General features: G+C 49.8%; 5 protein-coding genes across 11 annotated transcripts in view; 2 read left to right on the forward strand and 3 right to left on the reverse strand.

Moving 5' to 3' along the window:
• Positions 1 to 17,015: 17,015 nt before the first annotated feature.
• On the forward strand, positions 17,016 to 25,480 carry LOC122387127 (programmed cell death protein 2-like). Of its 4 annotated transcripts, none has more exons than XM_043377015.1 (4): positions 17,016 to 17,070; positions 21,584 to 21,715; positions 23,229 to 23,369; positions 23,588 to 25,480. In XM_043377015.1, the coding sequence occupies exon 4, from the start codon at positions 23,935 to 23,937 to the stop codon at positions 25,198 to 25,200; it is 1,266 nt and encodes a 421-aa protein (XP_043232950.1). In that variant the 5' UTR covers positions 17,016 to 17,070; positions 21,584 to 21,715; positions 23,229 to 23,369; positions 23,588 to 23,934; the 3' UTR covers positions 25,201 to 25,480. The 4 variants fall into 4 exon arrangements, with proteins under 4 accessions (XP_043232950.1, XP_043232953.1, XP_043232951.1 ...); XM_043377018.1 differs by lacking the exon at positions 17,016 to 17,070 and adding an exon at positions 17,073 to 17,114; XM_043377016.1 differs by lacking the exon at positions 17,016 to 17,070 and adding an exon at positions 18,728 to 18,774.
• On the reverse strand, positions 25,400 to 99,323 carry LOC122387126 (conserved oligomeric Golgi complex subunit 1-like). Of its 3 annotated transcripts, none has more exons than XM_043377012.1 (19): positions 99,274 to 99,323; positions 98,865 to 98,984; positions 97,967 to 98,131; positions 97,383 to 97,528; positions 96,785 to 96,942; positions 95,242 to 95,446; positions 94,904 to 95,048; positions 94,545 to 94,660; positions 93,985 to 94,108; positions 93,635 to 93,760; positions 93,345 to 93,454; positions 28,551 to 28,791; positions 28,061 to 28,202; positions 27,607 to 27,771; positions 27,130 to 27,284; positions 26,607 to 26,769; positions 26,250 to 26,372; positions 25,937 to 26,140; positions 25,400 to 25,705 (listed from the first exon to the last, which is right to left on the reverse strand). In XM_043377012.1, exons 1-19 carry the CDS (start codon positions 99,303 to 99,305, stop codon positions 25,619 to 25,621), a joined length of 2,727 nt encoding a protein of 908 aa, XP_043232947.1. In that variant the 5' UTR covers positions 99,306 to 99,323; the 3' UTR covers positions 25,400 to 25,618. The 3 variants fall into 3 exon arrangements, with proteins under 3 accessions (XP_043232947.1, XP_043232948.1, XP_043232949.1); XM_043377013.1 differs by lacking the exon at positions 99,274 to 99,323 and adding an exon at positions 99,095 to 99,193; XM_043377014.1 differs by lacking the exon at positions 99,274 to 99,323 and adding an exon at positions 99,145 to 99,191.
• A 393-nt stretch (positions 99,324 to 99,716) lies between these two features.
• Positions 99,717 to 110,780, reverse strand: LOC122387129 (uncharacterized protein C8orf76 homolog). Its single transcript, XM_043377022.1, has 2 exons — positions 110,720 to 110,780; positions 99,717 to 100,662 (listed from the first exon to the last, which is right to left on the reverse strand). The coding sequence occupies exon 2, from the start codon at positions 100,651 to 100,653 to the stop codon at positions 99,739 to 99,741; it is 915 nt and encodes a 304-aa protein (XP_043232957.1). The 5' UTR covers positions 100,654 to 100,662; positions 110,720 to 110,780; the 3' UTR covers positions 99,717 to 99,738.
• On the reverse strand, positions 102,154 to 106,158 carry LOC122387128 (snurportin-1-like). 2 transcript variants are annotated; one of them, XM_043377019.1, is made up of 2 exons: positions 106,077 to 106,158; positions 102,154 to 103,439 (listed from the first exon to the last, which is right to left on the reverse strand). In XM_043377019.1, exon 2 carries the CDS (start codon positions 103,417 to 103,419, stop codon positions 102,448 to 102,450), a length of 972 nt encoding a protein of 323 aa, XP_043232954.1. In that variant the 5' UTR covers positions 103,420 to 103,439; positions 106,077 to 106,158; the 3' UTR covers positions 102,154 to 102,447. The 2 variants fall into 2 exon arrangements, with proteins under 2 accessions (XP_043232954.1, XP_043232956.1); XM_043377021.1 differs by having other exon boundaries at positions 102,154 to 103,503; positions 106,133 to 106,148.
• A 14,282-nt stretch (positions 110,781 to 125,062) lies between the features above and the next one.
• Positions 125,063 to 144,179, forward strand: part of LOC122387130 (glutaminase liver isoform, mitochondrial-like) — a 19,271-nt gene continuing 154 nt past the window's right edge. Inside the window, exons 1-13 of the mRNA XM_043377023.1 lie at positions 125,063 to 125,147; positions 125,552 to 126,251; positions 131,390 to 131,508; positions 132,150 to 132,249; positions 132,494 to 132,639; positions 132,979 to 133,108; positions 135,925 to 136,052; positions 137,737 to 137,974; positions 139,350 to 139,508; positions 140,664 to 140,840; positions 141,281 to 141,412; positions 141,671 to 141,825; positions 142,105 to 144,179. The exon at positions 142,105 to 144,179 is cut by the window's right edge and continues 154 nt beyond it. Coding sequence (XP_043232958.1) covers positions 126,048 to 126,251; positions 131,390 to 131,508; positions 132,150 to 132,249; positions 132,494 to 132,639; positions 132,979 to 133,108; positions 135,925 to 136,052; positions 137,737 to 137,974; positions 139,350 to 139,508; positions 140,664 to 140,840; positions 141,281 to 141,412; positions 141,671 to 141,825; positions 142,105 to 142,426 — 2,010 coding nt within the window. The 5' untranslated portion in view covers positions 125,063 to 125,147; positions 125,552 to 126,047 and the 3' untranslated portion in view covers positions 142,427 to 144,179. The remainder of the gene's footprint in view (positions 125,148 to 125,551; positions 126,252 to 131,389; positions 131,509 to 132,149; positions 132,250 to 132,493; positions 132,640 to 132,978; positions 133,109 to 135,924; positions 136,053 to 137,736; positions 137,975 to 139,349; positions 139,509 to 140,663; positions 140,841 to 141,280; positions 141,413 to 141,670; positions 141,826 to 142,104) is intronic.

The raw sequence follows: 144,179 nt of genomic DNA on the forward strand, positions 1-144,179 counted from the left end.
TGTCGGGCAGAAGTTTGACAGCTTTTGGAGGCCCATCCTCCGCCCGTCGCCTCATCGCCGATGTCGTCGTCCCCTCAGCACTTACTCCACGTAGAAATCCTACGTGACGGTTTTGCCGCGGGGCACGATGATGTGGAGGTCTGAGAGGCCACGGAAGCTCATCATGCCCCGGACTATCACCTCGGTCAGCTGCTTTACGGTGTGGGAGATGGGCACTTCTGAGCTGGTACTGGCCGACGCGGTCGTTTTGGCAGTTCGGCGGGAGAGCCCTGTTCAAGTGCTCTGCGGCCGCCGCGGCTCCCGCGGCCGGGAGGCGGAGCCTAATTTCGGTTAGGTTGAACACCCTCGCGGCTGAGGCCGCTGCGGCCGGCGACGAGAATGGCACCGTTGTTTTGAATGGAGATGCTGATCAAAATTGTGTGCGTAATTGCTTTATAATGGCTTCATTACTTCAATTAGTACCTTTTTGAAGCAATTATTCCTTAACAACATAATAAAATCAACCGAAACAAAGAGCGAAATCCGCAATGTTTTGTCTCACGCGCGCAGTTTATGTCGAAGTTTCCCTGCGGTCGCTCCCGAGCGACCGCGGGAGCCGCAGGAAGAGCTACGCATTACCCAGAATGCTGCTCTCGCCTGATTGGCCGCCAGCTAAGCTCCGCCTCTTTGGCCGCGGGAGCCGCGGCGGCCGCAGACACTTGAACAGGGCCCAGTTGAGGCGACCTCTCGCCAAGTCCAGCCTTTTCTGTTGCTGGGCTGCTGTCGCCTGTCAGTCTTGGCTGCCTGAGCAGTTTCAGCTGCTTCAGCTGCAGGCAGTGCCGCAAAAAGCGATGCACAGCCGATGCATACAGGGCCCATGAACAGCCCTTAGGTTTTTTTTTTTGCTTGTATTGTACCTGATTTTTTTAGCATTAAATAATTGCATGAACAATTTTCGGCATAAATAAGCCTGGCGTCCCAGGAAAATGCCAGATAACATCGTAGGTTGTAGGTATGTCAGTTTGTAGGCCAGACTGGAAAACATCCATACACTACGCCGGTCGCCCGTGAGATCCTGTTGCGCCGAAATTAGGCGCAAGCGATTTTGCGCCGAAATTTCTGCGTGATTTGCGTCAACAATTAGGTGCTTATTTGTGCGAAAATTAAGCCCTTTCATATAAAGCACATGTGCACATCTACTGATCAAGGCTATCTCAACCAGACAGAGTGTTTCGGGGCCTTGTACGCTCTCCCATGTTTGAGCGTCCGAATGAGTTTTTTATCCCGCGCCCTGCTGGGGGGGGGGGGTGTTTGAACACCCCCCCTTGTGGTTTTTCGCAAATATCTCAAAAACGGCGGCGCGGAGCGCCGCCGTTTTTGGTACACCTTATCATACATCAATTCTACACATGTTGTGAAAATTTCAGACCAAGGTCATTCAAGGTCAGGTCACCAGGTCACTTGAAGTGACCTCACCTCATAAAAACTTTCAATGTCTGTCATAGCTACACCGAGTGACCGATCGCTTTGAAACTTTCAGCGATTGCTAAGAGCAATAGCATGTACAAAATGTATATCTCAGAATTTTGATATCGATGACCTAAGGTCAGGCCAATTTTGCGACCTCCCCATTATAAGTCAATGGGAGAAAATTGAAATGCGCCTCTTTTGGATGAAAGACATTATAAACACTCCCAAACACCGAATTACAAGTGGTTTAGACACACTGAACTTGAAAATGGTGTCCGTGACCCTTGTTTATGCCCTGAGGTCATCTTAGGTCACGAATGGTATCTAACAGTTTTTCGCAAATAACTTTTGATAGAGGCATGCTAGAGCGATGAAAACGCCTTAGATGTGTTCAGCTCGACGATACGGATCGACTGATATGCAACATGACCCTTTCCGGTCAGGTCATGACCTTGACCTGAGGTCAAATTTTCAAGTTGACCTTTCAAGGTCAAGTCATAGTTCATTCGATGCGTCTTGACGAGAGGAACACGATGCCGGTAAAAGTAAGCTTGTACAAGGCTTGGGTCAAAAGTTATTGCAGAAAAACTGTTTTCGAAAAATCGGCTATTTTTGCAGTTTTTGCCCCCTGCAGGCAAAACCGTTGACGTTAGGTCAAATCTGAGAGAATTACTCAGAAAGGGCGTTAATAGGGCTATCGAATGCGCTTTTCCGCGGCGCTGTAGCTCTATTGGTTCCCGAGTTATGCGTTGGCTTCTTGGAAATTTTCGACATTCGACCTGGAAATTGGCGAAATTTTGCCTTCAATGACCTCTGGTGACCTGACCTTTGACCTGACCAAAAAATTGACCGAAGTGATTTCGTCATTATTTTTGACGCTCTTTCGAACGCCGCCTTCCGTGTATCGCTACGTGGCCCAGGAGCCGAGTTACAAGGGGGGGTGTTCAAACACCCCCCCCCCCCAGCAGGGCGTGGAAATCCAGGACCCCCAGCAGGGCGCGGGTTATTTCCACGTAAACCGAATACCTCGGCGGGAGCCAGCGAGGGCCGGGCAGCGGAGCAGCACGTGCTCCGGAACATCAGCCTCTTCTCGGCTCACGGTGCAGAGCGCCGCGCCGTACTGGAGCGAGCGGCCCCGGTGGCCCGCCCTCATCTGGTGCACCAAAATGGCATCCTCTCGGTCCTCTCCGGGGATAGGCAGCGGCGGCGTGCTCCCGAGGAGTGGCTTGAATAGTGATTCTGAGCAGTTGTCGCGCCATTGATGCGAGGCCGCACAATGAACCGCCCTGGTCAGCGATCGGGCGTTCGAGGGCAGGGCGGCCGCCTGTTTTGCCAGGTTGTTGTTGTTGTCGTTCCGGCCGTCGGGCCCGGTGGGCCCACATGGGGGGCCCGTGAGGGCCCCAGCCCCCCTCGGGGGCGACACTTGCGACGCCCGCGCAGGGAGGGCAGCAGGCCCCCGGGCGGGTTCCGGCGGACTCAGACGCCGGGTAGGGCCGGAGAACCCAGCACCCCGCCAGAGTGTCCAGCGCCGTGGGCGCTCTATAGTCGGCCCAGGCGCCGCAGGAACTCGATAACCCGGCATGGGTCAGCGAAGACCTCCCGCAGGACGACCTGTTTTGCCAGGTCGTCCGCGCTCTCATTCCCCTCGATACCGCAGTGGGCAGGAACCCACTGCTATTGCTTAACGACGCTTGGCGACGTTCAACAAGGCATCCATACATACAGAGAAGTATCTCTACGCCGAAGGTTGAGGCCTCACCTGGGCGGCCGTTCCTCCGCTGAGTAGACTCAGGGCGGCTCGCCAGTTCGAGCACGCGACGACCGGGGCAGGGACGTCTCGTCCCGAAACCCCTCCAGAGCCGGCCGCAGGGCGAATCTGCTGCTAGATTGACCAGCGTACCGCATAAATTCGGTGACCGTCTTTCGACAAAAAATTATGCGATCGCCCTGCGCCGAAAAAATTGTCCGCCGTCATGCGCTGAATTCGGCGCATGCGAAGTTACGCCAGACGTGCGCTGAAATTTTCGTCGCAATACCGCCACTACGCTGGACATATTCGGCATAACGTGTATTTCTTCCAGCCTGGTTTGTAGGGTGGGTTGTAGGTTCGTAGCTTTGTAGGTTGTAGGTTTGTAGGTTGTAGGTAAGATGAGGTCAGGTCAGGTTAGGTTTGTTTTGGTCTATATATCTCTGTCACCCCAACCTGGAATCTTCCTGGGACGCCAGGCTTGCTAAAACGATAATACCCAATTTTCTAGGGTGATACATGGACAATATGGTGTGGTTTTTCAATATTAAGCCTAAGGTGTAAAAGAGGGATTTGACCAAATTTGTCCTGCAATCCATCACAATTCAACTTTTGATTCACATCATAACCAAACGCCACCACCATATGGGTGAATAAACTACAGGTCACAAATTGTCATGCTTCATCCACAGCGAAACAATGTACTTACGAGAGATTTGTCGCTTTTGTTTTGGCCACAAAAACGCAGCAAAATTGTTATCAAAACAAACCTAACCTACCAACCCGACCACTACAGACTACGCGACACACTTGGCGACACATCACATATCACTCCGCAGTCCGCGACACAACATACAAATCACAAAGATCAACCGCGAAGAATGACGGGCAATTCGTAACCGGACAAATCTTCGTATGGCATTTCTTCGTCGCGCAATATTTCGTCCGCATTTCTTCGTCCGCAAATCTTCGTCAGCGCATTTATTCGTGTCGCATTACTTCGTCTCGCATTTCTTCGTATGTGCAAAAATTCGTAGCGCATTTCTTCGTATCCGCATTTCTTCGTCGGCGCATTTCTTCGTCAAGCATTTTTTCGCCCACGCATTTCTTCGTCTACGCAAATCTTCGTCCGCATTTCTTCGTCCACGCAAATCTTCGTCTGCGCATATCTTCGTCCGCAAATCTTCGTCCCCGCAAATCTTCGTCCGCAAATCTTCGTCCGCATTTTTTCGTCCACGCATTTCTTCGTCTACGCAAATCTTCGTCCGCATTTCTTCGTCCACGCAAATCTTCGTCCCCGCAAATCTTCGTCCGCAAATCTTCGTCCGCAAATCTTCGTCCGCAAATCTTCGTCCGCAAATTTTCGTCCGCATTTTTCGTCCACGCATTTCTTCGTCCAATCAAATCTTCGTCCGCAAATCTTCGTCCGCAAATCTTTGTCTGCGCTATCTTCGTCTCCGCAAACATTCGTCCACAGATGTGGTTCAATAAAACCATGAAGAAATATCAGACAATCAAGTGAATGACGAATTTAATGCATGGAATGGATGATCGAAACTTTTGAAGTCAGGTAGATGAGGTCAGTCAGGTGAAGCTATTGTATTTGGGAGCCGACAATTGTAACATTCCATATCATTTGTGTCCCGGACATTCTTTTTTTTGCGGTCGTTCAATGACAATATAATCTCTTGTACCCTCGCCGGCATAGGCGGCGGAACGGGGAGGGCACCGGGGCACCGTTCCCCTCTTTAATTTTGGCCTTTAAACAGTAGCCCTATGGGCGTTGCATGGAAAGCATATTGGACCAAAAGTCGGCAGTGCCGTGCCCCCCTTAATTGAAGATGTTCCGCCGCTACTGCCCGCCGGACCTATTTGTTTTCTTCGGTACACGCCGGCCGAGGGGGCGGGTACAACCCCCCCCCCATCGCCGTTTCGCCACTGGTGGAGCTAGCGCGTCGCGGAAAAAAACGAGCGTGTGCGCCGTTACGAGCCGCAGAGATTAATATCCAATTTTAAGGCCTTCTAGGTCAGGGGTCGGCATACGGCCCGCGGGCCGGATCCGGGCAGGTGGGTGACGGTTGGATTCGGCCCGCGACCATCTGACGTCCGGCCCGCGGCTGGTATCAGCGACTTACATCGTGTTCCGGCCCGCGGTTCCTTCATAAATCGACTCCGATATAAAAGTGACTCAAATGTGCTTTGGCACAACAGTTCTTCCTTCGCACACTTCATGAGTTTATAAACACCATTTGCGGGCGTTTTTGTCTAATTCTACTTCTCTTCTATACAAAACTTGCAACGGTAAGATTTGGTCAGCAGCTTTTGCGCGCAGCATCAACGACTGCTGGCTGCGTGCACTTGGCGGCTTCACGTGGTCTACTCGCTTAACCTTCCAGGCGGTGTGTCTGTGGGGAGGGGGTCGGGCCGGAACACGATGTGAGTCGCTGATACCAGCCGCGGGCCGGACGTCAGATGGTCGCGGGCCGGATCCAACCGTCGCCCACCTGGCCGGATCCGGCCCGCGGGCCGTATGCCGACCCCTGACCTAGAAGGCCTTAAAATCGGGTATTAATCTCTGCGGCTCGTAACGGCGCACACGCTCGTTTTTTTTCCGCGACGCGCTAGCTCCACCAGTGGCGAAACGGCGATGGGGGGGGGGTCGTACCCGCCCCCTCGGCCGGAGTGTACCGCAGAAAACAAATAGGTCCAGCGGGCAGTAGCGGCGGAACATCTTCAATTAAGGGGGGCACGGCACTGCCGACTTTTGGTCCAATATGCTTTCCATGCAACGCCCATAGGGCTACTGTTAAAAGGCCAAAATTAAAGAGGGGAACGGTGCCCCGGTGCCCTCCCTGTTCCGCCGCCTATGCCGGCGAGGGTACAAGAGATTATATTGTCACTTAAAGGGACCCTCCCACCTTCAAAAAAGTTAATGAATTGGCATAAAAGTGATGTAGCGTGAATCACAAAGAGCGAAAATGAACATCTACCAAATTTTACCGGAAAATATTCAACCGTTTTCGAGATATAAGACTTTTATTTTTGTTTACTTTTTGGGAACTCCGCTGTTTCTATGACGTCACATAAAGGTTTTCTTTACGTCGGCATTTGGAAGCAATAATTTGGTATCAAAGTGCGACAAATATTGCGCGAATGATGCGTTTATCTTATCAAGGTCAATATATGATGGCCAACAAAGGATTCCAGGACAATTCTTCTTATGGCATTTTTTCGTATCGCAATTCTTCGTCTGCAAATCTTCGTCAGGGCATTTATTCGTATCGCATGACTTTGTCTCGCATCAGGATATATGAAAATCGGCTCGCATTTCTTCTTCAACGCAAATATATGCAAGAGTAAGCATTGATGGACAAATAAATGCACCGACGAAGATTTGTAGACGAAGAAATGCGGACGAAGAAATGTCATGCGAGGATTCGTTCGGGTACCATGACATTTATGTGATTTCAAAGTCAAGGTTCACAGCTGATCTGCTAAATCAAGCCAAGAATCCAAACTATCAAAAAACTATAAATATTTGTTTGTCTGTCACAGAGGTCTCAAGCAATATAAGGTTGGCATATGTTGAATCAAAAATCTACTGCCACAACTCACATCTCCTGCCTTAGTTTATCATTGTTGTTTTAACTTGCTTTCAAGAGAAACAGAAGCCAGTATCTGATATCACTTCAGATGATTGTTTCAAGATCTGAGTTCAAATGGAATTAAAAGCAAGATCAAGATGAAACAGGGATTATTGCTGTTAAAGTAGTTTGGCCATGATACAACAGGCACATAAATCATTAGCCAAATCAAATACTGGTTGGTTTGTCAAGATGTTTGTTGTCTGTCGTCTGTCGAGCTGCTATGAACACTGAACGCTCTCACTCTTACTTTAAAGAGAGTAGTTTAAGTTGAATGGTAGTGAGCTGTAATTAGACAAAGCAGCTATTCAGTGCTCACATCAAGCCAGGCTAGGAAATGGCATCAACTGTGGTGGGAGGAAGCAGGTTCGGCAGGCCTATGTTGTAAACTTCTGTTGTGTCTTGTGTTTGATCAACTGATGTTTTCTGCTCTGTTTTGTGCAGTGATAGAAGCAGGTAACTGCATGCTTGTCAAATTATGTGAATAAACGAATTCATAACATTGCATTTTTCTCTCCATGCAAGGAACAAGTAAGATGTTGTAGAAAATGTAATAGAGGGCTGCATTGCTGATTTCATGCATTTTATCAGAGCTTTATTTAGAATTGCTTTCCTGAAAGCTACACACAGGCCACAGCACTGAAATTCACAATGTCATAGCTTTTGGCAGAAAAAAAGAAAAGACTTGCCTAGGTAAAATTGGCTGAAAGTATGGTAGAGCAGGTCTTGATGCGTATGCCCATCCGTGTGCTTGCCGAAGCCGAACTGACTGCAACACATTAACTCTGACCCACCATGGTGGCTGGCATATCCTGAACTTTCACCACTCTAAACAAGACAACTTTCAGCCCTCAGCATTGTATTAAAACACTGTACATGGCAGTTGACACTCAAAATTTGCTTCAGTGCCATCCACGGACAACATCAGTCGCCATTCACCAGGCCAGTAAAAACAGAATAGATAATAGCTTCAAACCCATGTAGTCAGAGTTACTAGGTCTGCACCTCAAAACAAAATCCAGGTGACATTCACCACGCCAGTAAAAAAAAAAAAAAAACAGGTAGGTACTTAGGTAACGTAACAGCTTCAAATCTGGTAACATGTTGGTCGGACTTAACACTACCATATGTACATGGAATAATATGATACCAAACAATAGTGCAACCATTCTGGACAACAAAAGTGTATGATAAAATTAATTTAGAATACTTTGGCAGCATGATTTACGAGCACAGGCAGGTGTTACCTACCAGCCTTCTCAATGCTCGTAAAACCAACATTGTAGTTTTGATTTTACCTTACATGATAACACACTTGGCTGCAATGGCACATTTAATTTAACACTGTGAAAAGACCAGTTATAACCACTTCACAAGCACAATTGCACCTCATGCCGACATCCTTTTCCAAAGACAGTCAGCAGCGTCTTTCGTCAAAACTGGAAGATCAATCCCCTTTCAGTCACCTGGTTCACTCACCTGGTGGGGTTCCCAATCTCACGTCTGCAGACAGGAAGGAGTAGGCAGGGATACAGTAGGAACCCGCAGACACAAGGCGCACCAGCAGTTGCTACTACCGGAGTGGAGCGCCTGCACACATGTTTGCGCGAAAGCAGGCATGGTTCAAGATGCAAACAAGAGTAGTTGTGTGTACATAATTGATGCAGGAGAAAGACAAAGTCAATGCTACTTTAAATGTGTCCATGGTACAGTGCATTTCGCAAGACGGAGAACAAAACAAGGCGGTTAGTGAAAGTCATACAGAGCGTCGCCTAGGGCTTCCGCCAGCAAACCCTTAAAGGTTTTGTAGTTAGGTTCCATTACGACGTGCTCCGGGAGGGAGTTCCATAGTCTCACACCGCGCACCGAGAATGACCTACGCCTGACATCACCTGACAATTTTGATGTTTCAACTGTTAACATCAAAAATATTTCTTCATGGTGTGCTCTCCTATGGAAACCTTGCGGGAAAAGAATTAATGTCAATTGTCAGCTCTTCAAATTTCTTTGGACTTAAAGGGACCCTCCCACCTTCAAAAAAGTTAATGAATTGGCATAAAAGTGATGTAGCGTGAATCACAAAGAGCGAAAATGAACATCTACCAAATTTTACCGGAAAATATTCACCCGTTTTCGAGATATAAGACTTTTATTTTTGTTTACTTTTTGGGAATTCCGCTGTTTCTATGACGTCACATAAAGGTTTTCTTTACGTCGGTATTTGGAAGCAATAATTTGGTATCAAAGTGCGACAAATATTGCGCGAATGATGCGTTTATCTTATCAAGGTCAATATATGATGGCCAATGAAGGATTCCAGGACAATTCTTCTTATGGCATTTCTTCGTATCGCAATTCTTCGTCTGCAAATCTTCGTCAGGGCATTTATTCGTATCGCATTACTTTGTCTCGCATCAGGGTATATGAAAATCGACTCGCATTTCTTCTTCAACGCAAATATATGCAAGAGTAAGCATTGAGGGACAAATAAATGCACCGACGAAGATTTGTAGACGAAGAAATGCGGACGAAAAATTGTGCTACGAAGAAATGTCATGCGAGGATTTGTTCGGGTACCATGACATTTATGTTATTTCAAAGTCAAGGTTCACAGCTGATCTGCTAAATCAAGCCAAGAATCCAAACTATCAAAAAACTATAAATATTTGTTTGTCTGTCACAGAGGTCTCAAGCAATATAAGGTTTACATATGTTGAATCAAAAATCTACTGCCACAACTCACATCTCCTGCCTTAGTTTATCATTGTCGTTTTAACTTGCTTTCAAGAGAAACGGAAGCCAGTATCTGATATCACTTCAGATGATTGTTTCAAGATCTGAGTTCAAATGGAAATAAAAGCAAGATCAAGATGAAACAGGGATTATTGCTGTGTTAAAGTAGTTTGGCCATGATACAACAAGCACATAAATCATTAGCCAAATCAAATACTGGTTGGTTTGTCAAGATGTTTGTTGTCTGTCGTCTGTCGAGCTGCTATGAACACTGAACGCTCTCACTTTGAAGAGAGTAGTTTAAGTTGAATGGTAGTGAGCTGTAATTAGACAAAGCAGCTATTCAGTGCTCACATCAAGCCAGGCTAGGAAATGGCATCAACTGTGGTGGGAGGAAGCAGGTTCGGCAGCCCTATATGTTGTAAACTTCTGTTGTGTCTTGTGTTTGATCAACTGATGTTTTCTGCTGTTTTGTGCAGTGATAGTAGCAGGTAACTGCATGCTTGTCAAATTATGTGAATAAACGAATTCATAACATTGCATTTTTCTCTCCATGCAAGGAACAAGTAAGATGTTGTAGAAAATGTAATACAGGGCTGCATTGCTGATTTTGCACTTTATCAGAGCTTTATTTAGAATTGCTTTCCTGAAAGCTACACACAGGCCACAGTACTGAAATTCACAATGTCATAGCTTTTGGCAGAAAAAAAGAAAAGACTTACCTAGGTAAAATTGGCTGAAAGTATGGCAGAGCAGGTCTTGATGCGTATGCCCATCCGTGTGCTTGCCGAAGCCGAACTGACTGCAACACATTAACTCTGACCCACCATGGTGGCTGGCATATCCTGAACTTTCACCACTGTAAACAAGACAACTTTCAGCCCTCAGCATTGTATTAAAACACTGTACATGACACTCAAAATTTGTTTCAGTGCCATCCACGGACAACATCAGTCGCCATTCACCAGGCCAGTAAAAACAGAATAGATAATAGCTTCAAACCCATGTAGTCAGAGTTACTAGGTCTGCACCTCAAAACAAAATCCAGGTGACATTCACCACGCCAGTAAAAAACAGGTACTTAGGTAACGTAACAGCTTCAAATCTGGTAACATGTTGGTCGGACTTTACACTACCATATTTACATGGAATAATATGATACCAAACAATAGTGCAACCATTCTGGATAACAAAAGTGTATGATAAAATTAATTTAGAAAACTTTGGCAGCATGATTTACGAGCACAGGCAGGTGTTACCTACCAGCCTTCTCAATGCTCGTAAAACCAACATTGTAGTTTTGATTTTACCTTACATAACACACTTGGCTGCAATGGCACATTTAATTTAATACTGTGAAAAGACCAGTTATAACCACTTCACAAGCACAATTGCACCTCATGCCGACATCCTTTTCCAAAGACAGTCAGCAGCGTCTTTCGTCAAAACTGGATGATCAATCCCCTTTCAACTGTTAACATCAAAAATATTTCTTCATGGTGTGATCTCCATATGGAAACCTTGCAGGAAAAGAATTAATGTCAATTGTCAGCTCTTCAAAATTTCTTTGGACTTTAACTTGGAGTACCATATCCAGTTTGCTTTGATATTTTGTTTTTTATTCCATGTTGAAGTTGAACACCAAGCTCCAGATATAGCACGCAGCTTGATCATCTTCGGCCTTGGTATAATATCAGTCCAAGTTCCAGTGGTGGGTATCTTCTAATATTCAAATTAAAATGAAAAGCAATAGGCTTTCTCAGCGCCGACGACGGATTTCACGTTGATAAAAAAGGGAGCTCAAGGTCAGCAAAACTCGGGTTCAAGGAATGGCGGGCGTTGAAATGACTGCTGACGTCATCAAAGAAACCGCTAATGGTTAAGAGATAGGGACTAAGCTGGTCCCACCCTGCAAGTAAAGGGAAGAAATTTCTTGAACACCATAAAGCTGCGGGGGTTGCGACCAGGATAAATGGTGGTTTCTGAGCCTGGCCGCAAACTTGGCTATCTCAACTCAAAACTAATGTTAAGGTGGGATGGTCCCTTTAAACTTGCAGTACCATATCCAGTTTGCTTTGATATTTTGTTTTTCATTCCATGTTGAAGTTGAACACCAAGCTCCAGATATAGCAGGCAGCTTGATCATCTTCGGCCTTGGTATAATATCAGTCCAAGTTCCAGTGGTGGGTATCTTCTAATATTCAAATTAAAATGAAAAGCAATAGGCTTTCTGGGCTCTGGTATTAACTGGATAATTCGCCAGCTGACGCCGTATGGTGGCGCTAGTGGAGCAGCACCATATGACGTCAGCAGAAAACACCGTGAGCAGCTATGAAATGGGAGCGAGCACCACGGAAATATCGAAAGGTGATGGACATGTACTGACTTTGGTCATTCACGTACCACCAACACCATACAAAAACCATATAATATCATCAAGACTGATTCTAGAATCGATTCGTTCGGGTATTTTAAACACATAAAAAATGTTTGTTGCCCAATTCTGAAACAGTATAAGGATATTCTTGTTTCTTACTTTTACCTTGTGGAGTACTTTTACTTGCTTTCTAGTGTGCCCATTACTATCTTGAAATCTGGATTGCAGCGCTGTAGGAAAACTTTTTTTCATTTGTCATTTCTTCCACTTTTGAGCAGTGATAATTTATTTGGTTTTATACATTAAATAATGAAGACGGCTACTAACTTTTTAGGGATCTGCAGTGGCCCAGAGAGCAAAATCAGATATTTTCTAGAAACTTGAGGCCACTATTTTCTTATATGCTAGATAATATACTAATATTGACATGTAAAGAATGATACGGGTGTATAATTCTGCAGAAATATAAATTCAAAGCATTTAAATTTTTCAAGAACCTTTTTAAAATCTTCCATAATGACTTCTTTCAATACAAGGTGGAAGCAATTTCAGTTAACAATAAAGCAGCACAAGGCAGTACCTTGAGCTGCGATGATCCATAACCAATAGGCACCTGCAATTTGATTGATCTTCGAGATGTAACCTGCCTCTGTTCCCTGACTTTCCCTTTTCGTTGTACCGGGTGAAGTGAATATTCTGTGAATATTCTTCTGAGAGTCAGTTTTTAGTCCTAATTATGTTGTCAATCAGATTTAATTGGTTCAAAAACCGTCGTAGTCCGTCTCATTCGCAGTCTACATCTCCACATGCGCACCCATACATGCTCAAAATTTTCACTACGCATGTACTATGTACCCTGCAGCGTATCCTGATGAAAAATGTTTTGTTGAAATCAGAGACACTTCCCAAGGTAGGCCATAGTCCATGGCCATATATTTAAGTCAAAACAGATGAAACAGATAAACACAATTCCAATCATCAAGTCAACCAGCATCGACAATCTGCACATAAGTTCTAAACCTATTGATTTGCAAGACTACTTTGTATTCAAACTTTGTATTGCAGAAGGGTGGAAGCTGCATGGAATTATGCGACAATTTCAGCGTGCATCCACGCTCGAAAGAGCAGGGTTAATTGTAACAATGTCAATACCATAACAATAACGTAATTGTAGGTGTTGTGATTCGGTTGTCTCTTGTCTGTGCTGGCCATTGCGCGGGCGGTCCAGCGGCGGAACTCGGCTTCGCCGCCGTGGCGCGCTGGCAGTTGCTTCTTCTTCTTCTTCTTCTTCTGCATCCCACCGCCAACCCACTCAGGGGGGGGGGGGGGCGGCGGCGCAGGCGGGTCGAGCGGCGGCTCGGTCCGCCCAACATCCTCGATGAAGGTGACGACCTTCGTCGCCGGGCCGCCGAGGACGTCGACCAGGCGAGGGTCGACACCCCAGCGGCGGCGGCGGGCCGCCTCATAGGCCGGACAATCGGTCAGTAGGTGCGCCGCGCTGTCGGGCTCCCCGCACGCGGGGCATTCGTCGTCGGCTTCCGGGCTAATCTTGTGGAGCGTGTCACGGGTCAGCGGTGATGTGCCGGTCCTCAGCTGGGACAGCGTCACCGACCCCAGCGCGCCAGGGAGTCGTGGCCAGGCGTGGGGTCCGGGTGCGGGTGGGCAGCGGTTGCCCTCTGTCGCGACAGCTCCCGGACATGGCGCATGACGGCGGCCTGCGCACTCGACAGGTCGATCGGTGCGCTGTCTTGGTCGCCCGCCGTGGCCTCGCCAGCCAGGCGGTCGGCGGTTTCGTTGCCGTCCAGCCCGGCATGGCCTGGCACCCACTGGAGCACCGTCTCGGTGCCGTTCTCGGCGAGGGTGCTCAGCACTCAGCAGCCTCCACACCTCGGCGGCCAGGGCCATGGTCTGGTTAGCTGGGCCGCGGCCGAGTAGTTGGAGCCTAGACCTTGAGTCGGTGAGGAGGCGGACCGACTTGGTCGATGCCAACTCCCCGTCCTCCACGCCGGCCACAGCCGCGAACGCCTCGCGCATGGCGGTCAGTTCTGCTCTTAGGCTGGAGCAGACCGCCCCTGCAGGAGCGCGCACGGTCTCTTCTCTATTGAGGTGGTGGAACTGGATCAGCGCCTGCGCCGCCCTGTTCCGTCCGCCGCGAGCCGAGCCGCCCAACCAGATAGTGACGTCCGGGTGCGGGAGCTCTGCAATGGCTCGCAGGGCAGCTTCCCTGCGGACTGCAGGCGGGTCCGACCGGCGGGTGGCCATGGGCAGGTCCACCCTGAAGGTGATGCCGCCGCGGTGGCCCAGCCATGGCGGGTCGCAGCTGTAGAACGCCGAACCTGTAACACAATAGAATTGCAATTGTAACAAAGACCTGCATGGTCAGCACACATCTGCAGTGACTGTCATCCCAAGTTGGTATGAATTGGCACAAAGTTGGGTCATGGTAGCAGACGTAGCACAAGCTGTTGTGATATGCCATACCGTAGGACTAGGTCGTAGGTTGTAAATTTTAGGTTTAAGGCTGTAGGTTGTAGGTCAGGTTAGGTAAGGTTTGGTTAGAAAGACCCATTCTCGTGCATCCGGCAGCTTGTGCTACATCTACCTTACTTACCAATACCCAATTTGAACTCCCAAAATTGATGGCAAACAGGCTTTTTGTATAACAAGTGTGGTTAATTGTTCTAATCCCCGCTGCAATGTGAGGGTAACTGCTTTTCTACAACCACAATATTTGAATTCATATAGATAGGTGTTTTCATGTTCAGAAAATGATACAAAATATGACACAATTATAGCTCTGCAACTGGATAGTGGATACCAACCTCAACTAAAAGTTTCTGCAGCCTTATAACCTAACAAATGACTAAATTACCAAAATAAATCCCTTAGTACAATAGCTTGACTCTAAAATAACAGAAATTTTGCATGCAGACCCTGAAATGGAGGGTTTATGAAAAGTAATAAAAATAAACATTCACTAATATCAATATGTTGTTATAAATTTCATATGTAGCATAAGCGCCAATACTGCCTTCATTTACAATGTTGCTACTGTTTTCCACTCACAAACGCTGCCCTCCGTGGACAGCAGCAGCAGCAGTGAAACGTCACCCGTGGTGTGACATCATCGCCCATGACGTAATGGAAATCCAGTTGTTACCAAGGCCCGGCTTTCTCAGCGCCGACGACGGATTTCACGTTGATAAAAAAGGGAGCTCAAGGTCAGCAAAACTCGGGTTCAAGGAATGGCGGGCGTTGAAATGACTGCTGACGTCATCAACAAACCGCTAATGGTTAAGAGATAGGGACTAAGCTGGTCCCACCCTGCAAGTAAAGGGAAGAAATTTCTTGAACACCATAAAGCTGCGGGGGTTGCGACCAGGATAAATGGTGGTTTCTGAGCCTGGCCGCAAACTTGGCTATCTCAACTCAAAACTAATGTTAAAGGAAATAGTTCACTTTTTAACATGGGTTTTGAACTGGAATAGCAGTTCCGTAGCCTGGGCTGAGACGAGCATAAATCAGGAGCTTTTACAGCCCAACGATCACCCTAGGCAAAGATATTCTATTTCTCGTCCCGAAAAAGGTGTCTTGCGTTGAGGATGTGTGCCTTGCATATATTCGCATCCAGTATGAAAAGAGCATGGGTACCGAAAATTCTTCAGAAACTAGAGAAATTATCTACGAGTACTCTAGAGAAATTCTCGTACTGATCAATACCTAAGGACATTCAGCAGCAGCAGATCGCCCAAATGCCGGTGGCCGCGATCATTTCTCTAGTTTCTGAAGAATTTTCGGGACCCATGCTCTTTTCATACTGGATCGCCTGTGCCTTACAGAAACTGAAAAGTTCTTCTTATTATCAAAATATAGAAAATAATCTTTTGTTATAAATAGGTTTTATTTTCTTTGCTGATCATTTTGAACATAAAAAATCATAAATCCATTGCAAAAAAAATAATTTCGTGAAAGTGAACTATTTCCTTTAAGGTGGGATGGTCCCTTTAACGACCGCAAAAAAAAGAATGTCCGGGACACAAATGATATGGAATGTTACAATTGTCGGCTCCCAAATACAATAGCTTCACCTGACTGACCCCATCTACCTGACTTCAAAAGTTTCGATCATGCATTCCATGCATTAAATTCGTCATTCACTTGACTGTCTGATATTTCTTCATGGTTTTATTGAACCACATTTGTGGACGAATGTTTGCGGAGACGAAGATAGCGCAGACAAAGATTTGCGGACGAAGATTTGCGGACGAAGATTTGATTGGACGGTGGACGAAAAATGCGGACGAAGATTTGCGGACGAAGATTTGCGGACGAAGATTTGCGGACGAAGATTTGCGGACGAAGATTTGCGGACGAAGATTTGCGGGGACGAAGATTTGCGTGGACGAAGAAATGCGGACGAAGATTTGCGTAGACGAAGAAATGCGTGGACGAAAAAATGCGGACGAAGATTTGCGGACGAAGATTTGCAGGGACGAAGATTTGCGGACGAAGATATGCGCAGACGAAGATTTGCGTGGACGAAGAAATGCGGACGAAGATTTGCGTAGACGAAGAAATGCGTGGACGAAAAAATGCTTGACGAAGAAATGCGCCGACGAAAAAATGCGGATACGAAGAAATGCGCTACGAATTTTTGCACTTACGAAGAAATGCGAGACGAAGTAATGCGACACGAATAAATGCGCCGACGAAGATTTGCGGACGAAGAAATGCGGACGAAGAATTGCGCGACGAAGAAATGCCATACGAAGATTTGTCCTGGAATCCGGGCAATTGATTGAAAATTAGTAGGATAAAAAATGACGTCTCAGATTTTTACTTTTCGGCATCTCATATTTCAATTTTCTTCATTGGTTTGCCACCTGCTTTTCTTTTTTTGAAATACCATTCCTATTCACGGTCATATTGAATCATTATGTACATGAAAAAAGCGAAAACAATATATTTCGATCAAACTTTTGTAAGTTTTAATTGGATTTCGATCATGACGACATAGAACCTTATTTTTAAGAACATCGCAAGATGATATCTTCGAACAGCAGCCCGGAGTTGTAGACGTTTCGTGGCGCACAATATCGAAGCAAGCCGCATGCAACGAAGTATTCATTTTATAATATTTTGTTATGTTTGATGTTAAACCTCAGTATGAAGTCGCTGGAATGTTGTTTTGTTATTCAGCTAAACCCCAATTCCAACTAATTCAAATTTGTATTCCTCAGAGTGCTCTCTTGTAGGCGCAGTTATTGGTATGACTGCCAATCTCAATCTGAATCATTGGCCAATCTGCTGCTTCTAATCCAGTTTTAGGCCGGTAGTTGGTTTTGAAGGACGACGGTGAAAGGGACCGTGTATATCACACCACGGTGAGATTTACACAATACCGGCCATTTGTGTAAATCACACCCACCCCGGTGTGATATACACAAAATCTACTACGTAGTGTAAATCACACCCGGGTGAGGAATACACAGAGAGGGCAGCTGTGTGTATATCTCACCACGATGTGACGTCATAGCAACGCTGAACGTCCATTGGTCAGAGCAGTGACTCTGCTCGCCCATTGGTCAGATCAGACTAAGCACTACGAATATTCCGGCGGGATTCCGGGCGTCCTCTCTCTCGGAATCAGCCGACCGCCTGGCCTAGTGGTGAAGGTGCTTGCACCATGATACGAATGTTGCGGGTTCGAGTCCCGTCGGTGCGGGCGCTTTTTCCCGCATTTTCGCTTTTCCTTGGTAGCGGTGGGTTCGCTGCCGACCGACAAGTTTAAAAGCACCAATACAATATGGAAAGCGACGTCTGAATGCTTGTGGCGAAGCGGTGCAGTGCCGAAGGCAATGCCTTAGGAGAGATTACAGGCAATGGTAAGTCAAATATTTTTAGGTTAAGTGGTTGTGTATCTGGCTTCAGGCCGAAGGCCTGAAGCCTGATGCACAACCACTTAACCTAAAAATATTTGACTTACCATTGCTTGCAATCTCTTCATGCGAGTACCTTCTTCCTCATCCACGGGTAGGCAAAAATCAGTAGGTCAGGTTAGGTTAGGTTAGGTTAGGTTAGGTTAGGTTAGGTTAGGTTAGGTTAGGTTAGGTTAGGTTAGGTTAGGTTAGGTCAGGTCAGGTCAGGTCTAAGGTTTGGTTAAGTGTCTTGTTACCGTGCCTACTGTGTAAATCTCACCCAGGTGCTGCGTGGTTTGACACCCAGGTGTGATTTACCCACTACCGAGCACACAGTGTATATCACACCCTGGTGAGATTTACACATTGGCTAGGCCTACTGTGTAAATCACACCCAGGTGCTGCGTGGTTTGACACCCAGGTGTGATTTACACACTAGGAGCACATTGTGTATATCACACCACGGTGTGATTTACGCATTTGCCGGGCCTACTGTGTAAATCACACCCAGGTGCTGCGTGGTCTGACACCCGGGTGTGATTTACACACTAGGAGCACATTGTGTATATCACACCCCGGTGTGATTTACGCATTGCCGGCCCACTGTGTAAATCACACTCCGCGTGGTGTGATATACACAGGAGTAGTGTATTGTGTAAATCACACCCGGGTGAGGTTTACACTACAGTGCGATGCATTATGTAAATCTCACCGTGGTGTGATATACACGCGTCCACGGTGAAAACAGGGCGCCTGGGGCGATTTGATCAAGGTTCGTGAAATTCACACGTGATATTTAGTATGTAGAAGCGTAGTAGAAGGCCCACGGAGGGGGAGAAGTTCCAAATGTCACGTGACTAATTTGCTCTCCGGCGCCCTGTTTTCACCGGCGTCCGTTTTGAAGTAGTAGGTAGAAAAATTAAATTTCCAACTAATAGTCCTGCTTAGAATCTAAGCTCTAAGCTTAGACAGTTATCTGTGTGACACTTTTTATAAATTTAGTCTGAACCTTTTGATTGGAAGGATTCACAAGCACAGAGCCCCCGCTTAGCGAAGCTTGTTGCGTTGACCCTGCCCTCTACCCTCTGATCGCGCAATTCCAGTTCTATGGCAGAATTTAGAGCCCAAAGTTTAACATGCACACATAGCCACGCACGGCCCTGTGCATCACATTGAGTGTGCTGTGCCTATGACAGTTTGGCTCACCATGGAACGTTTCCAGACTTGAGACTTCAGATGTGAGGCTAAGACTGTATAAGCCCATAAAGCTTATGAAGCTTACACTGAGTGATGAGGCCTCGACAGAATTGAGGAAGTGCAATCTGGCTGTCCAATTTGATTGGAATTCAGCCATTTGTTCCTGCACCACTAATCACTTATGAATAGATGCCACTAGGTAGAGCTATCATAAAGACAACATTAAACATTTCACACCACAATGAATCACAAGAACCACTTAAATAACTTGTGTTTATTGTACATTTTTAATGGGGTAACCACCTATTTAACTCTTCCTTAAAGCAGGGTTGGCATTTTTGCCGGCAAAAACTAGTTTTTGCCATTTGCCGGTTTAAACCGGTTTTAACCGGCATAAAGTGGCAAAAACTGGCAAAAACTAAAACAGTCAAAACGCTATGCCTCTACATGCGTTTGAGCAGGACACGTTTAAAGTAGGATTCAGTCAATACAATATGCTTTCAAACAGAAGTCAGTTGGGCAAACTAGACCTTTGGAATCAAAATATGGAGGCATCAAAAGATTGATTCCTTTTGGGCATAAATGCAGACCATTTCTAACTTATTAATCACATAAAAATAAGAGAGTGTTTCAAGAAGGAGCATGCCTGATCTTGAACAGAAATGCTTGAACTATCTCCTAAGCAAAATAATATTGCTCCTATCATAACAATTTGAATTCTATAGGTAGTCAAAGGCAATCAAGGAATTGATTCACTTTAAACAGATAATCATAATATTGATTCCCGTTCAGCTGGCTAATCATTATTTTGATTCACAGGTAATGTTAACAGATAGGCAACAATGACTTGCAAGAATACAGCATTTATCTTGCTATTATTCTCATTTAGTGGTATCCTCAGCACCACAACTGATACCTATAGCATTGTTGTACTTTACCTTCACTACATTTGATAACAATTCACAATTTTTAAATGTCAAGAATACAAAAACTGAAGCAACAGGTAAAAACCATATAAATAATATAAAAGCACTACAACAATGATAATTAGGGGTTTAAAAATTTCATTTTGCCATTTTACACAAATACTGATTGGTTAGTATGTCATTCATGATACAAAAATAACATACAGGGTGATTTACTCAAAACAGCTTTTACGTGATGGACAGTGGCTCTGTCTTTTTCCCATTCACAAGGCCAAAGGGACAATTTCTTAGCTTTGAGGTAACACTTTTTGCAAACCTACCACATTTTTCTACCTTTTAAAAGAAAAATCTCACCGTCATGGGCCTTTTTTCAACCGTAACGATTCATTTGAAGTCAAAAGTGTACCCAAATGAATCAAAAAATTGATTCCATGCCCATATTTGGTCATGGCTCCTCCCACCAGAATCAAATTATTGATGCCTCCATATTTTGATTCCAAAAGTCTAGTTTGCCCAACTGAAGTGGTATCTTGACCATTTTAGTTTAGTGTTAAATAGTTCCGTGAGTCCTCTATAATTAACCAATAAGGCGCCTTTTTGGTGAGACAAATGAGAAAGTGCGCCGGCGGGCGGCGAGTATTGAAGAAGTGGGAAAGGGCATCTGCCACTGACTTGTGCACCGGACCCTACGAACCGGTTCCTAACAGTGTCAGTGCCAAATTTGTGCTTAGTCGACGTAGCCGTTCTCCCAATCTGGAAGCGTCACCCCGCACGTGCGCACGTGCAAAATGGACCCCGACCGACTATGCACGACACCCTACTAATCAGTCCCTAACGGTGTCCCAATTTGAGCGCAATCGACCCAGCCATTCTCGAGGTCTGGTCGGAAACGACTCCTGCATATGCTCATGTGCAGAAGCACACCAACAGCGATGCATGAAAGTGCACTTCCCGGTGGACATCTATTGACTACCGACAGACATTTTAAGCAGCGGTAAACTAGCGAGACAATGCTTACTGGGTCCCAATGACAGACATGACTTTGTACATTTCAACCGATTGCTTTTTAGGCAAACAACGCAGTTTTGGCTACTTGAGTTTTTGCCAGTTTCTGCCAGTTTTTGCCACCATGGTTTCTGCCAGCCGGTTTAAACCGGTTAAAACCACTGGCAACAACCAGTTTTTGCCACCCTCTGCCAACCCTGCCTTAAAGGATAGAATATAATACCAATACCTAGGCAACTTTTGAGATGGTAATAGAGTAGGTATGTTGCTAGTCTGTTTCCATCTTGTAGGTGCCACAAAATACTCTTCTCCTCTGGGAACAGTTACAGGCCAGTTGCAACCTTTGGGGCTTGTTTCAACATATAAATAGTTAATAGTTTCAACCAAGCTCCCTTGTCTGCCTTCTGTTCACTCCTTGATCTGCATTCTGCATATTACACCTTATGGAGGGCCAGATATTTCCAATGCAGGTTCAGTCAAAATCAACCAATCCTGCAAGTGCAACATAGAATAGGTACATACCTTTCCAGCACTGATTGGATGGTTCTATGTACCACTATTGAATAATTGCATGTAATACCTAACAGGTGAAGAGTGATGTCAAATAGCATTGGAGAGAGGGAGCGCGATCTGGTGTCTGCCAATCTTTCCACTGGATTTGACCCAGATCGCAGCAATCGGGAACGACGCAAACTGAAAAGGAAAATCTACTCTAATGGGTGAGGATTTATCTTTCTTATTCGTTCCCCAAGCATTTATTACCAGAAACCATCTTGCTCTCATTTTGGTCATAGTACCTCCATGAGGATTGAGGAACCATAACTATTTGATTATTTGGGTTCTCATAGTTGTGCTGATAGATCTTAAATGCAGTGTCCACTTCTACAATCTCTGGCTTGTCTGTTAACAAAAATGAATATTACTTAACCCCACATGTTTTCCAGACACCTTCCCGGGCGTGTCCTTCGCCATTGTATTGACGGAGGCAGACAACTCCACAGTACACCGTGGCTATTCCGTGTCTTAAGTCATGGCAAGTAAAAACGCGTACGTCGGGGTTAAATGGGAATAAAAAATGTCAGAAATCACACACCTACACACGACACGCACACAGACACACACACGCCACGCCATGCGCAACCAAACCATCGTCAATCACAGCCACTCGTTACTCCATCAGAAAAACGCCTTCACCGCTCTCTTAACCCTCGCCCATGTAGGGGGGGGGTTGGTGCAACCCCCCCTGAGGTTTTTCGGAAATAGTGCAAAAACGGCGGCGCGCAGCGCCGCCAAATTTTGGGTACCTTATGGGGCAAACCTTGCGCATCTTTTGATAAAAAAAATTTGACCGGGTCATGTCAGGTCACGGAGTTATGACGTCACAAAGGGAACAGCCTCCGGCCGGATTTTCACAAACTGAGTGCCAACGCCCGAGGTTTCCTGCCGGTGGTACGGACATCGGTTGATGGATCGTGATGAAACTTCCCATGCATGTTGGGGCAAGTATTGGCTATCATATGGTATAAGAAACTTGACCGGGTCAGGTCAGGTCACGGAGCTATGACGTCACAAGAGGAACAGCGTCCGGTACTATTTTTGAAAAGCGCCCGAACCACTATTTTGCTAATTCTTGTCACCTCAATGGGAATATGCAGCAATATTAGCTTCTATAGGGAGCAAATGGACCTTCCAAATCCAAAAATACAATCAGATTTCAAAAATTTAAATTTTGATTTTTCGAATTTCTGCCGCCGACTGTGACCTTGCCGACTTCCGGCGCTCCCAACGCGCCATTTTTAGAGCTAGGGAAACGAAATACATACCAAACGATAGAGAATTGATCAAGGAACACGATAATGAAGGTTTCAAGTCGATATCTCCCACCGTTTTGCCGCAATCGCCGTGGAAAGTTGAAAAAAGTCTATTTTTCCGAAAATTTGACCTTTGACCGGTCAAAAGTAGGTCAAATGTTGACCTAGGACCAAAAAATATACCACCAATCGCGAGAACTCGGCGAGAGCAATCCGTTGGTCTTTTCCGCTAAGCTCTACGACGCTCCGTTTTCAAACGCCAAGGGGGGGGTCGCACCAACCCCCCCCCCCCCTGCATGGGCGAAGGTGGCAGATCGCCGTTTACGGGCGAGGGTTAAAACTGCCCGGGCCGAGATCTAAAAAGGCAGTAGGCAGCTTCGCCAGTGGTTCCCCGACACTGACGCGCATTGCCTTTCGCCAGCCGCAAGCGGACGCTGTATGACGAGCGCGGCCACCTGGTGAAGAGCGACCAGAACGTGTGCGACTGCCTGCAGCCCGACTGTCCCGGCTGCCACTTCCCCTGCCCCAAGTGCGGCTCGCCCATGTGTGGACACGAGTGCAGGTCAGTTGTGAGCGCCGCATCGGAGGCGTGTCGGGATTTTGTGCGTTCTCACGTGATGTGGGCTTTGTGTACAACGCAGGATTTATTCGTTTTGAACGTATTCAATCGTCGTCTATAGACCGCGCTGAACTTCGAATGCTCAAGCGTTGGTGCGTTGCGATGTTTTACGTCCTAATGAGGTGCGTTTCGATGTTTTACGTCCGTATCTGTTTTTGCAGAGTAAACCGCAAGTGGATGTACGACCAGGTCGAAATTGAGGGCACCGACAAAGTTCTTCGTAACCGTTTCCGGGATTGAACCAGCTCGAAAGCCATCGATCGGTTCAGTCACCACCGTCCGCAGTTGATCTCCAACCCGCACCAGTGTCAGTTCTCAGGCAGTGAGAATCTGATCAGACAGACGCTGGGCAAATTTGTGTAAATTCGCAGTGTCAGGTTGTGACTCTGCAGCACACAAACGGTCGTATCTGTGTGTTCGATCGTCAGTCCAGTGCTCTGCCATAGACTGCTCAGCGTTCTGAGGTACCGAGCCGGACAGCTGCGGGCGGCCGGCGCCCGGCTCAGAGATGGCCTCCGGGGGCGGCAGTGTGCCGACCGTGCTGCTCGGTCTGGAGGACGCTCCGCTAAGCCCGGCCGAGGAGAGCCGCTCCGACCTGACCGTCAGTCGGCTGGGCGGACGGCCCGACTGGCCGGCGGACCTCGCCCCACCGCCGCCCCAGCCCGTCTGTGACCGCTGTGGCCGGCCACAGCCGCTAGTGACGCAGATCTACGCCCCGATCGGCGCCTCCGCCTACCACCGCACGCTGTACCTGTTCGCCTGCGTCAGCCCCGAGTGCGCGAACGAGAGCGGTGCCTGGCGCTGCCTGCGCGCGCAGCAGCGGGCGGCGGCGGAACGCAGTGAGCCGGAGTCGACGGCGCGCGCCTCGCAACCCGCCGCCGCCGCCGCCGCCGCCGCCGACTGGCTGGACTCGGCGGACGACTGGGGAGACGGCGACGGTGGGTGGGGAGATGACGACGGAAAGGTGGACAATAGCAGCGCGGGAGGGATTGATAACGTCCGGAGTAATACGGGAACGGGAGGCAGTGGGGATAACATGGCGACACTGACGCCCAGTCTCCAGAAGTTGGCCCTGGATGTGGATAACGCAAACCTGGCGGCTTCTGGTGACCCGCCGGCCGCGTCTGCTGAGGTGGAGCCCGCCTCTGAGGAGGGTGTCAGCCCGGAGCCAGTGGCGCCGCCCACCGGTGACCTGCGCGCGCTGCTGGCGGCCCGGCCGGCGCCGCCCGCCGGCACCGTCACCTTCCGACCGACCTACCTGAGCGTCATCGAGGAGCCGGCGCCGCGCGCGGCCGCCTCGCACCACGAGCTCGACCTGCTGCGCCAGTACCAGGCGCGCGAGGGCGTCAACATGGCGCAGCTCTCCGCTGGCGGCGGCGGGGGCGGGGGGACGGCCGCCGCTGCCGCCGAGGTGTACGAGCGCGCCGCGCCCGCGCACGGCGACCGGCTGCTCTACAAGCTGATCCAGCGTCTGGAGCTGTGCCCGGCGCAGGTGCTGCGCTACGGCCGGGACGGCGGCGCGCCTCTGCCGCTGGCGCCGCTGCCGGCCGGCTGGGCGCCCGTCTGCGCCCACTGCGGCGGCCCGGCCGTGTTCGAGCTGCAGCTGCTGCCCACACTGGTCTCCCGGCTGCGCGCCGCCGACTCACAGGGAGCCGAGCGCACCGGGCTGCTAGAGTTCGGCACGGCCATCGTCTACACGTGCCGCGACAGCTGCTGGCGGGACGGCGACCGGCCGCGCGCCGAGACCGTGCTCGTGCAGGCCGAGATGCAGTGAGGAGCGGCTCAGAGACCGGCGGTGGTACAGGGATGGGCGAGTGTTTACTCTGACTCGCGGTGGCGCCCAGACGCAGGGACACGCTTCTGCCAGGCACCGCCCCCAGCGCTTTCATACGCTTGCCACTGTTCCCACATCCAAACGTGTACCGCAATGCAGCTTCCATTGCTGTTCACGGCTTAGTCAGCAGTCAATAAACTGTTATGATCATAAAACCCGCACCTGTATTCGTATCATAACAATGAATGCCACACGTCATAATATACTGTATAATAATTAATTACTGTGTAATCTGGCGCAAGCACTTGGTGCACGTAACAACACACGGGCAGTCGTTCGCTGCCGTTCAGGCCGCCGCACGGTGACAGCTCTAGCAGAACGGCTGCTGTGGAAAGGCTGGACGACTGAAACCCACAGCTTAGAACCAACTGCCGCTGAAGTTAGCCAGGAATGATGGACTCGGCTTGATCGCGTCCGCCTTCTTCGGGGACTGCTGAGAAGCCATCTGTAAATACACGCGTTCAGTTATCGGATTGCCTAAACATTTTACTGGCCTTTGAAGAAGAAACACTTGTGTGCAATCAGCCCCCCATTACAGTGATAATTATCATACTAATTGATAACTGCTCAAAGACATCGCTTACCCAAATAAAAATCACCATGACCACCAAAGGCGGGCGGCAACCGATATTCAAGGCACCCCGGTCCTCACTATCTCCCTCCCCAGAAGCGGTACCTTATCGAGTCGGGCCGGACAGGAGGGCAGCGGGCGGGGCGGCCGCTCGAGCGGCGCCGAGTCGGGCACCGCCAGCAGACTGAAGCGGACCGGTCGGTCGGCCAGCGCCAGCAGACTGTGCGGCTCCGGCTGGCCGGAGGCGGCCGGCGCGGGTCCGGCGGGCCGGGCCGGGCCGCGGTCCACGCTCAGCGCGCCCAGCACCGACTGCCGGCGGCGAGAGCGGGCTCAATACTCGCGAACAGCTGATAAACTACATCGTTATACGGCTCACAGTGTCTGCCCTGACCGGGATCGGGCGGCCGTCGGTACCTACCTGAGACTGCTGCGTGTACTGCCTCAGGTACTTGACGGCGTGCGGCCAGCACACGTTCAGGTCGAACGGATCAATGTGCTCCTCAATCGCCTCGCACGTGCTGCCGATCTTCTTCGTCAGCTCCTGGTGACGGGAGATAGATGCATCAATGATAATTGTTACACTCATGAGAAGCTAATTCATTCAACCCTACCTGTCTGCAGCTGTTAGACTGTAGCAATAAATTTACTTATTATTCGGACTGCTTTCCTTGAGGGACATCGCGCATTTCTTGAAAACCGCGCGGTAAAAAATACAAATTCGGTGCGTTAACCAAACACACGTGTCACACCCGCCCACCCTATAATTGAAACCCACCTGATCTCGCGCCGAGGCCAGCGTCTTCAGGAAGTGAACGTCGACCAGCGCCTGAAGCGCGTGGTGCTGAGAGGGCGGCGTGACGTCAGAGGCCGCCAGGTGGCGCCAGTAGACGTCCACCAGCCGGCGGACGGAGCACTGCACCAGCTGGCCCTGAACCTCCCTGGGGAAGGAAGGGGAGGCCGGGTCAGTACGGAGACAGAGCGGTGGAAGGAGACGATAGAGGTGGCAATTCGAGAAGCAACCGATGAAATAAGTAGGTATGTGAGTGAGTGAGTGAGTGAGTGAGTGAGTGAGTGAGAGGGAGAGGGAGAAGGAGAGGGAGAGGGAGAGGGAGAGGGAGAGAGAGAGAGAGAGGGAGAGAGAGAGGGAGAGAGAGAGGGAGAGAGAGAGAGAGAGAGAGAGAGAGAGAGAGAGAGAGAGAGAGAGAGAGAGAGAGAGAGAGAGAGAGAGAGAGAGAGAGAGAGAGAGAGAGAGAGAGAGAGAGAGTACTGGGAGAGGTGGGAGCCGTGCGCGGCCGTACCTGCCCAGCGTCATGGAGCCCAGTCGGTTGACGTCGGTGGCCAGCTGGTAGAGCGCGGAGGAGAGGGAGAGGCACGGACAGCGTGGCACCCGGATCACCGACTCCACCTGCTCGCCAGAGTCGGCCTCCTCCGTGATTGTCACCGCCGCCCACAGCTGACGGCGGGGTCAGACGTCAGGTCATCACCGCCCACAGCTGGCGGGGCAGGTCACAGCTCAGAGATCAGGCCACCACTGCCCACAGCTGCCAGGAAGGTTAGGTGTCAGAGTCAGGTGACCTTCAATCAACGAGAGGAGAGAAACTTGTATAGGGATAGTCTGTCCTTAGATCGCGATGATCGTTTAGGATTAGTGGACACAGCAACCAGCACCTTTCTGTAGAACAGTTCGTGCCTGGACCGTACTTCTCACATCCTCTATAGCGTAATTCACCATTTGCCATCTTACCAATGGCCCGTGAGACCACGCCCGCGCTCACCGCAAAGTCGCTGAGCTGCGCGTCGGTGGCCGTTTTGAGGGCGTCGCTGAGCTCCTGGTCCAGCTGAGCGGCGCGTGCCTCGCACCAGCGCCTCATCAGCGCCGGCCGGACCCTCAGCAGCTGCTGGGCCAGCTCCTCCCAGAGGGCGCGACCGGCGCCGGACGGCTGCGGGAGGGCGGACATAGTAACTATACTGGAGCACGACACAAACGCCAAGTGGCAGGAACGATGAACACTGAAGACACATCACCGCAAACGAATATACTAGAACAATGTAAAGATACCCATAATTAGCACTCAGCTACTGAGTGTTGGTTGACATAAAAGATGGGCTTTAAATATATGATTGCGAAATGCGACAGAAGCATCGTCAATGAGGCAGACCTCGGGCACGAGTCAACTACGCGGCCATAAGAGCAGTTCACAAGCTGACCCCAACCCCACCACCTCGCACCTGTTTGCCGCGCGCGGTGGCGTCCAGGCAGAGCGGCAGGTGGGGGCACAGGTCAGTGACACCGCGGGGCACGCGGGCCAGCAGTACGGCCGCCGACTGCTGCTCCGGGGACTCGGCGAGACGCTCCAGCTCCGTCAGCAGGCTGCGGGAACGGGAGGCGAGTGAGACGTCAGGCCAGAGCCAGCACAGGACTAATTCAACACAATGCATGGTTGATCATAGCGCAACAAATGCAGCTACAAGAAAAACAGCTGCTAATCCACCTTTGAGAGCGGTAAATAACCTAGTTGGCCTCACTCTCTTGGCCTCACTTTCTTGACATCTTTCATTCATTCATTCATTCATTCACTGAGCATTTTTTAGTTTTCATTCATTCATTCATTCATTCATTCATTCATTCATTCATTCATTCATTCATTCATTCATTCATTCATTCATTCATTCATTCATTCATTCATTCATTCATTCATTCATTTTCTTCCCCCCTCACCCGTCCAGCTGAGCGCGCGTCTGCTCCCGCAGTGTCTCGGCCAGTCTGCCGGAGTCCCGCCACGGGTCGAAGGGCGGCGGAGCGGCGGACGGCGCGGCCGCCTCCCCGGGCGCCGGCCGGGCCGACTCGGGCCTCTCCGTGTAGTGGCGCACGTCCGTGAGCAGTGCGTCCAGCCGCGAGTCGAGCGCGGCGCACAGCTCCTGGACGGGACCGCAGTGGCCACGCGCGCGCAGCACCAGACCTGACCGGAGGAACGGGTCAGAGGATGGCTGGCTTGTGATAGGCCCGGGCAGCGCTTGTCGAACAGCTCTGCGGATCCGAAGGTTGGGACTTTAATTGTGAAAAACCGCCCGCCCGCCGCCAAACGCAAACACCGCAAAACGCACGCCCAAAACGCAAACGCAAACTTCGCAAAAAAAAACAATCGCCCACCCGCCGAAAACCGCAGAAAAAAAAACGCAAAAAACGCCGCAAAAAACGCCCGCCCGTCGCAAACCGCAACAACGCAAATAACGCCCGACCGCCGTCAACCGCAAACGCCGCAAAAAAAACGGCCGCCCGCCGCAAACCACAAAAAACGCCGCAAAAAACGGCCGCCCGCTGCAAACCGCCGCTAAAACGGCCGCCCGCCGCAAACCGCTAAACGCCGCAAAAAACGACCGCCCGCCGCCCGCCGCTAACCGCAAATAACGGCCGGCCGCCGGCAACCGCGAAACGCCGTAAAAAACGGCCGCCCGCCGTAAACCACAAAACGCCGCAAAAAACGGCCGCCCGCCGGAAACCGCAAACCGCCGCAAAAAACGGCCGCCCGCCGCAAACCGCCGCCAAAACGGCCGCCCGCCGCCAACAGCAAAAACACCCGCATCGCCCGCCCGCCCGCCGCCAAACACAAAAACCGCAAAAAACGCAAACACCGCCGCAAAAAAAAAAACGCCCGCAACGCACGCACGCCCGCCGCCAACCGCAAAACGCCGCAAAAAACGGCCGCCCGCCGCCAAACGCAAACACCGCCAAAAACGCAAAAACGGCCGCCCGCCGTCAAACGCAAACACCGAAAAAAACGCAAACACCGCCGCAAAAAAAACGCCCGCCGTAGGCAAAACACAAACACTGACGCATTAAGACAAATATGGCGCCCTGCGGCAAATGTGGTGCATTCATATCTGCCGTTTAATCAGCCATCTCTTAATTACAGCGCATCCTAATCGTCCAATGTTCGACAAAGTTACGCACATTCTGCGCTTTGCGGCAAAAATGGCGCTTTGAGACAAACGTGGCGCACTGCAACAAACATGGCGCATTCGTTCATGTCGCTTAACAATTCATCCACCCACCAAATTCTAGCCCAATCGGACTTAAACTGAAAAAGTTATGTACATTTGAATATTTCACTATAAAATATCTCCGCAACGGAGGTGCCCAGATTTGCACGTGTGCCACGTGACCACCGGTGGTGCAAGCAGGACTTGTCCCCTCACTGATTGCACCATTTCAGTGTTCCTGGCTTGTGCTGTTTTCGTGCTATAAGGCCACAAATCGGCAAACACACGATAATCTGGGAGGTACGCGACTCAAACACGTGGCCACGTGGCACGTGCCGGACCTTTGATAGCTTCACCGTTCACGCCACGTGATGACCCATCGACGTAGCCATCAGCATGTAAAAGATGACCCCGGCCGGTGTCACCGTCCCTGAACAGTGGACGGCTAAACTCGAAAAAGGGGAAAATTTAGGGAAATTTCACCTTTCGAATATATAATTTCCCCAGAATTTTAAATTTTTCATTTTACAAAAAATCCGAGATAGCAGTTTTTTAGCCCCCTTCATTCTGTGCCTACACCCGTTTTCAGATCGACCCTATCTTAAAAACTGACGGCCTGACGGCTATTTCCCACATTCCTTGCATTTCACAATGCTAATATATTTAAGCACCAAAATTGACCCCGTGCCACGGCACGTGCAATAACACGTGCGCCACGTTACCACTAGTGCGACAAGCTGGACTCATCTGCTCACCGGCTGCGTTGATTTGGTGTCGCTAGGTGGAGTGGTTTCCACGCCATAGGACCCCCAGTTGGCCAATGTCGGATTTTCCCGGAGGTTACCCCATCAAACACGTTTGCACGTGGCACGTGCTTTTCAATCGCCCCATATCTGACCCATACCATGTGGTAGCCGACACCCCGGTGCACAACATATTGGAACGTTTTCAAAATCTAACGTGGAAATTTTTGGCAAAATCGATTTGAAAATAATTTTTCGAATTCGCCATAGGCTCAACATGGGGTAACTGTTTGTAACGATTACCCGAAATTTTGTCAATTATATTTTAAATAATTACCACCATGAGGTGGGGTCCCGGCCCGAGATTCGACCCTAAAAATATAATTCATTTCTAACGTGGAGTTTTTGCGCAAATCGCATTTTAAAATTTTCCCCATGTTAACCCTATGGGGAAATGCACGTGCCGATTACCCCAAAACGTGTCAATTATATTTTTTGCAACTTTGCCGAAAGGTAGCTCCCCGATACGGGACCAAACGCTGAAAATGGCAAGAAATTCTACCGTGCCGTTTTCTTCCCTGTCAAAATGTCCAAAATCGCGGCAGAAACGCTAAACACCCCCCTAGAGAGGTAGCTCAGGTTGGGATTTTCAATAGAAAATCACAATTCTAAAGAATAGTGATTGTCTAATTGAAAAGTCCCAACCTTCGGATACTCTCAGCAGGCCTCTAACTGCCATGTTTATTATTGGATTAACTAGAAATTCACCATACCGCCCGCCCGCCGCAAAACGCAAACACCGCAAAACGCGCAAAACGCACGCCCAAAACGCCAACGCAAATGTCGCAAAAAAAACCAAAAAAATCGCCCGCCCGCCGAAAACCGCAGAAAAAAACGCACAAAATGCCGCAAAAAACGCGCGTCCGCCGCAGAACGCAAACACCGCCGCCGCAAAAAAACGCCCGCATCGCCTGCCGCCAACCGCGAAACGCCGCAAAAAACGGCCGCACGCCGCGAACCGCAAAACGCCGCAAAAAACGGCCGCCCGCCGCAAACCGCCAAACGCCACAAAAAAAAAACGACCGCCCGCCGCCCGCCGCTAACCGCAAATAACGAACGCCGTAAAAAAACGGCCGCCCGCCGCAAACCACAAAACGGCCGCCCGCCGCAAACCGCAAAATGCCGCAAAAAAACGGCCGCCCGCCTCAAACCGCCGCTAAAACGGCCGCCCGCCGCCAAACGCAAACAGCAAAAATACCCGCATCGCCCGCCCGCCCGCCGTCAAACACAAAAACCGCAAAAAACGCAAACACCGCCGCAAAAAACGCCCGCAACGCACGCACGCCCGCCGCCAACCGCAAAACGCCGCAAAAAACGGCCGCCCGCCGCCAAACGCAAACACCGCCAAAAACGCAAAAACGGCCGCCCGCCGTCAAATGCAAACACCGAAAAAACGCAAACACCGCCGCAAAAAAAACGCCCGCCGTAGGCAAAACGCAAACACTGACGCATTAAGACAAATATGGCGCCTTGCGGCAAGTGTGGTGCATTCATATCTGCCGTTTAAGCAGCAATCCCTCAATCAAAGCGCACCCTAATCGTCCCATGTTCGACAAAGTTACGCACATTCTGCGATTTGCGGCAAAAATGGCGCTTTGAGACAAACGTGGCGCACTGCAACAAACATGGCGCATTCGTTCATGTCGGTTAACAATTCATCCACCCACCAAATTTTAGCCCAATCGGACTTAAACTTACAAAGTTATGTACATTTGAATATTTCACTATAAAATATCTCCGCAGCGGAGGTGCCCAGATTTGCACGTGTGCCACGTGACCACCGGTCGTGCAAGCAGGGCTTGTCCCCTCACCGATTGTTCCATTTCAGGCTTCCTGACTGCTGCTGTTTTCGTGCTATAAGGCCACAAGTTGGCTTATACACGATAATCTGGGAGGTACTCGACTCAAACACGTGGCCACGTGGCACGTGCCGGACCTGTGACAGCTTCACCGTTCACGCCACGTAATGACCCATCGACGTAGCCATCAGCATGTAAAAGATTATCCCGGCCGGTGTCACCGTTGATGAACAGTGGACGGCTAAACTCGAAAAACGAGAAAATTTAGGGAAATTTCACCTTTCTAATATATAATTTCCCTAGAATTTTTAATTTCTCATTTTACAAAAAATCCGAGATAGCAGTTTTCTAGCACCGTTCATTCTGTGTCTATACCCGTATTCAGATCGACTCTATCATAAAAACTGACGGCCTGACGGCTATTTCCCCCATTCCTTGCATTTCACAATGTTGGTGTATTTAAGAACAAAAATTGACCCCGTGCCACGGCACGTGCAATAGCACGTGCGCCACGTGACCACTGGTGCGACAAGCTGGACTCATCTGCTCACCGGCTGCACTGATTTGGTGTCGCTAGGTGGAGTGGTTTCGGAGCCATAGGACCCCCAGTTGGCCAATGTCGGATTTTCCCGGAGGTTACCCCATCAAACACGTTTGCACGTGGCACGTGCTTTTCAATCGCCCCATATCTGACCCATACCATGTGGTAGCCGACACCCCGGGGCAGAACATATTGGAACTTTTTCAAAATCTAACGTGGAATTTTTTTGCAAAATCGATTTGAAAATAATTTTTTGAAATCGCCATAGGCTCAGCATGGGGTAACTGTCCTTAACGATTACCCAAAATTTTGTTAATTATATTTTAAATAATTACCATCATGAGGTGGGGTCCCGGCCCGAGATTCGACCCTAAAAATATAATTCATTTCTAACGTGGAGTTTTTGCGCAAATCGCATTTTAAAATTTTCCCCATGTTAACCCTATGGGAAAATGCACGTGCCGATTACCCCAAAACGGGTTAATTATATTTCAAGCGACCGATGCCAGCTGGTAGCTCCCCGATACGGGACCAAACGCTGAAAATGGCAAGAAAATCTATCGAGCCGTTTTCGCGGGGATCAAAATGACCAAAATCGCGGCAGAAACGCTAAACACCCCCCTAGAGAGGTAGCTCAGGTTGGGATTTTCAATAGAAAATCACAATTCTAAAGAATAGTGATTGTCTAATTGAAAAGTCCCAACCTTCGGATAGGCCCGGGCAGCGCTTATCGAACAGCACTGCGGATCCGAAGGTTGGGACTTTAATTGTGAAAAACCGCCCGCCCGCCGCAAAACGCAAACACCGCAAAACGCGCAAAACGCACGCCCAAAACGCCAACGCAAATGTCGCAAAAAAACCAAAAAAATCGCCCGCCCGCCGAAAACCGCAGAAAAAAACGCACAAAATGCCGCAAAAAACGCGCGTCCGCCGCAGAACGCAAACACCGCCGCCGCAAAAAAACGCCCGCATCGCCTGCCGCCAACCGCGAAACGCCGCAAAAAACGGCCGCACGCCGCGAACCGCAAAACGCCGCAAAAAACGGCCGCCCGCCGCAAACCGCCAAACGCCACAAAAAAAACGACCGCCCGCCGCCCGCCGCTAACCGCAAATAACGAACGCCGTAAAAAAACGGCCGCCCGCCGCAAACCACAAAACGGCCGCCCGCCGCAAACCGCAAAATGCCGCAAAAAAAACGGCCGCCCGCCTCAAACCGCCGCTAAAACGGCCGCCCGCCGCCAAACGCAAACAGCAAAAATACCCGCATCGCCCGCCCGCCCGCCGTCAAACACAAAAACCGCAAAAAACGCAAACACCGCCGCAAAAAACGCCCGCAACGCACGCACGCCCGCCGCCAACCGCAAAACGCCGCAAAAAACGGCCGCCCGCCGCCAAACGCAAACACCGCCAAAAACGCAAAAACGGCCGCCCGCCGTCAAATGCAAACACCGAAAAAACGCAAACACCGCCGCAAAAAAAAAACGCCCGCCGTAGGCAAAACGCAAACACTGACGCATTAAGACAAATATGGCGCCTTGCGGCAAGTGTGGTGCATTCATATCTGCCGTTTAAGCAGCAATCCCTCAATCAAAGCGCACCCTAATCGTCCCATGTTCGACAAAGTTACGCACATTCTGCGATTTGCGGCAAAAATGGCGCTTTGAGACAAACGTGGCGCACTGCAACAAACATGGCGCATTCGTTCATGTCGGTTAACAATTCATCCACCCACCAAATTTTAGCCCAATCGGACTTAAACTTACAAAGTTATGTACATTTGAATATTTCACTATAAAATATCTCCGCAGCGGAGGTGCCCAGATTTGCACGTGTGCCACGTGACCACCGGTCGTGCAAGCAGGGCTTGTCCCCTCACCGATTGTTCCATTTCAGGCTTCCTGACTGCTGCTGTTTTCGTGCTATAAGGCCACAAGTTGGCTTATACACGATAATCTGGGAGGTACTCGACTCAAACACGTGGCCACGTGGCACGTGCCGGACCTGTGACAGCTTCACCGTTCACGCCACGTAATGACCCATCGACGTAGCCATCAGCATGTAAAAGATTATCCCGGCCGGTGTCACCGTTGATGAACAGTGGACGGCTAAACTCGAAAAACGAGAAAATTTAGGGAAATTTCACCTTTCTAATATATAATTTCCCTAGAATTTTTAATTTCTCATTTTACAAAAAATCCGAGATAGCAGTTTTCTAGCACCGTTCATTCTGTGTCTATACCCGTATTCAGATCGACTCTATCATAAAAACTGACGGCCTGACGGCTATTTCCCCCATTCCTTGCATTTCACAATGTTGGTGTATTTAAGAACAAAAATTGACCCCGTGCCACGGCACGTGCAATAGCACGTGCGCCACGTGACCACTGGTGCGACAAGCTGGACTCATCTGCTCACCGGCTGCACTGATTTGGTGTCGCTAGGTGGAGTGGTTTCGGAGCCATAGGACCCCCAGTTGGCCAATGTCGGATTTTCCCGGAGGTTACCCCATCAAACACGTTTGCACGTGGCACGTGCTTTTCAATCGCCCCATATCTGACCCATACCATGTGGTAGCCGACACCCCGGGGCAGAACATATTGGAACTTTTTCAAAATCTAACGTGGAATTTTTTTGCAAAATCGATTTGAAAATAATTTTTGAAATCGCCATAGGCTCAGCATGGGGTAACTGTCCTTAACGATTACCCAAAATTTTGTTAATTATATTTTAAATAATTACCATCATGAGGTGGGGTCCCGGCCCGAGATTCGACCCTAAAAATATAATTCATTTCTAACGTGGAGTTTTTGCGCAAATCGCATTTTAAAATTTTCCCCATGTTAACCCTATGGGAAAATGCACGTGCCGATTACCCCAAAACGGGTTAATTATATTTCAAGCGACCGATGCCAGCTGGTAGCTCCCCGATACGGGACCAAACGCTGAAAATGGCAAGAAAATCTATCGAGCCGTTTTCGCGGGGATCAAAATGACCAAAATCGCGGCAGAAACGCTAAACACCCCCCTAGAGAGGTAGCTCAGGTTGGGATTTTCAATAGAAAATCACAATTCTAAAGAATAGTGATTGTTCTTAATTGAAAAGTCCCAACCTTCGGATAGGCCCGGGCAGCGCTTGTCGAACAGCACTGCGGATCCGAAGGTTGGGACTTTAATTGTGAAAAAACCGCCCGCCCGCCGCAAAACGCAAACACCGCAAAACGCGCAAAACGCACGCCATAAACGCCAACGCAAACTTCGCAAAAAACAATCGCAAGCCCGCCGAAAACCGCAAAAAAACGCAAAAAAAACGCCGCAAAAACGCGCGTCCGCCGCAAAACGCAAACAACGCAAAAAACGCTAATACCGCCGCCGCAAAAAACGCCCGCATCGCCCGCCACAAACCGCGAAACGCCGCAAAAAACGCCCGCATCGCCCGCCACCAACCGCGAAACGCCGCAAAAAACGACCGCCCGCCGCAAACCGGAACACCGCAAATAACGGCCGGCCGCCGGCAACCGCAAAACTCCGCAAAAAACGGCCGCCCGTCGCAAATAGCAAAACGCCGCAAAAAAGGCCGCCCGCCACAAACAGCCGCAAAAAACGGCCGCCCGCCTCAAACCGCAACACCGCAAAAAACGGCCGCCCGCCGCAAACCGCTAAACGCCGCAAAAAAACGGCCGCCCGCCGCAAACCGCCGCAAAAAAAACGGCCGCCCGCCGCTAAACGCAAACATTGCAAAACACCCGCGTCGCCCGCCCGCCCGCCGCCAAACACAAACACCGCAAAAAAAACGCAAATACCGCCGCAAAAAACGCCCCTTCATCGCACGCCCGCCCGCCGACAACCGCAAAACGCCACAAAAAACGGCCGCCCGCCGCGAAACGCAAACACCACAAAAAAAACGCTAAACGGCCGACCGCCGGCAAACGCAAACACCGAAAAACGCAAACACCGCCGCAAAAAAACGCATGCCGTCCACAAAACGAAAACACTGACGCATTAAGACAAATATGGCGCTTTGCGGCAAGTGTGGTGCATTCATATTTGCCTTTTAAGCAGCCATCCCTTAATCAAAGCGCATCCTGATCGTCCCATGTTCGATAAAGTTAGCACATTCTGTGATTTGCGGCAAAATGGCGCTTTGAGACAAACGTGGCGCACTGCGACAAACGTGGCGCATTCGTTCCTGTCGCTTAACAATTCATCCAACCACCAAAGTCTGGCCCAATCGGACTTAAACTGACAAAGTTATGTTCATTTGAATATTTCACTATAAAATATCTCCGCAACGGAGGTGCCCAAATTTGCACGTTTGCCACGTGACCGCCGGTGGTGTAAGCAGGACTTGTCCCCTCACTGATTGCAGCATTTCAGCGTTCCTGGCTTGTGCTGTTTTCGTGCTATAAGGCCACAAATCGGCAAACACACGATAATCTGGGAGGTACGCGACTCAAACACGTGGCCACGTGGCACGTGCCGGACCTCGGATAGCTTCACCGTTAACGCCACGTGATGACCCATCGACGTGGCCATCAGCATGTAAAAGAGGACCCCGGCCGGTGTCACCGTCTCTGAACAGTGGACGGCTTAACTCGAAAAACGGGAAAATTTAGGGAAATTTCACCTTTCGAATATATAATTTCCCCAGAATTTTAAATTTTTCATTTTACAAAAAATCCGAGATAGCAGTTTTTTAGCCCCTTTCATTCTGTGCCTAAACCCGTTTTAAGATCGACCCTATCATAAAAACTGACGGTCTGACGGATATTTCCCCCATTCCTTGCATTTCACAATGCTAGTATATTTAAGCACCAAAATTGACCCCGTGCCACGGCACGTGCAATAGCACGTGCGACACGTGATCACTAGTGCGACAAGCTGGACTCATCTGCTCACCGGCTGCACTGATTTGGTGTCGCTAGTTGAAGTCGTTTCCACGCCATAGGACCCCCAGTTGGCCAATGTCGGATTTTCCCGGAGGTTACCCCATCAAACACGTTTGCACGTGGCACGTGCTTTTCAATCGCCCCATATCTGACCCATATCATGTGGTAGCCGACACCCCGGGGCACAACATATTGGAACATTTTCAAAATCTAACGTGGAAATTTTTGGCAAAATCGATTTGAAAATAATTTTTCGAAATTGCCATAGGCTCAACATGGGGTAACTGTCCGTCACGATTACCCGAAATTGTACCCTATGATTTTTAAATAATAAACACCAAAAGGTGAGGTGTCAGCCCGAGAGCCGACCCTAAAAATGTGGGCAAATATTACTGAACAGATTTTCCGTAAATCGCATTTTTAATTTTTCCCCATGTTAACCCTATGGGAAAATGCACGTGCCGATTACCCCAAAACGTGTCAATTATATTTCTTGTAACTTGCCCAGCAGGTAGCTCCCCCACACGGGTCCAAACGGTGAAAATGGCAAGAAAATCTAACGAGCCGTTTCGGCGGCGATCAAAATGACCAAAATCGCGGCAGAAACGCTAAACACCCCCCTAGAGAGGTAGCTCAGGTTGGGATTTTCAATAGAAAATCACAATTCTAAAGAATAGTGATTGTCTAATTGAAAAGTCCCAACCTTCGGATAGGCCCGGGCAGCGCTTGTCGAACAGCACTGCGGATCCGAAGGTTGGGACTTGAATTGTGAAAAACCGCCCGCCCGCCGCCAAACGCAAACACCGCAAAACGCGCAAAACGGACGCCAAAACGCCAACGCAAATGCCGCAAAAAAATCGCCCGCGAAAACCGCAAAAAAAAACTCAAAAAACGCAGCAAAAAAATCAAAACCGCCCGCATCGCACGCACCCCAAACGCCAAAAAACGCCCGTCCGCCGCAAAACGCGAAAACCGCAAAAAAACGCAAACCCCGCCGCCGCAAAAAAAAACCGCATCGCCCGCCGCCAACCGCGAAACGCCGCAAAAAACGACCGCCCGCCGCAAACCGCAACACCGCAAATAACGGCCGGCCGCCGGCGACCGCAAAACGCTGCAGAAAGCCGCCCGCCGCAAACCGCAAAACGCCGCAAAAGAAACGGCCAACCGCCACACACCGCCGCAAAAACGGCCGCCCGCCGCCAAACGCAAACACCGCAAAAACACCCGCATCGCCCGCCCGCCCGCCGCCAAACACAAAAACCGCAAAAAACGCAAACACCGCCGCAAAAAAACGCCCGCAACGCCCGCCGCCAACCGCAAAACGCCGCAAAAAAAACGGCCGCCCGCCGCCAAACGCAAACACCGCAAAAAAAACGCAAAAAACGGCCGCCCACCGCCTAACACCGGAAAAACGCAAACACCGCCACAAAAAAAAACGACCGCCGTCCGTTAAACGCAAACACTGACGCCATTGACCTCTATTGACCTCTATTAGGTATTATAGAGGTCAATGACTGACGCATTAAGACAAATATGGCGCTCTGCGGCAAATGTGGTGCATTCATATCTGCCGTTTAAGCAGCCATCCCTTAATTACAGCGCATCCTAATCGTCCAATGTTCGACAAAGATACGCACATTCTGCGATTTGCGGCAAAAATGGCGCTTTGAGACAAACGTGGCGCACTGAGTCAAACGTGACGCATTTGTTCCTGTCGCTTAACATTTCATCCACCCACCAAATTCTAGCCTAATCGGACTTAAACTGACAATGTTATGCACATTTGAATATTTCACTGTAAGATATCTCCGCAAAGGAGGTGCCCAAATTTGCACGTGTGCCATGTGACCGCCGGTGGTGTAAGCAGGACTTGTCCCCTCACTGATTGCACCATTTCAGTGTTCCTGGCTTGTGCTGTTTTCGTGCTATAAGGCCACAAATCGGCAAACACACGATAATCTGGGAGGTACGCGACTCAAACACGTGGCCACGTGGCACGTGCCGGACCTCTGATAGCTTCACCGCTCACGCCACGTGATGACCCATCGACGTGGCCATCAGCATGTAAAAGATGACCCCGGCCGGTGTCACCGTCTCTGAACAGTGGACGGCTAAACTCGAAAAACGGGAAAATTTAGGGAAATTTCACCTTTGAATATATAATTTCCCCAGAATTTTGAATTTTTCATTTTACAAAAAATCCGAGATAGCAGTTTTTTAGCCCCCTTCATTCTGTGCCTATACCCGTTTTCAGATCGACCCTATCATAAAACCTGACGGCCTGACGGCTATTTCCCCCATTCCTTGCATTTCACAATGCTAGTATATTTAAGCACCAAAATTGACCCCGTGCCACGGCACGTGCAATAGCACGTGGGCCACGTGACCACTAGTGCGACAAGCTGGACTCATCTGCTCACCGGCTGCACTGATTTGGTGTCGCTAGGTGGAGTGGTTTCCACGCCATAGGACCCCCAGTTGGCCAATGTCGCATTTACCACGAGGTTACCCCATCAAACACGTTTGCACGTGGCACGTGCTTTTCAATCGCCCCATATCTGACCCATACCACGTGGTAGCCGACACCCCGGGACACAACATATTCGAACATTTTCAAAATCTAACGTGGAAATTTTTGGCAAAATCGATTTGAAAATAATTTTTCGAAAATGCCATAGGCTCAACATGGGGTAACTGTCGGCGTCGATTACCCGAAATTTTGTCATTTATATTTTAAATAATTACCCCCAGAAGGTGAGGTGCCAGCCAAAGAACTGACCCTAAAAATGTGGACAAATATTACTGAACAGATTTTGCGCAAATCGCATTTTCAATTTTTCCCCATGTTAACCCTATGGGAAAATGCACGTGCCGATTACCCCAAAACGGGTTAATTATATTTCAAGCAACCGGTACCAGCCGGTAGCTCCCCCATAGGGGACCAAACGCTGAAAATGGCAAGAAAATCTAACGAGCCGTTTTCGAGGGTATCAAGATGTCCTAAATCGCGGCAGAAACGCTAAACACCCCCCTAGAGAGGTAGCTCAGGTTGGGATTTTCAATAGAAAATCACAATTCTAAAGAATAGTGATTGTCTAATTGAAAAGTCCCAACCTTCGGATAGGCCCGGGCAGCGCTTGTCGAACAGCACTGCGGATCCGAAGGTTGGGACTTGAATTGTGAAAAACCGCCCGCCCGCCGCCAAACGCAAACACCGCAAAACGCGCAAAACGGACGCCAAAACGCCAACGCAAATGCCGCAAAAAAATCGCCCGCGAAAACCGCAAAAAAAAACTCAAAAAACGCAGCAAAAAAATCAAAACCGCCCGCATCGCACGCACCCCAAACGCCAAAAAACGCCCGTCCGCCGCAAAACGCGAAAACCGCAAAAAAACGCAAACCCCGCCGCCGCAAAAAAAAACCGCATCGCCCGCCGCCAACCGCGAAACGCCGCAAAAAACGACCGCCCGCCGCAAACCGCAACACCGCAAATAACGGCCGGCCGCCGGCGACCGCAAAACGCTGCAGAAAGCCGCCCGCCGCAAACCGCAAAACGCCGCAAAAGAAACGGCCAACCGCCACACACCGCCGCAAAAACGGCCGCCCGCCGCCAAACGCAAACACCGCAAAAACACCCGCATCGCCCGCCCGCCCGCCGCCAAACACAAAAACCGCAAAAAACGCAAACACCGCCGCAAAAAAACGCCCGCAACGCCCGCCGCCAACCGCAAAACGCCGCAAAAAAAACGGCCGCCCGCCGCCAAACGCAAACACCGCAAAAAAAAACGCAAAAACGGCCGCCCACCGCCTAACACCGGAAAAACGCAAACACCGCCACAAAAAAAAACGACCGCCGTCCGTTAAACGCAAACACTGACGCCATTGACCTCTATTGACCTCTATTAGGTATTATAGAGGTCAATGACTGACGCATTAAGACAAATATGGCGCTCTGCGGCAAATGTGGTGCATTCATATCTGCCGTTTAAGCAGCCATCCCTTAATTACAGCGCATCCTAATCGTCCAATGTTCGACAAAGATACGCACATTCTGCGATTTGCGGCAAAAATGGCGCTTTGAGACAAACGTGGCGCACTGAGTCAAACGTGACGCATTTGTTCCTGTCGCTTAACATTTCATCCACCCACCAAATTCTAGCCTAATCGGACTTAAACTGACAATGTTATGCACATTTGAATATTTCACTGTAAGATATCTCCGCAAAGGAGGTGCCCAAATTTGCACGTGTGCCATGTGACCGCCGGTGGTGTAAGCAGGACTTGTCCCCTCACTGATTGCACCATTTCAGTGTTCCTGGCTTGTGCTGTTTTCGTGCTATAAGGCCACAAATCGGCAAACACACGATAATCTGGGAGGTACGCGACTCAAACACGTGGCCACGTGGCACGTGCCGGACCTCTGATAGCTTCACCGCTCACGCCACGTGATGACCCATCGACGTGGCCATCAGCATGTAAAAGATGACCCCGGCCGGTGTCACCGTCTCTGAACAGTGGACGGCTAAACTCGAAAAACGGGAAAATTTAGGGAAATTTCACCTTTGAATATATAATTTCCCCAGAATTTTGAATTTTTCATTTTACAAAAAATCCGAGATAGCAGTTTTTTAGCCCCCTTCATTCTGTGCCTATACCCGTTTTCAGATCGACCCTATCATAAAACCTGACGGCCTGACGGCTATTTCCCCCATTCCTTGCATTTCACAATGCTAGTATATTTAAGCACCAAAATTGACCCCGTGCCACGGCACGTGCAATAGCACGTGGGCCACGTGACCACTAGTGCGACAAGCTGGACTCATCTGCTCACCGGCTGCACTGATTTGGTGTCGCTAGGTGGAGTGGTTTCCACGCCATAGGACCCCCAGTTGGCCAATGTCGCATTTACCACGAGGTTACCCCATCAAACACGTTTGCACGTGGCACGTGCTTTTCAATCGCCCCATATCTGACCCATACCACGTGGTAGCCGACACCCCGGGACACAACATATTCGAACATTTTCAAAATCTAACGTGGAAATTTTTGGCAAAATCGATTTGAAAATAATTTTTCGAAAATGCCATAGGCTCAACATGGGGTAACTGTCGGCGTCGATTACCCGAAATTTTGTCATTTATATTTTAAATAATTACCCCCAGAAGGTGAGGTGCCAGCCAAAGAACTGACCCTAAAAATGTGGACAAATATTACTGAACAGATTTTGCGCAAATCGCATTTTCAATTTTTCCCATGTTAACCCTATGGGAAAATGCACGTGCCGATTACCCCAAAACGGGTTAATTATATTTCAAGCAACCGGTACCAGCCGGTAGCTCCCCCATAGGGGACCAAACGCTGAAAATGGCAAGAAAATCTAACGAGCCGTTTTCGAGGGTATCAAGATGTCCTAAATCGCGGCAGAAACGCTAAACACCCCCCTAGAGAGGTAGCTCAGGTTGGGATTTTCAATAGAAAATCACAATTCTAAAGAATAGTGATTGTCTAATTGAAAAGTCCCAACCTTCGGATACGAACAGCACTGCGGATCCGAAGGTTGGGACTTTAATTGTGAAAAACCGCCCGCCCGCCGCCAAACGCAAAACCGCAAAACGCACGCCCAAAACGCAAACGCAAACTTCGCAAAAAAACAATGGCCCGCCCGCCAAAAACCGCAGAAAAAACGCAAAAAACGCCGCAAAAAACGCCCGTCCGCCGCCAACCGCGCAACGCCGCAAAAAAACGGACGCCCGCCGCAAACCGCAAATCCGCAAATAAAGGCCGGCCGCCGGCAACCGCAAAACGCCGCAAAAAACGGCCGCCCACCGCAAACCGCAAAACGCCGCAAAAAACGGCCGCCCGCCGCAAACCGCCTAAAAAAACGGCCGCCCGCCGCAAACCGCAAAACGCCGCAAAAAACGGCCGCGCGCAAAAAAAACGGCCGCCCGCCGCAAACCGCAAAACGCCGCAAAAAAAACGGCCGCCCACCGCAAACCGCCGCCCGCCGCCAAACGCAAACACCGCAAAAACACCCGCATCGCCCGCCCGCCCGCCGCCAAACACAAAAACCGCAAAAAACGCAAACACCACCGCAAAAAACGCCCGCAACGCACGCACGCCCGCCGCCAACCGCAAAACGCCGCAAAAAACGGCCGCCCGCCGCCAAACGCAAACACCGCCAAAAACGCAAAAACGGCCGCCCGCCGTCAAACGCAAACCCCGAAAAAACGCAAACGCCGCCGCAAAAAACGCCCGCCGTAGGCAAAACGCAAACACTGACGCATTAAGACAAATATGGCGCCCTGCGGCAAATGTGGTGCATTCATATCTGCCGTTTAAGCAGCCATCCCTTAATTACAGCGAATCCTAATCGTCCAATGTTCGACAAAGTTACGCACATTCTGCGCTTTGCGGCAAAAATGCCGCTTTGAGACAAACGTGGCGCACTGCAACAAACATGGCGCATTCGTTTATGTCGCTTAACAATTCATCCACCCACGAAATTCTAGCCCAATCGGACTTAAACTTACAAAGTTATGCACATTTGAATATTTCACTATAAAATATCTCCGCAACGGAGGTGCCCATCTTCGCACGTGTGCCACGTAACCACTGGTGGTGTAAGCAGGACTTGTCCCCTCGCCGGTTGCACCATTTCAGGCTTCCTGATTGGTGCTGTTTTCGTGCTATAACGCCACAAATCGGCAAACACACGATAATCTGGGAGGTACGCGACTCAAACACGTGGGCACGTGGCACGTGCCGGACCTCTGATAGCTTCACCGTTCACGCCACGTGATGACCCATCGACGTGGCCATCAGCATGTAAAAGATGACCCCGGCCGGTGTGACCGTCTCTGAACAGTGGACGGCTAAACTCGAAAAACGGGAAAATTTAGGGAAATTTCACCTTTCGAACATATAATTCCCCCAGAATTTTTAATTTTTCATTTTACGAAAAATCCGAGATAGCAGTTTTCTAGCCCCCTTCATTCTGTGTCTATACCCGTTTTCAGATCGACCCTATCATAAAAAATGACGGCCTGACGGCTATTTCCCCCATTCCTTGCATTTCACAATGTTGGTGTATTTAAGAACAAAAATTGACCCCGTGCCACGGCACGTGCAATAGCACGTGCGCCACGTGACCACTGGTGCGACAAGCTGGACTCATCTGCTCACCGGCTGCATTGATTTGGTGTCGCTAGATGAAGTCGTTTCCGCGCCATAGGACCCCCAGTTGGACAATGTCGGATTTTCCCGGAGGTTACCCCATCAAACACGTTTGCACGTGGCACGTGCTTTTCAATCGCCCCATATCTGACCCATACCATGTGGTAGCCGACACCCCGGGGCACAACATATTGGAACATTTTCAAAATCTAACGTGGAAATTTTTTGCAAAATCGATTTGAAAATAATTTTTCGAAATCGCCATAGGCTCAACATGGGGTAACTGTCCGTCACGATTACCCGAAACTGTACCCTATGATTTTTAAATAATTACCCCCAGAAGGTGAGGTGCCAGCCCAAGAACTGACCCTAAAAAAGTGGACAAATATTACTGAACAGATTTTGCGCAAATCGCATTTTTAATTTTTCCCCATGTTAACCCTATGGGAAAATGCACGTGCCGATTACCCCAAAACGGGTTAATTATATTTCAAGCGACCGGTACCAGCCGGTAGCTCCCCCACACGGGACCAAACGCTGAAAATGGCAAGAAAATCTACCGAGCCGTTTCGGCGGCGATCAAAATGACCCAAATCGCGGCAGAAACGCTAAACACCCCCCTAGAGAGGTAGCTCAGGTTGGGATTTTCAATAGAAAATCACAATTCTAAAGAATAGTGATTGTTCTTAATTGAAAAGTCCCAACCTTCGGATAGGCCCGGGCAGCGCTTGTCGAACAGCACTGCGGATCCGAAGGTTGGGACTTTAATTGTGAAAAACCGCCCGCCCGCCGCCAAACGCAAACACCGCAAAACGCGCAAAACGCATGCCTAAAACGCCAACGCAAACTTCGCAAAAAAAAACAATCGCCCGCCCGCCGAAAACCGCAGAAAAAACGCACAAAATGCCGCAAAAAAAAAAACGCGCGTCCGCCGCAAAACACAAACACCGCAAAAAACGCAAACACCGCCGCCGCAAAAAAAACGCCCGCATCGCCCGCCGCCAACCGCGAAACGCCGTAAAAAAACGGCCGCACGCCGCGAACCGCAAAACGCCGCAAAAACGGCCGCCCGCCGAAAACCGCTAAACGCCGCAAAAAACGACCGCCCGCCGCTAACCGCAAATAACGGCCGGCCGCCGGCAACCGCAAAACGCCGTAAAAAACGGCCGCCCGCCGCAAACCACAAAACGCCGCAAAAACGGCCGCCCGCCGCAAACCGCAAAACGCCGCAAAAAACGGCCGCCCGCCGCAAACCGCCGCTAAAACGGCCGCCCGCCGCCAAACGCAAACAGCAAAAACACCCGCATCGCCCGCCCGCCCGCCGCCAAACACAAAAACCGCAAAAAAAAACGCAAACACCGCCGCAAAAAACGCCCGCAACGCACGCACTGCCGCCGCCAACCGCAAAACGCCGCAAAAAACAGCCGCCCGCCGCCAAACGCAAACACCGCCAAAAACGCAAAAACGGCCGCCCGCCGTCAAACGCAAACCCCGAAAAAACGCAAACACCGCTGCAAAAAACGCCCGCCGTAAGCAAAACGCTAACACTAACGCATTAAGACAAATATGGCGCCCTGCGGCAAATGTGGTGCAATCATATCTGCCGTTTAAGCAGCCATGCCTTAATTACAGTGCATCCTAATCGTCCAATGTTCGACAAAGTTACGCACATTCTGCGCTTTGCGGCAAAAATGGCGCTTTGAGACAAACGTGGCGCACTGCAACAAACATGGCGCATTCGTTCATGTCGCTTAACAATGCAGCCACCCACCAAATTTGAACTCAATCGGACCATATTTGAGAAAGTTATGGACATTTGAATATTTCACGATAAAATATCTCCGCAAAGGAGGAGCCCAGCTGAACACGTGTGCCACGTGACCACTGGTGATGAAAGCAGGACCTGTCCCCTCACCGACTGACCCAATTTAGTGTTCTTGGCTGGTTCTGATTCCACGCTATACGGCCACCAGTTGGCCAAAACACCATTATGTGGGAGGTACTCGACTCAAACACGTGGCCACGTGGCACGTGCCGGACCTCTGATAGCTTCACCGTTCACGCCACGTGATGACCCATCGACGTGGCCATCAGCATGTAAAAGATGACCCCGGCCGGTGTCACCGTCTCTGAACAGTGGACGGCTAAACTCGAAAAACGGGAAAATTTAGGGAAATTTCACCTTTCGAATATATAATTTCCCCAGATTTTTAAATTTTTCATTTTACAAAAAATCCGAGATAGCAGTTTTTTAGCCCCCTTCATTCTGTGCCTAAACCCGTTTTCAGATTGACCCTATCATAAAAACTGACGGCCTGACGGCTATTTCCCCCACTCATTGCATTTCACAATGCTAGTATATTTAAGCACCAAAATTGACCCCGTGCCACGGCACGTGCAATAGCACGTGCGCCACGTGACCACTAGTGCGACAAGCTGGACTCATCTGCTCACCGGCTGCGTTGATTTGGTGTCGCTAGGTGGAGTGGTTTCCACGCCATAGGACCCCCAGTTGGCCAATGTCGGATTCTCCCGGAGGTTACCCCATCAAACACGTTTGCACGTGGCACGTGCTTTTCAATCGCCCCATATCTGACCCATACCACGTGGTAGCCGACACCCTGGTGCACAACATATTGGAACTTTTTCAAAATCTAACGTGGAAATTTTTTGCAAAATCGATTTGAAAATAATTTTTCGAAATTACCATAGGCTCAACATGGGGTAACTGTCCGTCACGATTACCCGAAACTGTACCCTATGATTTTTAAATAATTACCCCCAGAAGGTGAGGTGCCAGCCCAAGAACTGACCCTAAAAAAGTGGGCAAATATTACTGAACAGATTTTGCGCAAATCGCATTTTTAATTTTTCCCCATGTTAACCCTATGGGAAAATGCACGTGCCGATTACCCCAAAACGGGTTAATTATATTTCAAGCGACCGGTACCAGCCGGTAGCTCCCCCACACGGGACCAAACGCTGAAAATGGCAAGAAAATCTACCGAGCCGTTTCGGCGGCGATCAAAATGACCCAAATCGCGGCAGAAACGCTAAACACCCCCCTAGAGAGGTAGCTCAGGTTGGGATTTTCAATAGAAAATCACAATTCTAAAGAATAGTGATTGTTCTTAATTGAAAAGTCCCAACCTTCGGATACGGCGGCGATCAAAATGACCCAAATCGCGGCAGAAACGCTAAACACCCCCCTAGAGAGGTAGCTCAGGTTGGGATTTTCAATAGAAAATCACAATTCTAAAGAATAGTGATTGTTCTTAATTGAAAAGTCCCAACCTTCGGATAGGCCCGGGCAGCGCTTGTCGAACAGCACTGCGGATCCGAAGGTTGGGACTTTAATTGTGAAAAACCGCCCGCCCGCCCGCCACCAAACGCAAACACCGCAAAACGCGCAAAACGCACGCCTAAAACGCCAACGCAAACTTCGCAAACAAACAATCGCCCGCCCGCCGAAAACCGCAGAAAAAAACGCACAAAATGCCGCAAAAAAACGCGCGTCCGCCGCAAAACACAAACACCGCAAAAAAAACGCAAACACCGCCGCCGCAAAAAAAACGCCCGCATCGCCCGCCGCCAACCGCGAAACGCCGCAAAAAAAACGGCCGCACGCCGCGAACCGCAAAACGCCGCAAAAACGGCCGCCCGCCGCAAACCGCTAAACGCCGCAAAAAAACGACCGCCCGCCGCTAACCGCAAATAACGGCCGGCCGCCGGCAACCGCAAAACGCCGTAAAAAACGGCCGCCCGCCGCAAACCACAAAACGCCGCAAAAAACGGTCGCCCGCCGCAAACCGGAAAACGCCGCAAAAAACGGCCGCCCGCCGCAAACCGCCGCTAAAACGGCCGCCCGCCGCCAAACGCAAACAGCAAAAACACCCGCATCGCCCGCCCGCCCGCCGCCAAACACAAAAACCGCACAAAACGCAAACACCGCCGCAAAAAAAAAAAACGCCCGCAACGCACGCACGCCCGCCGCCAACCGCAAAACGCCGCAAAAAAACAGCCGCCCGCCGCCAAACGCAAACACCGCCAAAAACGCAAAAACGGCCGCCCGCCGTCAAACGCAAACCCCGAAAAAAAACGCAAACACCGCCGCAAAAAACGCCCGCCGTAAGAAAAACGCTAACACTGACGCATTAAGACAAATATGGCGCCCTGCGGCAAATGTGGTGCAATCATATCTGCCGTTTAAGCAGCCATCCCTTAATTACAGCGCATCCTAATCGTCCAATGCTCGACAAAGTTACGCACATTCTGAGCTTTGCGGCAAAAATGGCGCTTTGAGACAAACGTGGCGCACTGCAACAAACATGGCGCATTCGTTCATGTCGCTTAACAATTCATCCACCCACCAAATTTGAACCAAATCGGACCATATTTGAGAAAGTTATGGACGTTTGAATATTTCACGATAAAATATCTCCGCAAAGGAGGAGCCCAGCTGAACACGTGTGCCACGTGACCACTGGTGATGAAAGCAGGACCTGTCCCCTCACCGACTGACCCAATTTAGTGTTCTTGGCTGGTTCTGTTTCCACGCTATACGGCCACCAGTTGGACAAAACACCATTATGTTGGAGGTACTCGGCTCAAACACGTGGCCACGTGGCACGTGCCAGACCTTTGACAGCTTAACGGCTCACGCCACGTCATGACCAATATAAGTGGCCATCGGCATGTAAAAGATGACCCCGGCCGGTGTCACCGTCTCTGAACAGTGGACGGCTAAACTTGAAAAATGGGAAAATTTAGGGAAATTTTACCTTTCGAATATAAAATTTCCCCAGAATTTTTAATTTTTCATTTTGCAAAAAATCCGAGATAGCAGTTTTTTAGGCCTTTTCATTTTGTGTCTATACCCGTTTTCAGATCGACCCTATGATAAAAACTGACGGCCTGACGGCCATTTCCCCCATTCCTTGCATTTAACAACGTTGGTGTATTTAAGCACAAAAATTGACCTCGTGCCACGGCACGTGCAATAGCACGTGCGCCACGTGACCACTAGTGGGACAAGCTGGACTCATCTGCTCACCGGCTGCACTTATTTGGTGTCGCTAGGTGGAGTGGTTTCCACGCCATAGGACTCCCAGTTGGCCAATGTCGGATTTTCCCGGAGGTTACCCCATCAAACACGTTTGCACGTGGCACGTGCTTTTCAATCGCCCCATATCTGACCCATACCATGTGGTAGCCGACACCCCGGGGCACAACATATTGGGATATTTTCAAAATCTAACGTGGAAATTTTTTGCAAAATCGATTTGAAAATAATTTTTCGAAATCGCCATAGGCTCAACATGGGGTAACTGTCCGTCACGATTACCCGAAACTGTACCCTATGATTTTTAAATAATTACCCCCAGAAGGTGAGGTGCCAGCCCAAGAACTGACCCTAAAAAAGTGGACAAATATTACTGAACAGATTTTGCGCAAATCGCATTTTTAATTTTTCCCCATGTTAACCCTATGGGAAAATGCACGTGCCGATTACCCCAAAACGGGTTAATTATATTTCAAGCGACCGGTACCAGCCGGTAGCTCCCCCACACGGGACCAAACGCTGAAAATGGCAAGAAAATCTACCGAGCCGTTTCGGCGGCGATCAAAATGACCCAAATCGCGGCAGAAACGCTAAACACCCCCCTAGAGAGGTAGCTCAGGTTGGGATTTTCAATAGAAAATCACAATTCTAAAGAATAGTGATTGTTCTTAATTGAAAAGTCCCAACCTTCGGATAGGCCCGGGTAGCTCCCCCACACGGGACCAAACGCTGAAAATGGCAAGAAAATCTACCGAGCCGTTTCGGCGGCGATCAAAATGACCCAAATCGCGGCAGAAACGCTAAACACCCCCCTAGAGAGGTAGCTCAGGTTGGGATTTTCAATAGAAAATCACAATTCTAAAGAATAGTGATTGTTCTTAATTGAAAAGTCCCAACCTTCGGATACGAACAGCACTGCGGATCCGAAGGTTGGGACTTTAATTGTGAAAAACCGCCCGCCCGCCGCCAAACGCAAAACCGCAAAACGTAATTGAAAAGTCCCAACCTTCGGATACGAACAGCACTGCGGATCCGAAGGTTGGGACTTTAATTGTGAAAAACCGCCCGCCCGCCGCCAAACGCAAAACCGCAAAACGCACGCCCAAAACGCAAACGCAAACTTCGCAAAAAAACAATGGCCCGCCCGCCAAAAACCGCAGAAAAAACGCAAAAAACGCCGCAAAAAACGCCCGTCCGCCGCCAACCGCGCAACGCCGCAAAAAAAACGGACGCCCGCCGCAAACCGCAAATCCGCAAATAAAGGCCGGCCGCCGGCAACCGCAAAACGCCGCAAAAAACGGCCGCCCACCGCAAACCGCAAAACGCCGCAAAAAACGGCCGCCCGCCGCAAACCGCCTAAAAAAACGGCCGCCCGCCGCAAACCGCAAAACGCCGCAAAAAACGGCCGCGCGCAAAAAAAACGGCCGCCCGCCGCAAACCGCAAAACGCCGCAAAAAAACGGCCGCCCACCGCAAACCGCCGCCCGCCGCCAAACGCAAACACCGCAAAAACACCCGCATCGCCCGCCCGCCCGCCGCCAAACACAAAAACCGCAAAAAACGCAAACACCACCGCAAAAAACGCCCGCAACGCACGCACGCCCGCCGCCAACCGCAAAACGCCGCAAAAAACGGCCGCCCGCCGCCAAACGCAAACACCGCCAAAAACGCAAAAACGGCCGCCCGCCGTCAAACGCAAACCCCGAAAAAACGCAAACGCCGCCGCAAAAAACGCCCGCCGTAGGCAAAACGCAAACACTGACGCATTAAGACAAATATGGCGCCCTGCGGCAAATGTGGTGCATTCATATCTGCCGTTTAAGCAGCCATCCCTTAATTACAGCGAATCCTAATCGTCCAATGTTCGACAAAGTTACGCACATTCTGCGCTTTGCGGCAAAAATGCCGCTTTGAGACAAACGTGGCGCACTGCAACAAACATGGCGCATTCGTTTATGTCGCTTAACAATTCATCCACCCACGAAATTCTAGCCCAATCGGACTTAAACTTACAAAGTTATGCACATTTGAATATTTCACTATAAAATATCTCCGCAACGGAGGTGCCCATCTTCGCACGTGTGCCACGTAACCACTGGTGGTGTAAGCAGGACTTGTCCCCTCGCCGGTTGCACCATTTCAGGCTTCCTGATTGGTGCTGTTTTCGTGCTATAACGCCACAAATCGGCAAACACACGATAATCTGGGAGGTACGCGACTCAAACACGTGGGCACGTGGCACGTGCCGGACCTCTGATAGCTTCACCGTTCACGCCACGTGATGACCCATCGACGTGGCCATCAGCATGTAAAAGATGACCCCGGCCGGTGTGACCGTCTCTGAACAGTGGACGGCTAAACTCGAAAAACGGGAAAATTTAGGGAAATTTCACCTTTCGAACATATAATTCCCCCAGAATTTTTAATTTTTCATTTTACGAAAAATCCGAGATAGCAGTTTTCTAGCCCCCTTCATTCTGTGTCTATACCCGTTTTCAGATCGACCCTATCATAAAAAATGACGGCCTGACGGCTATTTCCCCCATTCCTTGCATTTCACAATGTTGGTGTATTTAAGAACAAAAATTGACCCCGTGCCACGGCACGTGCAATAGCACGTGCGCCACGTGACCACTGGTGCGACAAGCTGGACTCATCTGCTCACCGGCTGCATTGATTTGGTGTCGCTAGATGAAGTCGTTTCCGCGCCATAGGACCCCCAGTTGGACAATGTCGGATTTTCCCGGAGGTTACCCCATCAAACACGTTTGCACGTGGCACGTGCTTTTCAATCGCCCCATATCTGACCCATACCATGTGGTAGCCGACACCCCGGGGCACAACATATTGGAACATTTTCAAAATCTAACGTGGAAATTTTTTGCAAAATCGATTTGAAAATAATTTTTCGAAATCGCCATAGGCTCAACATGGGGTAACTGTCCGTCACGATTACCCGAAACTGTACCCTATGATTTTTAAATAATTACCCCCAGAAGGTGAGGTGCCAGCCCAAGAACTGACCCTAAAAAAGTGGACAAATATTACTGAACAGATTTTGCGCAAATCGCATTTTTAATTTTTCCCCATGTTAACCCTATGGGAAAATGCACGTGCCGATTACCCCAAAACGGGTTAATTATATTTCAAGCGACCGGTACCAGCCGGTAGCTCCCCCACACGGGACCAAACGCTGAAAATGGCAAGAAAATCTACCGAGCCGTTTCGGCGGCGATCAAAATGACCCAAATCGCGGCAGAAACGCTAAACACCCCCCTAGAGAGGTAGCTCAGGTTGGGATTTTCAATAGAAAATCACAATTCTAAAGAATAGTGATTGTCTAATTGAAAAGTCCCAACCTTCGGATAGGCCCGGGCAGCGCTTGTCGAACAGCACTGCGGATCCGAAGGTTGGGACTTTAGTTGTGAAAAACCGCCCGCCCGCCGCCAAACGCAAAACCGCAAAACTCGCAAAACGCACGCTCAAAACGCCAACGCAAATGCCGCAAAAAAAAAAACAATCGCCCGCCCGCACAAAACCGCAGAAAAAACGCAAAAAACGCCGCAAAAACGCCCGTCCGCCGCAAAACGCAAACACCACAAAAAACGCAAACACTGCCGCCACAATAAAACGCCCGCATCGCCCGCCGCCAACGGCGAAACGCCGCAAAAAACGGCCGCCCGCCGCAAACCGCAACACCGCAAATAACGCCCGGCCGCCGGCAACCGCAAAACGCCGCAAAAAAACGGCCGCCCGCCGCAAACCACAAAAAACGCCTCACAAAACGGCCGCCCGCCGCAAACCGCAAAACGCCGCAAAAAACGGCCTCCCGCCGCCAAACGCAAAAACACCCGCATCGCCCGCCCGCCCGCCGCCAAACACAAAAACCGCAAAAACGCAAACACCGCCGCAAAAAAACGCCCGCAACGCACGCACGCCCGCCGCCAACCGCAAAACGCCGCAAAAACGGCCGCCTGCCGCCAAACGCAAACACCGCAAAAAACGCAAAAATAGCCGCCCGCCGCCAAACGCAAACACCGAAAAAAAACGCAAACACCGCCACAAAAACGCCCGCCGTAGGCAAAACGCAAACACTGACGCATTAAGACAAATATGGCGCACTGCGGCAAATGTGGTGCATTCATATCTGCCGTTTAAGCAGCTATCCCTTAATTACAGCGCACACTAATCGTCCAATGTTCGACAAAGTTAGGCATATTCTGCGATTTCCGGCAAAAATGGCGCTTTGAGACAAACGTGGCGCACTGCAACAAACGTGGCGCACTCGTTCCTGTCGCTTAACAATTCATCCACCCACCAAATTCTAGCCCAATCGGACTTAAACTGAAAAAGTTATGTACATTTGAATATTTCACTATAAAATATCTCCGCAACGGAGGTGCCCAGATTTGCACGTGTGCTACGTGACCACCGGTGGTGCAAGCAGGACTTGTCCCCTCACTGATTGCACCATTTCAGTGTTCCTGGCTTGTGCTGTTTTCGTGCTATAAGGCCACAAGTCGGCAAACACACGATAATCTGGGAGGTACGCGACTCAAACACGTGGCCACGTGGCACGTGCCGGACCTTTGATAGCTTCACCGTTCACGCCACGTGATGACCCATCGACGTGGCCATCAGCATGTAAAAGATGACCCCGGCCGGTGTCAACCTCCCTGAACAGTGGACGGCTAAAGTCGAAAAACGGGAAAATTTAGGGAAATTTCACCTTTCGAATATATAATTTCCCCAGAATTTTGAATTTTTCATTTTACAAAAAATCCGAGATAGCAGTTTTTTAGCCCCCTTCATTGTGTGCCTACACCCGTTTTCAGATCGACCCTATCATAAAATCTGACGGCCTGACGGCTATTTCCCCCATTCCTTGCATTTCACAATGCTAGTATATTTAAGCACCAAAATTGACCCCGTGCCACGGCACGTGCAATAGCACGTGCGCCACGTGACCACTAGTGCGACAAGCTGGACTCATCTGCTCACCGGCTGCGTTGATTTGGTGTCGCTAGGTGGAGTGCTTTCCACGCCATAGGACCCCCAGTTGGCCAATGTCGGATTTTCCCGGAGGTTACCCCATCAAACACGTTTGCACGTGGCACGTGCTTTTCAATCGCCCCATATCTGACCCATACCACGTGGTAGCCGACACCCCGGTGCACAACATATTGGAACTTTTTCAAATTCTAACGTGGAAATTTTTGGCAAAATTGATTTGAAAATAATTTTTCGAAATCGCCATAGGCTCAGCATGGGGTAACTGTTTGTGACGATTACCCGAAATTTTGTCATTTATATTTTAAATAATTACCACCATGAAGTGGGGTCCCGGCCCGAGATTCGACCCTAAAAATATAATTCATTTCTAACGTGGAGTTTTTCCGCAAATCGCATTTTAAATTTTCCCCCATGTTAACCCTATGGGAAAATGCACGTGCCGATTACCCCAAAACGTGTCAATTATATTTTTTGTAACTTTGCCAGCCGGTAGCTCCCCGATACGGGACCAAACGCTGAAAATGGCAAGAAAATCTAACGAGCCGTTTTCGAGGGTATCAAGATGACCCAAATCGCGGCCGAAACGCTAAACACCCCCCTAGAGAGGTAGCTCAGGTTGGGATTTTCAATAGAAAATCACAATTCTAAAGAATAGTGATTGTTCTTAATTGAAAAGTCCCAACCTTCGGATACGCCGCAAACCGCAAAACGCCGCAAAAAACGGTCGCCCGCCGCAAACCGCCGCTAAAACGGCCGCCCGCCGCCAAACGCAAACAGCAAAAACACCCGCATCGCCCGCCCGCCCGCCGCCAAACACAAAAACCGCAAAAAACGCAAACACTGCCGCAAAAAACGCCCGCACGCACGCCGCCAACCGCAAAACGCCGCAAAAAACGGCCGCCCGCCGCCAAACGCAACCACCGCCAAAAACGCAAAAACGGCCGCCCGCCGTCAAACGCAAACCCCGAAAAAAACGCAAACACCGCCGCAAAAAAAGCCCGCCGTAGGCAAAACGCAAACACTGACGCATTAAGACAAATATGGCGCCCTGCGGCAAATGTGGTGCATTCATATCTGCCGTTTAAGCAGCTATCCCTTAATTACAGCGCATCCTAATCGTCCAATGTTCGACAAAGTTACGCACATTCTGCGCTTTGCGGCAAAAATGGCGCTTTGAGACAAACGTGGCGCACTGCAACAAACATGGCGCATTCGTTCATGTCGCTTAACAATTCATCCACCCACCAAATTCTAGCCCAATCGGACTTAAACTTACAAAGTTATGTACATTTGAACATTTCACTATAAAATATCTCCGCAACGGAGGTGCCCAGATTTGCACGTGTGCCACGTGACCACTGGTGGTGCAAGCAGGACTTGTCCCCTCACTGATTGCACCATTTCAGTGTTCCTGGCTTGTGCTGTTTTCGTGCTATAAGGCCACAAGTCGGCAAACACACGATAATCTGGGAGGTACGCGACTCAAACACGTGGCCACGTGGCACGTGCCGGACCTTTGATAGCTTCACCGCTCACACCACGTGATGACCCATCGACGTGGCCATCAGCATTAAAAGATGACCCCGGCCGGTGTCACCGTCCCTGAACAGTGGACGGCTTAAGTCCAAAAACGGGAAAATTTAGGGAAATTTCACCTTTTGAATATATAATTTCCCCAGAATTTTGAATTTTTCATTTTACAAAAAATCCGAGATAGCAGTTTTTTAGCCCCCTTCATTGTGTGCCTACACCCGTTTTCAGATCGACCCTATCATAAAATCTGTCGGCCGGGCGGCTATTTCCCCCATTCCTTGCATTTCACAGTGCTAGTATATTTAAGCACCAAAATTGGCCCCGTGCCAAGGCACGTGCAATAGCACGTGCGCCACGTGACCACTAGTGCGACAAGCTGGACTCATCTGCTCACCGGCTGCGTTGATTTGGTGTCGCTAAGTGGAGTGGTTTTCACGCCATAGGACCCCAAGTTGGCCAATGTCGGATTTTCCCGGAGGTTACCCCATCAAACACGTTTGCACGTGGCACGTGCTTTTCAATCGCCCCATATCTGACCCATACCACGTGGTAGCCGACACCCCGGTGCACAACATATTGGAACTTTTTCAAAATCTAACGTGGAAATTTTTGGCAAAATTGATTTGAAAATAATTTTTTGAAATCGCCATAGGCTCAGCATGGGGTAACTGTCCGTCAAGATTACCCGAAATTGTATCCTATGATTTTTAAATAATTAACACCAAAAGTTGAGGTGCCAGCCCTAGATCCGACCCTAAAAATATCAGCAAATATAATTGACGAAATTTTTCGCAAATCGAATTTCCAATTTTTCCCCATGTTAACCCTATGGGAAAATGCACGTGCCGATTACCCCGAAACGTGTCAATTATATTTTTTGTAACTTTGCCACAAGGTAGCTCCCCGATACGGGACCAAACGCTGAAAATGGCAAGAAAATCTACCGAGCCGTTTTTCTCGGAATCAAAATGTCCTAAATCGCGGCCGAAACGCTAAACACCCCCCTAGAGAGGTAGCTCAGGTTGGGATTTTCAATAGAAAATCACAATTCTAAAGAATAGTGATTGTCTAATTGAAAAGTCCCAACCTTCGGATAGGCCCGGGCAGCGCTTGTCGAACAGCACTGCGGATCCGAAGGTTGGGACTTTAATTGTGAAAAACCGCCAGCCCGCCGCAAAACCGCAAAACGCACAAAACACACGCCCAAAACGCCAACGCAAACTCCGCAAAAAAACGATCGCCCGCCCGCCGAAAACCGCAGAAAAAACGCAAAAAACGCCGCCAAAAACCGCCCGTCCGCCGCAAAACGCAAACGCCGCAAAAACGCAAACACCGCCGCCGCAAAAAGAAACCGCATCGCCCGCCTCCAACGGCGAAACGCCGCAAAAAACGGCCGCCCGCCGCAAACCGCAACACCGCAAATAACGCCCGGCCGCCGGCAACCGTAAAACGCCGCAAAAAAACGGCCGCCCGCCGCAAACCACAAAAACGCCGCAAAAAAACGACCGCCCGTCGCAAACCGCCGCTAAAACGGCCGCCCGCCGCCAAATGCAAACACCGCAAAAACACCCGCATCGCCCGCCCGCCCGCCGCCAAACACAAAAACCGCAAAAAGACGCAAACACCACCGCAAAAAACGCCCGCAACGCACGCCCGCCCGCCGCCAACCGCAAAACGTCGCAAAAAAAAACGGCCGCCCGCCGCCAAACGCAAACACCGCCAAAAACGCAAAAACGGCCGCCCGCCGTCAAACGCAAACACCGAAGAAACGCAAACACCATCGCAAAAAAACGCCCGCCGTAGGCAAAACACAAACACTGACGAATTAAGACAAATATGGCGCCCTGCGGCAAATGTTGTGCATTCATATCTGCCGTTTAAGCAGCCATCCCTTAATTACAGCGCATCCTAATCGTCCAATGTTCGACAAAGTTACGCACATTCTGCGCTTTGCGGCAAAAATGGCGCTTTGAGACAAACGTGGCGCACTGCAACAAACATGGCGCATTCGTTCATGTCGCTTAACAATTCATCCACCCACCAAATTCTAGCCCAATCGCACTTAAACTGACAGAGTTATGTACATTTGAATATTTCACTATAAAATATCTCCGCAACGGAGGTGCCCAGAATTGCACGTGTGCCACGTGACCGCCGAAGGTGCAAGCAGGACTTGTCCCCTCACCGATTGTGCCATTTCAGGCTTACTGACTGGTGCTGTTTTCGTGCTATAAGGCCACAAATCGGCAAACACACGATAATCCGGGAGGTACTCGACTCAAACACGTGGCCACGTGGCACGTGCCGGACCTCTGATAGCTTCACCGTTCACGCCACGTGATGACCCATCGACGTGGCCATCAGCATGTAAAAGATGACCGCGGCCGGTGTCACCGTCTCTGAACAGTGGACGGCTAAACTCGAAAAACGGGAAAATTTAGGGAAATTTCACCTTTCGAATATATAATTTCCCCAGAATTTTAAATTATTCATTTTACAAAAAATCCGAGATAGCAGTTTTTTAGCCTTCTTCATTCTGTGCCTAAACCCGTTTTCAGATCGACCCTATCATAAAAACTGACGGCCTGACGGCTATTTCCCCCATTCCTTGCATTTCACAATGCTAGTATATTTAAGCACCAAAATTGACCCCGTGCCATGGCACGTGCAATAGCACGTGCGCCACGTGACCACTAGTGCGACAAGCTGGACTCATCTGCTCACCGGCTGCGTTGATTTGGTGTCGCTAGGTGGAGTGGTTTCGGAGCCATAGGGCCCCAAGCTGGCTAATGTCGGATTTTCCCGGAGGTTACCCCATCAAACACGTTTGCACGTGGCACGTGCTATTCAATCGCCCCATATCTGACCCATACCACGTGGTAGCCGACACCCTGGGGCACAACATATTGGAACTTTTTCAAAATCTAACGTGGAAATTTTTGGCAAAATCGATTTGAAAATAATTTTTCGAAATCGCCATAGGCTCAACATGGGGTAACTGTCCGTCACGATTACCCGAAACTGTACCCTATGATTTTTAAATAATTACCCCCAGAAGGTGAGGTGCCAGCTCAAGAACTGACCCTAAAAAAGTGGACAAATATTACTGAACAGATTTTGCGCAAATCGCATTTTTAATTTTTCCCCATGTTAACCCTATGGGAAAATGCACGTGCCGATTACCCCAAAACGGGTTAATTATATTTCAAGCGACCGGTACCAGCCGGTAGCTCCCCCACACGGGACCAAACGCTGAAAATGGCAAGAAAATCTACCGAGCCGTTTCGGCGGCGATCAAAATGACCCAAATCGCGGCAGAAACGCTAAACACCCCCCTAGAGAGGTAGCTCAGGTTGGGATTTTCAATAGAAAATCACAATTCTAAAGAATAGTGATTGTTCTTAATTGAAAAGTCCCAACCTTCGGATAGGCCCGGGCAGCGCTTGTCGAACAGCACTGCGGATCCGAAGGTTGGGACTTTAATTGTGAAAAACCGCCCGCCCGCCGCCAAACGCAAACACCGCAAAACGCGCAAAACGCATGCCTAAAACGCCAACGCAAACTTCGCAAAAAAAAAACAATCGCCCGCCCGCCGAAAACCGCAGAAAAAACGCACAAAATGCCGCAAAAAAAAACGCGCGTCCGCCGCAAAACACAAACACCGCAAAAAACGCAAACACCGCCGCCGCAAAAAAACGCCCGCATCGCCCGCCGCCAACCGCGAAACGCCGTAAAAAAACGGCCGCACGCCGCGAACCGCAAAACGCCGCAAAAACGGCCGCCCGCCGAAAACCGCTAAACGCCGCAAAAAACGACCGCCCGCCGCTAACCGCAAATAACGGCCGGCCGCCGGCAACCGCAAAACGCCGTAAAAAACGGCCGCCCGCCGCAAACCACAAAACGCCGCAAAAACGGCCGCCCGCCGCAAACCGCAAAACGCCGCAAAAAACGGCCGCCCGCCGCAAACCGCCGCTAAAACGGCCGCCCGCCGCCAAACGCAAACAGCAAAAACACCCGCATCGCCCGCCCGCCCGCCGCCAAACACAAAAACCGCAAAAAAAAACGCAAACACCGCCGCAAAAAACGCCCGCAACGCACGCACTGCCGCCGCCAACCGCAAAACGCCGCAAAAAACAGCCGCCCGCCGCCAAACGCAAACACCGCCAAAAACGCAAAAACGGCCGCCCGCCGTCAAACGCAAACCCCGAAAAAACGCAAACACCGCTGCAAAAAACGCCCGCCGTAAGCAAAACGCTAACACTAACGCATTAAGACAAATATGGCGCCCTGCGGCAAATGTGGTGCAATCATATCTGCCGTTTAAGCAGCCATGCCTTAATTACAGTGCATCCTAATCGTCCAATGTTCGACAAAGTTACGCACATTCTGCGCTTTGCGGCAAAAATGGCGCTTTGAGACAAACGTGGCGCACTGCAACAAACATGGCGCATTCGTTCATGTCGCTTAACAATGCAGCCACCCACCAAATTTGAACTCAATCGGACCATATTTGAGAAAGTTATGGACATTTGAATATTTCACGATAAAATATCTCCGCAAAGGAGGAGCCCAGCTGAACACGTGTGCCACGTGACCACTGGTGATGAAAGCAGGACCTGTCCCCTCACCGACTGACCCAATTTAGTGTTCTTGGCTGGTTCTGATTCCACGCTATACGGCCACCAGTTGGCCAAAACACCATTATGTGGGAGGTACTCGACTCAAACACGTGGCCACGTGGCACGTGCCGGACCTCTGATAGCTTCACCGTTCACGCCACGTGATGACCCATCGACGTGGCCATTAGCATGTAAAAGATGACCCCGGCCGGTGTCACCGTCTCTGAACAGTGGACGGCTAAACTCGAAAAACGGGAAAATTTAGGGAAATTTCACCTTTCTAATATATAATTTCCCTAGAATTTTAAATTTTTCGTTTTACAAAAAATCCGAGATAGCAGTTTTTTAGCGCCGTTCATTCTGTGTCTACACCCGTTTTCAGATCGACTCTATCATAAAAACTGACGGCCTGACGGCTATTTCCCCCATTCCTTGCATTTCACAATGTTGGTGTATTTAAGAACAAAAATTGACCCCGTGCCACGGCACGTGCAATAGCACGTGCGCCACGTGACCACTGGTGCGACAAGCTGGACTCATCTGCTCACCGGCTGCATTGATTTGGTGTCGCTAGATGAAGTCGTTTCCGCGCCATAGGACCCCCAGTTGGACAATGTCGGATTTTCCCGGAGGTTACCCCATCAAACACGTTTGCACGTGGCACGTGCTTTTCAATCGCCCCATATCTGACCCATACCATGTGGTAGCCGACACCCCGGGGCACAACATATTGGAACATTTTCAAAATCTAACGTGGAAATTTTTTGCAAAATCGATTTGAAAATAATTTTTCGAAATCGCCATAGGCTCAACATGGGGTAACTGTCCGTCACGATTACCCGAAACTGTACCCTATGATTTTTAAATAATTACCCCCAGAAGGTGAGGTGCCAGCCCAAGAACTGACCCTAAAAAAGTGGACAAATATTACTGAACAGATTTTGCGCAAATCGCATTTTTAATTTTTCCCCATGTTAACCCTATGGGAAAATGCACGTGCCGATTACCCCAAAACGGGTTAATTATATTTCAAGCGACCGGTACCAGCCGGTAGCTCCCCCACACGGGACCAAACGCTGAAAATGGCAAGAAAATCTACCGAGCCGTTTCGGCGGCGATCAAAATGACCCAAATCGCGGCAGAAACGCTAAACACCCCCCTAGAGAGGTAGCTCAGGTTGGGATTTTCAATAGAAAATCACAATTCTAAAGAATAGTGATTGTTCTTAATTGAAAAGTCCCAACCTTCGGATAGGCCCGGGCAGCGCTTGTCGAACAGCACTGCGGATCCGAAGGTTGGGACTTTAATTGTGAAAAACCGCCCGCCCGCCCGCCACCAAACGCAAACACCGCAAAACGCGCAAAACGCACGCCTAAAACGCCAACGCAAACTTCGCAAACAAACAATCGCCCGCCCGCCGAAAACCGCAGAAAAAAAAAAACGCACAAAATGCCGCAAAAAAAAACGCGCGTCCGCCGCAAAACACAAACACCGCAAAAAACGCAAACACCGCCGCCGCAAAAAAAAAACGCCCGCATCGCCCGCCGCCAACCGCGAAACGCCGCAAAAAAACGGCCGCACGCCGCGAACCGCAAAACGCCGCAAAAACGGCCTCCCGCCGCAAACCGCTAAACGCCGCAAAAAACGACCGCCCGCCGCTAACCGCAAATAACGGCCGGCCGCCGGCAACCGCAAAACGCCGTAAAAAACGGCCGCCCGCCGCAAACCACAAAACGCCGCAAAAAACGGTCGCCCGCCGCAAACCGCAAAACGCCGCAAAAAACGGCCGCCCGCCGCAAACCGCCGCTAAAACGGCCGCCCGCCGCCAAACGCAAACAGCAAAAACACCCGCATCGCCCGCCCGCCCGCCGCCAAACACAAAAACCGCACAAAACGCAAACACCGCCGCAAAAAAAACGCCCGCAACGCACGCAAGCCCGCCGCCAACCGCAAAACGCCGCAAAAAAACAGCCGCCCGCCGCCAAACGCAAACACCGCCAAAAACGCAAAAACGGCCGCCCGCCGTCAAACGCAAACCCCGAAAAAAAACGCAAACACCGCCGCAAAAAACGCCCGCCGTAAGAAAACGCTAACACTGACGCATTAAGACAAATATGGCGCCCTGCGGCAAATGTGGTGCAATCATATCTGCCGTTTAAGCAGCCATCCCTTAATTACAGCGCATCCTAATCGTCCAATGTTCGACAAAGTTACGCACATTCTGCGCTTTGCGGCAAAAATGGCGCTTTGAGACAAACGTGGCGCACTGCAACAAACATGGCGCATTCGTTCATGTCGCTTAACAATTCATCCACCCACCAAATTTGAACCCAATCGGACCATATTTGAGAAAGTTATGGACGTTTGAATATTTCACGATAAAATATCTCCGCAAAGGAGGAGCCCAGCTGAACACGTGTGCCACGTGACCACTGGTGATGAAAGCAGGACCTGTCCCCTCACCGACTGACCCAATTTAGTGTTCTTGGCTGGTTCTGTTTCCACGCTATACGGCCACCAGTTGGACAAAACACCATTATGTGGGAGGTACTCGGCTCAAACACGTGGCCACGTGGCACGTGCCAGACCTTTGACAGCTTAACGGCTCACGCCACGTCATGACCAATATAAGTGGCCATCGGCATGTAAAAGATGACCCCGGCCGGTGTCACCGTCTCTGAACAGTGGACGGCTAAACTTGAAAAACGGGAAAATTTAGGGAAATTTCACCTTTCTAATATATAATTTCCCTAGAATTTTAAATTTTTCATTTTACAAAAAATCAGAGATAGCAGTTTTCTAACCCCCTTCATTCTGTGTCCATACCCGTTTTCAGATCGACCCTATCATAAAAACTGACGGCCTGACGGCTATTTCCCCCATTCCTTGCATTTCACAATGCTAGTATATTTAAGCACCAAAATTGACCCCGTGCCACGGCACGTGCAATAGCACGTGCGCCACGTGACCACTAGTGCGATAAGCTGGACTCATCTGCTCACCGGCTGCACTGATTTGGTGTCGCTAGTTGAAGTCGTTTCCACGCCATAGGACCCCCAGTTGGCCAGTGTCGGATTTTCCCGGAGGTTACCCCATCAAACACGTTTGCACGTGGCACGTGCTTTTCAATCGCCCCATATCTGACCCATACCATGTGGTAGCCGACACCCCGGTGCACAACATATTGGAACATTTTCAAAATCTAACGTGGAAATTTTTGGCAAAATCGATTTGAAAATTATTTTTCGAATTCGCCATAGACTCAGCATGGGGTAACTGTCCTTAACGATTACCCAAAATTTTGTTAATTATATTTTAAATTATTACCATCATGAGGTGGGGTCCCGGCCCGAGATTCGACCCTAAAAATATAATTCATTTCTAACGTGGAGTTTTTGCGCAAATCGCATTTTAAAATTTTCCCCATGTTAACCCTATGGGAAAATGCACGTGCCGATTACCCCAAAACGGGTTAATTATATTTCAAGCGACCGATGCCAGCTGGTAGCTCCCCGATACGGGACCAAACGCTGAAAATGGCAAGAAAATCTATCGAGCCGTTTTCGCGGGGATCAAAATGACCAAAATCGCGGCAGAAACGCTAAACACCCCCCTAGAGAGGTAGCTCAGGTTGGGATTTTCAATAGAAAATCACAATTCTAAAGAATAGTGATTGTCTAATTGAAAAGTCCCAACCTTCGGATACCCGCCCGCCGCCAAACGCAAAACCGCAAAACGACGCCTAAAACGCAAACGCAAACTTCGCAAAAAAAACAATCGCCCGCCCGCCAAAAACCGCAGAAAAAAAAACGCCGCAAAAAACGCCCGTCCGCCGCAAAACGCAAACACCGCCTCCGCAAAAAACGCATCGCCCGCCGCCAACCGCGCAACGCCGCAAAAAACGGACGCCCGCCGCAAAACGCAAATTCGCAAATAACGGCCGGCCGCCGGCAACCGCAAAACGCCGCAAAAAACGGCCGCCCACCGCAAACCGCAAAACGCCGCAAAAAAACGGCCGCCCGCCGCAAACCGCCGCAAAAAAAAACGGCCGCCCGCCGCAAACCGCAAAACGCCGCAAAAAAAACGGCCGCCCACCGCAAACCGCCGCTAAAACGGCCGCCCGCCGCCAAACGCAAACACCGCAAAAACACCCGCATCGCCCGCCCGCCCGCCGCCAAACACAAAAACCGCAAACACCACCGCAAAAAAAAACGCCCGCAACGCACGCACGCCCGCCGCCAACCGCAAAACACCGCAAAAAACGGCCGCCCGCCGCCAAACGCAAACACCGCCAAAAACGCAAAAACGGCCGCCCGCCGTCAAACGCAAACCCCGAAAAAACGCAAACGCCGCCGCAAAAAAAACGCCCGCCGTAGGCAAAACGCAAACACTGACGCATTAAGACAAATATGGCGCCCTGCGGCAAATGTGGTGCATTCATATCTGCCGTTTAAGCAGCCATCCCTTAATTACAGCGCATCCTAATCGTCCAATGTTCGACAAAGTTAAGCACATTCTGCGCTTTGCGGCAAAAATGGCGCTTTGAGACAAACGTGGCGCACTGCAACAGACATGGCGCATTCGTTCATGTCGCTTAACAATTCATCCACCCACCAAATTCTAGCCCAATCGGACTTAAACTTACAAAGTTATGCACATTTGAATATTTCACTATAAAATATCTCCGCCACGAAGGTGCCCATCTTCGCACGTGTGCCACGTAACCACTGGTGGTGTAAGCAGGACTTGTCCCCTCGCCGGTTGCACCATTTCAGGCTTCCTGACTGGTGCTGTTTTCGTGCTATAACGCCACAAATCGGCAAACACACGATAATCTGGGAGGTGCGCGACTCAAACACGTGGCCACGTGGCACGTGCCGGACCTCTGATAGCTTCACCGCTCACGCCACGTGATGACCCATCGACGTGGCCACCAGCATGTAAAAGATGACCCCGGCCGGTGTCACCGTCTCTGAACAGTGGACGGCTAAACTCGAAAAACGGGAAAATTTAGGGAAATTTCACCTTTCGAATATATAATTTCCCCAGAATTTTAAATTTTTCATGTTACAAAAAATCCGAGATAGCAGTTTTTTAGCCTCCTTCATTCTGTGCCTATACCCGTTTTCAGATCGACCCTATCATAAAAACTGACGGCCTGACGGCTATTTCCCCCATTCCTTGCATTTCACAATGCTAGTATATTTAAGCACCAAAATTGACCACGTGCCACGGCACGTGCAATTGCACGTGCGCCACGTGACCACTAGTGCGACAAGCTGGACTCATCTGCTCACCGGCTACACTGATTTGGTGTCGCTAGATGAAGTCGTTTCCGCGCCATAGAACCCCGAGTAGGCCAATGTCGGATTTTCCCGGAGGTTACCCCATCAAACACGTTTGCACGTGGCACGTGCTTTTCAATCGCCCCATATCTGACCCATACCACGTGGTAGCCAACACCCCGGTGCACAACATATTGGAACTTTTTCAAAATCTAACGTGGAAATTTTTGGCAAAATCGATTTGAAAATAATTTTTCAAAATTGCCATAGGCTCAACATGGGGTAACTATCCGTCCCGATTACCCGAAACTGTACCCTATGATTTTTAAATAACTAACATCAAAAGGTGAGGTGCCCGGCCGAGATCCGATCCTAAAAATATCAGCAAATATAATTGACGAAATTTTTCGCAAATCGAATTTCCAATTTTCCCCCATGTTAACCCTATGGGAAAATGCACGTGCCGATTACCCCAAAACGGGTTAATTATATTTCAAGCGACCGATGCCAGCCGGTAGCTCCCCCACACGGGACCAAACGCTGAAAATAGCAAAAAATTCTACCGTGCCGTTTTCTTCCCTATCAAGATGTCCTAAATCGCGGCAGAAACGCTAAACACCCCCCTAGAGAGGTAGCTCAGGTTGGGATTTTCAATAGAAAATCACAATTCTAAAGAATAGTGATTGTTCTTAATTGAAAAGTCCCAACCTTCGGATAGTACAAGCAGGACTTGTCCCCTCACCGATTGTGCCCTTTCAGGCTTCCTGACTGGTGCTGTTTTCGTGCTATAAGGCCACAAGTCGGCAAACACACGATAATCTGGGAGGTACGCGACTCAAACACGTGGCCACGTGACACGTGCCGGACCTTTGATAGCTTCACTATTCACGCCACGTGATGACCCATGGACGTGGCCATCAGCATATAAAAGATGACCCCGGCCGGTGTCACCGTCCCTGAACAGTGGACGGCTAAACTCGAAAAACGGGAAATTTAGGGAAATTTCACTTTTCGAATATATAATTTCCCCAGAATTTTGAATTTTTCATTTTACAAAAAATCCGAGATAGCAGTTTTTTAGCCCCCTTCATTCTGTGTCTACACCCGTTTTCAGATCGACTCTATCATAAAAACTGACGGCCTGACGGCTATTTCCCCCATTCCTTGCATTTCACAATGTTGGTGTATTTAAGAACAAAAATTGACCCCGTGCCACGGCACGTGCAATAGCACGTGCGCCACGTGACCACTGGTGCGACAAGCTGGACTCATCTGCTCACCGGCTGCATTGATTTGGTGTCGCTAGATGAAGTCGTTTCCGCGCCATAGGACCCCCAGTTGGACAATGTCGGATTTTCCCGGAGGTTACCCCATCAAACACGTTTGCACGTGGCACGTGCTTTTCAATCGCCCCATATCTGACCCATACCATGTGGTAGCCGACACCCCGGGGCACAACATATTGGAACATTTTCAAAATCTAACGTGGAAATTTTTTGCAAAATCGATTTGAAAATAATTTTTCGAAATCGCCATAGGCTCAACATGGGGTAACTGTCCGTCACGATTACCCGAAACTGTACCCTATGATTTTTAAATAATTACCCCCAGAAGGTGAGGTGCCAGCCCAAGAACTGACCCTAAAAAAGTGGACAAATATTACTGAACAGATTTTGCGCAAATCGCATTTTTAATTTTTCCCCATGTTAACCCTATGGGAAAATGCACGTGCCGATTACCCCAAAACGGGTTAATTATATTTCAAGCGACCGGTACCAGCCGGTAGCTCCCCCACACGGGACCAAACGCTGAAAATGGCAAGAAAATCTACCGAGCCGTTTCGGCGGCGATCAAAATGACCCAAATCGCGGCAGAAACGCTAAACACCCCCCTAGAGAGGTAGCTCAGGTTGGGATTTTCAATAGAAAATCACAATTCTAAAGAATAGTGATTGTCTTAATTGAAAAGTCCCAACCTTCGGATACTACGCGCCGCCGTTTTCTCGCGATTTGCGAAAAACCACAGGGGGGGTTGAAAACAACCCCCCCCTGCAGTGCGCGTGTTAAGATTTTAAGATTGAGGTCAACTTTCGGGTCAAGATTAGGTCAAAGGTCAAATTCTGGGGTTTTGCATGATTAATCTTACGGACAGTGTAATCGATAGCTGCTGCTCGAAACTCACCAATAATGATCTCAAAGACCTAGTGAAGGTACCATGTGCGTATAGAGGTCATACTAAGTACGGGTCAAGGTCAGGTCAGGTCACGAAAGGTCACGGTTTTCACTTTCTGCTACATGGGCGTGCGACACAAAAATCAATTTTTCAACTTTTTATTTTTGACATAAAAAATGTACTTTTCTATACGACCTTTGTCCCAGAGCTCTAGTGGTGCCATTTGTTTTCACATGCGATGTTCAGAAGTGCCTCTAATTCCCGAAAATGCTTATGACGTCACCATCCCTACCATGTTGCAGCTATTTTTTACAATTTGGGGTCAAAAATCAAGATAGAAAGTTGAAATTTGGGACATCTAATGTTCTAATAGAGCTCTATAACATATATTCCGCTTTTTTGGAAATTCTCAAAATTTTTGATTTCATTAGCTGTTTTCCAAAAAATAAAGTTTTTGGAATATTTAGGGGTGAAAAACGCATGTCATGGAAAATCCGAGATACCTATTTTAAAACTCGTTGAGCTGCGTCTATTCATGTCCCTAATTTACAATTTGATTAAAACCTTGATTTTTGGCTATTTTTAAACATTTACCACCTTTTGAGTGGAAACGCCATGTAGTTACATCCAAGGCCATCTATAGAGTTACATCGCTAAATTCGATATATCTAAAAAAGTTGTAGAAAAAAAATCTTAAAAATTACACAAGAGACGTCAAATTGATGGAGGAGAAGGTATGCCAAGTTTCAGGTTGATAGTGTAAGCGGTTCATGAGTTATTCAAGAAAAACGGAGGGGGGGGGAGTTGAATCCGACCCCCCCCCCAGGCGGTCGCGGGTTAATAAGCGTGAATGCAAGGGACCCTCGGAAATCAGCCCGGGCATCGCCTGACTGCCGGCCGGCCGACCGATCCCGGCTGCTAGAAGCGGAGGCTAGTCACGGGTTTGCCCGGATGTGTATGAGCGGGGCAGCGCCCCATTTTCATGCCAATTCGCGTATTTATTTAGGCACATCGACATGAAAAGTCATTACAATGATACGTGGCGAGATCACAGACCAGAGACTGAAAGTTTTTTCTTCTCACTTGTATTCCACAAACTACAAAGACACAATTTTCAGGCGGCATGCTCACTTTCCTAGTAACAGTCGTAACAGATATTCAGGAAGACCGTACCAGGGCATACGGCGGCCCCGATCACCAACCTTTCGCTGTCCCGTCCCTGTCCCGCCGCTGTCACGGCGGCGAGCGAGGGACCCACGGCGACTGCGCACCTTACCGACAAAGCAGCACTGTCACAACGAAGAAGCCCTCAAAGGGCCCTAAGATCTGAGGGCCCTTTGAGGCCTTCTGAGAGCCATTTAATGCCAGGCGAGAGCCCTTTGAGGTCCTCTGAGGGCCATTTGACGTCAGCTGAGGGTGCTTTGGCCCTAGCTGATGGCCCTTTAAGCCTTCTGACCGCCATTTGACGCCAGCTGAGGGCCATTTGATGTCCGCTGAGGGTCCTCTGACACCTGCTGGGGGCCCTCTGACACCAACTAAGAGTCCTTTGAGGCCTTCGTAGGGCCGTTTGACGTCAGCTGAGGGTGCTTTGGCCCTAGCTGATGGCCCTTTAAAGGTAGTGTGCCAGCTTTCTTGGACCGTATGGAGTTAATGGCCCAGATAAGGAGAACCGGATTTTTAGAACTTATCCATACCTTCAAAACTCATGGAAACGTCTTAAATTCTTCAAATTTTGAGTACCCCAGTGCGAAATTCGCCCCGACGGGTTGTCGGTCGTACCCCAACCACATTTCACACCACTATGAACAATAAATGCACACACTGAAATCGCTATTACCGATATGCTCATCCAATCAAGTTTCGATAAACCCGTTCATCATCATCTCCTGCGGTTTCGAACAAGCCTGTTAGGTGGCTTCTGATGCTCGTCGAGGTCGGAATTTCCAAATACGCGTGGTGCGTCGGGCCGCGCGCTCTGACTTCGGCCAAGAAAAATGCGTCAGCTGATCATTGTCATTTCTGCCACTTGCGTGTGGTGAAATGGGGTCATAACTTATAAGACGGCTTTTTCATATCAATTATTTTACATAAAATCATATTTCAAACCATAAATAATGTTCGACAGCCAAATAAAAGAAACAATACCAATACGGGCTTACAGTTTAAGGCTCGACATTGTGTTGTCTACGATTAGACAGCTGATAACTCATTCCCGTACGTCGTATGGTCGTAACACTATAATGACCTTTGCTTATTGTCACAAGTGCGCCGCATTCGCGATTGTTGCCCGACGCCTGTTTGCAGGTGAGCCCACTACAGTTGTTATACATATCTAAAAACCGAAAAACTTTTAGGCGAAAAAGGCACTATTCCAGGCCCATTTTTGATTTTTTTTACGATATTAGGTAAAAACAGAAGCTTCTTATCCTAGGAAAAATAAAATGGGAAATCTTTCAAAGGTGGCACACTACCTTTAAGGCCTTCTGACCGCCATTTGACGCCAGCTGAGGGCCATTTGATGTCAGCTGAGGGTCCTCTGACACCTGCTGGGGGCCCTCTGACACCAACTAAGAGTCCTTTGAGGCCTTCGTAGGGCCGTTTGACGTCAGTTGAGAGCCCTTTGCGGCCTGCTGAGGGCTCTTTGATACGACAATCACGCAGCATCACGCAGCATCATGCAAGCATCGATCGGCCCAGTAGTTCCTGAGTTATAGAATGGCTGCCATAGGCGACAACGGTCATGTGACCTCCCAAGGTCACCGAGGTCACCTGAGAGGCTGAGATCACCATTTTCGAAACGGCTGATGAAATCGCATACGCTGAGTCGACTGGTGGCGTTTTCGTCTCGATCGGCCCAGTAGTTCCTGAGTTATAGAATGGCTGCAATAGGCGCGTCAATAGCCGTTTTCACGACGGCCATCTGATACACATTTGGTGCAGATTAGGTGCAGATTTGGTCAAATTAGGTTCAGTGTATCTCTTAGTAGCTATCAGCTAGGGTTGCAATAATTACTTATACCTAGGCCTGCTTTGTCATATCAGAGAGTATCATCGATTAAAATTATAAATTCATAAAATGAAGATATTTGCTGCACCAGAGATTACGTGCAGATTTGGTCAAATAAGGTGCACTCGCCGGATAGCCCGTCGTGAAAACGGCTAATGCCAAGTTGACCTTTTGAGGTTACCCAGGTGCAGGTCACTTGAGGTCATCATCATCGAAACGGCTGACAAAATCGTATCCCCTAATTCGAATGGTGTTTCGTTCATCCCGATCGGTCCAGTGGTTCCTGAGTTATAGAATGCTGCAAGGGTGGCGGTCGAATAGTGTTGCCCCTATTTGGCAAAGTTGTGGACTGGTGCGTTTTGCGGCATAAATGGCGCACTGTTACAATTGTGGCGCATTGCGGCAAGGGCAGTCCTTTGTATGTGTTGTGCATCCGTCCCCAAAATTGAATCCAAATCGGATCATGTTTGACAAAGTTACAAACATTTTGCGATTTCGGGCGATTATGGCGCATAATGACAAATGTGGCGCGGTGCATCAAACGCGGCTCAGTTGTCATTGACGCTTAACAATGCAGCCACCCACCAAATTTGAACCCAATCGGACCATATTTGAGAAAGTTATGGACATTTGAATATTTCACGATAAAATATCTCCGCAAAGGAGGAGCCCAGCTGAACACGTGTGCCACGTGACCACCGGTGGTACAAGCAGGACTTGTCCCCTCACCGATTGTGCCCTTTCAGGCTTCCTGACTGGTGCTGTTTTCGTGCTATAAGGCCACAAGTCGGCAAACACACGATAATCTGGGAGGTACGTGACTCAAACACGTGGCCACGTGGCACGTGCCGGACCTCTGACAGCTTCACCGTTCACGCCACGTGATGACCCATCGACGTGGCCATTAGCATGTAAAAGATGACCCCGGCCGGTGTCATCGTCACTGAACAGTGGACGGCTAAACTTGAAAAACGGGAAAATTTAGGGAAATTTCACCTTTCTAATATATAATTTCCCTAGAATTTTAAATTTTTCGTTTTACAAAAAATCCGAGATAGCAGTTTTTTAGCGCCGTTCATTCTGTGTCTACACCCGTTTTCAGATCGACTCTATCATAAAAACTGACGGCCTGACGGCTATTTCCCCCATTCCTTGCATTTCACAATGTTGGTGTATTTAAGAACAAAAATTGACCCCGTGCCACGGCACGTGCAATAGCACGTGCGCCACGTGACCACTGGTGCGACAAGCTGGACTCATCTGCTCACCGGCTGCATTGATTTGGTGTCGCTAGATGAAGTCGTTTCCGCGCCATAGGACCCCCAGTTGGACAATGTCGGATTTTCCCGGAGGTTACCCCATCAAACACGTTTGCACGTGGCACGTGCTTTTCAATCGCCCCATATCTGACCCATACCATGTGGTAGCCGACACCCCGGGGCACAACATATTGGAACATTTTCAAAATCTAACGTGGAAATTTTTTGCAAAATCGATTTGAAAATAATTTTTCGAAATCGCCATAGGCTCAACATGGGGTAACTGTCCGTCACGATTACCCGAAACTGTACCCTATGATTTTTAAATAATTACCCCCAGAAGGTGAGGTGCCAGCCCAAGAACTGACCCTAAAAAAGTGGACAAATATTACTGAACAGATTTTGCGCAAATCGCATTTTTAATTTTTCCCCATGTTAACCCTATGGGAAAATGCACGTGCCGATTACCCCAAAACGGGTTAATTATATTTCAAGCGACCGGTACCAGCCGGTAGCTCCCCCACACGGGACCAAACGCTGAAAATGGCAAGAAAATCTACCGAGCCGTTTCGGCGGCGATCAAAATGACCCAAATCGCGGCCGAAACGCTAAACACCCCCCTAGAGAGGTAGCTCAGGTTGGGATTTTCAATAGAAAATCACAATTCTAAAGAATAGTGATTGTTCTTAATTGAAAAGTCCCAACCTTCGGATAGGCCCGGGCAGCGCTTGTCGAACAGCACTGCGGATCCGAAGGTTGGGACTTTAATTGTGAAAAACCGCCCGCCCGCCCGCCACCAAACGCAAACACCGCAAAACGCGCAAAACGCACGCCTAAAACGCCAACGCAAACTTCGCAAACAAACAATCGCCCGCCCGCCGAAAACCGCAGAAAAAAAACGCACAAAATGCCGCAAAAAAACGCGCGTCCGCCGCAAAACACAAACACCGCAAAAAAACGCAAACACCGCCGCCGCAAAAAAAACGCCCGCATCGCCCGCCGCCAACCGCGAAACGCCGCAAAAAAAAACGGCCGCACGCCGCGAACCGCAAAACGCCGCAAAAACGGCCGCCCGCCGCAAACCGCTAAACGCCGCAAAAAAAACGACCGCCCGCCGCTAACCGCAAATAACGGCCGGCCGCCGGCAACCGCAAAACGCCGTAAAAAACGGCCGCCCGCCGCAAACCACAAAACGCCGCAAAAAACGGTCGCCCGCCGCAAACCGGAAAACGCCGCAAAAAACGGCCGCCCGCCGCAAACCGCCGCTAAAACGGCCGCCCGCCGCCAAACGCAAACAGCAAAAACACCCGCATCGCCCGCCCGCCCGCCGCCAAACACAAAAACCGCACAAAACGCAAACACCGCCGCAAAAAAAAAACGCCCGCAACGCACGCACGCCCGCCGCCAACCGCAAAACGCCGCAAAAAAACAGCCGCCCGCCGCCAAACGCAAACACCGCCAAAAACGCAAAAACGGCCGCCCGCCGTCAAACGCAAACCCCGAAAAAAACGCAAACACCGCCGCAAAAAACGCCCGCCGTAAGAAAAACGCTAACACTGACGCATTAAGACAAATATGGCGCCCTGCGGCAAATGTGGTGCAATCATATCTGCCGTTTAAGCAGCCATCCCTTAATTACAGCGCATCCTAATCGTCCAATGCTCGACAAAGTTACGCACATTCTGAGCTTTGCGGCAAAAATGGCGCTTTGAGACAAACGTGGCGCACTGCAACAAACATGGCGCATTCGTTCATGTCGCTTAACAATTCATCCACCCACCAAATTTGAACCAAATCGGACCATATTTGAGAAAGTTATGGACGTTTGAATATTTCACGATAAAATATCTCCGCAAAGGAGGAGCCCAGCTGAACACGTGTGCCACGTGACCACTGGTGATGAAAGCAGGACCTGTCCCCTCACCGACTGACCCAATTTAGTGTTCTTGGCTGGTTCTGTTTCCACGCTATACGGCCACCAGTTGGACAAAACACCATTATGTTGGAGGTACTCGGCTCAAACACGTGGCCACGTGGCACGTGCCAGACCTTTGACAGCTTAACGGCTCACGCCACGTCATGACCAATATAAGTGGCCATCGGCATGTAAAAGATGACCCCGGCCGGTGTCACCGTCTCTGAACAGTGGACGGCTAAACTTGAAAAATGGGAAAATTTAGGGAAATTTTACCTTTCGAATATAAAATTTCCCCAGAATTTTTAATTTTTCATTTTGCAAAAAATCCGAGATAGCAGTTTTTTAGGCCTTTTCATTTTGTGTCTATACCCGTTTTCAGATCGACCCTATGATAAAAACTGACGGCCTGACGGCCATTTCCCCCATTCCTTGCATTTAACAACGTTGGTGTATTTAAGCACAAAAATTGACCTCGTGCCACGGCACGTGCAATAGCACGTGCGCCACGTGACCACTAGTGGGACAAGCTGGACTCATCTGCTCACCGGCTGCACTTATTTGGTGTCGCTAGGTGGAGTGGTTTCCACGCCATAGGACTCCCAGTTGGCCAATGTCGGATTTTCCCGGAGGTTACCCCATCAAACACGTTTGCACGTGGCACGTGCTTTTCAATCGCCCCATATCTGACCCATACCATGTGGTAGCCGACACCCGGGGGCACAACATATTGGGATATTTTCAAAATCTAACGTGGAAATTTTTTGCAAAATCGATTTGAAAATAATTTTTCGAAATCGCCATAGGCTCAACATGGGGTAACTGTCCGTCACGATTACCCGAAACTGTACCCTATGATTTTTAAATAATTACCCCCAGAAGGTGAGGTGCCAGCCCAAGAACTGACCCTAAAAAAGTGGACAAATATTACTGAACAGATTTTGCGCAAATCGCATTTTTAATTTTTCCCCATGTTAACCCTATGGGAAAATGCACGTGCCGATTACCCCAAAACGGGTTAATTATATTTCAAGCGACCGGTACCAGCCGGTAGCTCCCCCACACGGGACCAAACGCTGAAAATGGCAAGAAAATCTACCGAGCCGTTTCGGCGGCGATCAAAATGACCCAAATCGCGGCAGAAACGCTAAACACCCCCCTAGAGAGGTAGCTCAGGTTGGGATTTTCAATAGAAAATCACAATTCTAAAGAATAGTGATTGTCTAATTGAAAAGTCCCAACCTTCGGATAGGCCCGGGCAGCGCTTATCGAACAGCACTGCGGATCCGAAGGTTGGGACTTTAATTGTGAAAAACCGCCCGCCCGCCGCAAAACGCAAACACCGCAAAACGCGCAAAACGCACGCCGAAAGCGCCAACGCAAACTTCGCAAAAAAACAATCGCACGCCCGCCGAAAACCGCAGAAAAAACGCACAAAATGCCGCAAAAAAAACGCGCGTCCGCCGCAAAACACAAACACCGCAAAAACGCAAACACCGCCGCCGCAAAAAAAACGCCCGCATCGCCCGCCGCCGACCGCGAAACGCCGCAAAAAACGGCCGCACGCCGCGAACCGCAAAACGCCGCAAAAACGGCCGCCCGCCGCAAACCACTAAACGCCGCAAAAAACGACCGCCCGCCGCTAACCGCAAATAACGGCCGGCCGCCGGCAACCGCAAAACGCCGTGAAAAACGGCCGCCCACCGCAAACCACAAAACGCCGCAAAAAACGGCCGCCCGCCGCAAACCGCAAAACGCCGCAAAAAACGGTCGCCCGCCGCAAACCGCCGCTAAAACGGCCGCCCGCCGCCAAACGCAAACAGCAAAAACACCCGCATCGCCCGCCCGCCCGCCGCCAAACACAAAAACCACAAAAAACGCAAACACTGCCGCAAAAAACGCCCGCAACGCACGCACGCCCGCCGCCAACCGCAAAACGCCGCAAAAAAACGACCTCCCGCCGCCAAACGCAACCACCGCCAAAAACGCAAAAACGGCCGCCCGCCGTCAAACGCAAACACCGAAAAAAACGCAAACACCGCCGCAAAAAAACGCCCGCCGTAGGCAAAACGCAAACACTGACGCATTAAGACAAATATGGCGCCATGCGGCAAATGTGGTGCATTCATATCTGCCGTTTAAGCAGCCATCCCTTAATTACAGCGCATCATAATCGTCCAATGTTCGACAAGGTTACGCACATTCTGCGCTTTGCGGCAAAAATGGCGCTTTGAGACAAACGTGGCGCACTGCAACAAACATGGCGCATTCGTTCATGTCGCTTAACAATTCATCCACCCACCAAATTCTAGCCCAATCGGACTTCAACTTACAAAGTTATGTACATTTGAACATTTCACTATAAAATATCTCCGCAACGGAGGTGCCCAGATTTGCACGTGTGCCACGTGACCACTGGTGGTGCAAGCAGGACTTGTCCCCTCACTGATTGCACCATTTCAGTGTTCCTGGCTTGTGCTGTTTTCGTGCTATAAGGCCACAAGTCGGCAAACACACGATAATCTGGGAGGTACGCGACTCAAACACGTGGCCACGTGGCACGTGCCGGACCTTTGATAGCTTCACCGTTCACACCACGTGATGACCCATCGACGTGGCCATCAGCATATAAAAGATGACCCCGGCCGGTGTCACCGTCCCTGAACAGTGGACGGCTGAAGTCGAAAAATGGGAAAATTTAGGGAAATTTCACCTTTCGAATATATAATTTCCCCAGAATTTCGAATTTTTCATTTTACAAAAAATCCGAGATAGCAGTTTTTTAGCCCCCTTCATTCTGTGCCTATACCCGTTTTCAGATCGACCCTATCATAAAAACAGACGGCCTGACGGCTATTTCCCCCATTCCTTGCATTTCACAATGCTAATATATTTAAGCACCAAAATTGATCCCGTGCCACGGCACGTGCAATAGCACGTGCGCCACGTTACCACTAGTGCGACAAGCTGGACTCATCTGCTCACCGGCTGCGTTGATTTGGTGTCGGTAGGTGGAGTGGTTTCCACGCCATAGGACCCCAAGTTGGCCAATGTCGGATTTTCCCGGAGGTTACCCCATCAAACACGTTTGCACGTGGCACGTGCTTTTCAATCGCCCCATATCTGACCCATACCATGTGGTAGCCGACACCCCGGTGCACAACATATTGAAACTTTTTCAAAATCTAACGTGGAAATTTTTTGCAAAATCGATTTGAAAATAATTTTTCGAATTCGCCATAGGCTCAACATGGGGTAACTGTTTGTGACGATTACCCGAAATTTTGTCAATTATATTTTAAATAATTACCACCGTCAGTTGGGGTGCCAGCCCGAGATCCGACCCTAAAAATATCAGCAAATATAATTGACGAAATTTTTCGCAAATCAAATTTCCAATTTTCCCCCATGTTAACCCTATGGGAAAATGCACGTGCCGATTACCCCAAAACGGGTTAATTATATTTCAAGCGACCGATGCCAGCCGGTAGCTCCCCGATACGGGACCAAACGCTGAAAATGGCAAGCAATTCTACCGTGCCGTTTTCGCGGGGATCAAAATGTCCCAATTTCCGGCAGAAACGCAAATGTCCCCCTAGAGAGGTAGCTCAGGTTGGGATTTTCAATAGAAAATCACAATTCTAAAGAATAGTGATTGTTCTTAATTGAAAAGTCCCAACCTTCGGATAGGCCCGGGCAGCGCTTATCGAACAGCACTGCGGATCCGAAGGTTGGGACTTTAATTGTGAAAAACCGCCCGCCCGCCGCAAAACGCAAACACCGCAAAACGCGCAAAACGCACGCCGAAAGCGCCAACGCAAACTTCGCAAAAAAACAATCGCACGCCCGCCGAAAACCGCAGAAAAAACGCACAAAATGCCGCAAAAAAAACGCGCGTCCGCCGCAAAACACAAACACCGCAAAAACGCAAACACCGCCGCCGCAAAAAAACGCCCGCATCGCCCGCCGCCGACCGCGAAACGCCGCAAAAAACGGCCGCACGCCGCGAACCGCAAAACGCCGCAAAAACGGCCGCCCGCCGCAAACCACTAAACGCCGCAAAAAACGACCGCCCGCCGCTAACCGCAAATAACGGCCGGCCGCCGGCAACCGCAAAACGCCGTGAAAAACGGCCGCCCACCGCAAACCACAAAACGCCGCAAAAAACGGCCGCCCGCCGCAAACCGCAAAACGCCGCAAAAAACGGTCGGCCGCCGCAAACCGCCGCTAAAACGGCCGCCCGCCGCCAAACGCAAACAGCAAAAACACCCGCATCGCCCGCCCGCCCGCCGCCAAACACAAAAACCACAAAAAACGCAAACACTGCCGCAAAAAACGCCCGCAACGCACGCACGCCCGCCGCCAACCGCAAAACGCCGCAAAAAACGACCTCCCGCCGCCAAACGCAACCACCGCCAAAAACGCAAAAACGGCCGCCCGCCGTCAAACGCAAACACCGAAAAAAACGCAAACACCGCCGCAAAAAAACGCCCGCCGTAGGCAAAACGCAAACACTGACGCATTAAGACAAATATGGCGCCATGCGGCAAATGTGGTGCATTCATATCTGCCGTTTAAGCAGCCATCCCTTAATTACAGCGCATCATAATCGTCCAATGTTCGACAAGGTTACGCACATTCTGCGCTTTGCGGCAAAAATGGCGCTTTGAGACAAACGTGGCGCACTGCAACAAACATGGCGCATTCGTTCATGTCGCTTAACAATTCATCCACCCACCAAATTCTAGCCCAATCGGACTTCAACTTACAAAGTTATGTACATTTGAACATTTCACTATAAAATATCTCCGCAACGGAGGTGCCCAGATTTGCACGTGTGCCACGTGACCACTGGTGGTGCAAGCAGGACTTGTCCCCTCACTGATTGCACCATTTCAGTGTTCCTGGCTTGTGCTGTTTTCGTGCTATAAGGCCACAAGTCGGCAAACACACGATAATCTGGGAGGTACGCGACTCAAACACGTGGCCACGTGGCACGTGCCGGACCTTTGATAGCTTCACCGTTCACACCACGTGATGACCCATCGACGTGGCCATCAGCATATAAAAGATGACCCCGGCCGGTGTCACCGTCCCTGAACAGTGGACGGCTGAAGTCGAAAAATGGGAAAATTTAGGGAAATTTCACCTTTCGAATATATAATTTCCCCAGAATTTCGAATTTTTCATTTTACAAAAAATCCGAGATAGCAGTTTTTTAGCCCCCTTCATTCTGTGCCTATACCCGTTTTCAGATCGACCCTATCATAAAAACAGACGGCCTGACGGCTATTTCCCCCATTCCTTGCATTTCACAATGCTAATATATTTAAGCACCAAAATTGATCCCGTGCCACGGCACGTGCAATAGCACGTGCGCCACGTTACCACTAGTGCGACAAGCTGGACTCATCTGCTCACCGGCTGCGTTGATTTGGTGTCGGTAGGTGGAGTGGTTTCCACGCCATAGGACCCCAAGTTGGCCAATGTCGGATTTTCCCGGAGGTTACCCCATCAAACACGTTTGCACGTGGCACGTGCTTTTCAATCGCCCCATATCTGACCCATACCATGTGGTAGCCGACACCCCGGTGCACAACATATTGAAACTTTTTCAAAATCTAACGTGGAAATTTTTTGCAAAATCGATTTGAAAATAATTTTTCGAATTCGCCATAGGCTCAACATGGGGTAACTGTTTGTGACGATTACCCGAAATTTTGTCAATTATATTTTAAATAATTACCACCGTCAGTTGGGGTGCCAGCCCGAGATCCGACCCTAAAAATATCAGCAAATATAATTGACGAAATTTTTCGCAAATCAAATTTCCAATTTTCCCCCATGTTAACCCTATGGGAAAATGCACGTGCCGATTACCCCAAAACGGGTTAATTATATTTCAAGCGACCGATGCCAGCCGGTAGCTCCCCGATACGGGACCAAACGCTGAAAATGGCAAGCAATTCTACCGTGCCGTTTTCGCGGGGATCAAAATGTCCCAATTTCCGGCAGAAACGCAAATGTCCCCCTAGAGAGGTAGCTCAGGTTGGGATTTTCAATAGAAAATCACAATTCTAAAGAATAGTGATTGTTCTTAATTGAAAAGTCCCAACCTTCGGATAGGCCCGGGCAGCGCTTATCGAACAGCACTGCGGATCCGAAGGTTGGGACTTTAATTGTGAAAAACCGCCCGCCCGCCGCAAAACGCAAACACCGCAAAACGCGCAAAACGCACGCCGAAAGCGCCAACGCAAACTTCGCAAAAAAACAATCGCACGCCCGCCGAAAACCGCAGAAAAAACGCACAAAATGCCGCAAAAAAACGCGCGTCCGCCGCAAAACACAAACACCGCAAAAACGCAAACACCGCCGCCGCAAAAAAACGCCCGCATCGCCCGCCGCCGACCGCGAAACGCCGCAAAAAACGGCCGCACGCCGCGAACCGCAAAACGCCGCAAAAACGGCAGCCCGCCGCAAACCACTAAACGCCGCAAAAAACGACCGCCCGCTGCTAACCGCAAATAACGGCCGGCCGCCGGCAACCGCAAAACGCCGTGAAAAACGGCCGCCCACCGCAAACCACAAAACGCCGCAAAAAACGGCCGCCCGCCGCAAACCGCAAAACGCCGCAAAAAACGGTCGCCCGCCGCAAACCGCCGCTAAAACGGCCGCCCGCCGCCAAACGCAAACAGCAAAAACACCCGCATCGCCCGCCCGCCCGCCGCCAAACACAAAAACCACAAAAAACGCAAACACTGCCGCAAAAAACGCCCGCAACGCACGCACGCCCGCCGCCAACCGCAAAACGCCGCAAAAAACGACCTCCCGCCGCCAAACGCAACCACCGCCAAAAACGCAAAAACGGCCGCCCGCCGTCAAACGCAAACACCGAAAAAAACGCAAACACCGCCGCAAAAAAACGCCCGCCGTAGGCAAAACGCAAACACTGACGCATTAAGACAAATATGGCGCCATGCGGCAAATGTGGTGCATTCATATCTGCCGTTTAAGCAGCCATCCCTTAATTACAGCGCATCATAATCGTCCAATGTTCGACAAGGTTACGCACATTCTGCGCTTTGCGGCAAAAATGGCGCTTTGAGACAAACGTGGCGCACTGCAACAAACATGGCGCATTCGTTCATGTCGCTTAACAATTCATCCACCCACCAAATTCTAGCCCAATCGGACTTCAACTTACAAAGTTATGTACATTTGAACATTTCACTATAAAATATCTCCGCAACGGAGGTGCCCAGATTTGCACGTGTGCCACGTGACCACTGGTGGTGCAAGCAGGACTTGTCCCCTCACTGATTGCACCATTTCAGTGTTCCTGGCTTGTGCTGTTTTCGTGCTATAAGGCCACAAGTCGGCAAACACACGATAATCTGGGAGGTACGCGACTCAAACACGTGGCCACGTGGCACGTGCCGGACCTTTGATAGCTTCACCGTTCACACCACGTGATGACCCATCGACGTGGCCATCAGCATATAAAAGATGACCCCGGCCGGTGTCACCGTCCCTGAACAGTGGACGGCTGAAGTCGAAAAATGGGAAAATTTAGGGAAATTTCACCTTTCGAATATATAATTTCCCCAGAATTTCGAATTTTTCATTTTACAAAAAATCCGAGATAGCAGTTTTTTAGCCCCCTTCATTCTGTGCCTATACCCGTTTTCAGATCGACCCTATCATAAAAACAGACGGCCTGACGGCTATTTCCCCCATTCCTTGCATTTCACAATGCTAATATATTTAAGCACCAAAATTGATCCCGTGCCACGGCACGTGCAATAGCACGTGCGCCACGTTACCACTAGTGCGACAAGCTGGACTCATCTGCTCACCGGCTGCGTTGATTTGGTGTCGGTAGGTGGAGTGGTTTCCACGCCATAGGACCCCAAGTTGGCCAATGTCGGATTTTCCCGGAGGTTACCCCATCAAACACGTTTGCACGTGGCACGTGCTTTTCAATCGCCCCATATCTGACCCATACCATGTGGTAGCCGACACCCCGGTGCACAACATATTGAAACTTTTTCAAAATCTAACGTGGAAATTTTTTGCAAAATCGATTTGAAAATAATTTTTCGAATTCGCCATAGGCTCAACATGGGGTAACTGTTTGTGACGATTACCCGAAATTTTGTCAATTATATTTTAAATAATTACCACCGTCAGTTGGGGTGCCAGCCCGAGATCCGACCCTAAAAATATCAGCAAATATAATTGACGAAATTTTTCGCAAATCAAATTTCCAATTTTCCCCCATGTTAACCCTATGGGAAAATGCACGTGCCGATTACCCCAAAACGGGTTAATTATATTTCAAGCGACCGATGCCAGCCGGTAGCTCCCCGATACGGGACCAAACGCTGAAAATGGCAAGCAATTCTACCGTGCCGTTTTCGCGGGGATCAAAATGTCCCAATTTCCGGCAGAAACGCAAATGTCCCCCTAGAGAGGTAGCTCAGGTTGGGATTTTCAATAGAAAATCACAATTCTAAAGAATAGTGATTGTTCTTAATTGAAAAGTCCCAACCTTCGGATAGGCCCGGGCAGCGCTTGTCGAACAGCTCTGCGGATCCGAAGGTTGGGACTTTAATTGTGAAAAACCGCCCGCCCGCCGCCAAACGCAAACACCGCAAAACGCACGCCCAAAACGCAAACGCAAACTTCGCAAAAAAACAATCGCCCGCCCGCCGAAAACCGCAGAAAAAAACGCAAAAAACGCCGCAAAAAAACGCCCGCCCGCCGCAAACCGCAACAATGCAAATAACGCCCGGCCGCCGTCAACCGCAAACGCCGCAAAAAAACGGCCGCCTGCCGCAAACCACAAAAAACGCCGCAAAAAACGGCCGCCCGCTGCAAACCGCCGCTAAAACGACCGCCCGCCGCAAACCGCTAAACGCCGCAAAAAACGACCGCCCGCCGCCCGCCGCTAACCGCAAATAACGGCCGCCCGCCGCAAACCACAAAACGCCGCAAAAAACGGCCGCCCGCCGCAAACCGCAAAACGCCACAAAAAAACGGCCGCCCGCCGCAAACCGCCGCCAAAACGGCCGCACGCCGCCAAACGCAAACAGAAAAAAAACACCCGCATCGCCCGCCCGCCCGCCGCCAAACACAAAAACCGCAAAAAACGCAAACACCGCCGCAAAAAACGCCCGCAACGCACGCCCGCACGCCGCCAACCGCAAACCGCTGCAAAAAACGGCCGCCCGCCGCCAAACGCAAACACCGCCAAAAACGCAAAAACGGCCGTCCGCCGTCAAACGCAAACACCGAAAAAAACGCAAACACCGCCGCAAAAAACGCCCGCCGTAGGCAAAACGCAAACACTGACGCATTAAGACAAATATGGCGCCCTGCGGCAAATGTGGTGCATTCATATCTGCCGTTTAAGCAGCCATCTCTTAATTACAGCGCATCCTAATCGTCCAATGTTCGACAAAGTTACGCACATTCTGCGCTTTGCGGCAAAAATGGCGCTTTGAGACAAACGTGGCGCACTGCAACAAACATGGCGCATTCGTTCATGTCGCTTAACAATTCATCCACCCACCAAATTCTAGCCCAATCGGACTTAAACTGAAAAAGTTATGTACATTTGAATATTTCACTATAAAATATCTCCGCAACGGAGGTGCCCATCTTCGCAAGTGTGCCACGTAACCACTGGTGGTGTAAGCAGGACTTGTCCCCTCGCCGGTTGCACCATTTCAGGCTTCCTGACTGGTGCTGTTTTCGTGCTATAACGCCACAAATCGGCAAACACACGATAATCTGGGAGGTACGCGACTCAAACACGTGGCCACGTGGCACGTGCCGGACCTCTGATAGCTTCACCGCTCACGCCATGTGATGACCCATCGACGTGGCCATCAGCATGTAAAAGATGACCCCGGCCGGTGTCACCGTCTCTGAACAGTGGACGGCTAAACTCGAAAAACGGGAAAATTTAGGGAAATTTCACCTTTCGAATATATAATTTCCCCAGAATTTTAAATTTTTCATTTTACAAAAAATCCGAGATAGCAGTTTTTTAGCCCTCTTCATTCTGTGCTTATACCCGTTTTCAGATCGACCCTATCATAAAAACTGACGGCCTGACGGCTATTTCCTCCATTCCTTGCATTTCACAATGCTAGTATATTTAAGCACCAAAATTGACCACGTGCCACGGCACGTGCAATAGCACGTGCGCCACGTGACCACTAGCGCGACAAGCTGGACTCATCTGCTCACCGGCTACACTGATTTGGTGTCGCTAGATGAAGTCGTTTCCGCGCCATAGAACCCCGAGTAGGCCAATGTCGGATTTTCCCAGAGGTTACCCCATCAAACACGTTTGCACGTGGCACGTGCTTTTCAATCGCCCCATATCTGACCCATACCATGTGGTAGCCGACACCCCGGGGCACAACATATTGGAACATTTTCAAAATCTAACGTGGAATTTTTTTGCAAAATCGATTTGAAAATAATTTTTCGAATTCGCCATAGGCTCAACATGGGGTAACTGTTTGTGACGATTACCCGAAATTTTGTCAATTATATTTTAAATAATTACCACCGTCAGTTGGGGTGCCAGCTCGAGATCCGACCCTAAAAATATCAGCAAATATAATTGACGAAATTTTTCGCAAATCGAATTTCCAATTTTCCCCCATGTTAACCCTATGGGAAAATGCACGTGCCGATTACCCCAAAACGGGTTAATTATATTTCAAGCGACCGATGCCAGCCGGTAGCTCCCCGATACGGGACCAAACGCTGAAAATGGCAAGAAATTCTACCGTGCCGTTTTCGCGGGGATCAAAATGTCCCAATTTCCGGCAGAAACGCAAATGTCCCCCTAGAGAGGTAGCTCAGGTTGGGATTTTCAATAGAAAATCACAATTCTAAAGAATAGTGATTGTTCTTAATTGAAAAGTCCCAACCTTCGGATACCCGGGCAGCGCTTGTCGAACAGCACTGCGGATCCGAAGGTTGGGACTTTAATTGTGAAAAACCGCCCGCGCCGCCAAACGCAAACACCGCAAAACGCGCAAAACGCACGCCTAAAACGCCAACGCAAACTTCGCAAAAAAACAATCGCCCGCCCGCCGAAAACCGCAGAAAAAAACGCACAAAATGCCGCAAAAAAAAAACGCGCGTCCGCCGCAAAACGCAAACACCGCAAACACCGCCGCCGCAAAAAAAACGCCCGCATCGCCCGCCGCCAACCGCGAAACGCCGCAAAAAACGGCCGCACGCCGCGAAGCGCAAAACGCCGCAAAAACGGCCGCCCGCCGCAAACCGCTAAACGCCGCAAAAAACGACCACCCGCCGCCCGCCGCTAACCCCAAATAACGGCCGGCCGCCGGCAACCGCAAAACGCCGTAAAAAACGGCCGCCCGCCGCAAACCACAAAACGCGGCAAAAAACGGCCGCCCGCCGCAAACCGCAAAGCGCCGCAAAAAACGGCCGCCCGCCGCAAACCGCCGCTAAAACGGCCGCCCACCGCCAAACGCAAACAGCAAAAACGCCCGCATCGCCCGCCCGCCCACCGCCAAGCATAAAAACCGCAAAAAACGCAAACACCGCTGCAAAAAAAAACGCCCGCAACGCACGCACGCCCACCGCCAACCGCAAAACGCCGCAAAAAACGGCCGCCCGCCGCCAAACGCAAACACCGCCAAAAACGCAAAAACGGCCGCCCGCCGTCAAACGCAAACACCGAAAAAAACGCAAACGCCGCCGCAAAAAACGCCCGCCGTAGGCAAAACGCAAACACTGACGCATTAAGACAAATATGGCGTCCTGCGGCAAATGTGGTGCATTAATATCTGCCGTATAAGCAGCCATCCCTTAATTACAGCGCATCCTAATCGTCCAATGATCGACAAAGTTACGCACATTCTGCGCTTTGCGGCAAAAATGGCGCTTTGAGACAAACGTGGCGCACTGCAACAAACATGGCGCATTCGTTCATGTCGCTTAACAATTCATCCACCCACTAAATTCTAGTCCAATCGGACATAAACTGACAAAGTTATGTTCATTTGAATAATTCACTATAAAATATCTCCGCAACGGAGGTGCCCGGATTTGCACGTGTGCCACGTGACCACCGGTGGTGTAAGCAGGACTTGTTCCCTCACTGAATGCACCATTTCAGGCTTCTTAACTGGTGCAGTTTACGTGCTATAAGGCCACAAATCGGCAAACACACGATAATCTGGGAGGTACGTGACTCAAACACGTGGCCACGTGGCAAATGCCGGACCTCTGATAGCTTCACCGTTCACGCCACGTGATGACCCATCGACGTGGCCATCAGCATGTAAAAGATGACCCCGGCCGGTGTCACCGTCTCTGAACAGTGGACGGCTAAACTCGAAAAACGGGAAAATTTAGGGAAATTTCACCTTTCGAACATATAATTCCCCCAGAATTTTCAATTTTTCATTTTACAAAAAATCCGAGATAGCAGTTTTTTAGCCCCCTTCATCCTGTGCCTATACCCGTTTTCAGATCGACCCTATCATAAAAACTGACGGCCTGACGACTATTTCCCCCATTCCTTGCATTTCAAAATGCTAGTATATTTAAGCACCAAAATTGACCCCGTGCCACGGCACGTGCAATAGCACGTGCGCCACGTGACCACTAGTGCGACAAGCTGGACTCATCTGCTCACGGGCTGCACTGATTTGGTGTCGCTAGCTGAAGTCGTTTCCGCGCCATAGAACCCCAAATAGGCCAATGTCGGATTTTCCCGGAGGTTACCCCATCAAACACGTTTGCACGTGGCACGTGCTTTTCAATCGCCCCATATCTGTCCCATACCATGTGGTAGCCGACCACCCGGGGCACAACATATTGGAACATTTTCAAAATCTAACGTGGAAATTTTTTGCAAAATCGATTTGAAAATAATTTTTCGAATTCGCCATAGGCTCAACATGGGGTAACTGTTTGTGACGATTACCCGAAATTTTGTCAATTATATTTTAAATAATTACCACCGTCAGTTGGGGTGCCTGCCCGAGATCCGACCCTAAAAATATCAACAAATATAATTGACGAAATTTTTCGCAAATCGAATTTCCAATTTTCCCCCATGTTAACCCTATGGGAAAATGCACGTGCCGATTACCCCAAAACGGGTTAATTATATTTCAAGCGACCGATGCCAGCCGGTAGCTCCCCGATACGGGACCAAACGCTGAAAATGGCAAGAAATTCTACCGTGCCGTTTTTGAGGGATTCAAAATGACCCAAATCGCGGCAGAAACGCTAAACACCCCCCTAGAGAGGTAGCTCAGGTTGGGATTTTCAATAGAAAATCACAATTCTAAAGAATAGTGATTGTCTAATTGAAAAGTCCCAACCTTCGGATAGGCCCGGGCAGCGCTTGTCGAACAGCACTGCGGATCCGAAGGTTGGGACTTTAATTGTGAAAAACCGCCCGCCCGCCGCCAAACGCAAAACCGCAAAACGACGCCTAAAACGCAAACGCAAACTTCGCAAAAAAAACAATCGCCCGCCCGCCAAAAACCGCAGAAAAAAACGCCGCAAAAAACGCCCGTCCGCCGCAAAACGCAAACACCGCCTCCGCAAAAAACGCATCGCCCGCCGCCAACCGCGCAACGCCGCAAAAAAACGGACGCCCGCCGCAAAACGCAAATTCGCAAATAACGGCCGGCCGCCGGCAACCGCAAAACGCCGCAAAAAACGGCCGCCCACCGCAAACCGCAAAACGCCGCAAAAAACGGCCGCCCGCCGCAAACCGCCGCAAAAAAACGGCCGCCCGCCGCAAACCGCAAAACGCCGCAAAAAAACGGCCACCCACCGCAAACCGCCGCTAAAACGGCCGCCCGCCGCCAAACGCAAACACCGCAAAAACACCCGCATCGCCCGCCCGCCCACCGCCAAACACAAAAACCGCAAACACCACCGCAAAAAAACGCCCGCAACGCACGCACGCCCGCTGCCAACCGCAAAACACCGCAAAAAACGGCCGCCCGCCGCCAAACGCAAACACCGCCAAAAACGCAAAAACGGCCGCCCGCCGTCAAACGCAAACCCCGAAAAAAACGCAAACGCCGCCGCAAAAAAACGCCCGCCGTAGGCAAAACGCAAACACTGACGCATTAAGACAAATATGGCGCCCTGCGGCAAATGTGGTGCATTCATATCTGCCGTTTAAGCAGCCATCCCTTAATTACAGCGCATCCTAATCGTCCAATGTTCGACAAAGTTAAGCACATTCTGCGCTTTGCGGCAAAAATGGCGCTTTGAGACAAACGTGGCGCACTGCAACAGACATGGCGCATTCGTTCATGTCGCTTAACAATTCATCCACCCACCAAATTCTAGCCCAATCGGACTTAAACTTACAAAGTTATGCACATTTGAATATTTCACTATAAAATATCTCCGCCACGAAGGTGCCCATCTTCACACGTGTGCCACGTAACCACTGGTGGTGTAAGCAGGACTTGTCCCCTCGCCGGTTGCACCATTTCAGGCTTCCTGACTGGTGCTGTTTTCGTGCTATAACGCCACAAATCGGCAAACACACGATAATCTGGGAGGTACGCGACTCAAACACGTGGCCACGTGGCACGTGCCGGACCTCTGATAGCTTCACCGCTCAGGCCACGTGATGACCCATCGACGTGGCCACCAGCATGTAAAAGATGACCCCGGCCGGTGTCACCGTCTCTGAACAGTGGACGGCTAAACTCGAAAAACGGGAAAATTTAGGGAAATTTCACCTTTCGAATATATAATTTCCCCAGAATTTTAAATTTTTCATTTTACAAAAAATCCGAGATAGCAGTTTTTTAGCCTCCTTCATTCTGTGCCTATACCCGTTTTCAGATCGACCCTATCATAAAAACTGACGGCCTGACGGCTATTTCCCCCATTCCTTGCATTTCACAATGCTAGTATATTTAAGCACCAAAATTGACCACGTGCCACGGCACGTGCAATTGCACGTGCGCCACGTGACCACTAGTGCGACAAGCTGGACTCATCTGCTCACCGGCTACACTGATTTGGTGTCGCTAGATGAAGTCGTTTCCGCGCCATAGAACCCCGAGTAGGCCAATGTCGGATTTTCCCGGAGGTTACCCCATCAAACACGTTTGCACGTGGCACGTGCTTTTCAATCGCCCCATATCTGACCCATACCACGTGGTAGCCAACACCCCGGTGCACAACATATTGGAACTTTTTCAAAATCTAACGTGGAAATTTTATGCAAAATCGATTTGAAAATAATTTTTCAAAATTGCCATAGGCTCAACATGGGGTAACTATCCGTCCCGATTACCCGAAACTGTACCCTATGATTTTTAAATAACTAACATCAAAAGGTGAGGTGCCTGGCCGAGATCCAATCCTAAAAATATCAGCAAATATAATTGACGAAATTTTTCGCAAATCGAATTTCCAATTTTCCCCCATGTTAACCCTATGGGAAAATGCACGTGCCGATTACCCCAAAACGGGTTAATTATATTTCAAGCGACCGATGCCAGCCGGTAGCTCCCCCACACGGGACCAAACGCTGAAAATAGCAAAAAATTCTACCGTGCCGTTTTCTTCCCTATCAAGATGACCAAAATCGCGGCAGAAACGCTAAACACCCCCCTAGAGAGGTAGCTCAGGTTGGGATTTTCAATAGAAAATCACAATTCTAAAGAATAGTGATTGTCTTAATTGAAAAGTCCCAACCTTCGGATACAGCACTGCGGATCCGAAGGTTGGGACTTTAATTGTGAAAAACCGCCCGCCCGCCGCAAAACGCAAAACCGCAAAAAACACGCCCAAAACGCCAACGCAAACTTCTAAAAAAAAAACAATCGCCCGCCCGCCGAAAACCGCAGAAAAAAAACGCAAAAAACGCCGCAAAAACGCCCGTCCGCCGCAAAACGCAAGCACCGCAAAAAACGCAAACACCGCCGCCACAAAAAACGCCCGCATCGCCCGCCGCCAACGGCGAAGCGCCGCAAAAAACGGCCGTCTGCCGCAAACCGCAACACCGCAATTAACGCCCGGCCGCCGGCAACCGCAAAACGCCGCAAAAAACGGCCGCCCGCCGCAAACCACAAAAAACGCCGCAAAAACGGCCGCCCGCCGCAAACCGCCGCTAAAACAGCCGCCCGCCGCCAAACGCAAGCACCGCAAAAACACCCGCATCGTCCGCCCGCCCGCCGCCAAACACAAAAACCGCAAAAAAACGCAAACACCGCCGAAAAAAACGCCCGCAAAGCACGCACGCCCGCCGCCAACCGCAAAACGCCGCAAAAAAAACGGCCGCCCGCCGCCAAACGCAAACGCCGCCAAAAACGCTAAAACGGCCGCCCGCCGTCAAACGCAAACACCGAAAAAAACGCAAACACCGACGCAAAAAACGCCCGCCGTAGGCAAAACACAAACACTGACGCATTAAGACAAATATGGCGCCCTGCGGCAAATGTGGTGCATTTATATCTGCCGTTTAAGCAGCCATCTCTTAATTACAGCGCATCCTAATTGTCCAATGTTCGACAAAGTTACGCACATTCTGCGCTTTGCGGCAAAAATGGCGCTTTGAGACAAACGTGGCGCTCTGCAACAAACATGGCGCATTCGTTCATGTCGCTTAACAATTCATCCACCCACCAAATTCTAGCCCAATCGGACTGAAACTGACAAAGTTATGTACATTTGAATATTTCACTATAAAATATCTCCGCAACGGAGGTGACCAAATTTGCACGTGTGCCACGTGACCACCGGTGGTGCAAGCAGGACTTGTCCCCTCACCGATTGTGCCCTTTCAGGCTTCCTGACTGGTGCTGTTTTCGTGCTATAAGGCCACAAGTCGGCAAACACACGATAATCTGGGAGGTACGTGACTCAAACACGTGGCCACGTGGCACGTGCCGGACCTCTGACAGCTTCACCGTTCACGCCACGTGATGACCCATCGACGTGGCCATTAGCATGTAAAAGATGACCCCGGCCGGTGTCATCGTCACTGAACAGTGGACGGCTAAACTTGAAAAACGGGAAAATTTAGGGAAATTTCACCTTTCTAATATATAATTTCCCTAGAATTTTAAATTTTTCGTTTTACAAAAAATCCGAGATAGCAGTTTTTTAGCGCCGTTCATTCTGTGTCTACACCCGTTTTCAGATCGACTCTATCATTAAAACTGACGGCCTGACGGCTATTTCCCCCATTCCTTGCATTTCACAATGTTGGTGTATTTAAGAACAAAAATTGACCCCGTGCCACGGCACGTGCAATAGCACGTGCGCCACGTGACCACTGGTGCGACAAGCTGGACTCATCTGCTCACCGGCTGCATTGATTTGGTGTCGCTAGATGAAGTCGTTTCCGCGCCATAGGACCCCCAGTTGGACAATGTCGGATTTTCCCGGAGGTTACCCCATCAAACACGTTTGCACGTGGCACGTGCTTTTCAATCGCCCCATATCTGACCCATACCATGTGGTAGCCGACACCCCGGGGCACAACATATTGGAACATTTTCAAAATCTAACGTGGAAATTTTTTGCAAAATCGATTTGAAAATAATTTTTCGAAATCGCCATAGGCTCAACATGGGGTAACTGTCCGTCACGATTACCCGAAACTGTACCCTATGATTTTTAAATAATTACCCCCAGAAGGTGAGGTGCCAGCCCAAGAACTGACCCTAAAAAAGTGGACAAATATTACTGAACAGATTTTGCGCAAATCGCATTTTTAATTTTTCCCCATGTTAACCCTATGGGAAAATGCACGTGCCGATTACCCCAAAACGGGTTAATTATATTTCAAGCGACCGGTACCAGCCGGTAGCTCCCCCACACGGGACCAAACGCTGAAAATGGCAAGAAAATCTACCGAGCCGTTTCGGCGGCGATCAAAATGACCCAAATCGCGGCAGAAACGCTAAACACCCCCCTAGAGAGGTAGCTCAGGTTGGGATTTTCAATAGAAAATCACAATTCTAAAGAATAGTGATTGTTCTTAATTGAAAAGTCCCAACCTTCGGATATTTATTCACTTTCGATGATAACACAAAAGCAAATATTCTAAATAGCCATTTGGCTATTTAGCTATTTAGAATGGCTATTTAGAATATTTGCTTTTGTGTTATCATCGAAAGTGAATAAATATCACAATGTCTGACACGATACGATGGCTGGCTTCATAGAAAGGCCGACTGAGCAAGGAGACTGAGACTGGGTGGTGTCGAATCAGGACTGGGGTAGGCTGTTGGGGCATTTAGCGGTGGCGTGATGTAAAACACTGACTTTGGGACCAAAGAATACCATCCAACATGCGTGGCCTTTCATAATCCGTATTATAAGAAAAGCTATCAAATACGTTTCAAAATAACGGTCATGCTAGGAATCAAAGAAAAAATCATCCAGGCCCTGTAATATCTCGCCCGCTCACCTGGCAGCGACTGCTGGTTCCTGTGTCGGTAGTTCATCCAGCCGCTCACAGATGGCGCCTCGTTAACGTCACTCCACCGGTAGTCGACAATGTCCACCGCGGACTTCAGCCTGCGGACATTACATTCGTGTCCTAGTAACCTAGTTTAATTACCGTCAACCTGGTTCTACTGCTCATCTTATTTCGTTACAGGTCAAATTAACACAATTAGGAGCTGAAACCTAATGCCTCGCATACGAAGAACAATGGCATGCTGCCATAAATCTCCGATTTGTCACCAAATCACCCACCTGTCGCCGGCTTTGACCGTTTGCGCCAGTGATTCTGTGACGGCCGAGAAGGCCGAGCTCAGACCGGCCTTGATGTGCTGCTCCGCCCGGACCAGGATAGCCTCCCGCGGAAACAGCTCCCAGATACTGACACAGAGTGGAGGTATGTTATATTTTTCAACTGAGCAGCAAGTGTGCCCTATCGCTTCCTTCCCAGCTGTTCTTTTATAGTTATTAGGCCTACCTGTTAGGTCCCACAGTCACATATCTACTTTATCGCTAGCATTTCAGTATCAAACAGCTCTTGATATCACCGTAAGCTAACCACCAATGCGTTCCATGTCCCGCCCTTCCGTCGCTGTTCACGTTACCTGAGCTCGGCGCCGGTCAGTGTTCGGCAGATATCCCCCCAGTGCTGGCGGTGAGGGTCCTCGGAGAGCACAGAGTACACGCCGTCCCGCACAGACGCCAGGCCCTTCACCGACGGAACGCCCTCTGTAAGCAGACAGCCGGGTACACTCTGAGCTCTGCATCTAACGCTGAGTGGCTGTACGTGACACGCAAAACGGCAGCTTGGTATCAGAAAGTAAGGTAGCGACTAGCGAGCATCATTCGACCTAAGAGCCGACGCCAACTGTACATTTATAGTGGGGTTGAGTATCACTTCACAAATGGCTCGAGATTTTGAGCGAATCCCCGAAGCTTTTCCATAGTTCAGGATCTATAAGTGACCATTACATTATTGTTATAACACCCGGAAATCGCTCGTTCTGAGCCCGGCTCTCAAATCCCCAAATCTCAAAATTGGATCATCAGCACTCAATAGGCTGACCATGTCTCCGATGCTATAAATCAGATCCTCGTCAGTAAAAGCCCAGCAGCTTATTTCCCACTGAACGTCGACAGACACCGGTTCTAATACTAGACTTACCGAGGAGCTGTGCGACGCGGGGTCTGAGCTGCTCGGCGAGCTGCTGCAGCCACTCGGATACCATCGTCTGCACCTGGTCGGCCGGCAGAGACGACTCGGCCGCCGCTACTGACGGTCTGTAGAGGGGAGGGAGGGGGGTCAGAGATAAACGGAAAGACCGACCCGGCCGACAGCGACGTCTGAAACTTTATTGAGAATTAGCGCGCTTCATTGGATTTGAATAAATTGGAAATCTTAGTTCTTGGTGGAATTTCGTCACACCTTCCGAAACAAGTACGATATTCGTCCATAACGAGCACTCATTGAAACACAAAAACCGGTGACACTGTGGTTTTACTGCGTGTCTCTGCGTATCTCACCTGTATCCCTTGATGTCGGCGGAGAGGTGCCTCATGGCCACCGACCCGCGGTCGTCCACCAGCTCGAACGGCTTCTGGTTGGCAATCACGTCCCTCAGCCGGGTGACAAACTGACCCTCCGGGCAGTCGTTCAGCGGGTTGTGGCCTGGGAGCAGCGAAGCATCAGTTTAACGGGAGCTCAAGTCTCAAACGTAGTTATTGTGAAGACAGGGTAGCCATAGAAAACAGCCCCTAAAACAACAATAGGAACGAAACACAGCAAAACAGTTATGACATAAGCCTCCCAATTACTTCTCCAGACAGGAGTGTAGCTTCCATAATGTCCTTATTTTACCTACCGACAAACAGCGCCATGACGAGCTGCAGCGTGTGCAGCAGCAGCCGGGCGGCCCTGGCCACCTGGCGCTGCACACTGTCCTCTGCCGAGTCGGCGCGTACCGCCGCCAGCACGGCCTCGCGCCGCTCCCGCAGCAGGTGGGAGCAGGCGGCCCGGGCCGAGGAGCCTTCGAGCAGGGCGGCCGCCACCAGACAGGAGCCCACCAGCTGCGGAGAGAGGGAGGGAAGGTCAGAGAGGGCGGGACACACCACACAGGAACCCATCAGTTGATAGGGAGAGAAAAAGGGAAAGAAAGAAAGAAAAAAGGAAATAAACGGCAGAAATCGGAATAAGACGACATTTCAACGTCATACCATCAAACGCAATTACTTTTCCGCGTCATTCTCTCCCGAATATTTTTATTACACAAATTGCATTTCATCCCAGCCCCCATCACTATCCAAACTCACCAGTTCGTCCCAGCTCGTCTCGTCTCGCTCCACCCCGCCCCGTCTCACCCGGTCCGTCCCCTGCCCGCCTGTCCACTGACCCACCTCGAGCTCCCACCGCGAGCTGCTGCAGTGTGGCGACCCTGACGGCGGTCCGTCCCCTGCCCACCCCGCCCGTCCACCGACCCACCTCGAGCTGCTGCAGCGTGGCGTCCCTGACGGCGGTCCGTCCCCTGCCCACCCCGCCCGTCCACCGACCCACCTCGAGCTGCTGCAGCGTGGCGTCCCTGACGGCGGTCCGTCCCCTGCCCACCCCGCCCGTCCACCGACCCACCTCGAGCTGCTGCAGCGTGGCGTCCCTGACGGCGGTCCGTCCCCTGCCCACCCCGGCCGTCCACCGACCCACCTCGAGCTGCTGCAGCGTGGCGTCCCTGACGGCGGTCCGTCCCCTGCCCACCCCGCCCGTCCACCGACCCACCTCGAGCTGCTGCAGCGTGGCGTCCCTGACGGCGGTCCGTCCCCTGCCCACCCCGCCCGTCCACCGACCCACCTCGAGCTGCTGCAGCGTGGCGTCCCTGACGGCGGTCCGTCCCCTGCTCGCCCGTCCACCGACCCACCTCGAGCTGCTGCAGCGTGGCGTCCCTGACGGCGGTCCGTCCCCTGCCCACCCCGCCCGTCCACCGACCCACCTCGAGCTGCTGCAGCGTGGCGTCCCTGACGGCGGTCCGTCCCCTGCTCGCCCGTCCACCGACCCACCTCGAGCTGCTGCAGCGTGGCGTCCCTGACGGCGGTCCGTCCCCTGCCCACCCCGTCCGTCCACCGACCCACCTCGAGCTGCTGCAGCGTGGCGTCCCTGACGGCGGTCCGTCCCCTGCCCACCCCGCCCGTCCACCGACCCACCTCGAGCTGCTGCAGCGTGGCGTCCCTGACGGCGGTCCGTCCCCTGCCCACCCCGCCCGTCCACCGACCCACCTCGAGCTGCTGCAGCGTGGCGTCCCTGACGGCGGTCCGTCCCCTGCCCACCCCGCCCGTCCACCGACCCACCTCGAGCTGCTGCAGCGTGGCGTCCCTGACGGCGGTCCGTCCCCTGCCCACCCCGCCCGTCCACCGACCCACCTCGAGCTGCTGCAGCGTGGCGTCCCTGACGGCGGCGTGGCAGCTGGAGAGGATGGTGGCGCGGAACCGCTGTATGGCCGTCCACTGGCGCACCACCACCGGGAACTGCTTCATCACGCGCTGACCCTCGGCGCCGTGCAGACGCTCCACCTGCAGACCTGGCCGGGACAGACGGGGTCAGCGTACATGATGCTGCGTTTTTATCTCCTTGCACATTACTTTGATGTTATTGCGTGTGCTGTGTAACATGTATGACTCTGTGGCGGTAATAGCCAACCATGTTGGATCCCACATCGATCAGCAATACAATACAATACAATACAATACAATGATACCGGACGGGGTAGTCCAGGAATGAAAACCAGGTCACATGGCTCAGATGGCTCAGAGTCAAGATTACTTTACTACTCGGTCAGTCAGACGGTTTTTCTTTTACCGACGATACTCACTTCGACAAACACCATAAAAGCTGTACTTCACGGAATCGGCCGTATTTCATCAAAATTATGACATCCCTGAATTATAAAACGTTAAATCACAAAGGATGTTTTGACACACACTCAAACCATAAGTGTGCCACCACAACCTGCCGCCGCACCTGTGAAGATGTACTGCGCCAGGAGGTGCAGGAGCGCGGCCGTCAGCGTCTCACGCCGCTCCACGCGCAGCCACAGCGTCTCCGGCATGTCCATCAGCAGTTTGACGCGGGCGCCGATGTCATACAGGCGCCGCTTGCGGTCCTGCCTGTTGGGGGATTGGGATGGGTCAGCAGATGGAGTGGGAGGGGGTTGGGGATGACAGCGAGGTGGAGATGGAAGAGACTGAGAGATAGTAACAAAGGAGGGCATGGAGATGGGAATGGAAGGAAACAAATATCTGGATGGGGGATGGCAGGGGATGAGGACAGGGGCAGGGATGGCATAGGGCATTGCATGGCAGAGAGATTGGGATGGCAGGTCACAGGGTGACAGGAAAAATCAAAGGGTAATAATGGTTGCCTGTGGTAGGTCCTTCAGAACAAGATTGACAGACACCTGTCATAAAAGTTGGTATTTTTCCTGCAGTCATCAGCATGAATGTAACAACAATAAACCAGCTGATGCAGCATCATAAAAATGTTTTCTCTTCATTCTCTTATAACTCAGTTACTTGTCTAAGCTGCAATCCTCCAATTTGTCTTACCTGGCTATGTCCTTATCATCCCTGCCTTTGAATCCAATCAGCCCCTGATGCTGCAAGTGACTGCAGCCAGATTCAATGTGCTTCACATGCTGACAAATCTGTTCTGCACACTTTTGCATGTCCACTATTGAGTCAGCCGCCTCTATCAGGTCTCTGTAACGCTCACTGAAACAGATCAGGGTATAACAATTGATTATAATTGATGCTCATTACCCAGACTGGAAAAAATCCATACTCTTGACACTAGCTGTAGGTACAGTCCACAGCAGAAGTAATGTGTGGTTTCAGTCATGGGTATGTTCTGCTTCTGAAGCCTAGGAACGATTAGCCAGACTGCAACAAGACTTTAAATGTAGCTTACATGTATCTTCACCCTTGCAGCTACAACTTTATCTGTTGACGTCTTCCTTTCATTCAGTCCGCATTTAAAAATCGTCGGTCATAGCCATCCGTTGAGATTGGTAAAACCACACATTACTTTAGCTGTGGGCTGTACTCCTCAGGAACTCCCATGTGCCAAAATTTAGCAGATTTTGTGCCAAAACTTTAACATGATTTGCACTAATAGTTAAACCTTATAAGTGCTGAAATTCAACCTTATCACCATTTAAGCACCTATGTTTAATGCCAGAAACACTGAAAAGTTTTATAACAAATGGCAACGGGACTGTATAAAAGACAAGTTGAACAAAACAATTTTTCTTGAGTTCATAGCTCTTCCAAATTAAGATGAGAGGACTTGAGTCTGGAATACTGGAGCTGGTACATGCATATGATACATTTAATTGCCCCAGCCATTGCTTGTTAAGCGTTGGGTGAGGTTGCATCATTTTCCAAAATTCCTTAGTTGTAGTCGGGTTCAAGTTGCGCTGAAAGTGAAAAAAGACCTAGACCTCACCTGACCATGATTCGCAACTCTTCTCGTTCCTTTTCAATATTCTGTCTGGTTTCTTCCAGCTTTGCCTGGATTTCAGGCACAGAACATTGTTCAAATAATGCTTGTATGTCCATGGTAGAGCTGAAATGGCAGAACCAAAATGAGCTGTCCGTTTTGGCGATGGTGTCATACACTTAGCAATTTAACTTAACATTCTTGTCAAGAAACACAGTATCAGACATCACAAATACCTCATTCTGATTTCAATCAAAATTCTAATCTAAAGAGTGAAGAGCAAGACCCTGATAAGAGAGAGAGACTGAGGATTGGAAGTCAATCCCCCTCTCCAGACACGTATCACATTGGCTATGTTGAATATCAATAAAGTGTTCAAGTAATAATAAAAACGCTAGCGTTGATAGCTGCTTACTGCAAGGTCCTCCCTTGATTTGCGGTTAGCATCAAACTGCATCAGTATTGGAGCATTATAAACATAATATTCATCAATATTATGAATTAGCTGAGCCAGATATGTCGAAAGAAGTCAGCTGATTGAAAGGTACAGCACTACGAATTTATTCTACCGAGTCGCATGAATTTCGCATTCATGATCCGCATTTTTTCTCGAGAAATTCTCGAGAATGGACTACGGTTTTGAGATTTTCTTCCTTATGACAATCGTCTATTAGTTACTACATACACCCAATGAGTGGCCTTTGCGATGTCAGTCAGGTCAGCATCTCACTGTATTTAGTTGGAAATACCCTTGCTTGGGAACGTCATTCAGTCATTGATGTTCAAATTAGATTCTAACACTTGGTAAATGAATGGCCGAGTCAGGCTATAGTCTATTTAAGGCCCTAAATCAAAACATTTAAATCATATCAAATATTTTTTATTTCGTAACAGCCAACGATTCTGAGTCCACATCGTCTGAGAACAACTCGAACCACTTTCGTTCGAACTCTTCACATGACACCTCCCACTGCACGACGCCATCCACTTTCTCCTGGAACTTTGAGCTGCCCCGGTCCACAAACTCATCGTCGCCCTGCGCCGGCGCGGGGCCGGCGCCCCACATCAGCCGCTGGCGCAGCCTGGCGTTCAGCTCCTCGGAGGCGGGCTCCTCGCCGGCCAGTGCCGCGTCCACCTCCCGTAGTCGGCCGAGCGCCGCCTCGGCTACAAACGAGCGGGCCGCGCGCGTCGCCTCGGCCAGCGCCGCGCGCGCCCACAGCAGCGCGCCGCGCCGCAGCCGGCGGCTCCGCTGCGGCCGGTGTCCGGCGTCCGCCAGCGCTCCGTACGTGTGGGCCAGCGCCAGCCACGCCAGCGGGCTCTGCTCGTCGGCGGCGACGGCCGCCTGCTGGAGCGGCAGGGCGCGCTCGGGCCGGCCCAGGCGGCGCTGCGTGTCGCCGGCCAGAGCCGCCCACACCAGCAGGTGGTCGCGGTTCTGCAGCAGGCCGCGGCTGCGCTCCAGGTGCAGCAGCGCCTCCTCCGGCCGCCCCAGCCTCAGCAGACAGCGCGCACAGCTGTCCAGCAGCTCCCGCGTACTGGCACTGTTCCTCGTACTGCGATCCAGGAGCAGCTCGTAGATGGCAAGGGCCTCTGCGTGCCGTCCGTCCACAGCCAGCTTGTTGGCGTGGAAGTAGAGCGGCATCTGGTTATCATCTGAGGGGTCTGGCAGCTGGCTGGGATCAGCATACCACCGTGGGTCTTCAAACTTGGGCACATAGTCGGCTGCAGTGAATGCTGGTCGTTTGAGTGAGCTTTCGGGCTCCAAATCATCATCGCTGAATTGCAGACCAAGATCCATTTTGGCTACCTGGGAAACAAATATTAATATAGTAAGGCATGTTGCAGGCTTAATGTTCAAGGTTTTTCCGGAGTTATTCAAGAGGACTCCCCGACTATATGATATATCCTTTCTGAAACCTACCGTACATCAGAAACGAAAGGGGCACTGGGGGCACTTATCAGAGCGTTCGGTGCAGGTGCAGTGATGTGTGACATCTGGCGTCGGTCGGACGAGCCAGATCGGGTGCTTACCACAGCGCCAGTCAAGTCAGAGATCCAGCGATTTGCGCCGTATTTCATGGGAAACCAGCAGCAGGACGCCCAAGAGTTTCTTAGATACCTGCTGGAAGGCCTGCATGAGGATACCAACAGTGACTAGACGGCCAAAGCCCATCACAACTGGCACCGAAGACTCGCTGAGTGCCAGCGCCCAGCCAGAAGTCCATTGAAGCCTGGAACCGCTTTGTGCGCCTGGAAAACTCAAAGTTCGTGGATCTGTTTGTGGGCCAGCCAAAATCGACTTTAAGGTGTCATGTGTGCAGTCACGAGTCGGTCATTTTTTTACCCTTTCTGGGACCTGTCACCTGAGCCTGCCAATTTCGTCGCAGACCGACCGGCTGCACCTGCAGTCGAGCTTTGACCTCTTCACCGAGTAGGAGGTGCTGGATGGCGACGAAACGCCGACTTGCTCTGAATGTGAAAAGTGCCAGAAATGCACAAAGAGCATCTCAATTCAGAGATTTCCGCAAATCTTGGTGGTGCACCTGAAGCGTTTCTCGCCGCACAAAAGGTCTTGTGACAAAGTCAGCACCCTCATTGACTTCTCCGCAAATGGACTTGACCTAACATCCTACTCGGCTGGACAGAATCCATGCCAGTATAACCTTTACGCGCCCCACTGTGGTCTGCGTATAACGCGCCCTATGGGGGGGGGGGCTATTCATAGCCCATTTTAAGCATGTTGTGAGTGCCCAAACAGGTAATTGCAGGCTAGGGACCCCAATCTGGCTATCTCAACTCAAAACTAATGCTAAGGTGGGATAGTCATTAGTCACTTAAACCATCTGGGCACCATATCCTCAGGACATTACATCGCCTACTGCAAGCACCCACACACATCCGAGTGCTTGCAGTATGAGTTCAGTGATGCAAGGAAGGGTGCATCCCATTAATTATCCAGCTGAGGTCAGGGGCGAAGCCAAGCTGGATGGCGCCTTCCACGATCATTCTGGGCGCCGAAGGCGCCTTTTCAGTGTCCAGCACTCTAGGCGCCCTCGACGGTAAGCCATTGCGGCACACCTTCCTTGCTCGGCATTTATAACGTCCTCCTGAACCGAAATTGGCGTCCTACTGACCCAAAAGTGGCGCCCCCTGAGCCGAAATTGGCGCCCTCACCAATTCTAGCCCCCTCCAAAAAAATTCCTGGCTCGCCCTTGGTTGAGGTCCTCCTGCGGCAGTGTCCCAAAATTGTAGCTTGGCTTGGGTGTCAGAGGGGAAATTTACCTCCAAAAAAGGCGGATAAGAGCGATTTTTTATTTTTTCGATTGCACATGAGATATATTGTGTCGCAATGCACATTGCACAGCTTCTCGCAGCTGCATTGCCAGACAATGTACACGACAGACCGTGTGCCGCGTGGAGGTCACCTCTCCTAGCAGACTCTGCTTAACCGAAGCCGTCGCGGCACAGCCATGCGGCCGCCGGTGTCAACAGTGGTGCTGAAGGCTGTCGCACTGGACTTGGAGGCTGTCGTGTTGGAGTCCGGAGAAAAGACACACAGCAAAAACCTCGCCTTAATGCCATGCTAGCATATTCAGGACTCCATCTGGTCCTGCCGTGTGCGGCCTTCGGGTTTGCGGTGGCGGCTGGCCTGCCAGCGGTCGATGTAGCGCTGGCGGCCAGCATAGTCGGGTGGCGCGCCCAGCTCTGCCGCCGTGCGCGGCACGCCCAGCGTCTCCGGCAGCATGAACGGCTTCAGCCACAGCACCAGCGGCGACACGCCCGGCCAGTAGTGCGCCGCGCGGTGGAAGAACAGCGCCCCGTCGGCGGCGGCGGTGGCGGTGGCCGCCAGCTCGGCAGGCCCGCACGCCGTGTGGCTGATCGCCACGAAGCGGTACGGGTTGCTGCGCGAGGCGACCCCCACCTCCGGCGTCTCTGACAGCTTCGTCTGCAGCCACGTGAAGCGGAACTCTGCCTCGCATTCGAACACCTGGTGGCCGTTCCAGGCGAGCAGGTCGAGCACGTGGAACGTGCCGGCCGCCTGGTCCCAGATACAGTCGAGCACCGTGGGCCGCTGGCCGAGTGGGCCGCGCCAGCCGGCCGGCAGCCGAGACGGGAACGTGCGCAGCAGCGCGCCGGCGGCGCTGTACGAGCGCGTGCACCGCCGTTTGGCCACGACCAGGCACCGTTTGCCCGGAGGACACATCTTGAGCAGCCAGTCGGTGTGCAGGTCGGCCGGCACCGTCTCCATCCACTCGGAGAACATCAGCTGGTTCGAGTACTGCGACTGATAGAAGCCCTGTTTTCTGTAGCTGAAGGTGGGGGGCAGTGCGGCAGCGTCCAGCGCCCCCTCGTCATCGTCCGCCGTGATGGCCCGCAGACGATCCAAGCGACCATCCCGTTCGCGTTTCTGGCGCTGCAGCAGCTGGCTGCGCCGGCACTGCTGGCTGACGGACGCCCGGCCGGCGTTCTTGTACTGCGCCAGTCGGGGGGCGTGGAGCGGCTCGTCGGGCTCGGCACCGCTCGCCAGCCGGCTGTCGGCTAGCTGCGAGGCCAGCTGCTCCATCACGGTACACCGCCAGCAGTCTAAACCGAAATAACACCCACATAAATCTGTTAATCTTTGACTTGAGATATTTGTATCATGGCCCTAATGTCCAGGAAAATTGCTACCTATTACTATGGACGTCAAACCCCTTGAGACCCCACTTTTTTGCGATAATTTTTAAATGCGTCAACTCTCGTTGACAATATTCTGGCAATGTGTGTTTCAGAACCTGCCGAAACTTTTATTACTAAGGTATTTTGACGCCAAACGATTATGAAAGGTACTTCTCATTCACTCGTAATGTTAAATTTCATGGAACGAACCTGCTGTTTGGGTAGAGGCTACGCGCTCATGGGGCGGAGCCACGTAATGACGTCAGCGCTAAGCTCCGCCCTACCCCTCCGGCGCTCCTTGCCCGGCGACCGGTCACTCGCGTCTCTCGCTCCATTCAGGCTTGATGGTGAGCGGTAGCTGGTAGCGGTAGCGGGCGCTGGTAGATGGCATTTAGAGCAGATGGCGCTGGTGGCGGGGCTCGAGTGTGGCCGAGCGCAAGCCTCTACCCGGGCCTGGATTGACCTTAGCATTACGAGTGAATGAGAAGTACCTTCCATAATCGTTTGGCGTCAAAATACCTTGGAAATAAAAGTTTCGGCAGGTTCTGAAACACACATTGCCAGAATATTGTCAACGAATGTTGACACATTTAAAAATTGTCGCAAAAAAGTGGGGTCTCAAGGGGTTTGACGTCCATAGTAGATAAGGCCCAAAAAGAGTGGGAAAGGGTCCAATGGCAAACATTTATTGTTTATATACAAGCTTGGTAAAATGTAGGATGTAAAATGATCACCCATGCAAATGCTTTTTCTCAGTAAAATTGGGGGGTGGAAAATTGCTCATAAAAATTAGGGATAAGAGTGCACAATGATTTTCATTTGGATGTCACTTCCCACCCAAATCAACACATTTTGGGACACTGTCCTGCAGTGAGGCGTATACATCCTCTTTTTCGAGCTGGGTAGTGTGTCACAGACTCACAGCTGTAGAAAAGCATGTGTCGGTCATTTCCCTCTTTTGCACTCTTTTAAACTGAAGAAATTCACAAAACAAAATCATGAAAGAAAGAACACATCCTTCTAAGGTAAAAAAAATTAGATTACACATAAAATACTTAAAAATCGATACTTATTACGGAGCGAGCGAAGCGAGCGTAGTCTTTCCTTAGATTAAAGGTAGTGTGCCAGCTTTCTTGGACCGTATGGAGTTAATGGCCCAGATAAGGAGAACCGGATTTTTAGAACTTATCCATACCTTCAAAACTCATGGAAACGTCTTAAATTCTTCAAATTTTGAGTACCCCAGTGCGAAATTCGCCCCGACGGGTTGTCGGTCGTACCCCAACCACATTTCACACCACTATGAACAATAAATGCACACACTGAAATCGCTATTACCGATATGCTCATCCAATCAAGTTTCGATAAACCCGTTCATCATCATCTCCTGCGGTTTCGAACACGCCTGTTAGGTGGCTTCTGATGCTCGTCGAGGTCGGAATTTCCAAATACGCGTGGTGCGTCGGGCCGCGCGCTCTGACTTCGGCCAAGAAAAATGCGTCAGCTGATCATTGTCATTTCTGCCACTTGCGTGTGGTGAAATGGGGTCATAACTTATAAGACGGCTTTTTCATATCAATTATTTTACATAAAATCATATTTCAAACCATAAATAATGTTCGACAGCCAAATAAAAGAAACAATACCAATACGGGCTTACAGTTTAAGGCTCGACATTGTGTTGTCTACGATTAGACAGCTGATAACTCATTCCCGTACGTCGTATGGTCGTAAGTAGGTCAGGGTAAATATTTTCTTAAGGACCGGCACACTTTTCAAAGGTAAATTTTTAGACATTCTTCCATTATTTGACATCCTAATCAAGATATGATGCTTACATGTCACCAAAACTACAAAAAGCCACAATAATTTGATAAAACCCACCCACTAGAGTTGCAAAGTTTTCCCAATGGGCTGCTACCGGCACCGCCCCGCCCCACAAAAATTTTCTGGGATACCGGCATGCTACCACGCCCCAAGCAAAAAAACCGCCAAATTACCGGCATACCAAAAAACCTGCATTCTTGATTCTGGCTAACCCCTACATGACATGCCACATTTTGGCAATTTCAGTAACCGCTCCACCCAGCAGCCACCCATTGTCCAACCAAAATTACCAGCAGCCTGATGTTGGCTGAGTTCACCCCACAAATACCACAATTTTGAGACTCAATTCCAGTCTACAGCTGTTAAAATATCACCTGCAATCAAAAAGGTATTGCCTGCAAAAAGCATTAACACAATCATCAAAAAAGCCAGGACAAAAAGAACTTGAAATACTTAAATGTGTTTCTGAAGACTGCACAGTGAGCAGCAATCACATTTACCACAAGCGTTCTTATTTTCCACATTCTCCTAAAATGTTGCAGGTACCAACCAAATCATGAACTATAGATGGCCACAAATCACAATATAAAAAACTACAGATTCGGCCATGTTCCTAACTGAGGAAGCGAGATCAACATCAGCTTTTTCCTACCCGCCAAGGCCATCCTATCCGCCATGGCTTGCTGGCTCGTGAGTAAGATACGAATCGTGTAAAAATATGTGTTAATAACTCACTTGTCCTGAGAAGTCAACAAATAGTATGTAGGTATAAAAACGATATAATATCCTCCCCCATCTCAAACGCGGGAACAAACACAAGGTTATCAATGATTTCGATTTTCGAAACAGATGCGCCATAACACAGTTTTTAACCAGCTGCTTAAAACACTGCAAAAAAGGTTTTAGGACTGCAAACTTCTGCCTCGTGAATGATTTTATTGATAAAAATCATCCAACACGATATTGAATTCCAATGAAATCAACACTGTGAGTGTTATTCACTATAAGAAAATTGATTTCTCTTGAGTGATTCAACCAAAAGGGCATATGAATAAATATTACGTCATCAGCTTACATCCTTTCTTTAGGGGACAGAGGATCTTAAAAGTCAATCCTTGGTTGCCTTTGCGCCACATTGCGCCACTTTTGTATTCATTTCGTCTGCATCTTGGCCCTGTTTCACCGGTGATAGCAGCAAGCTGCTATCACGTTTCGCGAGCTGACGTCATGTCGTGACGCCATACTGTTGACGTAATGGGTAGTTCCGGCGCACGATTGCCGCGACCTTGGCGGCGGCATTAAGTGACGTATGAGCCTAAAAGTAAGAGTTTACGCAGTCATGATAGTATATATATTTTTGATATATATTTTTTCAATATGATGTATTTAAAAGAAGTTGGGTTTAGGAAAAATTTGGACATTAACTTCGAACATTTAGCTGATGACGTAAAACAATATTGCGGCAACCGTGCGCCAGAATTGCCCCTTACGTCAGCAGTATGACGTCATCGCATTACGTCAGCTCGCGCAATTTGATAGCAGCGTGCTGCTATCACCGGTGAAACAGGAGGGGTGTTCACGGACCCTGTGTGCGGTCGGACCGCACACAGCCTCCAAGCTCCGCCCACTGCGTCCCTACGTCAGCATTCCGTCACCGCACACAGCGATCGCTGTGGCCGGTCGGGACCGGCCACAGCGGACCGTCCACCGCACGCAGCCGTGACGTCAGAACCGCCTACCCATCCCCTACCCCCACGCCTGCTGGACGCACCGCACACAGCGCACGCAGCAGTGTGCGGTGCCCGTGAACACCCCTAGGGCCCTTGTGTTTTCTTGTAAAGATAAGACAAAATGCCAGTTTAATTCATTTTCATTTCATTTTGGGACCAAAGTTAGGCTCAGGCAAGGCTATATAAACCAGGTAGAACGCTCCGGGAAAAAAGTTGGAAACAATAAATTAGTTGCGGCATTCCCTGATGACGCGAATGTGGGTCAGCGGCCGGCGGCCGGCCGCCGCTAACACTGTATGAGGAGGGATGCGCGGAACTTTTGCTTGTTGGTGATTGCGCTAGGCAGTTAAATGGTAATGTTAGGATATGTTTCGAAAGTAAATTGAACGACGCTTCGAACGCCGTCAATGAATTTGCGATACGACGACTATTTGTTTAGTTAGAGCCGGCGAACTTTTACCTTCCGACCGCGCGCGGAGGCGATATGGTGCCACACTGGCGGTTTTTACGATAGCTAAAAAATCTTTTGAGATAAAGAGATGAAATTTGACATGTCCTATCTTTTGATCAAGCTGGATCTTATGGAACAAGTCGCATATTTAAGGTAGGTCAGGTTGTTGACCTATGTTGTCGCTCGTGAGCCTCTGCACAGTCCAAAAACAACGCAATTTCTGAACACTCAGTGCCAAGAAATCCTTCACAGAAAGATGACACTTTGACTTGGCAGAAAGAAGAGTTGTCGGTTTCTTACCGTTCGTATGTGTCGTGTTAAGAGTTTAGTAAGGTCAGGTCCCTCACGTGACCTCCCCACATAACTCAATAAGTTTACTATCATAGGAGCGTTTATCAATCGCCGGAAATCTTAGCCAATCCCACTGGACACTGGATCTATACCCACATGGGGCCCTCCTGACTGGCCACTCCCTCTGAAATCCACAATAACATTGGGCTGCGGCCACGGTTATGTATTAATGCTTTTCACTAACAGAAATACAACTTCAACCAGCACAGTGCACGCCGCCACAACAGTCCGACCCACGTCCCTGATATCGACTAGCTCCCGGCCGGATGCACATACGCGGAGCCAATCAGTCCGAATGTGACCTGCAGCTTACAATTGCTGTGTCGCATGACGCATGGCACAGGACGATTCCTAGCAGCTGTCGGCTGGAGTGGAGAAACAGCACGTTGCGACACACCGCGCCGGCGACAGAGCTCAGCAGGGCTGGTTGGAGGCTGGAGCCGGAGGTAAGGGCGGACACAGGCACAGACATTGCAGGACAAATAACAGGATGTCAGTTAGGGATATAATTCAAGACGAATGATTCAAGACGGACTGAAATACTACACATTTTGCTCACTTGGATACCAACTTCAAACTTGACGTTTATGTATAGCACTATAGCACCATGGAAACAATGGGCACACAGGAAAGAAACAAAAGATGAGGGTTTTTTAACTCAAGGAACTAAAACAGCCCGAAGTGCAGACAAGCACATACTTTTGGTAATAGCTATCAGCTGTCCTACTCCTCTTCTCCCTTCATCAACTACTGGACACATTTGAAGCATCATATATAGCACCAATGTCCATAACCAAAGCTTGCAAGTAGTGTTAACTTCTATGAAGCCAGGGGAAATGTGCCTACATTATGCATGTAAACTCAAAATTACACATGCATGACAAAGGAAGCTTATGTAAAGGGAATAGTCGACAAAAGCATCTCATGGTTAAAATTATTCAAAACTGCACACAGGGCAAACATAAAAAGCAGCAAGTGTACTGTTCTGTTATGCTAAGAAATAGTCCAAAACAAAATACAATCTTTTCATGTTTGAACTGGTTGTTCTTCTATGCCCCTTCATCCATATCTTGATTACAGATGGGCTGTTACTGTAGGCTGATGAAGTGACACTTGATTGCCTTTGTGCGAGTTTCAGTTGCAGCCTCCTTGGTACTGCACTGGAAAGCAGATTGAATTGAATGCCTCTGAAAGATAGGAATACAGGCAAAGTTAGCTGGAGTAGTGTCAATGATAATAGACATGACATTTTTGTCCTTTGACATACATTTGTTGAAGTACAAAAAGGTACAAAATAAATTCGTTAGTTTCAAGACACGCACACTGCACAAAGCCGCACAGACATTACACAGGCATATGAAATTGGTACACATAAAAATTGATGATTAAAAAGGTCAAAACTTGCAATAATAATTGAAGTAAAAGTTACAATCACAATCATTTGATTTAAAATGACTTGACATAAGTCACAAGACGCAACGCTCCTATTCTTTTATGCTTTCATTATCCTCCACATATCAACCAGCTTGATACCAGGCTGTGCAATAGTGTGTACATAACCCCATGTTGCCATTTTATTAGAGCAAGTGGGGTTACAACAACAATGCTAATGTCAAACCCACATCTGCAACCCGTACTGCAGTTTCAATCACCTGGCTTACAAGCACACCTTCTGGCAGTTTGATAGGCAGAATGGTCATTACTACTTTCCCCTCATATTCAACATATATTCCCTTTATACAGATACAGTTTAGACCTGGTTATGGCAAGCACTTTCGAGAAAAGATATGATTAAAGTCATAGACAAAGGTCGAGAGAAACAACACCAACATAAAACACCGACTATGTAGCACTAATACTGTCAAATTCATAAAAATACATGCATGAGTCGATCAGAAATTCACTGTAGATTTCGAAAATGGTGTCAAATGCCACTCAAATACCCCCATTCGCATGTACGAAGCAATGAAACACTGACCTTCAATTCCGCGTGCCATTCTCCATAGGCCACTGTGTATTTAATAACGCGTTCACTGATAGCAAAAAAAGAGACCCACATATGACGCGTTTGCTACCAGCCAATCAGCGCTCGAGTTACCGAGCGCTGATTGGTGGAGAGGGCCGTCGTCAGCAGCTAATTACACGTTGTTTTCCTTGAACATGTCCGTGAGCGCTGATGCTGCTTACGGGCTGTTGCCATTTTTCGTAATGCTGAAGGCGCGGGAGCGAACCCCCCTGGGCTCAGGGCTACCTAAAACCTGCCTTTTCAGCCGGATTTTCAGTGTCAAATTCTTTGTAGAGTACCTATCTCAGACCACATCTCAGGACTCAAGGCCAGTTTCCAAACAATGTGTTTTGTGTTGTTTTGATTCTGCCTTTTGCCTAGGGAATGTTGCCATGAACATTTATTTATTTTAGTTACTGTATTATGCCTATTACCTACCAAACATGACACATGACTTAATAATTGGTTGTGCTTTGGCAACATGAACGAGTATTCTTTGTCTTCCTTTAATAGACCACAGTAGATTCTTGACAATTCTAATTTTAGAACCAAACCTGTGGAATGCTGAGGTTCATGTGTTACCCCTGTCCCCTACCCTTAGCAATGGAACTTCTACCACAAAATGTATTTTGCAGTGGCTCAGATTGCTGTTATTACAATTCAATAGCCTCTTAGTGTCCAAAGTTTGAATCATATGCTGATAATTTTTGTGTGTGCAAAATCAAAAATACCGGCATGCTACCGGCACGACATGCCAGACACCACGAAAAAACCTGCGGTAGTGAAAAATTACCGGCATGCCGGTAGTGCGGTAGGGAAATTTTGCAACTCTACCACCCACCTCACTCCGCGTTGCGGCGTCACGTAATGTACTCCGCAAATTTAGGGCCTTGCTCCGCAAGTACTCCTTTTTTTTTTTTTTTGCTCGGTCGGCCTAGTGCCATACCCGAGCAGGGGGCAGTTACTCCGGCAATTTTCGCCGGGCAGCAAATCTTACGTTAAACCGGTTTATGTGAACCCGGTAGCAAAAACAACGTGGGATCCTATCTTAATGTGGAATCAAAGCTAAGGGAGGTACTTACGTGTATAGCCAAAGAGCCGAGATGTCTGGAGTCTCAAACACAACAGTGGGAATGACTTTTATTAACAATACATAATAGACATGAACACTTGTGAGCTGGTGTCAGTGTAATGGAGCCGGGAAGCTTTCATCGCACTGACAGAAGGTATAAGACCTTCTAGGCTCCAGCCCCCCGGCGGGGCCTTGTTGTGGGGTGTAATGGTCGGGAGAAAAAGTCCTAAATAATAAAAAACCCGACGCCTAACGCAAAGGGCAAAAACCTCGCACCTAAGCCAAAACGGCGCGAGGGAAAAAGCCCTGTAACCGCGATTAATTAATGTGTGAGTTTGGGGGTGAGCCGGGAGACGAGGGCTCTGATTAGCGTTTTAGGGGCGGCAGCCGCGGCCCTAACACGCTAAAGGCTCTTGATGATCCGAGCGTCGGCGAGAAAGACGAACAGAAGGTCGTGGATATCCGGATGAGTGTCGCCCAGGAGAGTCGGAAGGTCGAGAGAGAGTCCATGTGTGTTAATGTATTGTACTATATGTCTGCGGTGTTGGTGTAGGTGTGGGCAGTGGAGGAGGAAGTGTGAGATGGTGTAGCGTGGGTGGTCGCGGCAGTGGTGACATATGGGTGGAGGTGCTCTGTCCAGGATGTAGTTGTGGGTGAGTTGTGTGTGGCCGAGCCGGAGCCTGGCTAGGACTCTCTCTTTGATCCTTGTGTTTTGATGGGAAGAGTAGAAATGGCAAAGTTTCGGTTTAATGGAGAAGAGATGTGGTGTATGATCATCTATCCAGCATTTTTGGCGGTATCTCTGGAAGGCACGGAAGAGCGAAGACAGAAAATCCGGAAGGGGGAGAGCGAGATGATTTCGAGATGGGAGATGAAGACCTTCTTTGGCTAGCTTGTCCGCTTTTTCATTCCCCTGTATTCCAACGTGGGACGGAATCCACAGGAGAATGACGTGTTTCTTTTCATCGGTAAAGCCAATAATCATCTTTTTTATTTTATAAACGATTTCGTTTTTTTCCATTTTTCTGTGAGCTATTGCCTTTACCGATGAAGCTGAGTCTGTGCAGATCACAGCCTTTTCTATGTTTTTCGATGAGACATATTTGAGTGCTGAGTGAATGGCTATTAACTCAGCACTAAATATGCTATGGTCGTCGTGTAGCCTACTTGTTTTGTTATGATGGTCAGATGTGACAGCGGCTGCCGTCCTCCCGTCACAAACTGAACCATCTGTATATATGTATGCATAGTCTTTATGTTCTTCTTTATGCTCATAGAAAAGTTGAATGCTTTCTTCTTTTGTGACTTTTGATTTTGCCTCTGCGTACAGGAATGCAATATTCTCTATGGCTGGCAGAAAGAAAGAAGAGATGGGTGGCCGATGAAAAATAGATGGAAAATCCAACTGGAAATCACTGAGTGTCCTTTCTATGCGATAGGCGATTATCGGGTATTTGAGTTGGGCCGTTGTGGGAGGGTCGTCCGTATATCGATTGGAGACAATGCGGTGCGAAGGCGAATAAGGGGACAAGAAAGTGCGCGCATAGAAGCGAAGGAGTTGGAGTTTACGGCGGTGAGAGAGAAGAGGAATATTACATTCTGCGTGGAGAGCCTTGATATTTGTGGTGCATTGGGCTCCTGTAACTATACGCAGGGCCTTATTTTGTATAACTTGAAGTGATTCGATCTGATTAGAAGCTATATCATCAAATAGAAAACTGTTGTAATCCAGGATAGGACAGATTAGGGAAGTGTATAGGTTAAGGAGGGTGCTGCGATCAGCACCCCAATCCTTTCCTGCTATACACTTAAGTATGTTGAGGCGCCTAGTGCAACGCATTTTAACGTCTTCAAAGTGATGTTTAAAGGAGAGTCTACTATCTAGTGTGATGCCGAGGTATTTGAACGTTTTAACGTATTTGATAGTTTGGTTCTTTACTTTAAGTTCAGTATCAAATTTAAAACGGGACTTATGGGAGAATATAAGTGCTACTGTTTTGCTGGGCGACAAGACTAGGCCCCATTTATCGCACCAGCTATGAATATCCTCCATTGCGTTTTGAACGGAGGCAAAAGCCGAGTCAATGTTTCTTCGCGTTACCCAAATGGCCACATCATCGGCAAAAATAGAATGCTTAAGGCTACTAGGTGGGTTTTGAAAAAGGTCGTTAATCATAATAAGGAAGAGGGTTGGGGAGAGGACACTGCCCTGAGGGAGGCCGTGATCCTGATTAAGATTGGGAGAAAATGTGTTACCGCATCGTACGCTAAATGTTCTATCTTTGAGGAAATTAGAGATATAATGGGCCATGTGGCCGCGAATACCTGTCTTATGAAGTTTGATCAGAAGGGCTTGTTTATTTACTTTATCAAAGGCGTTTTGAAAATCAATGAAAACTGCAAATGTATACATGTCATTTTGGAAGCCCTTCTGGATGTCATCAATGAGGTGGACTATATTGTCTGCCGTGGAGCGGCCGGACCTAAATCCTGTTTGATGTGGAGAGAGGAGGTAGTTACCTTCTAGATATGCCCTAATCCGTCCATTGACCATATGTTCTGTCAATTTAGCAGCGCAACTGGTTAGGGATATAGGTCTATAACTAGAGGGGGAGGAGGGTGGTTTGGAAGGTTTAAGGATGGGGACGATGGTACTGTTTCTCCAGCTCTCGGGGTACAAATTGTTTTCCCATAGATTGTTGATTACTATCAAAAGGTTTTCAAGGCCGGATTCAGAAAGGTTTTTGAAGAAAGGATAGGCTATCTGATCCGGCCCTACCGACGCACACTGGTCGGAAACGCCCTCACGAGAGGCCACGGGCGATTCCGGAGTTTCGGATTATTTTTTATATAGATCGATTTGAAATTGATCAAATTATTATACTTAGGCCAAAAAAACTAATCCGGGTGACCAAAAATAGCTGTAATCAGCCCCCGAAGATGGGGTATCCCAGAACTCGGAAATTGACGCGGAGCAAGAGGTTTCTTGAGCCGGATATTCAGAGTCTTATTGCTGATAGACACCAAATTGAAATCCCACATATTATGCATCAAAATGTTCGTTATGAAGTTGCCGACTGGTCAGTGCAAAATTTTTGGTATACTTTTTCCCTAACTAAGATGTACTATAGCTTTTTTATGAAGGCTCTCCTACAGTGATTCTGGAATATAACTGCAAAGTTTAGGTAAGGAAACAACAGGTAGTCCCATCTAGTTCCACTCTGATTTTTTGTGAGATGAAGTAGGATTTAAATTTACACCAGGGCAACATAAAAGCTAACTGCGCATATTTGCGCAAAATTTGCAGGAGCCGCTCTTCCTACCCAACTACCGCCCGCCCCGCCCCAGTTTCGGCTCGGCCGCCGCGCCCGGCTTACGCTGACCTGTGTGGCCTGCACGCATCCATGCGTAGTTGACTGGTCATTAAAACAGATGCGCCAGAGTTTATGAATTTTGTGAAAAGCGCGTTTTATGTATGCATTTATGTATGTATTGACATCAAAAGCCTTCCACATATTGCGTGGCGATTACGGCTTGCATTTAGAGAGCCTTGCAATTGACAACCATCACTCGGCTGAACAAAGTGGAAATTGAAACCTTCGTGAATATAAGACGCTGCAAATATAGGACACCTGTCACTGACGTCGGGTTACCTTGGGCCGTCTTTTTACATTAGATCACAATTCCGGTATTTAACCCTGGCCGGACCGATTGGTTTTCTACATTGACCGGGGAGGGTTGGTACAACTCCCTCGCCGTTTCGCCTCTAATTGAGCTAGAGCCTCGCGGAAAAAAACAAGCTTGTGTGCCGTTATAAGACGCAAAAATTAGGTACTACCCGATTTTAAGGTCTTAGGTCAGCCAGTGACCTCTTAGGTCAGGTAAGTGCCACAAGGCACGGGCTCGGTTTTAGGTTAATTACTTTGTCAAAAATGGTCGCACTGCCGCGATTTTGGCATAATCGTGTTTGTCTAGCTCAGGCGCGTTGAATGCTATACTTGGTGTTCGGGTGAAGTCAACTTAACCCTCGCCGGCACAGGCCATTTTGCGTCCTTCGACGGCACAAGGGGGGGGGTTGGTACGACCCCCCCTCGCGTTTGGCCCCTGATCGAGCTAGAGCTTCGCGGAAAAAAACGAGCGTGTTGCACGTCACGAGAGAAAGCCGATGATACCCAATTTTAAGGTCCTAGGTCATCGGGTGACCTTCCAGGTCAGGTCAATGACCCGAAAACCGGGAAAATCGGGACCTGTTAGAAAGTCGTAAATTGTGGCTGCTATGTGGTTTTCCGGGGTGCTGATCACGAATATCGTATTAGTTTTGATCAGAGATAATGTCTTTAAGCATTTAGACCAGGTCGAGTCAGGTCAGGTCAACCGGTAGGGGTTGTGACAGGTATTCGTAATACGTGTCAACCGCCTCTGACAGCTTCGTAACATGTTACGAAGGCGCCAAAACTACTTCGTAAATGTTCAAAAACTTCAAATGGTTGCTAAATTGAATTCAGCTCCAAAAACTAGCCTAGAAACATGTAAAACTCGAAAAAGTGAACCGAGGTCACCCGAGGTCAACAAAGGTCAATGACCTGACCTGACCTTCAGGTGACCTTGACACCCATCCTTATGTATGGGAGCAACATCAAATCACATGTTTGAACGTTTGAAACCACGAAAAGCTTGCAAACGCGCGGCTAATGCGAGCCGACATACGCCGAATCGCGATTTCGGCCAAACATGGTCACGGAAAAGAGGTCACAGGTCAAAGGTCATTAGGGTCAGGGTCATGAAATTTTCAGGGTAGGTGTAAAATTGATCAATGCGAGGGTACTGAAAGTTTCGTCGCGATCGGCCGCTTTTTACGCGAGTTATTCGCGAAAACCCTTAGGGGGGGTTGCATCAACCCCCCCCCTTGTGCCGGCGAGGGTTAAGGTGTTAACCTCGGGTCAAGGTCAGGTCGGAGCCCCTCAGGTCACGAAAATGGTTGAAGGAGGTCATATTGCATATCATTCGATTCGGCAGGTCTTCCTGAGTCCAATGGTGGCTTTCCCGACTCTCTAGCTCCATCTGATCAGGAGTTATTGACGAAAAACTTACATGGCCTTAGTGACGTCATAAATGACGTCACGCAAAGTCAACAATGCTAAAGTCAAGCACTGGACCTTGCAAGGAGTGCATGAAACCATTCCCGGTGCCCGAATAGCAGCTCCCAATTTCCCTTGTTGACTTAAAGTGGTGCTAGATCCTGTATTATACTCAATTATGACGTCATAACTTAACAGATTCACGTCATATATTTAGTGCTTGACATCCAAATGATAGCTTACATATGACAGAGAAGGTATGCAAAGTTTTATGATGTTTGCTTCACTAGTTGTGGAATAACAAGCAAAAAACTTTTGCGGAAAGGCCGCTGGCCTCTCGCTGGAGCGTTTCCGACCAGTGTGCGACGTTTCACCACATCGAGATATGGCGTGTCTAAGTTCGAACAAGTCAAAGTGCTTGTTATAATTTTCAGTATTTGCTGAGTCGAAGGAGAGGGTGTCGAGTGTTGTGTTAAAGCTGTCATGTTGTACTTGTGTGTATTGTTGAGCAGAAGATATTCGTGCGTAATGTTGGGCGAATTGTGTCGCAACTTGAAGGGGAGTGGTGTAGTGGGTGTTGTTTATGTAGAGATGAGGAATTTTGTAAGTTGTGCTGCGCCTTGTCGAAAAAAACTCTAATTAGCGACCAGATTTTAGAAAGGGGAGTAAATCTATTAAAGCTGTTAGAGAAGGAGTGCCATCCTTCTTGTTTTGCTTTAAGTATTATTTGTGAAGCATCATATCGGGCCTTCCGGAGGGCATTTTCATGGTAATCGCAAATACATTTGTTAAAGACTCGTAAGGCACGCTTCCGCAGAGCTACAGCTCGATTGCAGTCAGCGTTCCACCAAGGGGCAGCTTTGTTTTCACGTGGGGGGTGGGTATGGGGAATATTTTGGTGAGCAGCAGCGAGAATCACGTTTAAAAAGGTGTTGATGTCAGGGGGAGGGGTGGGAGTGTGTTCATCTATATGTTTTTGAAAGGAGGCCCAATCAGCTTTCTTAAAGTTCCAACGAGGAAGAAATGTAAAATTGGCTTGTCCTGAAGGGACATTAAGTTGATAGTGAATGGGATAATGGTCGCTAAACAATGTATCATCTCCGACGTGTTGAGTGAAAAGTGTCGCGGTGTTAGTGTCTGTGAAGGCCAAGTCGATGACGGAGTGTATGACTTGACCTTGGTTGCGTCTGGTGAAAGTGGGTGTGCGGTTGTTAATGCAAATGAGATCAAGTGAATCCATTATCTTATCAATTAGTGTTCCGCGCGCGTTGTTCGTTGTTGAGCCCCAGGATCTGTGGTGGGCATTAAAATCTCCTAGTATTAGGCAGGGGTGGGGAAGCTGGACAAACAATTGGCGGAGTTCAGAGGAGGAAAAGCGGTGGCTTGGGGAAAGGTACAGGGAAAGGATGGCAAGGTCATGTTGCGCTATTTTGACTTGAGCTGCGACCGCGTTAAGCGTGGTGCGGAGCTGAATTTCGTGGTGCAAGAGGTTATTAGCAATATAAAGGGCCGAGCCGCCTCGGCGGGGTTTTTCATTTACGTTATTTGTATATAAAGTATATCCACGTATGTTAAAGTTGTAATTAGAGGAATCTGAGTCCAGAAAATGGGTCTCCTGGATGGCGGCTATCAACGGTTTTTTATTTAATATATAGTTCTTGAATTCGCCCCAGTGGCTCACTAGAGAGGAAGTGTTCCACTGGAGGACGAATTCATCAGATCGATGCATGTTTTATGTGTGTTGAGTGTTAAACAGATTTTTCACGAGCAGCCGCCGCTGCGGCTCTGGTCTTCATCCCCTCTGACGGGGTTGGGGACGGGGCGCGTGTCGTGGCTCGCGGATGCTGAGTGTCTGCGTTTACATGCTGGCTCGCCGCTGGGGCGGCCTCATCCGTCTCTAAGTCGGCGGGCGGAGAGGCCACCGGACCCACGATTGTAGAGACGGTCTCTGTGTCAGAAACGTCTGAGTCCGCCCCTGTGTCCACGATACTGTCGACCCATGACTCCATCACCATGTTGCCGGTGCTGTTTGGAACCGATTCGTCGTCGCCGCGGTCGCACTGCGCCTGTCCCGGGGTGACAGCCGGAGGACCGGCCGACGTCTCCGTCTGCTTTCCGTCCGGGCTGAGGGGCGATTCAGTCACCCGCTCCGGCTCAGACGCGGGGGTCTCCACAGCCTCGGGCGCGCTCAGCTGTCGACGGACAGGGGCTTTCGGGGTGCGACTCTGGACCGGCGGGTTTTCGCGACTCGGTACGGTGTCCGTGAGTGAGGCCCTGCGTGGAGAGGACGAGAGCGCCGGATATTCAGAGGCACCTGACTCCGAGTAGGAACTCGGCGGGAACGGTGGGGGCGGGGGTGGTGGCGCCAGCTTGGCTTTGAGCTTATTTTTTTGGTACTCCCATGCGGGGCACATCCGATCCCAGGCTGGGTGCGGGCCACCACAGTGGCCGCACCTGTAGAGATCCCGGTCGCACTCATCGACCTTGTGGCCGGAAGTGCCACACTTCAGGCAGTTCAGTCGCTTTGACCTGCAGGTCGTCTGGTTGTGGCCGAAGCTGCCGCACTGTCGGCAGAGGCGGGGGCTGGGCTCCCATTCCCTGACCTCCAAGATTTCATATCCCGCGTATATAGCCGGTGGGCAGGTAAGGCCCAGAAAGTGGATTTTGATCCTCGGGTTTGGGGTGGGGCCACGCGAGCGGCGGAGTCGAGTGACGAGGGTGACCCCCTGCGGCCGCAGTTCGTGTAGGAGCTCCGTTTCGTCCATATTTTTCAGTGATGGGGCAAATACAGTGCCGGCCACCGAGTTCAGTTTGGTGGCAGGGCTGGCGGCGACTTCGTTGCCGAGGAAAGTCTGGATCGAAAGGGCCAGCGAGGCCTGAGCCTTGTTTTTAACCCGGATTAGAAGAGATCCCGATCGGACTACCTTTGCGGTGACAACCGGGCCGATTAAGGTGTCGAGTTCTCGTTTGATTCGAAACGGTGACAGACCCTGGAGGGACCGATCAGGACTAGTCAGGATGATAAACGACTGCCCGTCAGGCACGTCATCTAGCGGCTCCCAGCCTCGACCAGGCGAGCCCGGAGAGGAATCTTCGAGGAGGGGGCGGGTCAGGGGAGGGCGGGGGCGGGACAGGGGAGGGGCCATGTTTAGAGAATGTAGATGGTTGGAAATGCGCCGAAAAAAGCGTGCCAAACGCACGAAGAGGGTTGAAAAAACGAGATCTCACAGGAGGCACACCCAAGAAACGAGTATGAAGGAAACTTTTGATGGAGAAAGAAGCAAATTAACAAAACAGAGACGTAACAGTAAGGAGAGAACAGAGAACCTTACCGGTTTATTCAAATCACGATTTTCCAGGTGGGAAAATGGCCGACACTAAACCGACGCGGACCGAGCGCGGCGCAGCACCGCCGCCGCCAGAATTCAGCAGAAATTCACAACGATGAGCGCCAAAAAGAGAATACCGAGAATGATAATTTCGAGAAAGTACTGGGAAAGCTAGCCAGTAGCCACGCAACAACAATCGCTTAAGATCTAATATCTAATAAGCCTAAGAGCAAAATCGCAAACGGATCTGACTTTTATAGTGGGAAGCCGCTCGGGCAGTGAGACGAATGCGACGAAAAGCTGTTGAGACTAAATTCCACCAGAATCCAAATTTACGAGAAGATAAAGCTATTTAAGATAAAGAAAGAAATGCTGAACAGGTCGGGAACAAAATATCCCGTAAAAAACACCCTAGCACTCAAGGGAAACTGCAAAAAAAAATCTACAATCTCAAATCCACGCGAACCGACATTGGCAAGTACTCCGAAGAAATCATACGAATGCGGCGATTGTGAGATAAACGAGATAAACAACGTGTTTGCGCCGCTGCCATTTGCGAAAAAGAAAAATGTGTGCATGTTCAATTTGATGAAAATGACGTAATAATACCAAGCAAAAAAGGGGAAAAGTTGGGTGGGAACCGGGGTTTTTGGGTGAGGGAGCAAAACCATGCGACGGAAATAAAATTTCAGAACATAACCAAACCAAGGCTATAGAACTCCAGGTAAGGACACCAGCCGTTTGACCTTGAACGCCGCCGGCCGGCCGATGACGTCATTGGAGGCAAGCCGACTCGGCGGACACACAGGGCGAATGCATAACGGAGGGGCGTTGGAACGTTGCGGGAGCCAGGGAGATATTTTAAAGTGGTTGCATACCACCATTGTTTGTTGATTGATCTACAGACTGCATCCTTTTAAAGGGACCCTCCCACCTTCAAAAAAGTTAATGAATCGGCACGAAAGTGATGTCGCTCGGTTCAGAAAGAGCGAAAACGAATATCTACCAAATTTCATCGAAAAATATTCACCGGTTTTCAAGATATTAGACTTTTACTTTTGTTTACTTTTTGGGATCTCCGCTGTTCCTAGCGACTTTATTTGAAAGTGCGGCATTTGTTGCGCGCAAAGCAGCATATACCACCGCGTGCTACCAAACGTTTTAGTAAAAGATTTAAAAATCGTTAGATCTCCGCTGACGTCACAAATTCTAAGGGGGCATACCAATGCACTAGCCCCTTAGAATCCGAAAACTGCAAGTTTGAAATTTCATATCTCCGAATTAAAGCATTTGTCGATGTTGTGAGTGCCCAAACCGGTATTTGCAGGCCATGGCCACCAATTTGGCTATCTCAACTCAAAACTAATGTTAAGGTGGGAGTGTCCCTTTAAACCTCGATGCATCCTAGGCCTGGATGGTGCGTACATTCGTGGAACGATCACCCCGTCCGACGTCCGTGGTCGAAGCTGTCATAGTATTTAAGACACCAAGACGGGTGCAATAACGGCGATCCGATCCCGTCTCTGGCGAATTTAGAGGGGTCGTAAGGACCCAGGCCGAATCTGACAGTCTATTTTTAGGGAAACGGGGTGGGTCAATTGACAACCGATGGCTTAAGAGATGATGAGAAGGGATCCCGTCGTCGATTGTTGTTTGACAGACAACACATGTTGTACTGGGCGTATGACCATCAGAGGTAATGCCTGAACGTAGGCAAGCATAATTGGTCTGTCATATTGTTTAGGAATATAAAATGGTAATGGAGATCATTGAGGATATGATCTCTACATAACGGGAATTCACTAATTACTACGGCCCATAGGGGCACCGCCGGAGCTGTTGTTTTGCCATCGGTCCCAGGCAACTCCAGGGAGCTGCAGTACCCGGCGGCCAAAGCGGCCACCTCGTCGACTCGCAGGTCCTCTGGGATTCCGTGATGCTTTAGTGCTTCACCCACAGAAGCACGGGCATAGCAGATAGGATGTGGGGCTAGGTGTCTGTCCACCTCTTCATTCAAAGAACGTGTACAGCGCCTGGTCCCGCCGATCAGCTCGGTATCGACCGTGACTTATTCACAACTGGCGGATCCAGGAAGCGGTATTGGCAGGCATCGGTAAAATCCTTTTTGAAAGGATTGCTTTCCCAATCCACATTCCTAGTGCCGAAGTGGATTGCATTCCGTACCCACAATCCCCTTTTTCACTTGGATTGTGATCAAATCCGCAATCCTTTTTTGCAATCCTGTTGTATTATCATGTGCACTAGTGCACGATCTGGGGGAGGGAGGGGGGCATAGGGCCGTGCCTCCATCCCCAAATCAGCCATTTCTAGTACCTAGTCTTGCCAGTAATTCCTATCTAAGGCACAGGTATTTTATGGGAAATATTTTTTTTGCCTCAAACACCCCCACATTTAAACCTTTACCGGTTACCCAACCAGTGTTTTATATTTTTTAAAACTCGCCCTCAAATACGTAATTTTGCCCTTCCTATGTAGTTCATCAGCGTATATTATTTTGAGCGTTTAAAGGGACCCTCCCACCTTCAAAAAAGTTAATGAATTGGCATGAAAGTGATGTCGCTCGGTTCAGAAAGAGCAAAAACGAATATCTACCAAATTTCATCGAAAAATATTCACCGGTTTTCAAGATATTAGACTTTTACTTTTGTTTACTTTTTGGGATCTCCGCTATTCCTAGCGACTTTATTTGAAAGTGCGGCATTTGTTGCGCGCAAAGCAGCATATACCACCGCGTGCTACAAAACGTTTTAGTCAAACATTTAACGGACGTTCGAAAGCCTGATGACGTCATCAGATTCCCGTAATGGTTAAGAGATAGGGACCAAGCTGGTCCCACCCTGCAAGTAAAGGGAAGAAATTTCTTGAACACCATAAAGCTGCGGGGGTTGCAACCAGGATAAATGGTGGTTTCTGAGCCTGGCCGCAAACTTGGCTATCTCAACTCAAAACTAATGTTAAGGTGGGAGGGTCCCTTTAAATTAAAAGCATTTAAATTATTTCAAGTTTCGACGTAAAGCCCTTGATAGCAAAGTACATTAAGCCGATGAAGCCGATCTCATAATTTTCAATCGCAACAAATCATTTCAAAGCACTAATCAAACACAATCCGGATTGGATTGCAAAAATTGAAAGTATGATGCAATCCAATCCGCAATCAAATCCTGTTTTTTGGAATGGATTTCAAATCCAGGTGCAATCCAACAAAAAAGAATGCAATCAGGATTTTGCAATCCTGCAATCACAATCCTACCGATGCCTGGGTATTGGACACTGCGGGGGCTTACCCCAAAAAGGTTTCTCGGAATTAATTTAAAAAACTCGGATTTCGATTCCTTGCGCACTGCTGTGCGGTGTGATTAACCAGCATTTCCTCAGAAAAGTTGTGAAGTTTTCATTTATTCTCGAAAATCGATTTCGGGCGCTGCCCTGGTTGTTGGGGAAGACATTTGCCCCAAATGCCTTCCCCTGGATCCGCCAGTGGCCGTTGCCCCACTCCGAGCTTGACTAAAGACGTCTTCAAACCTCACCAGAAACCGATGGTAAGGTGAATTTAAATCCAATAACTCATCTCTGTCTGCCCGCCTAAATATACTACACATGGTACAGCACCCGGCCCTGTCGGAGCTATGAGCCGATCGTGATATTTTCGGCTTTCCCCATCCCAAGCTCGATTAGAAACGTTCTCCTTCCCCACCCGATTGCTGATGTCAATTCAAATTCAATGCCTCATCTCTGTCTGCCCGACCATAACCCATTCATTGCACACCGTTCAGCGCCCGGCCCCGCCAGAAGTATCCTAGCGCGCTGAGCAGTTGCCTCCAGCCGCGTCATCGCGAGGCCCCGCGCGGCCCATAAATGAATACATTGCGCGAATAGCCGTGTCGCCCCCCTGAACCAAACCTTACCAGTGGCGGATCCAGGGGGGGGGGCAAAATGGGCATTTGCCCCCCCAAACGGCATGATTTTAACATAACGGCTATGGACGATGCACAGTGGCGGCGGAAGCGGGGGGGCAGCGGGGGCACGGCGCCCCCCCATCTTCCAGGGTGGGGGTGCAAACATATCTTTTTGCCCCCCCAAATTGTTATCGACGCAGTACCACAATACTTCCATACTACGTCATGAACATATGCCAGTTTGGCTGAGTACCTTTTTAAGTTAATAGAGCGAGTAATTTGGAATGGATTGATATTGTTGTCAATGTCGTCGTACATATTTTGATCACATTGGCTAGCATTTTGCAGTGCGAGTGTTACCAACCAAAAAGGTTTGCAATAACCAATAATTGGCTAACTTTAATGACGTCATTGGTTTAAAGGAAGCAAGTTGTTCAACGCGAACAACAGTCACGGTGACAGCCACAGCGTGCTACACGTATTTGAACTGGACTTGCCGCAGTGGCGCGGGAACCAGAGGGGCGGTTCCCGGGAACCGGCTGGAGGGGCTAGCGGGTGCTGAGCCCCTCCAACTTTTCGGCGGGGGGAGGGCTCGTAATGTAGGTATTTGAGACCCTCCAACCGGAGGAATCGAAATCGGAAATCTACCAACATAATTTCATAGATTTATTACCTTTTCGAAATGTTAACCAGAAACAATCTTCATTATGGAGCGTTCTAACGCAGAAGACTGTGACAACATGTAAGCACATATTCATTCTCTAAATATCATACATTTCCACCAAACGCCCTCCACACATAATGCTCAGAAATCAAGCAGCTATCTACGAGCTACCGGTAACCGGAAGAGTAGGACGGAACGCGAGTGGCCCGGCATGCGGACGTCACAGAAGCGCGTCTGAGCGTGCCACAGGCCTTTCCCCGCGACTCTGCCAGACGCCAGCCGGCATAGACTCGTGAGCCGGGGGGCAGCATGGGGGTAGCCTGCCCCCACAACTCTGGGGCCGTGGGGGGCGCAGGCGCTGCCCCCACAAAGTTTCATAGGGCCAGGAACCGTCGGGGCAGCTTGTCCTCCCTATATTAGCGGCCGTGGGCCTCAAAGAAAAGCTGAATGGAAGACAATGCCTAGGTATTTAAGTAAAAAAATCCCCCTCTCTCTATACCTGATTTGACAGCTCATGTGTGAAAGCTTTAAACGTTTATTCCAAGTTACCAAAAAGGTAGTTCCTTGACTCAGATGAGACGGGATATCTCACTTTTTGCAAATGTTTTCGTTTCGATTTTTCGTTGTAAAGGCCAAGGGGTGAAAAATAAGTGGCCTAAAACCGGTGAGAAAACTAGATTTGGGGGTACCCTAGGTTCCGGGAAGGATCAGGTGTGCCCCCCCATCCCAAAATACCTTCCGCCGCCTCTGACGATGCATGGAAAGAATCGATAAATTTTTATGGTTTGCCCCCCCCCCAAACCTCTGAGCTGGATCCGCCTCTGAACCTTACCTTACCTGACCTACTGATTTTTGCCTACCCGGGGATAAGGAAAAAGTTTCTCGCATGAATAGATTGCAATCAATAGTAGCCAAATAGGCAACCACTTAACCTAAAAATATTTGATTTGACCTACCCGAACCCAAGATTCTTACAGATACCAAACCTACCATTGCCTGTAATCTCTCCTAAGGGATTGCCGGGCATTGCCTTCGGCACTGCGCTGCTTCGCAACGAAAAAGTTCATGACGTCACTTTCCTCGCAGTTGAATAGCAGGTTGAATAGCATCGTTAATACGTATTCACTCAACCTTGGAGCGCAGTGCGCGTGGCCGGTGGCGGGTGTACGCGGGGTACGCGGTGGGGGGTACTCCGGTACGGCGGTGGCGGTAAATATTGTATTGGTGCATTTAAACTTGTTTGTGCCATGAATAACTATCAGCTATGAAATCAGGAGGTCAAATTATGTCATGTGATATGCTTTTTACTATCACTTGAGGTTCGCAACGAAAGTAATGGCTGCCGGTCCTAAAGTAAATAAATACGAAGTTACCTACGTACCAATGCTATTGTCTAAGAGGTGTTTTTAGGCTTCTTAGCTACGACTCATTTTCTTTTCCTGAGTGTGTGATGCATCCACGTTACTTATGAATCAACGGCCTCCGCGCCTGCTATTACCGCCTCTCCCCCCCTTCCCGGTATTCGGTATTCCTGGCAACAGCCAAGGTCGCACGGGCAGCCCGGCCTGCTGACCCGCCCCTTTACGTCACCGTCTCAGTCTCCCCGTCCGCAGGTCACGCCCGGCTGGCCGAGCTCAGCGTGACGTCAGCGACACACCCTCGTCTGTCCGGTATCGACCTGCGCGGCGCGTCGGCGGCACGCAGCCCGGTCCCGGGTGGGAGGGAGCACATGAGCCCGCCCAGCGCCTCCGCCGACGCAGACGCTGACGTCAACCTCAGCCGGCCGCACAGCTCTCGGCGCCGGCGGTTATTTCCGCTCCGGGGACGGTCCCATCGCGCCACGCGCCACTGCTGGCACCGAGTGCAGCGACAGTGAGCGGCTGCCAGCCCTAGTGTGCGCCCCTCGGCCGAGCGACCGCCACCGCCTGCCCGCCGCCGCTGGTCCGAGACACGAGGTCATACAGCGGGTCACAGGACTGTGAACGGTGAACGGAGTGACCGGCGGTGACACCGTGTGACCCGGTGGCCTCAGGTGTGACCGGGTGACCTCAGGTGTGACCGGTGACCGGTCGCGTGTGACCCAGTCGGGCGGTCGGCTCTCGTTCGGCGATGCTGCAGCGTTCGCGTGCGGTGCTGCGCCTGCTGCGGGAGCACCGGGCGCTGTCTCCGGTCGGCCGCGGCGCGGTCAGCAGTCCCGCCACCCCGACCAGGGCGGTGGCCGGCGGAGCGCACCCGTTCGGCCCGCCGCCGCCGCCCCTCACCCGGCGTCTGCAGGTCACCAGGCGGTGTCAGAGTCTCAGCGACGTCAACAACGTGAGTAGCCAGAGTCTACCGTTAGTTGTCTCGGCAATGTTACCGTGAGATGCCAGAGTCTCGGCAATGTTACCGTGAAAAGCCCGTCATCATTCGCATCTTCGAGATGTCGATGTAACTTCGTCATTAGGTTTTCTAAACCGGACGATCATGTCCAGATGGGCCCAATAGATGCTCAACGCTCATGTCGTAAGCGCAAATTGCAGACGTTTCATAGTTCCTTACGATTCCTGGATCAGTGAGCCGGATGGTCTCTGATACGACGATCGGAAGAATAGCTCATTGCGTCATACGTGCTCTTTGGAAAAGAACATCAGAACATCTGTGTCAAATTTTCCGATCGATAAAAGGGTGTCCCACCGAGCAGTCACCGTTTGAGAGGGTGACGTAAGACGATCACGACTCATGGACTGGTCGAGGGCATTCAGACTGGCCGGTGCGGCTGACTGTTATATCGGCTTCATTTCAACCTGGGCTAGATTCTCAGTGTCTGATAGCAGCAGCGCCTATTGCCAACATTGCATTGGTTGACGATTTCAGGGAGGCACTGAGCTGTAAGATCGTTTTTATGCCCGATAGTTCAATCAAGTAATAGTCAGGTGATCTAAGGTAGTTTCTTTAACACAAATTTTTATTTTTCATTCTTACTTTATGCTAAATGTTATGTATATTTTAAGCATTATTTTGTGGTTCACATTGAACGTGTCCCAGCAGCATTGGTAACGCTGTTTCGTGCGCATACATTCTCACCTTTCAGTATAATGCTAACGCAATGATGCACGTTTTTTTCCTACTTGCATATGCGCACTGTGCACATCATGCATATATGACACGTTATACATGCATGCACAAGTACGGGTGTCCTTCAGCCGCTGTATGTATTCGGCGCCGCGCCTGGTTTCACGGGACCTCGGCTTACCACCGGCCATCGACCGGTGCTTGTGGTCGGCGTGGGTCGGGGAGCGATCACCGGCCGCTGATGGTCCCACAGACCGGCGGCGGTGGAAATCACTGGCTGAGTCACGACGGGAGAGAGTAGCAGTAGACTGATACTGTCGGTGTCGGCCAGGGGTGACGGTCATCGACAGCCCTGCTGTCATAATATGTGACAGACAGTCACTGGCAGGCGTACTTTACCGAGGCCGGCAGTTTCTGGCAGCTCAGCTGTTATGTAACAGTGGTAGCGAAATAGCTATGTACTTGTTATTCGCGGACGTGGAGCGCCAGCGGTCATGGGCGAAGTTTAGGTACCTACTACGCTATGGCAGTGCTGGTGATGCTTTCACGATTTCATCATAGAAGTGGTAGCCAGACGAACTTATGGCGCCTTGTGGGCCATATAATCATCCAGCATATCCAATGCATATTTTGTGAGCTTAGTTTTGGGCACCCTGATGACAAATCGTTGGATGGTTGATTTCTAGTGACATCGTTAGCGTTTTATTCGTTTTACCAGATATGATGAAAGCAGCTACCTCAACCTGCAGACCGGACATGGCCCATGAGTTGTCACGCTGCTTAAGTTGTCCTGAACAAGTGACGTTATTAAACGGTACTGCAAGAGCGAACAGGTACCTAGCAGCCCTTTCGAATGGCTTCCGTTTGCACGTTATATTTCATCATGCATCACCTGGCTGACATGTCGGAACTTTGATTGAACACGGATCTTTCAGCCACCATTTGGTTGGATGTCGGAACTTTCCATCGTTAATCGCTCATGGCGCCAACCATCCATCACAGAAGCTGCCTTCCACGGTCCATTTCCATAATGCTTTGGGGGCACCGCGCCGACGAATGGATTTGCATTAACAGGTACCGCCTGTTTGCCAGCTAATATCCGGCTCTATTTTACCGCGTGACTGTAGGTACTTCACCCATTCACGATATTCCCAGTACACCCATATTTGTGATCGCCCCCCGTCGCACTGAAGGACATTATTTCCGTTGTTGTCTGTGGCACAGTCTGGTATTGCTGTCCCTGCCGAGTGCCGGTTCGTCTGTATGTACAGGTCTCGCGAGATTAAGCGGTAGGTTTTGCACTTTTACATTTCCGGTTATATCTCAGAAACTAATCGATCTACGATGAAGCCATTTTACACGATCATGGCCGGCTTGTTACCCAACAAGTCGATCGCATCTTCAACACTTAAAAGCTTAAGACGACGAAGATATAGCCTGAAGTAGGTACACTAATTTTTCTAGGTGCAAAACCTACCGCTAAAACCCACGAGACCTGTACCTACCGCTTACAGACCCGACTGAGCCGTGACGGTCTCCTGTTGGTTCATTGGGAAGGTCGCGAGTCGAGCAGGACCGGGCTGGAGCTCACAGCTGTTGGGACGAGCGGCGCTCAGTTGGCCCCCGGCCGCCACCGCTGTCATCCGCACATGGTCAGAGGCGGCGATTAGTGCCACAGAGCAGCGGTGAAAATAGGCCGGTCAGAGGTTCCGAACCCGACGCGAGGGCCGCGAGCGGTGGCGGCAGGATGCCAAATTACAAACGACAAAAAGTGATGTGATGTTGAGTCACAGAGACACTTAAAAAAAAAAAACGAAGGAAGCTGAGTAGCTAAGCCCATAAGGTCCAGTAGTATCATAGGCAAAGCAGAAAACTGAAAAGTCGACTCATGAAATCCTGTACCGATATCCGTTTTCTATTGGCTGCCGGCGTATGTGTGGTCGATAGGTATAAACGACCGTCCATTGCTGGCCAAATTTTGTATTTCGTGCCGGCTACCGGATGCCTGGAGCCGCTCCCCGTCCGGCGCACGCTGGGCCGGCGGACCGGAAAAGCGCTAGAAATACCCCCAAGAGTGACTTTCCACAATATGAACAAAATATGTATCATTCGATCCCAAATTGATCAAAGTATACGATTCTGATGCCATTTTTGCTCTAAGGTCGAAATTGAGGTGGTCAGTTGTCACCAAACACAAGACTATTTAGACCCGCTAGTGGCCACCACATTTGCCGATTTTAATGCTAATCTTTAGTTGATATTTATTAGTTGACCAGTTGTCGTTTTGAACGCAATTTTCTGTCAGACTAGTTCAGGGCACTGTTTCTCACTGTACCAACAACATTCTTACATATTGCATCGCTTTTCTGCAAGATAAGCTAGCTTTTTGCAAGCAGCTGCAAGACCTAAATAAAAATCATATCTAAATTTTTAAATAGACTTTTATAAAAACGTTATTTCGAGCGGCTAGAAATGAACATCTTATACTAGCCTCTGATTACTCATCTTTCGTTCCATATAGGTGCTTTGCTGCTTTTCCCTGCTACTTTTCGAGATATGCGCCAGTAAACCATATGATGTAGGGGCAATTGTCACCTCGCCGCTCTACTGACGGCCCGGCGCTCTTTAAAGCGCCGAAATTTATGAAAAACGAATGTTTATAATCTGAATAAAATATATGTCCCTGAGCTCAGAATTGATCAACGCACACAATGCTGTCAAAATTTTTGGGCCAAAGTCAATAATTAAGTCATTATGAACCCCCAAACACAAGTCAGTGATAATCAACAACAACTTGCTCTTTAGTTAGACTTTTTGAGAAATGTTATTTCGAGCCGCTAAAGATGAGCATGTCATGCAAACAACTAGTCAATTGTCTGCCATGCCCTGTTGACGATTATTGCCTTTTACTGCTACTTTTCGAGATATCGTCTGCTTAGTCACCTGATATAGCTGCTATGCCACCCTACCGCGGTAGGGTGGCATAGCAGCTCTATATCAGGTGACTTAGCAGACGATATCCCGAAAAGTAGCAGTAATAGGCAATAATCGTCAATAGGGCATGGCAGACAATTGACTAGTTGTTTGCATGACATGCTCATCTTTAGCGGCTCGAAATAACATTTCTCAAAAAGTCTAACTAAAGAGCAAGTTGTTGTTCATTATCACTGACTTGTGTTTGGGGGTTCATAATGACTTAATTATTGACTTTGGCCCAAAAATTTTGACAGCATTGTGTGCGTTGATCAATTCTGAGCTCAGGGACATATATTTTATTCAGATTATAAACATTCGTTTTTCATAAATTTCGGCGCTTTAAAGAGCGCCGGGCCGTCAGTAGAGCGGCGAGGTGACAATTGCCCCTACATCATATGGTTTACTGGCGCATATCTCGAAAAGTAGCAGGGAAAAGCAGCAAAGCACCTATATGGAACGAAAGATGAGTAATCAGAGGCTAGTATAAGATGTTCATTTTTAGCCGCTCGAAATAACGTTTTTATAAAAGTCTATTTAAAAATTTAGATATGATTTTCATTTAGGTCTTGCAGCTGCTTGCAAAAAGCTAGCTTATCTTGCAGAAAAGCGATGCAATATGTAAGAATGTTGTTGGTACAGTGAACAACAGTGCCTTGAACTAGTCTGACAGAAAATTGCGTTCAAAACGACAACTGGTCAACTAATAAATATCAACTAAAGATTGGCATTAAAATCGGCGAATGTGGTAGCCACTAGCGGGTCTAAATAGTCTTGTGTTGGGTGACAACTGACCACCTCAATTTCGACCTTAGGGCAAAAATGGCATCAGAATCGTATGCTTTGATCAATTTGGGATCGAATGATACATATTTTGTTCATAGTGTGGAAAGTCACTCGTGGGGGTATTTCTAGCGCTTTTCCGGTCCGCCGGCCCAGCGTGCGGCGCCCGAGCAGCTTGCAATAGTCATCATAGATGTCGCTAGTGGTAACGCCTGAAGGCATGCTGTGCCGCATGACACTACATATATGAGCCGTGCGGCCAGCGCGGTTATGGAGGATCGGCCAGCCGAGGCGGGCCAACAGTCATGTCTCCAAAAGCAACATGCGGCATCTGTCGCCCTATAAACACATTAATTTGAACATTTATTCGTTTTTATCTGGTTTATGGTGCAAGATAAAGCAGATGGGATAGCATCGTTGCGGTTAAGCGTAGACGACCATTTGCTGACACCTAAATAAACATTCGCATTATCTCGGCACTAGCGAGGAAGTGGACCGCCTCTACCGTTTTTCCATAGTTTAATATTTTGTCAGTTTTCGATTTGACTTCTCTACAGTGCGCCTCATCGACCCCAGCATATTTTTGCCTTGCCTTTTTTACCCGTTGTGTTCCCGCGATTCACTCCTGGTCTGCTCCGTTCCAGGAGAGATCGTCGACTCCCCCGCCGGGCCAGCGGCTGTCCTCGGAGGGCGCTCAGGGATCGTGGAAGTCGCAGGTGTTCACTGATGCCGAGCAGATCGACGATGACATCGATAAGAAAAGGTAGGTGCCCAGCAGTGGAGCTGTTGCTATTGGACATTCTTTAGTCAATGAAATGAGAGCAAGATATCTTGGAGGACTTGTAACGAAGCGTTTTCAGCTTATTTTCTAGTATGTGTTCCTCATTTCATCGAACGCACTGGTTATATAACCGTCCTTCATCAGTAATATATTACGTTTTTAAAACAAAATCGGAACATTTATTTTCCTATTCTTACGAGAGGGTCGGATAAAGCTTCTTATTTCCGGACGAATATCATTTTACCGACAGCTATTATCCGATACTGATAGACATCCTTGACCAACTGCCATAGCAAATAGACGCACCGACGCAGCCCCCGCAGTCGGGTTGTGATTTAATCGGGGTTCCGCACGTTCCTGGGACCGGCGCCCTCAGCTGTGACCTTGGCCTGTGGCTGGCACGCGGCGCTGACACTTCCCCTGGCACGGCTCCGTTTGTGTCAGAGGGGCCTGGCCGTCAGACATGGCTCCTGTCACCCTGTGTCAGAGGGGTCACCGGGTACTGGTTCAGGCCGTCACACATGGCAGCGGGGAAAATTTTATCTTCAATATGGCTCCCTGTTCATGTACAAATGCGAATCGAGCACAGTTTGAAATGTTGGAATTAATTTATTTCTTTTCAGCCCGGCCGAGCAGCGCCAGGCGTTTGATATGCTGGAAGACAGCATTTTCTACATGTTCTCAAGAGACGGCAAGACCATTCAGATTGGCAAGTTTCTAGCCGTAAGTTGTGCTGGACCGGTACATTTGTATGTGATGTCCTGTGTCTTGTAATATTGTTAGTTCAGGACATTTTGAGTTCCTTTTTGCATCGACATTTTCAGATTGTCTTGTAATATAAGAATCTAAGAAGCTTTGAAATATTACTTTATTTTGAAAATTGCACTGTTTCCATCAAGGGTATGCAGCGACACATACTAAATCCCCTGAGGTGACCTGACCTGACCTGAGCTGACCGCTCCTCCAGGCGCTGCGGGAGACCGGTCTGCGTAAGAACGACCGCCGTCTGCGTGAGATGACCGAGAACCTGTACAAGGTGTACGAGGAGCGGTCGGGTGCGCCGGACGTACACAGTCCGGAGAGCCAGGTGCTCGACCTGCCCACCTTCAGACGGTCAGTGGGCGGGGGGGGGGGGCACCTTTAGACGGTCAGTAGGGGGGGGGGGGGGCTTCCCACCTGTAGACGCCTAGACGGTCAGGGGGTAGACCTACCCGGCACCTTCAGACTCGTTCAGTCTGACTCCCGCAGGCGCTGTGAGTTATTGCCTAGGCTCCTGCCTCTCTGTGTCTTTATCGGAGAAATTACCACCCTGATCAATTTTATGTGCGCCGTAAAACTTTTGTTGCGGCGATCATCAGCCCTAACCATCGTCAGTCGTCACTATTTATCGATAACGATTGCTTTCGATGTTCATGTTTCGACACCTGATGGATGGATCTATCTGTTTTCCAGTCTGGTGACGAGCAACATCCACCTGATTTCGCGGGCCATGCGCCAGCGGTTTGTGATTCCCGACTTTACCAACTTCTGCCGGGATATCGAGGCCATCTACTGGCACTGCAAGTCTTCCGCCGGCGGAAAGGTGGGCGTCGCCGCGGCGGGAGGGTGTGCGGGGTGGTTTTCCGGGATTTATAATCACGGTATGAATTCAATGCAACGTTTCAGACGCCTTTCATTCAATTCATTTTCAGTGAATATTAGATTCTAGGAAAATTCGGCGGATTGGTTCGGTCTAGGGTTTATGGACATATGTACATATAAATGTGAACTTGTTAACAAACAATTTTGTTTCGTGTGGGTTTTTCTCTTTTTGTCTTTCAGTGCCATTTTGCTCTTGCTTTCTTGGGTACTCCGCGCAGGGCTATATGGGGACAGGGGCTTTCTTACTGGGGGGCTGCATGTGTTCGCTTCCATGCAATGCAAGCTGTGCCATGCCAGCTGTATGCAGTCTCCTTTCTGTCACAACCCGTTGATATTAACCGTCCGTGCTCCGTCCCGCTGGCTTCTTCAGGAGGGGGAGGTGAGTGAAGACTACACTCACAATCAGTGGCGTGCCGCGCTGGATAACCGTAGTCACGGAATAACACTGTAGTCTGGCACGTCTCAGTCCTGTCTGTGATAGGTATCCGGTGGGCACGGGTGTAGACATTCAGGTCATTGAGCGGCCGGTACCTGCTGGAACAGGAGCCGCTGAAGCCATATAAGGCGACAGGGCTCTCCGGCAACAGCATGACATTTGTTGTGACACCTTTAGGGCCAGTTATAGTGGGTGTTTTGTGGAGGTTTAATCAGTTCTCCGAAAAGGTATTTAGCTATTTGCCAGTAATTTTGTGTGATTTACGCATGTAGGTGGTGTGTCCCTGTAGTTTTATTATTTCTTTTCAGAGCCAACATGTCACGATTTTTTCCCAAACTCAGTCTCTGATTTGCCGTTCGCGTGACGACTCCTACTCTTGTCGTGTTAACATAACCTATAACCCCATATGGTGGTAGCTATGCATACTTCTGCATGTATGCTGCTTACTACAGTTATTTGGTGTGCCTAATATTATTATGTCGTATCTAATGCTGACTTATTTCCATTTCCTTTTGGTATGATAACTTATGACTAATGCATTCATAGCACAAAACACTTAACCGTTTCCGGATCTCCTGGGACTTTCCACCAAATTTATAATGTCCACTGCTTTCTCCGTAAATTGAGCTGGGCTGTTTTGTCACATTTGGTAGAATCTATTTCGATTTCCCACCTACCTGCTGCGGCCGCTGCTCTCAGCGGGTCTCTGCTCTCTATCGTCGCCAGCTGCCAGCTGCCGGCGCGCCCGTTCTCGAAGTGGGCCGACGGGCTGCCTCTCTCCGGCGGGGAGGAGCTGATGGCGGGCGGCGACACGCCTCTGCCAGGAGGCCGAGGGGTGGGTGGTGTGGAGCGTGGCGTAAACCCTCTCTGAATATAGAGTAGAGGAGACCGGGAGCGGGTGGGGAAGTTTATACCTCGCTGCCGACGGCCGGGAAAGGCGTCCATGCTGCGGTCGTTGTGGTCGGTCTGAGGTGGAGAAAACTGGACCACCGGGAGGGGAATCGGACCGAGTTATCGCTGGGAGACTCATTTCTAACCACCGACGGGAACTCTTAGAATATTCCACAAGTTGTGGAGCAACTTTTGTGCAACGAGGGCTCGGGTTGATTGGACAGTGGACTGCGGTGCATTAAAAATAGATGCGAAAATGAACTTCGCCGTAATTATTTTAAGAGCCTAGGTTATATAACGGTCGGAGTGCTCCGAACTAACACTTCGGGTGGGCATTCGTTTATTGATAACTAGACTTGTCAACTTTTCGAGACTCTCCGTGCACATATCGCCGAAATGATCGTGCTTCCCCGTTTATGAAATTGAAGCCTAATCACTCTGCGCTTGCGTCAGTTTGTTATAAGGCCGAGTAGGTATGGTACGGGAGGTGTCTGAACTGACCAGTCGAGTTTATGTCGTGAGAGCAATATTTCACAGCCTACTGTGACGGGTGAATGCTGAACCAATTACTGAATACTAGACGAGGCAGCGGGCTCGAGATACGTGGCGTGGGTGCAGGTGCATCACTGAATTAGTTCTCGGTTTGTTGACTGCAGTTTCGTTTTGTCTCACTCAAAAAAGAAGTAGATCGTATTGTCCTTGGTAACTAGCACCTACACCAGAGCAGACAGCCATCGCTGTGAGTGTGCATTGTTTCTGTCATGTTTCTATGTTTGTACAAGTAGTGGTAGTAGTCCGATCTGAAATGAAAGACGAGTGAAGCTTCCTCCTCGTCTTTGCATGTCAATCTTGGGAGGCCACTGCTGAGACTCATTGGTAAGAACTTTGTCCTTAGAAACGGAATTTCACTAGATGAGTTTGCTGTAATTTTCATGTCACATGCGGTCTTGTGTAGGTACGATTAGCACAGATATTGTTTCCGTTGTGTTGTGAGATCTTCCCACGATTGCGGTGAATCCACGCTGAGCTGTACTTGTCTTCGTCCGGTGGGTGACTTTGTGCTGTACCCCATAATCCTTAACAATATCATTAAATGAGCTAAACATGCGTAGTTTTATGTATTTCGTCCGAGAAAGTATCGTAATGTGCACTAAGAACATCCCAATCGCTAAGCCTTTTCCCAGTTTACCTTCTGTGGTCAACATATGATCGATCTCGTTCGCTCATATGCAGGCGCAGCCCGTCTTATCCTTGATAAGCCCTGTGTATTTCTACATCACTCTTGCCAGTGTAGGCCGCCATAGTTTCTGCCGATCCCGCCAGGTGCCACCTCTGTCCCGGCGGTCTCTGTTAGTTGCTGATGGAGCCGCCAGCTGTCGCCCCCGTCCTCTGGCCCTGTGGTGACTGTTAGTTTCTTCTGGTGCCGCCAGGTGGCGTCGTACATCCCGCAGCTGGCGCGGTACGACCCCAACTTCTGGGGCGTGTCGGTGTGCACCGTGGACGGCCAGCGCTACTGCATCGGAGACGTGACCGTGCCGTTCACCGTGCAGTCCATCAGGTGGGTAGCGGGCGATAGTCGATCAGGTGAGTAGTTCACAGTGCAGTCCATCAGATGAGATAGCGGCGGTGTTCTGTCAGAGTAGCAGTTTGTACTCGGGTGGCCAGAGGTAGGTAGGTGGTGAATTGCTTGGATGGGGTGGATAGCCGACTGTTGGTTCATCCGTAGGTGGTCAGTTGGTAGCTCACCAAGTGGGAGATCGGTCGATCTGATGTGGTGTGAGGCGCTGGCCGGTCGTCGACTGGTGCATTAGATACCAGCGGCTATATTGCACTGTCTGCTAATACCCGTCTGACTGAATAAGTCACTATGATATATCGTTTCACAACGCGGATGTTATTACCCAAGGACAGGCGTTCGATCGTAGGACATTTATTGACACACAGTGACGCATGTATTCTGTGCTGCTTTATACTCAGTGCCCACGTAGCTGGAAAACGTGCCTCTGCTCCATTTGCCCACACGCCCAGTAAACACTACGTACATAGGGGAGAGTGGTGCAGGAGGCCCCCCCTTAAGCTCAGTTGCTATTTTTAGACAACTGATAATATTTAAGAGCTAACGTGTGCATGCGCTGTGAGCATGCATCATTTTCCCATACATATTTGCATTCAAAATGAATCTAGGGGGTACACAAACCGTAAACTTTAACATTTTGGAAAAAGTTGCAAAAGGGCCTCTTACACTATGGGTATGGTAAGACGCCCCCCCCCCCTCGGGTGTTTAACAAGGCAAGTCGACTTGCAAAAGACGTTTTGCGAACACAGCTGCAAGGCCTTTTATTTCGAAAAGCTAAGCAAATACGGTGTTATCGAAACCAATAACACTTCCAAAGCGCTCGAACAATGCGAAAACTAGCACAACCAAACGCTGATGACCAACGAAAATTGTACCTATTACCTCTAGAAAAAGAAACAGAAAAAAAGAAACAAAAACAAACTCCTTGAAAAAAGAATGCCACGCCTGCCGCAGGTGCAGGCGTTTTAGCATCGGGGGCGTTTTTTATCGGGGGGGGCGTTTTATAATCCTCGAAGGGAGGGCCTCTTAAAAAAATGCAGTGTTGTAACGTCACAATATTTATGGTTTATGAGACATTTGCAGCGCACCAGAACATGGTCTATTCTGAAGCTAACATGTGACAATTTCGATGAGATAAGATTGCATTTGATAGTCATTGTTTTTCAGATATATAAGGGTGATAAAGATGCATATATCTAGCAAGTAAAGGGGCAAAAACAGAAACAGGCTTACCAAAAGTCGCTGCGACGCACCTGATACCTCAGGTTTCGTGAGTTGTTGTTTCAAGAGGGCTTCTGCTTTACAAGAACATTAAAAAATAAATAACATTATTGGTTTGGTAAAAAAAGCGATGGGGCCTCTTACCGACCCTGGGCGTCTTACACGGATCTCCCCTATATCTCGCATGTCGCGCCGGCTTTCAGTGTCCGTTAGGCCTGTCTACGTCATGCTATTTCTAGCGATATCTGTCTCATCCGAGCTGTATTGCCTCGTTCTATTTCCTCACCAGAACGCTGACGGTAGAGTACGTACGTTGGCGCAAGGAAGCTAGCCCGTTTCAGCTTTTATCGCCCTTTTTCTCCCCGGCAGTTAGCTGCTGACATTTTCCCCTGCCCCTCCCACGGTAAGCCACTGACGTTATCCCCCGCCCCACACACACCGGCAGTAAGCCGCTGACGTACGGCCTGGTGCTGGACGAGCTGGGGGAGGACATGGTGCACCAGTACGTCGGACAGGAGCCCAGCGGACGCATGTTCAACGAGCTGGTGCTCGACCACAACAAGAAGCCGCACAACCCCATGATCAACGCGGGCGCCATCATCGTGTGCTCGCTGCTGCAGACGCTGGCGCACAAGGAGATGAACCTGGCAGAGCGGTTTGACCACGTCAAACAGTACTTCTCGGTGAGAGAGGGAAAGGGAGAGCGGAGGAAATAGTGGGCGGTGGGGGGGGGGGGGACGGGAGTTGGACCACGTCAAACAGTACTCGGTGAGGACCTAGGGGAAGGGAGGAAGACGTCGATGCCGGGCGGTAGGGCGGCTAGGGCCCTTCTTCTAGGTCTAATTCTCTGTGATCTACTGCTCACTATTGTTCCGATGATCAGCGATCCATATATATCTCGTTGATATTGAACACCGCGTCGCCAGCCATCTGTGTTCTGTAGTTATTGCGATCAATGCCCCTGAGTCCATAAAGGTCTCTCGCCCCGTATCCTAGACACAAATTAATTGTCCCTCCTGCCCTCCGCCTATGTGACGGCCGCTTGTGTGGGCCATCGATTTTCGGTAGCCGGATGTCTGACACAGTTGATGAGGTTTGGCTTAATCACCGGCCAAGCTGTATATGTACGGCGCCCTTGGGACGATGGATGCATTTCGGTCATGGATCATAGGCTCTGCTGACAGCACCATGAGCGTTATACGTTGAACGTTGCATACTCGACGTTGCCATCATAGCTAAGGGTTACGCTATATGTCATGACAAAAAAAAATGTTGATCCTGACTATGCGATTGATGTTTGTGACAATAATTTAATCGGAATCGATGCCTTCCGACTGGTTACATTTAACCTTAACATTTAACCTTAATTTAACCTTACCCTTAGGCCTCAACCTCGGTAACATTTTACCCTTACAGCAATTACGATAGACGTCTAACCAATATCAAAGTACAGCTTGATCAAGTCTACTGTAATCGAATTGGAAATCATATTGGCTCGTCGCCAGTCAATGCATCCCTCACCCGTCGGCGACATTTCCCTCGCGGTGTTATGAGCACGTCCACCCCTTCCCCTCCCCCTCCCCAGTACCCGGAGACAGTCGGCGCGGCTCTATTGATCTGCTCCGGGTCAGGGGTCATTGGCAGGCAGAAATGCTCACCTCGCGGCCGGGCAGTGCTCACCGGCAACTGAATCCTCAGCCTGACATCAGTCCTAGCTCCGGCCATGCACTGAGTCCGATTTTGACGGCTGAGAAATGACACTATTTTACCTGGCCGGCACCTGATAAATTATGTGGAACATTCGTGGCGTGATTTGTCTGAGAACGTCATGAATATCAAATGTCAGGCGTATTATTTAGATTGGACGTATTCATTCTTAAATCGCGTTTTGGTCATGGCAGGCACAATGGTGGAAACGCACAGGTATTTGGGCTTACCGACGCCGTCTCTTGGCTTACCGTATGCTTTATGCACCTGACATTTGTTACTCAATGTGCCGGCTCTTAGTTTGTGATAAGTATACCTAACTGACGCTTTCCTTTGTTCACCCAAACACAGCGTCTGGCCGGTGACGAGTACGTGGGCTTCAACAACGCCGTGTTCCTCTCGGAGCGCGAGGCGGCCGACAGAAACTACGCCCTCGGCTTCTACATGCGCGAGAACAAGTGCTTCCCCACCAAGTCCAACCTGCGAGAGGTGATGGATTTCTACTTTCAGGTGAGTGTTTGGCGTTAGAGCCGTGAGCTGTCGATGGCTGTGTTTGGCGTTAGAGCCGTGAGCTGTCGATGGCTGAAGTCTGGCCAGCTGGCAGCGCTGCCAAGTTCGGTAGCGCCGCCCTCGGTCAGGTGTCGGCTGGGTTATGGGCAGCTACTGGCCGACAGGTGTTCGGAGCGAGGTTATGGCATGTGCCCGATGCCGGCTGTGCTGCCGGGCGCGGCGGGCCGGGGTCACTCGGGGTACGGCGGCGCACCGGGCCCCGGTCACTCAGGGTACGGGCACTGGGTGCTGGCGGGCCGGGGCTATGTGCGACTGGTGGTCCGGGGGACTCGGGAGACGGTGACGCTGTGTACGTCACTGCCGCGTCACGAACGCCGCCGGGTATTTCTGACACGAGGCCAGCTGAGGAGCGCGGCCCCTCCCCGTCACCGGTCACCCCGCCCGGTCCGGGGGGCGCTGGGGAGGCCGGAGCTGGGAAATGGAGCTGGCGGTCTGCCAGGGGTGAGCCATCGCCGCCGGACACGGCACGTGGACTCGGATGACCCCCGTGGCGAAGTGTCCGCCAAAGTATCCATCCGTCCGTGCGTCAACAGGGAGGGTGGCGATGAGATCATTGTTGTGGCTTTATAGAACTTGATCAACTGGAGCAGCTCACTATGCGTAACCCGAACTAAGCATGGCAAATGAACCAACCATCTGTGAATGTAAGGTGAAGTTAAAGTGTGTTGGACTGATCATCCGATTTGTGTAACGATTAGTCATTATTCGTACAAGTTAAGAAGAGCTCGGCGTCGCTTTCGCCTGTACTGTTTCTGCTCCTCGTTCAACTTCTCCCCGCTGACCCTAACCGTCCCCCCCGCCCCCCCCCCCCTGCTCTCAGTGTTGTGCCATGGAGACGACGTGTGACGCCATGTCGGTGACGCCCCCCTTACCCCCCTCTCAGTACTGTATGGCACACTACCTCTCAGTAGTGTGCCATGGAGACGTGTGACGCCATGTCGGTGACGCCCCCCCTCCCCCTCTCTCAGTGTTGTGCCATGGAGACGACATGTGACGCCATGTCGGTGACGCCCCCCCCTCCCCCTCTCTCAGTGTTGTGCCATGGAGACGACGTGTGACGCCATGTCGGTGACGCCCCTCCCCCCCCCCCCCCAGTGCTGTGCCATGGAGACGACGTGTGACGCCATGTCGGTGATGGCCGCGACGCTGGCCAACGGCGGCATCTGCCCCACCTCCGAGGAGAAGGTCATGTCCACGGACTCAGTCAGGGACGTCCTCAGCCTGATGCACAGCTGCGGCATGTACGACTACAGCGGACAGTTCGCATTCAATGTGAGTCGGGGACGTGGGAGGCTACCACTCCCCTGCCCTGGGGCGACCGTGGCGGGGTCGGTCTATCTGGTGGATTTTTCTCAAGATTTCATTTAGTTATCTGGCTAAATTAAAAGGCATTGGCATTTGGCTCATCAAACGTCATTGACACGGTGACAGAGGTTATGCCATTGCAGAAGCGGTTAGTGCAATCCTCCGGTGATTCTCACATCTCCACGTTCACTCCATGAGCTCGCAGTTAATCTCCTAGTTCAGCTTTTCTGCTCCTGGTGGATTATAGATCTGACTAGAGTTAGCCATTTTGAGCAATGCATTTGTATTGACCGATAGCGGAAAATTGTTTGGCACTCAATATAAGCCATGCTGCGCTATTTTCCGTTCCGTTTATCCATCACCCAGTTATGTCTGTTGCTGACGTTAGTTCGCACTCTGTCCGCCAGGTGGGTCTGCCGGCCAAGTCGGGCGTCTCGGGCGGTATGATGCTGGTCGTTCCCAATGTGATGGGCATCTGCCTGTGGTCACCGCCACTCGATATGTATGGAAACTCGGTCCGCGGCATTCAGTTCTGCAGCGTGAGTACCTACAGGGAGAGACAGCAGCTGGTGCGGGGAGGCTGTCGAGATAAGACTATCGATAGATATTTAAGACGCTACATTTGCTACTTTGATGGTTCTTTTCCTGACTCTCAATGACTATCCCGCGCTACCCAGCTAGGTCTTACCTATCAGGGTCGTGGAATGAAGGCATTACGGTTTACATGTCCTTCAAGACAGTCCGTATTCAGCTCAGTGCGATTGACTGTCGGATGATCTTCAAACTACTTCTGTTAGGAACTGGTGAACATGTTCAACTTCCACCGCTATGACAACTTGAAGTACAGCACGGACAAGAAGGATCCGCGGCGTCACAAGCACGAGACAAAGGGCATCAACATCGTGAACCTGCTGTTCTCGGCTGCCTCCGGAGACGTCAGCGCCATGAGAAGGTAGGTGTCTGATGAATATGTGGCTAATATAAGGTATGTGTCACCTTATGAATGTGCACACAATAATGCGTAGATGTGAGCTTATCGGACTGATAGGTGTACTGTTTGCTAGTTTCACATTACTGACTCGACTACTTGAATGATTGAATGACCTTCTGTGAATGATCTTGGCATGCACTGTGCAGTCTATTATCCCACGTCAGTAATCAACAGTTAATCAAGATCGCGTATTTGACGTTCCGCATTACACACCTCCCGCGCCGCCCCGTCCGCCCTCAGGCACAAGTTGTCCGGTATGAACATGTCGGAGCGCGACTACGACGGCCGCACGGCGCTACATGTGGCCGCCGCCGAGGGCCACCTGGAGTGTGTCGAGTTCCTGCTGCGCCACTGCCGCGTCTCGCCGTCCATCCAGGACCGGTGGGGCAACACGCCGCTGGAGGACGCCGAGCGGTTCCAGCACGCGCGCGTCGCCGAGCTGATCCGCTCCTTCCAGCAGGGCGCCGACGGCGAGACGGTCGGTCAGCCCGAGCCCGGGGAGGGAGCCGGAGCGGAGGACGGCCAGGTGGGCGACGGGGCCACCGTCGGGGGATCCAAGTAGGCAGGGAATGGGACTGGGGGAGGGGAGGATTCACGCCCGGTGGGCGCCGGACGGCAGACGGGAGACGGGAGCTAACTCTTGTCTCAATGGAGACTGTGGATGCGAGTCCCGCGTTATTTGGTGGGTCCGAATCCGCGAGTCTCCAGCGGTCTTTCCGTAGGCTGGAGGGGGTTAGTGGGCGCCAGCCTTCAAAATAGACTCAGGATGCGCACAGAATGGTTACAAAATACTGGTTATATGAAGGATTCGTTTCCTGCTTGTGGCGCAACTTGTTAGCATTGTCAGATAATTGTTACTTCCAGAGTAAGGATAGACAGCAAGTTTCTAGTAACAGTCCTGATGTCCTGACAGTAAGTTTCTAGTCAGTTTTCTAGTCATGATAGTTCTAAAGCCCAAACATATATCTCTTCTTTGTTGATCTGTCGTGATATCATAGCTTGGTTTTGCCATATCGCGTTCAATCTTATATCGGGGCTTTCTTGCTACTGATAAAGGCTCATTTTCTATGCATGACGGTTAAATTTCGACCTCCTCCCAAAGCGATAATGTGATACCAACACATTGCACGGTGGATTATTCAGCGATATCAGAAGGAATAACTGCGTACATAGTCGTTACTCACGGTGTTGTTGCTAGCGAGTTGAATTCTCCAACTTCTGTGATAGCCTAGAGTAGATAGGTGCTTTCCCTCGTGCACTGCTTACTCGTAGGTCCTACCGGGACGAGAAGTCCCCTGCAGCATCATGTGCCAATGCAGCCGGCTCGGGTGACCCGTCTCCACACTCGGAGCGCTTTGTCTCCCTGTGTTCAATGTCCGGCAGAAGTTAGCCGCAGAATCTGCGATTGCCGCACCATGCCGGACTAGCTGATGTAGTTTCCACTCGGCGCGCACCTGTGCTTCAGCGCGCTGTTGTTGCACCTTTTGTCCCTGGGTTTGGTCGAGTTGCCATCTCGTCGATTGCTGGAGACCAGGACAGACGCCCGGTCGTTTCGAGCGTCCTGGTCGCAGCGTGGTTGAACCCTGCCCTGTCCGGCTGTGCGCCGCGTGTGCTCGCGAATAGGGACGGATCAGCGGCAGAAGTGAGGCAGCCGATGGAGCCTGTGATCCAGAGTTTGAGGCGCTACTGACCCGAAGATTAGGACAACAGTGTTGTACAGTTTTCCTTGACTCCATTGTTGGAGTAAACAATTTTCGTTATCAATGCCTACATCGTCCTCTTCCCTTTCGAATAACAATAGTAATTGGGTTATAAAAGGCACTACCCATTTGCAGAAGGTTGACTGCATACCTGCGAATATTTTCATTTGAGAATTAACAGCCATTATTGTTTTTTACGTTAGTTTTTGACAACGCGTATAAACGACGCCTTGCCTACATGATCAAACAGTGAATTGCTTACTCTACACGGTTATTTATTATTTACCGTAGTCGGTTACTTCTTCCGGACAGCCAGTTTCATCTTATTTTCCTCGTTATATGTTGTATGGTGCAGATGTTTCCGTTGATGATCAATGTTGACTCAATTATGTAGCGCATTTTGAGGCAGCTCATCGCTTTGTCACCTTTCGCTAGACTGCTGCTGGTGACTTACGATGTTTGGTTGTTATGTTGTCAGTGCATACTTGCTCATGTCTTGCAACTAGTTGCGGGTAGAAGTCACGCTTTGTGACCTTAGGAACCAACCCTGGTATGTGTGCTGCCATTTCCCTGCGGTGAACATTTTGTTCGTTTAGCGTTTTCCGTCGCCGGGTG

This window comes from Amphibalanus amphitrite, unplaced genomic scaffold, assembly GCF_019059575.1.
Source record: "Amphibalanus amphitrite isolate SeventyFive unplaced genomic scaffold, NRLGWU_Aamphi_draft 000274F_arrow, whole genome shotgun sequence".
Taxonomy (NCBI): Eukaryota; Metazoa; Arthropoda; class Thecostraca; order Balanomorpha; family Balanidae; genus Amphibalanus; species Amphibalanus amphitrite.

What these genes read in the sequence shown, in the direction of transcription:
- LOC122387127 (XM_043377015.1), top strand. Translation starts at nt 23,935, where the DNA reads ATGGCCTCCGGGGGCGGCAGTGTGCCGACCGTGCTGCTCGGTCTGGAG.
- LOC122387126 (XM_043377012.1), bottom strand. Translation starts at nt 99,305, where the DNA reads ATGCTAACCGCAAATCAAGGGAGGACCTTGCA. An exon ending in CTGACCGGCGCCGAGCTCAG is followed by an intron (nt 93,761 to 93,984) that starts GTAACGTGAACA and finishes ACTCTGTGTCAG; the next exon opens with TATCTGGGAGCTGTTTCCGC. An exon ending in ACGCGCGCTCAGCTGGACGG is followed by an intron (nt 28,203 to 28,550) that starts GTGAGGGGGGAA and finishes CCGTTCCCGCAG; the next exon opens with CCTGCTGACGGAGCTGGAGC.
- LOC122387129 (XM_043377022.1), bottom strand. Translation starts at nt 100,653, where the DNA reads ATGGATCTTGGTCTGCAATTCAGCGATGATGATTTGGAGCCCGAAAGC.
- LOC122387128 (XM_043377019.1), bottom strand. Translation starts at nt 103,419, where the DNA reads ATGGAGCAGCTGGCCTCGCAGCTAGCCGACAGCCGGCTGGCGAGCGGT.